Genomic DNA, 112,481 nt, shown 5'->3' with positions numbered 1-112,481 from the left:
TAGCTTTCTTGATTTCTGTTTTAGATTGTTTGCCACTGGCATATAGAAATGCTACTGATTTTTATATCATTATTTTGTATCCTGAAACTTTACTGCATTTGTTGATCAGTTCTGATAGTTTCCTTGTTGGAGTCTTTAGGTTTTTCCAAATATAAGATTGCATTATCTGCAAACAAGGATACATTTGAATTCTTCCTTTCAATTTGGATGCCCTTTATTTCTTTCATCTGGTTGCACTAGCTAGAAGTCTAGTACTATGTTAAATAATGGTGGTAAAAGTGGCCAGCTTTATCATGTTCCTGACCTTAGAGAAAAGACTTTCAGTTTTTCCCCATTCAGGAGGATACTAGCTATGGGTCTGTCATACATAGCTTTTATTAGGTTCAGGTACATTCCTTCTACACCCAGTTTCTTGAGGATTTTCAGCATCTCATGATGCAATATTGAATTTTATCAAATGCTTTTTTAGCATTCATGGAAATGATCATATGATTTTTGTTCTTTATTCTGTTGATATGATTGATGTATCACATTAATTGATTTGCATATGTTGAATCATCCTGGAATCCATGGGACAAATCCCACTTGGTCATGATGAATGACCTTGTTAATGTGTTTCTGAATTGTTTGGTAGTATTTTGGTGATAATTTTTGCATCAATATTCATCAGAGATATTGGCCTGTAGTTTTCTTTTTTTAATGTGTCTTTTTCTGGTTTTGGTATCAGAGTAATACTGGCCTTGTATAATGAGTTTGGAAATATTCCTTCCTCCTCTGTTTTTAGAATAGTTTGAATAGAATTGGTATTAGTTCTTCAAAAGTTTGATGGAACTCACCAGTGAAACCATAAGATCCTGGGCTATTATTTGCTGGGAATTCTTTTATTATGGCTTTGATCTCATTACTTCTTAATGGTCTCTTCAGGTTTTGGATTTCTTCATGGTTCAATCTTGGTAGGTTGTATGTGTCTAGGAATTTATCCATTTCTTCTAGATTTTCCAGTTTAGGCATCCAGTTATTCATAGTAGCCACTAATGATCCTTTGAATTCCTGAAGTATCGGTTGTAATGTCTCCTTTTTCATCTCTGATTTTATTTAAATGTATCTTCTTTCTTTTTTTCTTAAGTGACCTGGATAAATTTGTCAAAAAAGACCAACTTTAAGTTCTCTTATATTACCCTTTTCAATAAACATTCTACTCCTATCATTTTCTCTACCTCCTATCTAAGGTTTGTCCCTCTGAGGCTTTTTTCTAGATCTTGTAGCCATGCTTCTTTCTTTTTAATTCTTTTTTCTTTTTGTCTCCTCTGTGTACTTTCAAATAGTCTATCTATCTTCAGTCTCACTAATTCTTTCTTCTGCTTGATCAATTCTGCTATTAAGAGACTAAGATGCATCCTACAGCATGTCAATTACATTTTTCAACTCCAGAATTTCTGCTTGATTTTTTCAAATTATTTCAATATCTCTTTGTTAAATTTATCTGTTAAAATTCTGAATTCCTTCTCTGTGTTACCTTGAATTTCTTCAAATTTCCTCAAAACAGCTATTTTGAATTCTGTTCCTGAGAGGTCACATATCTCTATTTTTCCAGGATTGGTTCCTAGTGTCTTAAGTAGTTCATTTGATGCCATAATGTTTTCCTGAATGGCCTTGATGCTGGTGAATGTTCATCAGTGTCTGTACATTAAAGATTAGCTATTTATTGTAGTTTTGCAGTCTGAGCTTCTTTGTACCTTGAGAACTTCTTCAGAAGGCTCTCCAGGTATGAAAGAGACTTGAGTGTTGTGATCTAAGCCATATCTGCATTAGGGAATCTCCAAGTTCAGTAATGCTGTGCTTCTGGCAGACTCATAGAGGTGGTCCTGGTTCTTGCAGACTCAACTTGGTGGTCTTGGAGAAAATTGAGAAAAATTCTCTGGATTACCAGGCAGAGACTCTTGTTCTTTTCCCTTATTTTATTCCTAACAAGTGGAATTTTTTTTCTTTGTGCTGAGTCATATGAATCTGAGGGTAGAGTGACACAAGCACCTCTGTGGCCACCACCACTGTAACCACTGCCTAGATCTAAGTCAGTAAGAACATTTTAGCCTGTGGTATCAAGGCTTACTGAAACTTAAGTTTAGTCAACTGGGATGGACACTTCCTTTCTGCCAGGGCTGGTCTAAATGCTTCCTCAGTGGGGGGAATTAGCTGAGTTCAGTCCAAATTTGCTTTCTGCTGTGACAGGGCAGCACTAAGTTTACTTCAAAGTCCCACTATCACTGCACTCTTGCTCCCTCAAGTGCACAGATTCCCTGCACCACAAAGCTGCTGCCTGGGGATGATGGAGGGGTAGCATCAGTAACCCAACACTATCTTTTCCTCCCCTTTTCAGTGTCTCTTTCAGCTACATGAAATTAAAACCTGGTACTGTGATTGCTCTTCTGATTTTTGGTTCTTATGAAGGTACTTTTTTGTGTAACTAGTTGTGAAATTTGGTGCTCCTGGTGAGGGTAGAGGTGGTGATCAGTGGAGGCTTCTATTTGACCATCTTGCTCTGCTCCTCCAACAAGTACAATTTTAAGGATGAGAATCTAATACTCTGCTGATCTGTCCAAAAGTGGAGCTCAGGCAGTAATGGTATTGATGGGGAGTGCCTGTAAAAACAGATGACATTTTGTTAACTCTCCCATCACTCACCTCCTGCTGTGTGACCTGGTTCCTTAATAGTCCATGGACTGGTACTGGTTGGTGGGGACCCCTGAAGTATATGATTGATTATGAATGAATAATGTGCACATAAGTTACCTGAGGATCTTATTAGAATGTAGATTCTTCTTCAGTAGGCAGAGTGGGCCATGAAATTCAACATCTCTAATAAACTCCCCGATGATGCCTGTGTTGCTGGTCTGTGGACCTGTTTGAGCAGCAAGGGCTTAAGCCATTGTTAGTTAGTATTTTCTTACTTGGAACCCAGGTATCATTATAGATAGTGCCTATATGCATTCCTCTGCCTTAGATTAAATTGGCACTTCCAAGTTCCCATGAAGTGATTACTTCTCTCATTTTCTCTATGATTCTAACTTTTAAAATATTATATTATCTAATGCTAGGATATTTCTTGACTATACAGTTTTACTTCTATCCATGAAAAATTATCCTTTCCGTCAGGTCTCAGGCTTCTTTGATGTTTATTAAGCCATCCTGATTTTTTTTTTTTTTTTTTTGCTTAAATTTGCCCAATAAATATGCTTAAAACCTACTGGGTACTCAAAAACTATTACTTGAACGAAAAGAAATACTACCATCTATTTTTTATATTTTTGATCTTTATTATTTTGGTTCAAGATATATCTTTCTGTTTTTTTAATACTATTCTAGGGTCTCTTGATAAGTATCTAGAGGTTGTCCAGATTGCTAATTTGATGTCAAGAGTGTCAGTTCTGGTCTTTATTATATCCATTTTGAGTTTTTATTTGTTGGCTTGTTTGCTTGTTTGCTTTTACTATTATATCTTTAGTTTATTGCATTTGATGTTCATTCACTTGGATTCCACTTGGAGCCCAGCCTTTACCTTAACTTAACAGATCAAAGCATTCATTTCATGGAGGCTATTCTATTCATACACTTGGAGAAGATCAATGAACCAACTGCTTTCTAAAATTATGATTTGTTTCTTATAAAAAAGTTATTTTCTTTTATCTTTTGAGGTGTTGTCTTCATCCCCGCCCCATGTTGCAGTATTGTTTTATAGGCCCCATATTAGTTTCTTTTTGTTTCCTTTTTCTTATATAAAATTGTTTCTATACTGCATTTCTCAAAAGATAGGATGTGTGGAACAGTCTTAAGCTTCTATTCTATCCACTTGGGAGCTTGTTTGGTAGCTAAAGCTAAATTCTATTTCCATGCACAGCACCTAGCCATGCAATATGCAGTTCTTAAGCAACATAACACATGGGACTAGACCTCCTCATGAACTGTTCCCACAAACTAACTCTATCCACACTTGCAATACTTTTCCTTAGGTCACACTAAGCATACCCGGATGCCCTGTGCTTTCTCCAGACCACTTTTATACCATATGTTGCATTCCTGAAGAAGCCTGCATGGAGAAAGAGCAGCAGTAATGTTGCAGGATGTGGCTAGGGGAGGTGGGACAATTCCAATGGGCAAAGACAATACTACATAGTCAGTTCAGGACTGGCAACATTTCTTGATGGTCAGTAGAGCCATTTAATCTGAAAAAGGCACAGAGAAGAGAGATAAAACGAAGTACTTTCGTATTGTCTTTGGCAGTATTAAGTCCCAGGCTGGTTCAAAGGCTGGAGTACGTGGTATGCCTCAAAAACTTTGCTTCTCAATACAAATGAAAAATCTATTCTGACTGTGGCCTTTGAATTTACATTGTGGATACTAGTATTTTGTAGTCATTGTTGGCTTCATTGGGTGGAGGCAAAGATGGCATGATTATTCACCTATCACGTTAACTCCATAATTTAATCAAATATGCAATAACCAGAGAATTTTGAAACCTGTAGTCAAACCCCAATATTAGTGAGGTGTATAAGAAAATGCAGAGTTCACATTCTGGATATTTCACCAACTACATGTGACCTGAAAAAATTGCATAATTTCAGAGGACCTTTTATTTTATCATGTGTAAAATAATTTAGAATAAATAATACCATCTAGCTGTAATTTTTTTTGTTAAAAAAAACTCAAAGTACAATGGAAATGTTTTTGTTTTTTCCTATAGAGATTTAAAGTCCAAAAAGTCTTATAGAGCAGAAATTCTCATTTTCAAAAGACATAATGCTTAGAATTCATGATACTCTTTACAGACTATCATGAATATTGACATTACATTTAGAGTAATTATGTAATTCTGAGATTATAGAATAAACATTTGGAAGTAGATGTTTAAGTTTATGATAGAAAGAGAAAAATTTATATTATTTTGCTTAATTCTACTTCCTACTATTTTCATGTTCTACATATTATTTTTAATTATCTTTTTACTTCTAGAAGACTTTTACAAATTGGCCTTATAATAAACTTTTACTGAACTTTTCAGATTCTTGAGAATATTATTTGACATGAGGTGTGCAAACACATATTAAACTTTGCTTGTATAACTTAGTTAACATGCTATTAAATTGTTATTAAACTTTGTTGTTTAATTACTCTAGGCATGATAGCATAATTCAGAAGAAAACAGACAACTCTGACTCCATGGTTTATTCATTTGGCTTTATCTTTTGGATCTTTTCAGTTACTGTGTGGTGTTTCAAGTAGATTTTAGTCCCATAAGAGTAAGAGTAAACATTTCTTTCTTTCTTTTCCTTTTAAGGGCAGAAGTTTTGAAATATTGAAATGTGTGGAGTCATTCTACCTGGAACATGTCCACATAGAATGAGAAGCATTTTTTTTCCTTTTCTTTGGGCACCAGTGCAAACAGGGTGCACATGCAGAGAAAGCGTGACTGGGTTTTTTTTACTAGTGTATAACACGTGTCTGGGAGTGCTTCCCTCCTAAAAACCATGAGTTGTTCACTTATTTTTCACGTGATACCCTGAAGTCATGAGAGTGCTACAAATTATTCAGTAAACATGTGGCAAATAATGGTAGAAATTGGTGTCCAGAAAGAGGATAAACATGTTTTCATTAAACAACGATGACCTTCAGCTTTGGCAGTAAAAGTAGATTTAAATGACATTGGAATTTTCCATCCAGCTCCAAGACTAGCCTTCTGGTTTAAAGTTCTTTATATCTCTATGACATGATTTCCTTCTAAGACCTTCTTCTCAATTGACCTAAAACATCCATATGATTGGTGGCCAGAGAAATATGGATCAAGATTATTGCTATTTACTTCTTGATGTTTAAAATAGAACTTTGAAGTAAGACAATAAACTTAAAAGCCACGCTTTTTAGGGTAGAGAATTTTCTAAACTTTTTTCTTAAAGGCTGAAGAAGACTCAGATTTCTGACACAATGGTAACACCTATCTCTTCTGCCTGTGACAACCAGGGCTTGCTACATGATAATAGGAAGAGAATGTGACACAGAGGAAAGGAGAAAAGTCCATCCCTCTGATAGTAGGGGGTTGTGGAATGGGAGGGAAAAGGGAGAAGGAGCAGTAGAAAACAGTCTGTTATAAATGTCCTGATGTCTTCTGCTTGACTTTAGCCAGGAATGAGTGTTAGGAAAGAAGGGATACTCTAGAAGAGGAAGCTATGGAGTCTTATTTGGGTCTAAGTAAACATCCCAAACACAGGCCATCCTGCCTAATCTATGGCAGAGTCGTGCCAGAGTTTATGTGGCAATAATGTATGGTCAGACAGAGATAAGCCATGAAGTTTAGCTTTTCAAGGCAGCTTTCTGTGACTACAAGGCCAAGGCAGAACATAAATATCTCATTTCCTTTTTGCAGGGTAGAGCAAGCAGGGAAAAGGGGAATGACTGAGCAATCAAGTGACTTGAGAGTCAAATAACTTTCCCACCCACAGGGCCTGAATTTGTGAGGTGTATCAGATCTTCAGCTTTAGCTTGAGATGGACCATCAGAACGGGAGGCCAGATGAGAGACATGGGGTTTGCTGTGACAACTAGAGCTAAAGTGAGCTGAGTGATCAGTAGATCAACACTGGGCTCTGGCCAACCAAAATAAACCAGACCATGAGCTCCACCAGATAAGGTCTCTGCTACAAGTACAGTAAGTGAGCAACACCCAGGAAGACGGAGGCATTGTCATGAAGACTGAAGGAAAGAAGAGCATTACAAGTGCTGAGGAGCTGATCTTCCTCTAGGCAAGGAGCTGGGAAAGTCTTCCTTCCCCCAGATGCCCTGGGAGAGAATTGGGGAACATGAAGACTCTGGGAAACTGAGCATTTCTTTTTATCAAAAGATAAAGAGCACAAGGATTATTTAGATCATTATAATAACCTACATTTTTTAAGGATAATTTTAAAAACACATCTTGACTGTATATATGCAAGATTGCATAAATTTTTAACCACGTTAACAATTGCTTACTAAATAAATGAAGGACCCAAATAAGAAAGAAGATAAAAAATAAGCAAGATCCTTAAAATGACTTATCTCCTTCAACAGTAGAGTTCTCCAGCAAGAGAAATACTAAAACTTAAGCTATTGCTTTAGCACTAAGATTAAGGTTCCTCCCCACATGTTAGTCCCAGTAAAGAAGAGTCTGACAAAAAATTGTGAAGTTCATGCAATTTGTTTTCAATTCTTTCAGCATTCAACATTCTACTTAGCTACCTGACTTACCCCAGTTTTTGTTGTTGCTGTTGTTAGCCGTTACAAATACCTTGCTCTCAGGGAAAACTCTGATATTAGTTATAAATCTCAGGGTGAGTTTATTAATGCTAAATAATGAAAGATGTTATATTTAAAGGCATTTCAAGAACAACAAAATCTAGTTTCCACAACACACACTGGGGCCTGTCGGAGGGCAGTGGGTAGAAGGAGGGAGAGGATCAGGAAGAATAGCTAATGAATGCTGAGCTTAATACCTGGGTGATAGAATGATCTGTGCAGTGAACCAGCATGGCACACGTTTGCCTGCATAACAAACTTGCACATCATGCACATGTATCCCTGAACTTAAAGTTTAAAATTAAAAATTATATATATCAACAGAGTAAACAGACAACCTACATAATGGGAGTATAGATTCACAAACTCTGCATCCAACAAAGGTCTAATACCCAGAATCTATAATGAACTACAATAAAACTAGCAAAAACCAAATAACCCTATTTAAAATGGGCAAAAGATATGAACAGACACTTCTCAAAAGATACACAAATGGCCAAACATGAAAAATGGTCCACATCACTAATCATCAGAGAAACACAAATCGAAAACACAGTGAGATACCATCTCACATCTGTCAGAATGGTTATTATCAAAAAGTCAAAAAGTGACCGATTTTGGTGAGGCTACAGAGGAAAGGAAATGCTTGCACACTGCTGATGGGAATGTAAATTAGTTCAGCCACTGTGGATAACAGTTTGGAGATTTCTCAAAGAACTTAAAACAAAACTGCCATTTGAACCAGTAGTCCCATTACTGGGTATAAACCTAAAATCATTCTACCAAAAAAAAAAAATCTAGTTTCCATAGCAACTATTTTGTATTATGGAAGAGACATAGAAGCTAAAGTAAAAAGTTCTACCACTTTCTTACTGTGTGACCTTGACCTCTCTGATAATGTTTCTTCACTTTTGAAATAATGGAAAACTAATCATTATTCTACCAACTCTATTCATTTTTATGATGATTGAAACTACATTAGTGAAAGTTCTTTGTGGTCTTTGAAGATTATAATTATCATTGTTATATCAAAGATCAAAAGAGATATTTAGGGCTCAAGGCAGGCCTTCAGGATTACTCTGAGATAGCATTGTGGGCATTGTTTCATGATTTTTTACTATGTGAGATCTAGAGAAAGGAAGAGAGTTCTAAATGCTCATGTATTGTGGTCATAAAATGCTTAAATTACTCCCTCCTAATACTCTTCTAAGATAAATGTTGGTGAGGAGCCAGGATTGGCACTTTAGTTTTGTTTACAATGGTGGGGAAGAGTTGAGTTGAAATCAAAGCCTTTAGTAATGTAATATAATGGTGTATGGGGTCTAAGTGACCTATTGCCTCCTAGTAATGAAAAATTTGACTTCTAGAGTCAAGAACTTCTATTTTTGCTAGTTTCCCCCAAACTGTCACCCTGTGATGTACACATTTTTTGTTCATAGTAGTAGGGATATTGATTTTTTGCTTACCATACTAGTTAGTCCCCTGAAAAACTGAGTTAGGATTTATATGATTGATAAGCTTATATACTACATAAAACCCAGGCTCCGGCTTGAACAGTTATGGATGAGGAATGATATGTCTTGGTTTCCTGAGATATAAATGCAAAATAATTATTAATGACTTACCTCTCACTCTCAAAATTGTTCTGGTTCTGACAATTCATTATATGATCACTTTACCTTTCCTGTGTGTGAACCAGAACTGGGGCACATGGGCACCCTTGATAAAACCCAGATTTAATCAGCTGCAAAAATCTTCCTCAGAAAAAGAAAAGCTCAATGTTTCAATAATTTGAACTTTATGTTAATTTTTAACAACTCTGATGTTGGGTGACCTATTTCAGAAATATTGTAGCAATTAAAAGAATAATAGAGAATAACAATTAATTTCTGCTACTTTGTGGATCATACAAGCTAGTATAAGATTAGAAAGACGAAAGATCAATGTAATTGATTTAATTTGATAGAATCATAAAAATTACTCTTAAAATTAGAGTGAATGAAGTCTATATTCAATAACTAGATAATATTTAAATATTAATCATTTCAGACATTTTGAGTGTTGTTTTGTAGAACTGGGTCCATCTTGATGAAGTTCCCAGTCATTTGAAAATAATACATACAATTTCATCATTGTATATAATGTTCAATTAATGTTAATTAGCTCAAGTTGGTTGGTAATGTTGTATTATTCAGGTCTAGTATATCCTCACTAATATTCTTTCTGCTTCTTCTATCAGGTACTTATATGAGAATGTTGAATTCACTCTCATGGTGTTGAATTCACTTGATAGAATTCAGTACTTCTATCAAGTAATGATATGAGAGTGTTTAACGAACTCTATCACCCTGTAATGATATAGAACAATATAACTTATTCCTCCTACCTAGCTGTAATTTTGTATCTATTAACCAACCTCTCTCTATCCCTCACTTTCCCCAAATCTTACCAGCCTCTAATGAGCATTCTGCTTTCTGTTTTTATAAGATCAACTTATTTAACTTCCACATATGAGTGAGAATATGCAGTATTTATCTTTCTGTGTCTGGCTTATTTCATTTCATATAATGTTCTCCAAACTCTTCCATGATGCCACAAATGACAGGATTTTGTTTTTTTGGCTTAAAGTCTATTTTATCTGATGTAAATTTAGCTGCTCCTGATCATTTTTGGTTTCCCTTTGAATGGAATATCTTTTTCCATCCATTAACTTTAAATCTGTATGTGTTTTTAAAGGTGAAGTGAGTGTTTTATAGGAAGCATATAGTTGGGTGTTGTCTTTTTTAATTCATGCATTTCAAAAAAATTATCCCTTTTTTAATCCAATGGTTTTTTAAGCTATTTTATATCTTTTAATTGGGGGATTTAATCCATTTATATTGAAGGTTACTATTGATAGCTGAGGTCTTACTCCTCTCAATTTGTTAACTGTTTTCTTGTTGTTTTGTGCATCCTTTCTTTCTTCCTCTTGTATTGTGTATCATTTTGATTGGATGTATTTCTGTAGTGATAAGTTAGATGCCTTTTTCTTACTCATTGGTGTATCCATTCTGCCAGTGAGTTTTATATTCTAATCTGCTTTCTTACGCTTTCACTTCTAGATGCAGGATTCCCTGAAGTATTTCTTGTATGATCATTCTAGTGGTGATAAATTTCCTATTTTTGCTTGTCTGGGAAAGACTTTATTTAGCCTTCATTTTTGAAGAATATCTTTGTTGAGTGTAGCATTCTTGGCCAGCAGAGGTGTTTTCAGCACCTTAAATATGTTGTTCCATTCTTTCCTAGTGTGCAAATTTTCTGCTGAGAAAACTGTTGTTAGTCTAATGGAGATTTCCTTATATGTGACTTAATGTTTTTCCCTATTTTTAAAATCCTTTCTTTGTCTTTGTCTTTTGAAAGTATGAGCTTAGTAGGCCTTGGAGAGGAGCTTTTTGGCTTAAGTATATTTGAGGCCTTTGAGAGCTAGACATCCTGGATATCCTGGATCTAGATCTTAATATTTCTCTTTAGACATGGGAAATTTTCAGCTGTTATTTTCTTAAATATGTTCACTATGCCTCTTCCCACTTCTTCTGCTTTTGCAACTCTCAGATTCATATATTTCATTAAGGCAACTTAATGATATCCTGTAAGTCCTATAAGCTTTGTGAAAGAAAAATAAATCTTGGGACCCTAAAATCCCTAAGCCAGATGGAAAAGTCAATCTGGAGCTACAAGGGCAAACCTACCTTCCATTCTATTCCTAAGTAAGATAGCTCCAAAAAAAAAAAAAAAAAAATTAAAGCTACATACCTTCCTCACAAGTTGCCCACAAGGAAATTTTTTGTGAACAAAGGACAGACAGAACTCAAAGTCATCCCTCTGCTCATGTGAGACAAATGCCTATCTGTTGCTTCCTTTGACCTATTGTTTCACTAAGCCAGATCAAGGCATAAGTGACTATTCCTACAAATTGTGTATTTAGTGAAAGACTAATCAGAAACTCAAAAGAATGCATCTACTTGTCTTTTATCTACTACGACCTAGAAGCTGCCTCCCAGCATCAAGGTGTCCTGCCTTTCTGGACTGAACCAATGTAGATCTTATGTATATGGATCGAAGACTCATGTCTCCCTAAAATGTATAAAACCAAGCTGTTCCCTGACCACCTTGGGCACATGTCATCAGGCCCTCCTGAGGCTGTGTCATGGGCATGTCCTTAACCTTAGCAAAATAAACTTTCTAAATTGATTGAGACTTGTCTCAGATGACCCTGGTTTACAACCCTTTCATTCTTTCTTATTTATTTACTTATTTTGTCTGATTGAATTATTTCTAAAGACTTCGCTTCAAGTTCAGAAATTCTTTCTTCTGCTTGACCTAGTTTAATGTTGAAGCTGTGATTGTATTTTTCATTATATTCCTGAAATTATTTAGCCCAACTTTTTGGGTTTGTTTTTTTTTTTGATGGAGTCTCACTTTGTTGTCCCCACTGGAGTGCAGTGGTATGATCTTGGCTCACTGCAACCTCTGCCTCCTAGGTTCAAGTGATTCTCCTACCTCAGCCTCCTGAGTAGCTAGGATTACAGGCACATACCACCACACCTGGCTAATTTTTGTATTTTTAGTAGAGATGGGGTTTCACCATGTTAACCAGGCTGGTCTCAAACTCCAGACCTCAAGTGATCTGCCTACCTCAGCCTCCCAAAGTGCTGGGATAAAATTAACTTTTTAACTACAATACTGGTTTGTTTGTGAGTTTGTTTATAATTTATCCCAATGAACACTGCATATTAGAATATAATAATGTAAACTGTAAAGACAACTAAATATTTAAATTCCCAACATTCACATGTAATTGTAATATAACTTAGTTGCTATCATTCTTGTTTCATTAAAAAGAAAGCCTTGGGAAAATATTTTCAAAATAAAATAAATTATTCATAGCTATCTCTAAAGCCTTGATAAATTTTTTAAAGACTCTGTGCAAGATGCACATTAGAAACATACAGAAATGTTACTTTCTTACTTCACCATTAAGAGGGTGAAATCAAGGTACTAGAAAGGCAGCACCCCCTCTAGTGGCTCTGGGAGAAAGCCTGATTATCTAAAACAGATGGTAATTAAAAGAAGCTGAAGTACCATCTGGTAATTCAACATACCTAAAAACACATGTGAATTATTTGACATATTGTTTTATTTCTCCTTTTTTTTTTTTGAGACAGAGTTTCATTCTTGTTGCCCAGGCTGGAGTGCAATGACTCAATCTTGGCTCACCACAACCTCTGCCTCCAGGGTACAAGCAATTCTTCTGCTTCAGGCTCCCAAGTAGCTGGGATTACAGGCATGAGCCACCATGCTTGGCTAATTTTGTATTTTTTTAGTAGAAACAAGGTTTCTCCATGTTGGTCAGGCTGGTCTTGAACTCCTGACCTCAGGTGATCTGCCTGCCTCGGCCTCTCAAAGTGCTGGCTGGGATTACTGGTGACACATTGTTTTCTTTAACTGATAATCACGTTATTATACAGTTCAAAGTATTCTGGTTTATATATTTAAAAGATTAAAATAGTCAGACTTTCTGGGTTAACCTGAATAGTCCTAACTTTTTGCCATTCCCTCCAAGTGGTTTATCATCTTGGCTTATATCTCATATTGGGTTTATAGGTTCTCTTTGGGAATCTTTGTTCCCCTTTCTGTTCCCAGAATTCTGGAAGGTAAGCAAATATTGTCTCTTCTGTGGGAAATTCTGAACAGAAAGGGCCTAAATATTCTGACCTTGTGGATTCTCCAAGTTAACCTCCAAGATACCCTATAATGTATCTAGCAATGAATAAACACCATTTATGTGCTCAGAACTTGTAAAGCAGCTTTAGATAACCACCTGTATTGGTCAGTTCTCTCACTACTAATAAAATCATACCTGAGACTATGGGTAATTTATAAAGAAAACAAGGTTTAATGGACTCACACTTCCACCTGTCTGGGGAGGCCTCACAATCGTAGCAGAAGGCAAGGAGGAGAAAGGCACATCTCACATGGTGGCACACAAGAGAGAAAAGAGAGCCAAGTGAAAGGGGAAACCCCTTATAAAACCATCGGATCTTGTGAGACTTATTCAATACCATGAGAACAGTATGGGAGAAACTGCTCCAGTGATTCAGTTATCTCCCACCAGGTCCCTTCCACAACACATGGAAATTATGAAAGCTATAATTCAAGATGAGATTTGTGTGGGGACACAGCCAAACCATATCACCATCTAACAATATGAAATATGTTAGATAACAATCTAAAACATTTCATATGTAATATGAACATTCTATATATATGAATACTATATATATAAAAACATATAGTGTTTGTATGTTATCTATACACACACATATGTATGCATTCAGAGAAACAAGAAAATGTGTATTCATGAAAAAAATCAGTAGTGGCCACAAGGAGAGGCTCCTCTGCCTATGGAAAGGGGAGGGAAGAACAGGAAGAACTTTGTATTGTAATTTGAGTACAAGCTTAGCTGCAATAGAATAGAACATCAAGTAAATTGCTAATGTATTTTACTGCAATCCCTGGCCAAGAGACAGCAACTCTAAACCAACCAAAGGCCCAGGGGAACTCACTGCCCTGAAGGGATGGGACTTGGGCAGGCTGAGTCCTATGCTGGCTTCAGGTCTGACCCAGTGCAATCCCAGTGATGGTGGCTACAGAGCAGCTTGAATGACGATATCCCCAGATCCAGGTGGTTCAGCAAAGAGAGAGAGACTTCATTTGTTTAAGAGAAAGAAAAAAAAAACCAGGAGTCTGTCTGGTAATCCAGAGAATTCTTTTAGATCTCATCTGAGACCTCCATGGTAGTAATTCTATGAGTCAGCAAAAATCACATCGTTATTGGGCCTAGGACTCAAGTCCCCTTGAATATCCGGAAAGCCTTCCCAAGAAGGACAGGCACAAACAAGCCCAGACTGTGAAGAATACAATAAATACCTAATGGTCAGTCACTGACAAACATCTATAAGCATCAACACCATCCAAGAAAACATGACCTCACCTTTCACATAGATAATTCAAAATAACTGTTTTGAGAAAACTCAAAGAAATTCAAGATAACATATAGAAGAAATTCAGAATTCCCAAGATAAATTTAACATCAGATTGAAATAATTACAGAGAATCAAGCAGAAATTCTAGAGTTGAAAAGTGCAATTGACATGCTGAAAAATGCATCAGAGTCTCTTAATAGCAGTATTGATCAAGCAGAAGAATTACTGGGGTTGAATATAAGCTATTTGAGAATACACAGAGGAGACAATAAAAAATAATAAAGCACACCTACAACATCTATCAAAAAAGCCTCAAAAGGCCAAATCTAAGAGTTATTGGCTTTAAAGAGGAGGTAGAGAAAGTGACAGCAATAGAACATTTATTCAAAAGAATAATATCGGAGAACTTCCCAAACCTAGAGAAAGATATTAACATTGAAGTACAAGTAGGTTATAGAGCATGAAGCAGATTTAACACAAAGAAGACTACTTCAAAGCATTTAATATCAAACTCCCAAAGGTCAAGGATAAAGAAAGAATCCAAAAAGCAGAAAGAGAAAAGAAACAAATAGCATATTACAATGCTCAAATACATCTGGCAGCAGACTTTTCAGTGGAAACAAGAGAGAGTGGTATGACATATTAAAAGTGCTGTAGGAAAAAAACTTTTATCCTAGGATGAGATATTCAACAAAAATATTCCTTAAGCATGAATGAGAAATAACGACTTTCCTAGACAACAGAAGCTGAGGGATTTCATCAGCCCTAGATCTGTCCTACAAGAAACACTAAAGGAAGTTTTTCAATCTGAAAAAAAAGAGTGTTAATGAGCAAGAAGAAAGCATTTGAAGGTACAAAACTCTTTGATAATAGTAAGCACACAGAAAAACACATAATAGCATAACACTGTAATTGTGGGATGTAAACTCTTGACCTAAGTAGAAAGACTAAATGATAAACCTATCAAAAATAATAACCTCAACAAATTTTCAGGACATAATACAAAAAAGACATAAAGAGAAACAACAAAAAGTTAAAAAGTGGGGTGGGGGGAGACAACAAATTAGTGTAGAGTTTCTATTAGTATTTTTGCATATTTATTTGTTTATGCATCAGTGTTACAATGTCATCAGTTTAAAATAATGGGTTACAAGATAATATTTGCAAGCCTCATGGTAACTTTGAATTTAAAAACATACAATGGGTACGTAAAAAATAAAAAGCAAAAAATTAAAGCATGCCACTAGAAAAAAACACCTTAACTAAAAGAAAGACAGAAAATAACAAAAGAAAGAAGACCAGAAAACAAATAACAAAATGGAGGAGGAAGCCCTTATTTATCAATAATAACATTGAATGTGAGTGTACCGAATTCTCGAATGAAAAGACATATAGTGGCTGAATGGATGGAAAAAACAAGACCCAATGATCTATTGCCTACAAAAAGAAAAAAAAAAACACTTCACCTAGAAATATACGCAAAGACTGAAAATAATGAGATGGAAAAAGATATTCCATGCCAGTTGAAACCAAAAAAGATCATCAGTAGCTATACTTATAAGACAAAATAGATTTCAAGACAAAAATTGTAAGAAGAGACAGAAAAGGTCATCATATAATGACAAAGCAGTTGATTCAGCAAGAGGGTATAACAATTGTAAATATATATGTACCCAACACTAGAGCAACTAGATAAATAAAGCAAATATATGGAACCAAAGAGATAGACTCCAATATATTAGTAGCTGGAGATTCTAACATCCCACTTTCAGCATTGGAAAAAACTCCCAGACAGAAAACCAACAAAGAAACATCAGACTTATTCTGCACCATAGAACAAATGTACCCTAATAGATAGTTACATGATATTTTATCCAGTGGCTGCAGAATACACATTTTTCTCTTTAGCAAATGGATCACTCTCAAGGGTAGACCATATGTTAGGTCACAAAACAAGTTAAAACATTCAAAGAATTAAAGTAATATTAATCATCTTCTCTGAAAACAATGAAATAAAACTACAAATCAATACCAAGAGGAATTTTTTAAACTATACAAATATATGGAAACTAAACAATATGCTCCTAAATGACCAGTATGTCAATAAAGAAATTAAGAAGGAACTTGAAAAATTCCTTAAAACAAATGACAATAGAAACACAACATATCAAAACCTATGGAATACAGTGAACACAGTGGAAGAAAAACTTTCAATAAATAACCTAATAAGACTTCTTAAACAAGTAGACAAGCAAGAGCAAAACAACTCCAAAATTAGTAGAAGAAAATAAATAATAAAAATCAGAACATAAATAAATTTTAAATGAAGGAAACAATACAAAAGATCAATGAAACAAAAAGTTGACTTTTTGAAAAGATAGACAAAATTGACAAACCTTTAGCCAGACTAAGACGAAGCAAAAGAAGGCCCAAATAAATAAAATCGGAGATGAAAAAAAAAGACATTAAACTGATACAGTAGAAATTCAAAGGATCATTATTACGTACGATATGTTGATAAACTGGGAAATATAGAAGAAATGGATAAATTACTAGGAACATGCAACATGCCGAAATCGAGCCATGAAGAAATCCAAAAACTGAACAGGTCAATAAAAAGTAATAAGATTGAAGCCATAATGAAAGATCTCCCAGTGAAGAAGAGCCTTGAAGCCATAATGAAAGATCTCCCAGTGAAGAAGAGCCTTGAAGCCATAATGAAAGATCTCCCAGTGAAGAAGAGCCTAGGACCCAATGGCTTCACTGCTAAACTCTGACAAACATTTAAAGAACCCACACTAATCCTACTCAAAGTGTTCCAAAACACAAAAGAGGAGGGTATACTTCCAAACTCATTCTATGAGGCTAGTATTACCTTAATACCAAAACCAAGCAAAGGCATATTAAAATAAATAAATAAATAAAAACTACAGGATAACATCTCTGATGAATATTGATGCAAAAATCCTCAACAAAATACTAGCAAGTGAACTTCAACAATAAGTTATAAAGATCATTCATCATGACCAAGTTGGATTTATCCCAGGGATGCAAGGTTAGTTCAACATATGCAAATCAGTCAGTGTGATGCATCATATCAATAGAATGAAGACAAAAACCACATGATCATTTCAATGGATGCCAAAACACCATTTGATAAAGATCAACATCTTTCATGATAAAAAGAAAAACCAGCTCAGGATACTGGGTATAAATGGAGCATACCACAACATAATAAAAGCCATATATGACAGACCCACAGCTAGTGTCATACTGTATGAGGAAAAACTGAAAATGTTTCCTCTTAAATCTGGAACATGACAAAGACACCCATTTTCACCACCTTTATCCAAAATAGTACTGAAAGTCTTAGCTAGAGCAATCAGACAAGAGAAAGAAAGTTATCTTCTCTTCATGACTCTGCCTTATGAAATTTCCATCTCTTCACTTTTTACTACTAATTTTCTTGAAGACTGCTCTTCCCTCTAAAATTTCTCTCTCAAAAAATCAATTCATATTGAGAGTTAGGAATTATCACCTCTCACATTATTGGTCTCAAATCCATGTATTGAGTCATTTTACATTGCATACAACATCCCCATGCTTCCCAACACTCAGCTGGAATTTTCACTCAACATATTTCAAAGTTACCTAAAGTTTAACATGTTCAAATCAAACTCCTTTGTTAGTGAATAAAGCTACTTTCCTCCCACTCCTTCAGGCAGAAACGTTTGGAGTTGTTTTGGAGTTATCACAAGTTCTTTAAATTTCTCTTTAAAATTTATTTCTTTATTTCTTCCTTGCTATTTCTTCTAAGTCCTGGAACTAGAGCAGTGAGCAGACGGGAGTACAGACTTTGGAGGCAGGAAGACTGAGTTCTAATTCTGATTCACCTGCAGCCCAGCTGGGGGCCCTGGTTCTGGGATATGGTTTCCTTACCTGTGAAAATGAATCATATTATAGGATTAATATAGAATCCCACATCATAGGATTAATCTGAGGATTAAATGAGTTAGTTAACATAAAACACTTAGAACAGTGCCTGGCATATATTAAGTGTCACTTAATTGTTAGCTGTTGTTATTATCATCACTATTCCTTAGTTAGGAACTTGAACTCTGGGGAAAACCTCTTAGAATTGTATCTCAGGCATTTGCTTAACCTCTTCTATCTTCAGTTTCTTCATAAAGTGTAATGTATGATACTGTCTCCCTAAAAATAATTAAGTTAAAAGATGTAAGTAAAGCACTTAATAAAGTAATTACTCAATATATTTTGGTCATTATTGGTAATATAATATGATTATCAATGAAAATAATATGATCCTATGGAAAATCCCTTTGGATTCTTCATACTTAAAAAACTATTTTCAATTTATAGACAATGTATTAGTCTCTTGTTATACTATGAAGAAATACCTGATACTGTGTAATCTATAAAGGAAAGAGGTTTAATTGACTCACAGTTCTGCATTGCTTGGGAGACCTCAGGAAACTTACAGTCATGGGGGGAAGGAAACAGAGAAGCAGGCACCTTCTTAACAGGGTGACAGGACAGAGTGAGTGCAGCAGGGGAAACGCCAGATGCTTCTAAAACCATCAGATCTTATGAGACTCACTCATTATCACAAGAACAGCATGGGGGAACCACCCCCATGATCCAGTTTCCTCCACCTGGTCCCACCCTCGACACATGGGGAATATGGGGATGACAGTTCAAGGTGAGATCTGGATGGGGTCACAGAGCAAAACCGTATCAGATGGTACCCTTCACTTGCATATATTCTTTTATTGTTGCAATTGTGGAATTCATGCCATTTTTAAATTTTACATTATGATATAATAATTTTGTTTCTGCATCATCTTAAAAATGATTATTGGCATAGCACTTTCTTATAGAAATCTATAATATTTCACTAGACTATTTGCTGAACATTAAGATTTTTTTGAGTTTGGTACTCAGGGGAATCTGCCAAGAACGTCTGTACAACTTTGTCTTTTGACTTATCTGAGATTATTTCCCGAAAACTTTCACAGGGAGAGATATGAACACGCATTTCCAACATTCTTTGTATGCATTTTATGTGAGGATTAGGACCAAGTTGGAAAAATATTTTCTAACTAGAGGGTAAAGGAGATAACTTTAACTCTCTCACCAACTTTGGTTTCAATGCCAAGGTGAAATGAAGTGAATACTTGATTTGTGATGTTGGATTTGGGTAGATTAAATATCCAGACCTAGAAGCTTAGACTTTTTGCTCCTTAGCCTGCTTCAACCCCACAATGTTTGAAAGATGTTAGATTATTTATGCATTCAGGAGAACAGTCCTATATTTTTCCTATCCAAATATACTTTAAATAAATATTAACCACATTGCTTTGCCAAGTCATTTGGCCAATAAAATGAGGAATTTAAACAGTATGACTTCTGAGCTCCTTGCCACTTACAGTGTTTTTCTTCAGGCCTTGCCAATGTGGAGCTATCATTTGGGGTAGACAGCTGAATGTCTTACTCAAACTCTCTTCTGCCCCACTCCTTTCTTTTAGTAGAAAGAATATGGGCATCGGACAGCTGTGACTTGGGATTCTACCTCCACAATTTACTAGCTTTGTGACACCTTTGAAGATTATGTGGATTTCTCCACCTGCATAACTTCAACGCTCTGTTTTTCACTGATTGCTTCATGGCCAGACATCAGATTCAGGTTGGACCCCTGACCCAACTGTGTGATAGACTCTAGTTAAAAAAATAGAATAATTAGGGCCAAAGTATATTCAGAAAGAGAGAGAAGCAGTGAGGAGAAACAACCCTTGATGTTCACTTGCTCAAGATATACCACCCACGTCTTGTTTTTTGATGTTTCTGTGACTGTCTGTTATATTATACTGTAAAACTCATTAACACCAGCCTGACTGCAGTTCTGTTCTTAAAGCTAACATCTCCGACTTAAAAAGCACATTCAGAGATCTATAAGTTCTGAACTTCTCTTACCTCATCTATAAAATGAGAATAATAATACCTTCCTTGTAAGGTTACACTGAAGATTCCAGGTAATAATGTATGGAAAAACTCTGAGTTCTGAAAACATAGTAGGTGCTCAATAAATTATGGCCCTTAACTTCCTGCAAATTTATGCTTCGTAAATAAACCACCAATATACTAGGAATTCAAATTATTTCTGATACCCTACCATGTCTGTCCATCACTCTGTAAACAAACCAATTCAATGAGTCTTTCAAATTGGTTGTAACAAGTGAACTCCTTGATGCTATCCAGCCCACCTGGTAAGTAGCTAGACTCCCTTCCTTTCCACTACTCTCCACAGAGTGGGTGAGCAGAGTGGTGGCCATTTTCTAGAAGTGATGCCTATTCAGTGACCATAAGACCACAACAAGGAAACGAAAACCTTTTCTCACCTCTCTGCTGGGTAGAGTAGTGCACCTCTAGTAGGGCTCTCTACACCTGCATAATTGGTGTAGTTAGACAATAATGTTGTTCCCTTCACAATTCTAGAAAAATATAGTTTATGTATATATGTTGACAGACTACATCCAATTAAATAGTTAAATGCATCGTGGTCCTCAAGTCTTGGTAGAAGACTTGAGATTTACTTTAAAAAACAAACTCATATTCACTTATATTTATGGCATTGAACAAAGAACAATGAAGTGCACAAGTGAGTTTTTTGGTCTGTTTGCCAAAATGATCACTTCTGAGTTTCTAAACATCTCTCTACAAATCCTTCTTCCTCTAAGTTCTTCAATCAGAGTGCCCTCTCCCTGACATAGTACTACCAGGATAGGCTGACTTGCCTACCTGTGTGCCTTTTTCCTCCCTAGATTGAGAGCTTCCATGTACACATAATAACTGTAACTAACATTTATTGAAGATTCTCTTATCTGCCATAGATGCTTTACATGGATTATTTAATTTATTCACTAAACAATCTTTTAAAGAGGTGCTATTATTCATTCTCACCTTAAAGACAAGGAACCTAAGGCAAAGAACAGTCAACTAATAAGTCCAAGTATACAGAGCTAGTAAGGAATACAATCTGACTGATCTCAAAGGCTGTCATAACCACTGCCCTATACTGCTTCTCCACAGGGGTAGAAATCATGTCTCATTCATCACTGCCACCCCACCAGACCCAGCTTAGTGCCTGACACAGGGAGATGCTCAGTTAATGCTGGTTGGTAAGAGTGGAGTAGAAATGCAAGGCATAGTGAGCCCCTTTGCTGTGACTGATGGGGTGTCTGATTCTCTGCTATAAAGAGGAGAGTGCTGTATCAAACACACCCCTCTGGCTCCTAGCTCTCTGTGTCCAACTTCGTTTATCCCTTCCTTACTCCTCCTCCTTCCTAACTGCACCACTTGGATTCAAAGTTGCAGCTTAGTGAAGACAAAGGGAAAGGAGAACTCTGAATGACCCCTGTGGATTTGAGAGAAGAGAAATAGGAATTTGAGAGAGGAGGAAGAGAGTAAGGAAGAGAGAAAGTGAATAAAATTTATCACTTTAACTTAATGTTTAACCTAATGAAAGCAAAATCTTATCTGAAATTGGAAAAGTCAAGGTTTTGAGTGCTGGTTCAGTGCCCATTTCTTTATGATTTGATGTCTGAGAATAATGTGATGGGTGTGGCCTAAAGACCTAGATAACGTGTGGAATTGGAATTGGGTGTTATACAGGTACACAAGATAAATACCTGTGCAATATACCCGCTTTATGCACGTGAGCAGGGAAAAAATCCACAAGGACCCGTCTCCTGGTCTTCAGAGAAGACAGAAACAACATGAGCACAGCAGGAAAAGTAAGCAAAAAATAATTACTGTTGGAAATATATTCTTATCAATAGAACAAAGAAAGGAATACAGTATTTGATGAATAATTTAAAATTCATATCCAAATGAGAAATTATATGCTGAAATATGATGTGTAATATATGCTACAATATGTGATGTATACTGAACTACAGTGGAAATAAGCTTTTCCTAAATACCTTCAAAAAGAATGTACAGAATCTGTATCAATTAAGTATTTTCTAAATTTAATAAATTTGCAGTAAAGTGACAATTTATTTCAAGCTAATCATGACTGATTTATAAATCTAAAGTCAGAAAAGTCTAATCAGAAGTTATCTTTTTATTAAGAAGCCATAATTTAAATGTGTTATTATTTGTAATCATATTTTTTGTGAACACAAGAAAGGTAAGTCTGACAAAACTTTCAAGAGAGGAATTTGAGTCAGAAGATTTTGAAATATCTTTTTAACCTTACTACAAAATATCTTACAAAATACTCATTGTTCTCACACCATTAGAATCATCAAGGTTAAGCAAGATACCACATGCAAATTCTGATTAAAGGGGCCCATTATGACACAATTCAGGTAATTTCCACAGCAATCCTATGGAACAGTATCTTCCCTGTATAAAAGTCACTATGATTTTACAGAAAAATAGTAATACAATTTGAATCACTTATTAGCACTCAGAACACAGATTTTGTTTTTTTCTTCCATAAATTATACTTATTTTTTCAATGTGTTTACAGTTGCACAGAAATCCATGTGCTCATTCAATATAATCAATTGATATTTTTAATTGCCTAATTAAAAAACCTGTGCAACTATTTCCAGCCATTTGTTGTGTTAGGAGTGTACCACACAGTAAAATATCTCACTATAATAACTCAGTTTAAAGGTTCTGAGGCTTCTCTCTATGCTGTGTGACAAAACAGGCTCTTCAATAAGAAAGGTTGGAAATTACATGAGTGGCCCACTGTTCTTCTACCACTTCATTTTACCTCCATTCATTATTGATTAATATTTACATTCCTCATAAAAAATAATTAGGAAAAATAAAATTTAAATTTACCATTTACCAAACTTGACTTAAAAGAAATAATGAGTTCATAGAGCAAAAGTATAAACCAGTCATATTAATAAAATAATAACTGATGAAATCGATAATTAATCCCCCTCTTGGATGCAATGTCAATAACTTAGCTTTTTGACAGCATTTCATTTATGTTTACCTATCCTGCATTTTATTTTCCTCAAATGCTAAATAGTGACAATACTAACATCTATTTCATAAATTAATAGTAAAAAGCACTTAGAATAGTACCTGGTAAATAAAAATGAGTCAATAAATATTAGCCAATATTATTATTGTTGCTATTTAATATTTTGCTATTTACTACCATGGAGTACTGAAAACATGAGGCTAGACTGATCTTTTTTTTTCTTTCTTGGAGACAGAGTCTCTTTCTATTGCCCAGGCTGGTTGGAGTGCCATCTCAGCTCACTGCAACCTCCACCTCTCGGGTCAAGCAATTCTCTTGCCTCAGCCTCCCAAGTAGCTGGGATTACAGGCACATGCCACCATGTCTGGCTAATTTTAGTATTTTTAGTAGAGACAGAGTTTCACCATGTTGGTCAGGCTGTTCTTAAACTCCTGACCTCAGGTGATCCATCCTCCACTACCTCCCAAAGTGCTGGGATTATAGGCGTGAGCAGTCGTGCCCAGCCTGATCTTTATTCTCTGGACAGCCAGCTTTGAGACTTCAGGAAAATTATTCAATCACTGAGTCAGCTGGTCCTTAATTATTTCAGCTGTAATAAGATCAATAATTCAATAATACTGTCCTGGTAGCATCCTTTTTAGGTTTAAAAATAATACATGTTGTTTACAACAGCACAATTTCCAACTGCAAAGTATCGAACCAACCTAAGTGCCCATCAACCAACGAGTGGATAAAGAGAATGTGATATATATACACCACGGAATACTACTTGGCCACAAAATGGAACAAAATAATGGCCTTTGCAGCAACTTAGATGAAGCTGGAGGTCATTATTCGAAGTGAAGTAACTCAGGAATAGAAAATAAATACCATATGGTCTCATTTATAAGTGGAAGCTAAGCTATGAGGATGCAAAGACATAAGAATGATATAATGAACAAAGCATTTTTATGCAAAGGCATAAGAATATATAATAATGGCATAAGAATGATATAATAGGGATGAAAGACCACACACTGGGTACAATGTACATTGCTCAGGTTACAGGGCAGGAAGTCTCAGAAATCACCACTAAAGAGCTTATCCATGTAATCAAAAGCCACCTGCACCCCCAAAACTATTGAAATTAAAAACAAATTTTAAAAATAAAAATAATGCAAATAATGCATGTAACTCACTCAGCACAAGCCATTAATGCACCTGTCACATCATAGGCACCCGATAATCAGTAACTCTTACTATTAGTACTTTATTTTTAAGTATTCTGATATTTATTTTGGCATGGACCACACTGAAAATCCTGCAAAGTTGAAGGATTTGACAAATGAAGAACAAATGAGAACAAAAAAAGAAGATGAAATTTCAGTTGAATTTTTATCATACTTGTAATTATGTTGATTCTCTATAGAAAGAGCTCTGTGTATTGTACATGCTTTATGATAACGAAGATGGGTTTTACAGTACACTGCACGCACTGGAAATACGAGATCAGCTTTTATTTTTTATTTTATTTTATTTTTTTTGAGACAGAGTTTCGCTCTTGTTACCCAGGCTGGAGTGCAATGGCGTGATCTCGGCTCACCGCAACCTCTGCCTCCTGGGTTCAGGCAATTCTCCTGCCTCAGCCTCCCGAGTAGCTGGGACTACAGGCACGTGCCACCATGCCCAGCTAATTTTTTGTATTAGTAGAGACGGGATTTCACCATGTTGACCAGGATGGTCTCGATCTCTTGACCTCGTTATCCACCTGCCTCGGCCTCCCAAAGTGCTGGGATTACAAGCTTTTATTTTTAAGGACATCTGTGGATAAGCTTTACTAGCTAGAATTCAAATACACAGCTTCTCCAGTTCTGAAATACATATGTGTGGTCTGAATGTACACACACACACACACACACACACACACACACACACACACGCCATCACCACTAACTCTAACCTCTGTAGTTTTTGGCTCAAATCTAAGCTGGAAGGAGTCTCTACATATAAATTAGATAACAAAACAGGCTGCCAAAGCTACGTTTCAAATGGGTGTTGGAGACAAGTAGTACACAGAAGTGGAGAGAGAAAATTAAAAGAGGACAATAGGCAAATGGAGAAAGAGACATCATCCTACGTGTATAAGTAGGATGTGTATAGGTAAGTAGGTAAGTGTATAATTGTTCTTATAGAGTCAGATCCTTTTGGCCTAAGCAGAAAATTGAACAAGAAAGTAGTGTATTTTATTTAGACAGACACTGACTCTGTCAGCAAAATAAAGGTGAGTTAGAACATGTACCAGCCAATAGTTGTGGGTAAACAGGTGTCTTCCAGGACAGCATTAGAAAATATCAGGATTAAACATCTCTGGTGAATAAAAAACAACGAAAGAATAGCCTAAATGAATATGTTCCATTTTATCTCAGTGCCTTACTACGCTTAATTGTGTTTATCTTTCCTTATGTTACCGCTTTTTAAAAAGATACTCTTATTTGCTTTATAAACCAGAGGACTTCATTTCTATGCAACACTTGTTAGGTACCAGACATGGGACTCAATGTTGCATGTACAAAGATGAAAAGACACAATTTCTGACTTCAAGAGTGCGAAAACACTGGTACCATCTCCCTGTTTGATTTTCTAGGTAATCAAATGCAAAGCAGCTGTGCTATGGGAGGTAAAGAAACCCTTTTCCATCGAGGATGTAGAAGTGGCACCTCCTAAGGCCCATGAAGTTCGCATTAAGGTGAAATATTTTTTCCATTTGTATTTAATTTTAAGTTTAAAAAATTCAGATAATATTAAAAATAGAAACATCCAAAACACAATCAGAGGAATTTTTATGTGATTATCCAGAAAATAGAATTATATTTGTTGTCAAGGAAAGTATAAATTGTTAATTTTTTTAAGTGGGAAAACAGTACATGCAGTATAATTCCAGTAAAATACAAAAGAATTTATGTTTGTACAGAAAAGAAATGCAAAGGAATATATATCAAGACTTCAAAATCAATTTGCATTAGGTATTTTCTTGATATTAATTTTCAGTTTCTACTTCTTTTTCTTTTAACTATGCATTCTTCTATATTATGCAAGATAAATATTTTATGACCAATTATTTCACAGATTATTCTAAATTGTTAAATTCAAGGGAGAAAGAGGAAGGCTTTAGATTGAATTATCTTGGAGATAAACGGAATCTTTCATATTTGGGATTGGAGGGATTATCAGCAAAACACTTGAAAACATGTTAGAATAACAATTTTAGAAAATTGGGTTTGTTAAGTCCATCTGACAGTCATAATCTTTTCTGAATCTAAACATCTTCTCTTTTTTTTTAACTTTTTTTTTTTTATATATTGTACTTTAGGTTTGGGGGTAAATGTGCAGATCATGCAGGATTTAGGTACATGATATCATAAGTACATACATGACCCCCTGTCACTTATGTCTGGCATTTCTCCCCATGTTATCCCTCCCCAACCTCCCCATACCCCTGCTGTGCCTCCCCTGGCCCCCACAACAACCCCAGTGTGTGATGCTCCCCTCCCTGTGTCCATGTGTTCTCATTTTTCAACACCCGCCTATGAGTGAGAGCATGTGGTGTTTGATTTTCTGTTCTTGTGTCAGTTTGCTGAGAATAATGGTTTTCAGGTTCATTCATGTCCCTACAAAGAACACAAGAAATGGAATTTATCCATTTCTTCCAGGTTTACTGGTTTATGTGCATAGTGTTGTTTGTAGTAATCTCTGATGGTAGTTTGTATTTCTGTGGAATCGGTGGTGATATCCCCTTCATCGTTTTTTATTGCATCTATTTAATTCTTCTCCCTTTTCTTTTTTTTTTTTATTGCATTTTAGGTTTTGGGGTACATGTGAAAAACATGCAACATTGTTGCATAGGTGCATACGTGGCAGTGTGATTTGCTGCCTTCCTCCTCTTCACCTATATGTGGCATTTCTCCCCATGCTATCTCTCCCCACACTACCCACCCCCTGCTATCTCCCATTGTATAGTGCTCCCCTCCCTGTGTCCATGTGTTCCCATTGTTCAACACCCGTCTATGAGTGAGAACATACGGTGTTTGATTTTGTGTTCTTGTGTCAGTTTGCTGAGAATGACGGTTTCCAGGTTCATCCATGTCCCTACAAAGGACACCAACTCATCGTTTTTGATGGCTGCATAATATTTCATGGTGTATATGTGCCACATTTTCCCTGTCCAGTCTATCACCGATGGGCATTTGGGTTGGTTCCAGGTCTTTGCTATTGTAAACTGTGCTGCAATGAACATTCGTGTGCATGTGTCCTTATAGTAGAACGATTTATAATGCTTTGGATATATACCCAGTAATGGGATTGCTGGGTCAAATGGAATTTCTATTTCTAGGTCCTTGAGGAATCGCCACACTGTCTTCCACAATGGTTGAACTAATTTACACTCCCACCAACAGTGTAAAAGTGTTCCTATTTCTCCACATCCTCTCCAGCATCTGTTGTCTCCAGATTTTTTAATGATCACCGTTCTAACTGGCATGAGATGGTATCTCAATGTAGTTTTGATTTGCATTTCTCTAATGACCAGTGATGATGAGCATTTTTTCATATGCTTGTTGGCCTCATGTATATCTTCTCTTGTAAAGTATCTGTTCATATCCTTTGCCCACTTTTGAATGGGCTTGTTTGTTTTTTCTTGTACATCTGTTTTAGTTCGTTGTAAATTCTGGATATCAGCCCTTTGTCAGATGGGTAGGCTGCAAAAATTTTTTCCCATTCTTTTGGTTGCCTATTCACTCTATTGACTGTTTCTTTTGCCATGTAGAAGCTGTGGAGTTTGATTAGGTCCCATTTGTCTATTTTGGCTTTTGTTGCCAATGCTTTTGGTGTTTTGGTCATGAAGTCCTTGCCTACGCCTATGTCCGGAATGGTTTTGCCTAGGTTTTCTTCTAGGGTTTTTATGGTGTTAGGTCTTATGTTTAAATCTTTAATCCATCTGGAGTTAATTTTAGTGTAAGGTGTCAGGAAGGGGTCCAGTTTCTGCTTTCTGCATATGGCTAGCCAGTTTTCCCAACACCACTTATTAAACAGGGAATCCTTTCCCCATTGCTTGTTTTTGTCAGGTTTGTCAAAGATCGGATGGTTGTAGATATGTTGTGTTGCCTCCGAGGCCTCTGTTCTGTTCCATTGATCTATATCTCTGTTTTGGTACCAGTACCATGCTGTTTTGATTACTGTAGCCTTGTAGTATTGTTTGATGTCTGGTAGTGTGATGCCTCCCGCTTTGTTCTTTTTGCTTAGAATTGACTTGGCTATGCGGGCTATTTTTTGGTTCTATATGAAATTTAAGGTGGTTTTTTCCAGTTCTGTGAAGAAGGTCATTGGTAGCTTGATGGGGATAGCGTTGAATCTGTAAATTACTTTGGGCAGTATGGCGATTTTCACGATATTGTTTCTTCCTAACCATGAACATAGAATGTTTCTCCATCTGTTTGTGTCCTCTCTTATTTCGTTGAGCAGTGCTTTGTAGTTCTCCTTGAAGAGGTCCTTTACGTTCCTTGTTAGTTGTATTCCTAGGTATTTTATTCTCTTTGTAGCAATTGGGAATGGCAGTTTGTTCTTGATTTGGCTCTCTTTAAGTCTGTTATTGGTGTATAGGAATGCTTGTGATTTTTGCACATTGATTTTGTATTCTGAGACTTTGCTGAAGTTGCTTATCAGTTTCAGGAGCTTTTGGGCTGAGATGATGGGGTCTTCTAGATATACAATCATGTCGTCTGCAAATAGAGACAATTTGATTTCCTCCTTTCCTAGTTGAATACCCTTTATTTCTTTTTCTTGCCTGATTGCTCTGGCTAGAACTTCCAGTACTATATTGAATAGGAGTGGTGAGAGAGGGCATCCTTGTCTAGTGCCAAATTTCAAAAGGAATGCTTCCAGTTTTTGCCCATTCAGTATGATATTGGCTGTTGGTTTGTCATAAATAGCTTTTATTATTTTGAGATACGTTCCATCGATACCTAGTTTATTGAGAGTTTTTAGCATGAAGGGCTGTTGAATTTTGTCAAAGGCCTTCTCTGCATCAATTTAGATAATCATGTGGTTTTTGTCTTTGGTTCTGTTTATGTGGTGAATTATATTTATAGACTTGCATATGTTGAACCAGCCTTGCATCCCCGGGATGAAGCCGACTTGATCATGGTGGATAAGCTTTTTGATGTGCTGTTGCAATCAGCTTGCCAGTATTTTATTGTAGATTTGCATCTATGTTCATCGTGGATATTGGCCTGTAGTTTTCTTTTCTTGTTGAGTCTCTGCCGGGTTTTGGTATCAGGATGATATTGGTCTCATAAAATGATTTGGGAAGGATTCCCTATTTTTGGATTATTTGGAATAGTTTCAGAAGGAATGGTACCAGTTCCTCTTTGTATGTCTGGTTGAATTCGGCTGTGAACCCATCTGGACCTGGGCTTTTTTTGGGTGGTAGGCTCTTAATTGCTGCCTCGACTTCAGACCTTGTTATTGGTCTATTCAGGGTTTCGACTTCTTCCTGGTTTAGGCTTGGGAGCAGGCAAGTGTCCAGGAATTTATCCATTTCTTCCAGGTTTCCTAGTTTATGTGCATAGAGTTGTTTGTAATAATCTCTGATGATGGTTTGAATTTCTGTGGAATCTGTGGTGATGTCCCCTTTATTATTTTTTATTGCATCTATTTGGTTATTCTCTTTTCTTTTTTATTAATCTGGCTAGTGGTCTATTTTGTTCATTTTCAAAAAACCAGCTCCTGGCTTTATTGATTTTTGAAGGGTTTTTTTGTATCTCTATCTCCTTCAGTTCTGCTCTGATCTTTGTTATTTCCTGTATTTTTCTAGCTTTTGAGTTTTTCTTTTATCTTACTCCTCTAGATTTTTCGATTTTGATGATAGGGTTTTGATTTTAGATCTTTCCTCACATTTCATGGGCATTTCTTGCTAAATTTCCCTCTAGACACTACTTTAAATGTGTCCTAGAGATTCTGGTACATTGTGTCTTTGTTCTCATTTGTTTCAAAGAACATCTTTATTTCTGCCTTCATTTAATTGTTTATCCAGTAAATGAATGTGCAGGAACCAGTTGTTCAGTTTCCATGAAGTTGTGTGTTTCTGAGTTAGCGTCTTAATCCTGAGTTCTAATTTGATTGTCCTCTGGTCTGAGAGACTGTTTGTTATGATTTCTGTTCTTTTGCATTTGCTGAGGCATAATTTACTTCGAATTATGTGGCCAGTTTTGGAGTAGGTGCAATGTGGTGCTGAGAAGAATGTATATTCTGTGGATTTGGGGTGGAGATTTATGTAGATGTCTATTAGGTCCACATGGTCCAGATTTGAGTTCAAGTCCTGGATATCCTTATTAATTTTCTGTCTTGTGGATCTAATATTGACAGTGGAGTGTTAAGGTCTCCCACTATTATTGTGTGCGAGTCTAAGTCTCTTTGTAGGTCATAAAGAACTTGCTTTATGTATCTGGGTGCTCCTATATTGTATGCATATATATTTAGGATAGTTGGCTCTTCTTGTTGCATTGATCTTTTTACCATTATATAATGCCCTTTTTTGTCTCTTTTGATCTTTGTTGGTTTAAAGTCCATTTTATCAGAGACTTGGATTGCAACTCCTGCTTTTTTTTTTTTCACTCTCCATTTGCTTGATAAATCTTCCTCCATCCCTTTATTTTTAGCCTATGTGTGTCCTTGCATGTGAAATGGATTTCCTGAATACAGCACACTGATGGGTCTTGACTTTTTATCCAATTTGCCAGTCTGTGTCTTTTGATTGGGGCATTTAGCCCATTTACATTTAGGGTTAATATTGTTTTGTGTGAATTTGATCTTGCTATTTTTATGCTTGCTGGATGTTTTGCCCATTAGTTGACACATTTTCTTCATTGTGTCAATGGTGTTTACCATTTGGTACATTTTTGGAGTGGCTGGTACTGGTTGTTCCTTTCCTTGTTTAGTGCTTCTTTCAGGAGCTCTTGTAAGGCAGGCCTGGTGGTGATGAAATCTCTCAGTAATTGCTTGTCCATAAAGAATTTTCTTTCTCCTTTGCTTATGAAGCTTAGTTTGGCTAGATATGAAATTCTAGTTTGAAAGTTCTTTTCTTTAAGGATGTTGAATATTGGCCCCCACTCTCTTCTGGTTTGTAGGGTTTCTGCCAAGAGAGCTGTTGTGAGTCTGATGGGCTTCCCTTTGTGGGTAACCCGACCTTTCTCTCTGGCTGCCCTTAGCATTTTTTTCTTCATTTCAACCATGGTGAATCTGACGATTATGTGCCTTGGGGTTGCTCTTCTTGAGGAATATCTTTGTGATGTTCTCTGTATTTCCTGGACTTGAATGTTGGACGGCCTTGCTGGGTTGGGGAAGTTCTCCTGGATAATATCCTAAAGAGTGTTTTCCAGTTTGTATTCATTCTCTCCGTCACATTCAGGTACACCTACCAAACGTAGATTATGTCTTTTCACATAGTCCCATATTTCTTGGAGTCTTTGTTCATTTCTTTTCACCCTTTTTTCTCCAATCTTGCCTTCTCATTTTATTTCATTGATTGATCTTCAAATCTCTGCTATCCTTTCTTCTGCTTGGGCTATTCATCTATTGAAATTTGTGTATGTTTCATGAAGTTCTCTTGCTGTGTTTCTCAGCTCCATCAAGTCCTTTATATTCTTCTCTAAGCTGTTTATTCCAGTTAGCATTTCATCTAACTTTTTTTTCAATCTTCTTAATTTCTTTGCATTGGGTTAGCACATGTTCTTTTAGCTCTGAGAAGTTTGTAATTACCCACTTTCTGAAGCCTGTTTCTGTCAGTTCATCAGATTCATTCTCTATCCAGCTTTGTTACCTAGCTGTTGAGGAGTTGTGATCCCTTGGACGAGGAGAGGCATTCTGATTTTTGGTGTTTTCATCCTTTTTGCACTGGTTTCTTCCCATCTTCTTGGCTGTGTCTACCTGTGGTCTTTGTAGTTGGTGAATTTCAGATGGGGTCTCTAAGCAGACATCCTTTTTGTTGACGTTGAAGCTATTTCTTTCTGTTTCTTAGTTTTCCTTCTAACAGTCAGGCCCCTCTGCTGCAGGACTGCTGGAGGTCCACTCCAGACCCTGCTTACCTGGGGATAACCCACAGGGGTTACAGAACAGTAAGAGTTGTTACCAGTTTCTTCTTCTGTTATCTTCATCCCAGAAGGGTACATGCCAGATGTCAGCCTGAACTCTCCTTTATGAGGTGTCTCTTTGGGTATATGATGGTCAGGGAGCTGCTTGAGGAGACAATCTGTCCCTTATGGGAGCTCAAGTGCTGTGCTCAGAGCTCCATGCTGCTGGGCAAGTACGTTTAAGTCTGCTGCAGTGGAACTCATAACCACCTCTTTTCCCAGGTGCTGTGTCCTAGGAAAATCAGGCTTTATTTATAAATTCCTGACTGCTGCTGCATTTTTTCATAGATGCCCTGCCCCACATGGAGATAGTCTAGTCACAATCTGCCAGCAGAGGTATTGCTGAGCTGCCACAGGATCTGCCCAGCTGCTGTGTGAACTTCCTTGAGGTGGTTAGAACTGTCTCTGTATTGGCAGACAGCCTTGGTAGTGGCAGATGCCCTTCCCTCCACTGAGCGGGACCATCCCGGGTCCAGCTGCACTTGCTGGGAAACTCTCAATCCAGAGCATTTCAGATTGCTTGTTTTGTGGGTGTGGTACCCACCGAGCCAGATCACCTGGCTCCCTGTCTCAGCCCCCTTCCTTTCTGTTGAATGGGCTGCTCTGTCTCCCAGGCATTCCAGGCGCTAGTCGAAATGGCCACGCAGATTTGTGTGAGTTTCTCTACACCAACCCACAGCACCAGCTGAAGCAGCCATGCTGGAAACTCTTGATGCTTTTTGGCCCAGGAATGTCCTGGTCTGTGGGCAGTGAAAACTCATTTGGAAATTCAGAAAGAACTCACTCTCTGCATTGTTCTTGCTGGGAACTGCCTCCAGAGCTGTTCCTATTTGGCCATCTTGGATGCTTCTCTAAATATTTTCTCTGTATTCTGTAGATGGTGGCTGTAGGAATCTGTCGTTCAGATGACCACGTGGTTAGTGGCACCCTGGTGACCCCACTTCCTGTGGTTTTAGGCCATGAGGCAGCCGGCATCGTGGAGAGTGTTGGAGAAGGAGTGACTACAGTCAAACCAGGTACAGGATTCACACTCAGTGAACACATCTTGGCTCACCATCACAAGATTACTCAGCCCAGTTGAGGAAACAGAGGCAATGAGAGAGGAAAAGGCTTGCACAAGGTCACAGCACAGCCAGGATTTCAAGAGTTTCCTCCTTCCCTCTCTGCCTGCCTGATTCAGGCATGTGTACCTTCAGGCACACATGTATTCTACCCTTCAACAATTATGTACTGAGGATCTACTAGATGCCAGGCAACAGTTTAGAGCCTGGAGATGTATGAGGATCAAAAGAGACACAGTGCCTACCAGTGTGAATTCATGATCTAATAACTTCCTTGTTAGTGTTGCTGAACACTGTCTTCTGCCAGGACCAGACAACTAGAAATGGGAGGAGGGAAAAGACATAAGTATGGAAACTTCTATGCTGAGTTCACAAAATGGAGGCTACATTGCTATTGCTGAATAAACATGATCTTTTCTTAGGTGGCCTATGGAGTCCCCTCACAAATTTCCTCTTCCAACATGGTCTCTCTTTCCAAGCATGTACTCAGTGAAGCAAACTAGGTGAAAGGAAGTAAAAGAAACATAGCAGGAGCCATCCACCATCAACAATGTCGGCCTTCCTACCTTCAGCCATGCTTCAATGCAACTAGTTACAGATTACTAATTATTTTATCTTCAACATTTATTTTACCCTAATCTTATTATGTATTAATATAAATATTTTTAGAGGTAAAGGATGAATAACTAGGACATTTTCATACCATCATTTTTACATAAACTTTGCCTATAGAATGTTATGCACCAATCATTTTTCTTGGTCTTATGAAATAGATAGCATAGGTGATTAGAAATAAAAATTATCTTTAACTCTAAAGCATCACTTTAGCCAGTGGATTCTACCTGCCCTTTACCAAATACTAATTTAGACTGTGAACAGAAAATAATAAAATAAACCATCCAATTTGAGTTTTAGCTCTTACTATTTTCTTTACTTAGAAATAAATTAATAACAAAATGAAAGCCTTATTTTTTACACCTCCTTTCTCCACCATGACAGTATAAATAGATAATTCAAAAATTATCAGCTAAAAACATTTGAAAGTCAATTCTTATCCTAAAAGAAAGTGCCTTATTGTGGAGGGTTGAGATTTTCAGATGAATTTCTGTAATTCTTTTTTGTCCTATTTTTGTTAGTTTTCCTCAAAAAAGAACTAAGATCTTTTTTTGAAATGATTCATTTTATAATAAAGATAAGCATAGTCACTTTCAAAAGGCAAGACTTGTTTCGAAATTCCACATCTTCCTGACATCTACTGGAAATATAATAGACTACTTTCAACTAAAATTTATAATTATACTTACAGGAAGAATATTGAATTAAGATTTAATTAGATGAGGATTACATAAATTATATTTGCAAAGACTCTAGGAGAAATTAGTGCTCTCAATAAAAGTTTATTAATACAGTGGAAGTAACTTTTTTAATCCATGTTGTTTTCCACATTTGCATTTTCTATTTAGAAATCTTCGGGCACTTATAAACCCAAACTAAAAAACAATGCCTTGGCAGGCAGTGACAAATGACATAATTGTGATTGGATATGTTTCATGGAGACTTTTCAGGCACATGATTCTAATCTATACATGTAAGCTTTAAGTTTTTGCTCTATTAATTTCTGGATAGATATTGTAAAAGAATTTGATTTATTCCTTTCCAGGTGATAAAGTCATCCCGCTCTTTACTCCTCAGTGCGGAAAATGCAGAATTTGTAAAAACCCGGAAAGCAACTACTGCTTGAAAAATGAGTAGGTTTCTGATGCTCTGTTTGCACAGACTTTGAGTTTGCACATTAGTTATGCTCCTGTCTCATGCCTGTGTGTCTGTGTATTGCACTGCCCAGTCTCAGTAATCCTCGGGGGACCCTGCAGGATGGCACCAGTAGATTCACCTGCAAAGGGAAGCCCATCCACCACTTCCTGGGAGTCAGCACCTTCTCCCAGTACACGGTGGTGGATGAGAATGCAGTGGCCAAAATTGATGCAGCCTCGCCCCTGGAGAAAGTCTGCCTCATTGGCTGTGGATTTTCAACTGGTTATGGGTCTGCAGTCAAAGTTGCCAAGGTAAGAATGACAGTGGGTGATAAAACCGGTTACATGTAGACTGTCAGGAACGAAAAGGGAAGCACTTTCTCACAAGAATCAAAGATTATTTTTAAAGATTTGGAGTGTTGATTAAGAGTAGAAAAATGGCCCAGAAAGAATTGAGAGCACATGCTAGAAATTTCACCTGTTTATGACAGATAAAACATTGAATTAAGAAAATATAAGGATGTCATTTTCAATAATTTTTCTTCTGAATTTTCTGTTTATGGGATCATGAAATTTTAGGTCTGAAAACTAACTCATGTAGTAATTCATACAACTTAACAGCTACACATGCCTCAGGCACTGTAGGTTCTGCTGGGCTCTGACAGCAAAAGTTAATGAAATGAAGCATTTGCCCTTGAGGAGCATCTAGTCTGTGGATCCTCTACTCCCAGAATTAGGATCAACAGTAGAGTCCAAAGCCTTACCTGATGCACCTCCAAACCAAGGCTTACCCACTCTGTGGATTCTTAGAAGAAAATAATGAAGTTTCAGGGATGTGTAATTCATCAATATGGCATTTCACTGCTAAAACTGTCTTCCCTGCCATGAATATACATATATACTTCAGACATGGTAAATTTCAAGCAGAAATTCTTTAAAGCCTCCTCATCTGAGTACGCTGAAAATCTAGTAGTATGCATTATTTTATGAAACCGAGGTTCAGAGATATAAAGATATTTGCCCAAACTCTCATTGCTGCTTAATATGAGAGGTGAGATGAAAATATCTTTCTCAAATCTCCTGCTGAAACTTAAATCACAATCCATAATCATTAGCACTTTTAAATCACAGTTGCAAGCCTTGTATTTTTCTAACTAAGGTAGAAAGTGGTGGTGTCCTCCATAGTATTGAATAATACTTGGTGAATGAATGAATGAATGAATAAATAAATGAATAGACACCCTTAAGGGAATATAAGAATGAGATTATTTAGGACAGGAAGAGCATGTTACCCACAGTGAAGGCTGACTATGGGACACTAGGTTTAATAAATAACCCCTAGGCAATTTAAACCAATGAGAGAGCATCTTTTCCAAATTTTGGCGACTTTAGCACTTACTCCCTTTGTTCAATTACCTCATCTGTTTTAACGGGTGATCTAAGTGAGCCCACCTATAAACATAAGCTGAGGATACTCATAACAATAGATTTTATTATTAAAATATAGACTAATGTTTCATTGCTATGTTGTTCACTAGTGTATTTTTTAAATTAGGGATATACTGGTCATGACCACTGAACATAAATGAACAGAGGAGTTAATTACTGAGGGTTTAAATGGAATATTTTTCATTTCCCTGGAGTATTCTTTTCCACTTATTTTCTGAATATTGCCTTTGTGCATATATGAGATACTGAAGCTATCATGGATTTCAGCAATTGAGAGTCCCTTCAATATCATAATCACTGCCATCCAGATCTCAAAGATCATCCAGTCCCCTGGCTCCCAGCCTAACCTTCCCACTGGAGTCACCTGGTGACAGAATTCCACCTGCAGAGATTCTGATTTAATTGGCATGGGTTGTGACCTTGACAATAGGATATTTTTTAAAACTTCCCAGGTGAATCTAATATGCAGCAATTTGTGAACCATTCAACTAGTGTAACCTTTTGAATTTAAACATGAAGCATCTCAAGTCAAAAGAGGTTTCGCTAACAGGTTGGACAGAAGAGTCTGAGTAGCTCTTGATAAACACCTAGGCATATCACTTTATAAAGCTTCAGCAACTTCTAACAATCATTACTTAATCAATTTTTGCATTTTCTGAAAACACAGGTTACCCCAGGCTCTGCCTGTGCTGTGTTTGGCCTGGGAGGGGTCGGCCTATCTGTTGTTATGGGCTGCAAAGCAGCCGGAGCAGCCAGGATCATTGCGGTGGACATCAACAAGGACAAATTTGCAAAGGCCAAAGAGTTGGGTGCCACTGAATGCATCAACCCTCAAGACTACAAGAAACCCATCCAGGAGGTGCTAAAGGAAATGACTGATGGAGGTGTGGATTTTTCATTTGAAGTCATCGGTCGGCTTGACACCATGGTATGTACCATGACGTGCCCTGAGATTTCTGCCTCTGCAACATGGAAGATGCATTTAGGCAGCAGAATATATGTACTATTTATAGATGCTATTTTTAGTGATGAATGGAAATTTCCCATCATCTGTTTGTTACCTGGCTTATTTAATTTATTGTTATGAGAAATCTTCCATTCAATCAGCTAAGCAAACCTGTCTTAAGTCATATTTTCTCTTGAGAAAAGAAAAAGGACTTGTTTTTCTTCACAGAGCCACTACAGATATACTTTATTATTTTTTAGTTAAAAATGCAAAATTAAGTAAATATAAATAATACAAATTCATTTCTCAAATTTAAAAGTTTTATTTTTCTTTTACATTCTTAACAAAAATATTTTAATAATTTTGTATATGTTCTTAATAAATTCCAAACTTTTTTACATACTATTCTTCAGTCAAAAGTAATGTGCAATTTTAGACCATCTGTTATTTTAATTAAAGAGGATGTGCCCTAAGGAAAGTGACTGCTTTAATGCATCTTTATATTTTATAACAGAAACTGGACAGTGCTGGCACATGGCTAATACCCAATACTACTTGGACTGAGTACTTTAAAAAGTCAACAGATTTTACCACCCATAAAAGTTAAGAGCCACATATCTCATGGCATTGTTTATGAAATACATGAGACAATGCATGCAAAATACTTCACGCAGTACAACCTGTCATGTTTCATGTGGTAAGCTCCAAATAAATGTCAGTTGCCTTTTTTTTTTGAGACAGGGTCTCACTGTGTCACCGAGGCTGGAGCACAGTGATTATAGCTCACTGCAGCCTCAACCTCCTGGACTCAAGCTATTCTCCTACTTCACCCTCCAAAAATACTGAGTGCAGACATGAGCAACCATGCCCAGCCTCAGCTGGCATTATTGATATGAAATACTATTTCCAATCTTGCAGTTCTTACTACATCTTGGGCTTATTACATGGTATTACTTTCAAACAGTTACAAATATCAATTGCAATAGGAAACACACCTCTAGCTATATTTCACCTACCCAGAATTCTCTAGAATCCTACTGAAAAAGTCTCCAGAGACCAACAAGTTTCCATTGCTGAGATTTTCTAGAAGGTCCAGCAGTGTGGGTAATGGGGAGCAGTACCCTGAGATCAAAGCTCTCAGCAGCCTTGACCTGGGACAAATGCCACAGAGGAATAAAGTGTCAAGAGAATCCAACATTTTCCAGGGTTATAGCTTTTCTCCTTATGCTCTTTTTCTATATTTTCATTCATTTTCTCATGTGGATCTGGAGTGTACCTGATCTCAAGACACCAAATGTCTGACAATCACATGTTTTGAGGATGTCTGGTCTTGCAAAGGTCAGAATCCAAAATCAAAAAACCAATCATTACATACCTTGGCAGGATTCTAAACCACTTTCTAACTACAGAACAAGTTTAAAAAGATGACTAGAAAAGACTTCCTGAGCTGTCTTTTGTAATTTCATATAAAACCAGTATACATTTGGGGAGGTAAAAACAGTGTTTAAAATATGTCCATTTGAGAAATGGACAGTAGAACAGCAATCTGTTAAAAAAGGGAGACTATCAAGTGGACAAGAGACAAATTTTGTTGATATAATCGCTTATCTTGTTCACCATCAAAATATCTGATTGAAAGTACTGGGTTCAGGCTGGGCACGGTGGCTCACACCTGTAATCCCAGCACTTTGGGAGGCAGAGGCGGGTGGATGAACTGAGGTCAGGAGTTCGAGACCAGCCTGACCAACATGGTGAAATTCTGTTTCTACTAAAAATACAAAAAGTAACTGGGCATGGTGGTGTGTGCCTGTAATCCCAGCTACTCAAGAGGCTGAGGCAGGAGAATCACTTGAACCTGGGAGGAGGAGGTTGCAGTGAGCTGAGATTGTGCCACTGCAATCCAGCCTGGGTGACAGAGTGAGACTCTGTCTCAAAAAAAATAAAAAAAATTTAAAAATACTGGGTTCAAAATACCTACTTAATAAATCAATGAAAAATGAATTAACTAATTCATAGATTGCCTAAAAATTATGTATGCTTATATAAGGAACCAGACTTTATGTATGTTTGTAATGATGTTTGCCTCTTTATTCCTTTTTCAGGAAGAATTAAGTGCACATCAATTTATTCATCTATCCTTTCATTCAAAAACCATTTTCTGGGCATTTCCTGAATCAACAGGAATATCCTATGCATAAAAAAGGCGGGGGGAATGAAGGAGCAAAAGACATGATCTCTTTCCTCTACACACTCAAAATCGAGTTAAGCCCTATTACATGATATTGTGCATTGTGAGTAGGAACTATACCACTCCAAGCTAAGGATGCTAAATATTCACTTTATTCCAGATGGCTTCCCTGTTATGTTGTCATGAAGCATGTGGCACAAGCGTCGTTGTAGGGGTACCTCCTGATTCCCAAAACCTCTCAATGAACCCTATGCTGCTACTGACTGGACGCAGCTGGAAAGGAGCTATTTTTGGAGGTATGTAGTTAGGCTTCAGAGCCAAATTCTCATTAATCTCAGAATTTCTCTCATTTTATGGGTGACAAGATAAGGTTTTGAAAAGCAACAAAATAAAAAATATATTAAAATTTCTTTTTTATCTGTAGTCTCCAAATCAACCTGATGTGGAACTAATGTAGAACCTTTTTTTTTTTTTTTGGAGACCAAGTCTCATTCTGTTGCCCAAGCTGGAGTGCAGTGGCACAATCCTGGCTCACTGCAACCTCCACCTCCCAGGTTCAAGTGATTCTTCTATCTCAGCCTTCCAAGTAGCTGGGATTACAGATGTGCACCACAGTGCCCAGATAATTTTTTTTGGTAGAGATGAGGTTTCACCATGTTGGCCAAGTTGGTCTCAAACTCTTGACCTTAAACAATCTGCCTGCCTTAGCCTCCCAGTGTGCTGGAATTACAGGCATGAACCATGCGCAGTCCCAAGATAGACTTTTCTGATGTCACTATTAACCAGAATCTTTCATCTCCGCCTCTTTTTGTACTTGTGACTGCATAAGGCAAAGAAATTTCTAGTAGGCCATGGAAATCTATAATAATAAATCATGTACATGCAAATCTAGAAAACCAATGAATTTGCTCCTTAACTTTGGGCATAACATCTGTACTATAATTTCTCTATGTGAGAGAGAATAACTAAGGACCCTTGTGTATCTGTGATTTTTTTTTATGTCAAAGCACAGTAAAAGCATACTGAAGTACTCTATCTCTTATTATCCTCAGTTATAGCAGTCTGGAATGCAGCACCTTTTCTAAACTTTCATTTATTTGAAAAATCTTCTCTTCAATTCTCCTACTTACCTTGGTTGACTCTAACAATGATATTGTCTTCTTTTCAGGCTTTAAGAGTAAAGAATCTGTCCCCAAACTTGTGGCTGATTTTATGGCTAAGAAGTTTTCCCTGGATGCATTAATAACCAATGTTTTACCTTTTGAAAAAATAAATGAAGGATTTGACCTGCTTCACTCTGGAAAGAGGTAGATTTTAAGTTGTTTTTTTGTTTGGCTTTGTATTCTACAGTAGGGTGTTGTCTAGCAGAGAATGAAAGGGTGGAAGGATGAGAAAAATTAGAGTAACTTGGTTTTCCATTACCAGTTCAGTCTTTGCATGGAGCACAGGTAAGATCATACTGTGAGAAGCTGAAAAACAATTGGTTTGCATTTTCTATTCTGCTGAAGCCAAATTAGGTTGATTATAGCAAATCTGAATGATTAGAGCCACTCAGCCTTATTTAAAAGAGAACACTCACTTTGGCACCTGCCCCCTTAAAAAAAGTTTAGTTAAAGAGCCATAATTATAACGTGGAATCACTGACACCTTTGCCTGTCATCCAAATAAGGGTGACATCTAATTATTTTCAGGACTATCTCAGCATTTTCATTATGGGAGTAGGTGAAACTACATTTGGATTGTTTTCTAAGTAGGTATTACTAGATTTTCCTTTTTCTTTTTATTGTAGTTTATAAAAAATTTACAAAGAAAATTTGTTGTAAAAGACAGGTACTAAACCCTGTTATAAATGTTTATCTTACACTTCCTCTAAGCCTTAGAAAAATAAGCCAATTCTATTTCCTACTGTTTGGGTTCAGGGGTTCAGGGGTTCCCTCAGCTCCCCTGAGAGGACGTTTCTCCAAGGTTCTTGGTCTCCTGCTTGCTCAAGAATGAGAGAGGGGACCAGGTGCACTCACAAAGTACATACCAGACCCCAAACAGAGTTTTTGCAGAAAGCGAATTTATTTTAGATGGAGAAAGAAAAAAAAAGGAGAAGAAGAGAGAAAACTTCCACATGAGAGAGAGAGAGTGTGTGGAAGGGGATTCCAGAGGGAAAATCCAGGAGAGAGAAAGACAGCTTCCACGAGAGAGTTCGTGGAAGGGGATTCAAACATGGACTCCAAAGGGGTGTGGAACAAGGGGACTTTTAACTTGGGAGGAACCCCCACGTTCTCCAAGACCTCTGGCCAATGAAAGGAGTTCCTAAGAACTTCCGCTGGAGTGATAGACTTTTTGATTCTTCCTGTGCCCATGAAAATTAAAAGAGAGACAGTTAAATCTCCCGGATGGAGAGAGATGGGAGGGGGGCATGGCGCTGGGAAGTTCTTGCCTTTAAAACTATGCCCCCTTGTGGACCCGGAAAGAGAACATATTCCCTCATTCCCCACTCTGAACAGGAAATAACTTCTGTTAGAAAACGGGCGTCAATCTCTCTTCAACTACTTCCTGCTGAAATGGGGCATAGAAGGGGCCCTGCAGTTGAGGTTTCCCCCAGAGGGGAGCCTTTTAGGCATGCAGGTTGATCCTGAGGTCCATGATAGAGCCCATAAGCCAAGGACATCTGGGGTTCCAGTGGCAGGATTACTTGTGACCTTACAGTTCTATAAGAAATGAACGTGACAAGGTGGTTAAAGATGAGAGACCCAGAGGCCAACAAATGTAGAATGGTTATAAACAAGCCTAGGAGAGAATAGAGCCAGGATAGTCAGTTGTTAAACAAGCTTCACAATACTGTTTCTTGTAGATTTTTAGCCCTATGTTTGATTGATTCCTGAGTTCTACGTTCAAAACAATACTTGACTGGTTTACAAAATAGCAGCATTTTCCTAGAAAAAAAAAACTATGAAAAGGATAATCAGAGTTTGAGAGATAGCAAAGTTGAGTGTTATAGTTCTGTTAATGCTAGGATATAAATTAAACTTATGCATGGTTACTTTCCTGAGGATCTTGTTAGAAAAGCAGATGTAGATCTTCTAATGATTCACTGGTGTATGAAGGGTCATCTCCTGGAACTTCAGGCTGCAGAGTGGAGGGTCTATGACTTGTTAGGAGGTGTCCAAGGCTTCAGCCAAGTGTGATGAATCCATGAGTCAATTCCCACCACCTTAACTGCCATTGGGGTAGACAGAATGACCAAAAATGGTCCTTCCCAGGATGGGCCTGGAGAGGGAGAGTCTGAGGGGAGAGAATTAACAAGCACCAAGTCTCCAGGGTGGGAGAGAAATACTGAGAAGACCATGCGAGTGTCCAGGAGAAGATTAAGTTCCTGGACCTCTATGGTCAGCTTTACTTGTGGCTCTGTAAGGGTGATGGCTCGTGCTGGCACTTGCTCCAGGTATCCTTAGTCCTGCCATTGGATCATCTGGTCAGACACTCAGGCCCTGAGAACCTTCGTCCCCTGGGACAGTGATTCCCTTGGCACAGTGGGCATGGACAAGATGGTGATCTGTTCCTCTGGGGACAATTTCTTATAAAATGTCCCTTCAGACTGCACTGGTAACAAGCTCTGCCAGACTGGCAGATAACCTGAACCTTTCCCTCATTTGAGCCCCTGGGATCTGCTTGCCTGAAAGCCATGACTAAGGCAGCAACCTTTCTCTGATTTCTCCTGTTCCTTTCAGCCTGTTCCTCCTGGTCTCTATCATAAAACACCAAGGTTGCCTGATTCAGTAATGATTCCAGACTCTGCTCTGGCCCCAAGGCCAGCTTTTGAAGCTTCCTCCTGATATCTGCTGCTGATTGAGTGATTGAGTAATAAACTTGTCCTTTAGTATTAACTGACCCTCAATGGAATCTGGTGACAGGGGAGTGTAATTTCTTAAAACCTCCTGCAGTTGCTCAAGGAAAGCTGTTGGGTTTTCTTCCCTTCCCTTTGGGGGCTAGGTTTTCCACTTGGCAGAGGGTAATTTGGCCACGCTGTTTGGCAGAGAAAAATGAGCTGCTTCTTCCTTAAAGACTGTGTGCTAAATTGGTTCCAATTTTCCAGTACACACTGTTATGGGGACTTGAGCTTGGGAATAGAAGCACCCATCTGAAATTGAACACAAGGGATGCCTGTACCCCTGGTTAAAGAAATTACAGCTGCTTCGACCTAAGGCGTCCCTTAGGTAAAATGGATACTAAAATGAAACATCTTTCAGTCAGTACCCTGAAATTTCATGTGCCCAAGATGTGTGATCCATCTTATCAGAGGGCCTCCTATGTACTGGATTCGCATCATGACTACCAGCATCATAGGACGCACACTAACTGTCTGCAGGACCTCCCATGACACCATAGATGCATGGAATGAAAGGGGCTATTCAGTTGGGTAGTCACATACCAATGAGCCCTTGATGAGGCCAGTGAGGCTCAGGAGATGGGTACCAATATTCCCCAGCAAAAGTCCAATTTACACAGGTCAACTTGTAAAACTGCCCTAGAAAGGTGGACTTCTAGGGAGAGGCCATTAGAGCACACAGTTCAAAGAAGGCAGGCCAGGCGTGGCTGAGGCTGGAACAATACCCTCAGGACCCGGGCATCCTCTCCCCTAACCCATCTTTCACCGTAGGAAAATGCCCTTAAGGTTGTGAGACCTGCTATTGATTATTTGAGCCCTGGAACTGGCTTAACTATGATCTTCTGGATGGAAATGTTCTGCTGTAGAGAAAGAGCAAATCCTAAGCAAGACAAATTATACAAAAAACACAAGTCCCGTAGCCTTTAGCTTCTAAATTTCCCAATTCAAGACTGACTTCACCAGGGACTTGAACCAACAAACTCGCAGTTGCAGGCCTTACACCTTAACCGACTGTGCTAACAGGCCACTTGTATTAAGGGAAGGCAGAAAGCTTTCTTAAGCCGTATTTTGAATTAGAATGCTGCACCCTGAGGTACTGTCCCAGGTGGAGCTGACAACCAGCAGCCATTTCCCTTCTCTCAGGCGGGAGAGGGAAAAAAAGTAGCTTGCCTCTGTCAGTTTAAAAGCCAGGCGTCTGCACCACCCTGCTGTGTGCCAGAGGGGAAGGCCTGCCCCATGTTTTGTTCTGCCATGATGCCAGGACCGTGTGCGCACCCTGGACCACTCCCCCAGCCGCTGCCCACACAGGGACCCATGGCTGTCAGGCGAATGCCCCAGGGGAAGTTCCCTTGTTCCGTCCCTGACTGCAGTTTTTAACAGCCTGGTTCCGCAGTTTCATGCAGGCCCTGCCTTCGGGACCAAGAGCAGTCAGCAAAAGCACTGCCCAGCTTTGCTTTTTTAAGTGCTGCCCCTCTGCTTGGCATGGGTGGCAGGAGTGTTCAGGGAAGTTATAGCATTTAGAGCCTCTGCGCCTGGCCAGGACACACTGAGTCCCTTCCCTGTTGCTTTTCTCTTGGCCAACAGCGCTGGTGGCTGCAGCTTGCTGCACATGCTCGGCCTGCCCCTGGGGCTGGGCTGTTCCCAGCTGACAATGAGCAAAAGGCCTAGGGCAGATGCTTCCCTGCTCCTCCCCGCACAGGAGCCCAACTCCCAGCAGCACCTGCATGTGCCCAGGTCTAACCCCAGTAACTGTGCATAGGATTTGCCTGTCCCTTCTCCCACAGGTTTTTGCCCAGAGGAACAGCCAAGAGGGAAAGGGAAAGAGAGACAGAGAAAGAAAGCCAATAAAGGGAAAGCAGAGAGAGAGAGCTTGGAGGGAAAAAATGAGCTTTTAATTCTGGCTGGGCTACACCGCTTAAGACAGACTGGGCTGTGCCCCCAAGGCTGGACGCTGCTGCTCCAGTTCCCCACAGCCCTGCCTGGCTGAGGCCACTTCAGGTGTTCTTGAAGAGACAGGACAGAATGGGGTGGTTTTACTTACAGTTAGAAGTTTTCTTCTCTGGCTGTACCCCTTTCCTGGCTGTACCCCTTTCCTGGCTGTACCCCTTTCCTGGCTGTACCTCCTCCTGGCTGTACCCCCCTCCTGGCTGGCTTGCCAAAATGTTGGAGTTCAAGGGTGCCCTCAGCTCCCCTGAGAGGACGTTTCTCCAAGGTTCTTGGTCTCCTGCTTGCTCAAGAATGAGAGAGGGGACCAGGTGCACTCACAAAGTACATACCGGACCCCAAACAGAGTTTTTGCAGAAAGTGAATTTATTTTAGGTGGAGAAAGAAAAAAAAGAAGAAGAAGAAGAGAGAAAACTTCCACATGAGAGAGAGAGAAAATGTGTGGAAGGGGACTCCAGAGAGAAAATCCAGGAGAGAGAAAGACAGCTTCCATGAGAGAGTTTGTGGAAGGGGATTCAAACATAGAATCCAAAGGAGTGTGGAACAAGGGGACTTTTAACCTGGGAGGGACCCCAACCTTCTCCAAGACCTCTGGCCAACGAAAGGAGTTCCTAAGAAGTTCCGCGGAGTGATTGACTTTTTGATTCTTCCCGTGCCTGCGAAAATTAAAAGAGAGACCATTACATCTCCCGGATGGAGAGAGATGGGAGGAGGGCATGGCACTGGGAAGTTCTTGCCCCTAAAACTATGTTTCCTTATGGACCCAGAAAGAGAACACATTCCCTCACTACCTCTAACATTTACTCTTACAATCACCTAATATAATGAACTGTTTTACTTGCATTTATATGAACCATAACTGGAAACAGGCTGTTATATCTAACTTCTGCCTTCTAGCTCCAACGTCTGAGATGTTTCTGCTATCCCACACTTAATCTCATGAGGTTTTCAATTTTAAATAGTGTTTCTTTGGCACGCACAAAACTATTATACTAGATATTTTATCCAACATATGTTCTTGAGGAGGGAAAGAAACTAGCACCCACAGAGCACCAGCTGTTCTGCTAAGTGTCTTACCTGCATTATCTCATGTGATTCCCAGATAATGCTTAGTGTCAGTCTCAATCTCACTATCTTAGAGAGGAGAAAACCGAAAAGCAGAGAAGACATGACTTAGTCAAAATCATCAGGTGGTAGGAAGGGGAGCCAGAATTCAAAGGTAGATCTTGTTGCTAGCAAATCTATTCACTTTCTATTAAATCACACCGCCTCTCAAGAGCGCATATATATATATATATATATATATATATATATATATACACACACACATATATATGGAAAACAGTCATCAAAGGTTAGTTGTCATTGTCATCATTGTTGTTATTGACTCATCATCATCATAGAACTGATAAGATGATAGCAAATATAGATGACCAAAACCAGAGGACAGTGTTGAGCAACAAAAGAAGTCATTAGGCATGCCTAAATTCACTTTATAAGAATGTCATATAGTAATATGCATGTTTAAATAAAATAAATTCTATCAATAAGCAAAGATTAGAAATTGTAATAATATTGGTAAGAATAAGGTGACTAGGGCACCAATAGTAATTGATACATCCTTTTGGGGAAGCAATTTGGTGATTTGTGTCAGAAACCTCCAAAAAAAAAACTAGATCATTTGTCCCAGCAATACCATTTCTAGAAAACTATAGAAATAATCGCCTGAAACATACATATATGTTTAAGCATGTTTACTTGTTATCTGTAATAACAATATTTAGAAACATTTGAAAAGTCCAACGTTAAGAATATGATTGAATAAATTCCAACCATTAGAAATGAAAAAAATGAATTTTTTGGCAAATTCTCATAATTTAATTTTAGACTCACAAAATAAAACACATAAATTGTATTTACAAGATGATCCCAAATTTTCAAAAAGGATAGTAAAAAAATGTATCTATGTCTAGAAAAAAGTTGATAGAATTCAAGAAATCATTAACCATGATTACTCTGAAGTTGTAAGATCACAGATATTTTTACCTGTTTCTTCTGTCCTGTATTCTCTAAATTATGTACATACATTTTTTCTTATATGTGTATATATACACACACACACATATATAAAATTCTCATATTCGCAAAGACCATCCTTTCTTAAAAGTATTCATCAAAAGTTAGTTTATAGAAAGGGCATTAGTTCTAGTGTAAATGTTATATTTCCAATCTTCACAAGAATGAAGTATTCTAGAATTAATACAAATCACCTTTATTCTCTACTTCTAAGAATCCTTAAACATCTCTGTATCAAAGGTCTATTAAACTTCCAGCATGATCCTAACTTTATTAAATTATCAGTCCTTTCAGGCAAGTTACCTATCATCTTATAGTTTGTGCATATTTATATTTGGGTTTGAATCCCAACACTCTATACCAGATGTGTGACCACAGCAAGTTACAAATCTTTCTAAGTCTCAGTTTTTATAATCTCTAAAATAGAAATAATGTGAAAACCCACTTTTAGTGTCATTGTTTAGGTTGAGATTTAAGTGAAAAAAATGCTTGAAGTATGTGACAAATAACAAGAACTTATTGCATGTTATTATCTGTTGTTGTTTTATATTCTTTATCATACCAGGAACATGGACACTAAAAAATGATTTTTTGAAGATGCTAATGTAGAATTAAAGTCTAAATGACAGGCATACTCAGGATGTTATGAGTGAGCTTAAGGTTGAAGAAAACACAAGAGAAAACCAAAAAACATGAACTTCTGTTTTACTTGACTTGATCCAAATGCATAGGGATGGGAATAGGGCAGCTGGAAACACAGATTGATTTTCACTAAGTCACCTCAAATGCTCCTTGGACTCTCACATGGAAGCATGTGGGTTGTCTAAATGTTAACACAATGTCTCTTCTTTCCTATTGCAGCATCCGTACCGTCCTGACGTTCTGAGACAATACAGATGTCTTCTCTTGTGGCCTCCTCTACCCTACATGATCTGGAGCAACAGCTGGGCAATATCATTAAATCTGCTCTTCAGAGATGTTATCAACAAATTACATGTGGGAGCTTTCCAAAGAAATGGAAATTGATATGAGATTATTTTTCAAGCAAAAGTTTAAAATCCAGATGAGAACTAAATAAAGTGTTGAACATCAGCTGGGGAATTAAAACCCATAAAACTTCCTTATTAACCATTCTACTTGTGTCATCTTTGCCATTGAGGAAAAATATTTCCTATGACTTCTTGCACTTTTGATATCTTCATAATTTTCAGTCATTGAATCCCAGTGAAGGGGACCCTTCACTTGCCCTGAGCATAACCATGCTATGCTCTTGTGCTTGAAATCTTCTAATTCTATTTTCACTGTTGGCATTTTCCCTTTTTATTAAATAAAATGTACCAAAGCCCTAAAGTAAAAACTACTATATAGTAAAGAGTAGCCTCAAATTTATAAGTGAAGAAGGTCCAGAAGTTCTAAATCCAGGATTTTTCTTAGTAACTCAAATAAAATGTCACACATTTTAATACAGTGAAGGGAAATGTATTTATTGCTTTTATGCTATTTGTTTACAGTGAAAAGTCAGGAAACAACAGTTGCTGGTGAGGCTGTGGAGAAATAGGAACACTTTTGCACTGGTGGTGGGAATGTAAATTAGTTCAACCATTGTTGAAGACAGTGTGGTGATTCCTCAAGGATCTAGAATGAGAAATACCATTTGACCCAGCAATCCCATTACTGGGTATATACCCAAAGGATTATAAATCATTCTACTAAAAAGACACACGCATACATATGTTTATTGTGGCACTGTTCACAATAGCAAAGACTTCGAACCAAACGAAATGCCCATCAATGATAGACTGGATAAAGAGAATGTGGCATATATACACCATGGAATACTATGCAGCCATAAAACAGATGAATTCATGTCCTTTGCAGGGACATGGATGAAGCTGGAAATCATTCTCAGTAAACTGACACAGAAACAGAAAACCAAACACTACATGTTTTTGCTCATAAGTGGAAGTTGAACACATAGACACAGGGAGAGAAACATCACACACCAGGGCCTGTCATGAGGTAAGGGGCTAAGGGAGGGATACCATTAGGAGAAATACCTAATGTAGATGATGGATTGATGGGTGCAGCAAACCACATGGCATGTGTATACCTATGTAACAGACCTGCACGTTCTGCACATGTATCCCAGAACTTGAAATTTAAAGTATTATATATATACACATATATACATTTAGAAGGCTTCTCCCAATTGGCAAAGTGCTTTATTTGATATCATCCCATTTAGCCTCAGTAAAGCTATAATGGGTTGGTTGAGTATTTTTTTCAAAACGAAGGATGAATAAGCTCAGAGAGATTGAATGACTTACTGAAGGTCACACAGTAAATGATAGACTATTTTACTTTATGTCTAGGGTCTTCCACAATATGAAATAGATTGTAGATACTGCAACAAGTAGCATGTTTGGAGACAGCTGTAACTTCTTTACCAGGAATAACCTTTGCATGTCACATTTAGAGATAAAGTTCAAAATGCAAATCTTCTCCTGACAGTGGAAAAGCATTAAGTGGGCACCACAGGCCTTTACATATTCAAAATATTAAGCTAATTCTAGGATCATAGACTTGATGTAAGGCATGGTAGTTAATAGGAAAGTTCTAGACTGAAAACAATTTTGCACAAATGTACGTGTGTGTGTGTGTGTGTGTTTATTTGGAAAACATATTGCTTTAGGTGTTTTTGCCATTTCTTAGTTACCAATTGTGTATTCTGTGCTCACAGCATTTGGCACCCAATCTCTACACATAAAGCCACCATAATGCTTTAAATTACTTTACACTTCATTTTTAGTCAATTGAAATCATAAACTAAGACTGTTTTGCTAATGAAGCACTTTCATGAGCAAAAATTAGAGATTTTTTAAACATGATTCTAGAAATAGTTCAGTTTTCGCATTTAGTGTCTGAATCTGTTTGTCACATGAAGCACAAAAACTGCTTTTTAAAAAATCAATTATATATATATGTATATATATATGAGGCAATGTATGTGCAGAAATGAGCAAATTCAGCATTCCATGAATGTTAGGTATTAATAGTAATCATTTGTATTTTTTACAAAACATTATATTTTTAATTCCAAAAATGAAAAAGTTCTCCACTATTAAAGAACTCTGGCTTTTAGATATTTTTATATTGTGACAGTCATACCATTTGTCTTACTTTGTATTGTTTTAATAAACACTTGGTATTTCTACATCATCTCAGTAATTATACTTTACAGCATCTGCCAAGCACATCATCAGATTAACCCCAAAATGAAGAGTTTGTGCTGAAGATACTTTCTTCCAGTTACAGTATTATTCCTTAGATCCATGTAAATTATGGCCCCATGGGAAAAAGGAAACATCAATAACTCATTTAAAATACATCAGTAAATCATTTGTGGAACATTTAGATGATTTGTAGTTTGGCTCTCACAGAGAAGACTAGATTGAACATCTTTGCTTTTGGATTGGGCTTCCTAGATTATTTCCCAACTCCCTTCACAGGAGGAATGTAAACAGACATTTTGCTCTCTCACAGATGCTTTTCATGGCAGAAATGCAGTCTCCACAGCCACAACCAATCCAGCAAGCAGCTCAGCTCTCTCGACATCTTTGGCTTCAGGGACAAAATCAAAATTAAATACTAGTTGAGTAAGAATTCATGGCTTTGAATGTGGGTATTTTCAAAAATTTCTCTAGGAACTTAAAATTTATTCTATTTATTGTAATATTTCTATAGAGTATTTATTTCATTCTCAAGTTCTATTTATTGCTACTAAAGTCCCTGTCTCTTCATTTTGCACCTCATCCCAAACATGCATTAAAGTTTATCAATGCACATACATGAAATGTTTCAATTTTTTCTATCAATCTTTAATATTAATCTTACCATTTTGCCTAATCATTTAACCTCAAAAATGAAGAATTTGTACTGAAGATACTTTCTTCCAGTTACAATATTATTTCTTAGATGCAGATAAATTATGGCCCCATGGGAAAAAAGAGATAGATCTTTTACAGAGGTGCTGGTCTGTCCTTCTTGAGGCTTTGGAGTCACATCTCCAAACTACTCATCATTACCTGTATAATTATATTAGAGATGCCAGTTCTTGCCTTCCACTAATCTTCCAAGAGCACTTGTGGTGTTTGTTACATCAGCAATAGAAAATTAACATGCCCCTGTTGCAAACATGGCCACCTACGGTCTGTGAGTAGACACATCTCCCTCTTTGACCGCAACCTGGAAAAGCTCTTGAATTTTAAAAAGACATAAGATTAGATTAGGTCCACCTGGATAATCCAAGGTAATCTTCCTGTCTCAAGACCTTTAACTGAATCACATCTACGAAATCCATTTTTTGCCATGTAAAGCAACATATTCCTAGACTGCTATTTTTGAGGGCCATTATTCTGCCTAGCACACAGGGGATCACTGACCCAATGACCCTTAGAGATTGATAGGATTACCTTTGGACATTATAGATGTTGCTCCAGTCCTGCCATGGCCCTATGATACTAGAACACTGACTCTATCATGTGACAACTGCTCTTTCCCTCTGACCATTTAAACTTTTAGAATGTAGGGCGGAGAGTAAGCACAGAGTAGTTGCCAGATGGTATTAAGAAAGATCTCCTGATTTTATGGAGTTTGTACCAAAGTGCTTTTGGCAGTTCATGGAGCCATGTTTTCACGAAGTGACGGAAGCTCTTAAGTGGATACCACATTTCCAAATTCATCTGGGCCTTGAAAACAAGGTGGTAGTGGCTATAATTCCCTTAAATGCTATGTCTACAGGTGTGAGACAGGATTAAACAGAAAAATGTATAAAAGGGGGTGCGATGAGAGAAAAATGTTTTTGCTATTCTTTGTCCATATGTTGATTGTATCTATACCTCTCAATTGCACTGATCTTTCTTGATAAATCTTAATAAAATATTTCTTTCAAGGCTTTCTCACTCTCAAAGTAGAAGTTATTCACTTAATTTAGTCAACAAATATCTGAGCACTTACCCCGTGCCAGGCATTAAGAGCTGAGAATGCACAATGAAAAGATAGAGTAGTGTCTTCCTCCTTCAATTCCACAATAAATTCTCCTGGCACTGACCACTTCCTGCTTCACAGGAGTTTCTCTGTCTTGTCTGCCAGACCACAGGTAGTCTGTTAATCTGTAATCCTCTAAAGAGGAGGCACCAAATTTTCTGGATTATGGGACTGTTCATAGAACAGTGTCTGTCCTAACATAAAGGAGCACAAGTATTCAACAATCATTCATTAAACATCTACTGTATACATGACACTAGGTACAGTTGAAGATTTACATGAAATTTAAGAACATTCCTGACTCGAAATTTCTAATAGAATTTATGAGACTGATCTCTACACTAAATATAAAGGGCAACAAAAGGGAATAGACCCTAAAACCACAGTAGGGACGCTAGTATGACAGGGATGCAGAGAAGTGAAGCACAACTGTGAGATGGAGTTAGTGTTCCTCCACAAGGGCAACCTTGTCCTGGTCTCAAAGTTTGGATAGGATTTGAATGGGCAAGAATGAGAGAAAAGAAGAGAGAGAGCATGATGAGCAAGAACTTGAGTGAGGAATGGATTCCTCTTTGGAGGACCACAGAGATACAAGCTTCTAAAGAACATAAGCCCTGTATTGGAGAATGGGGAGGAATAGTTGCATGAGAAGGTTAAAGCCAGGTTATCTGGGGCTATCTTCTATCCCTCGTACACTTCCAAACTAGAAGCAACTGAAATCGTAGGACCTCCTTTGCTTCTCTATTGGGTGACTGTTTCTCGGTCTTGGTGTGGGTCTCAGTGTCTACATAATTAAAGCTTACTGAAATGTCTCTGTGGCAATTTTAGAGAAATACGTCCTTTATGCTAACTTGTTCATATTGACAGACTGTATCTAATTAAATAGTTGCTTGTATAATTATGTGATGCCTCCAAGTGTGGATAAAAGAAAAATCAAACCCCTATTCTTGGAAAGCCATGAGGATACTAGTTACATTGATCAAAGGACAATAGAAATGATCCAGTGAGGATTTTGCTCGATTTCTCACAATTACTTAAAATCTACCTCAAACACCTGTTCCTCTACAATGCCTCCTCAGAGTCCTTAAATCTGAATTGCACCTTCTTCTCTGCTCCCAAAGCACTAACTAACCCTGTGATGGGGCACTTCTCAGCCAGGCTGATATGTAGATTTTGAGGCTGTGTGTCTTTTCCCCATAAACTGTGAGATTCATTTTATGGATAATAATCATGGCTAAGATTTAGGAGGGTGCTCTTATCTGCCAAATTCCATTATGAGTGCTTTACATGGATTATTTTATTTATTCAACAAATAGTCTTTTAAAATGACGCTATTATTCATCTTCATCTTACAGATAAGGAAACTAAGGCAAAAAAATCAGTGAAATAGTAAGTCCAAGTACACAGAACTAGTAAGGAATAGGGTCTACCTGGTCCCAAAAGCCATGCCATCACCGCTGCCCCATACTGCCTCTTGGCACAAGCAGAGGTCGTGTCATATCCATCACAGCCACTCCACCAGACCCAGCTCAGTGCCTGACACAGGGAGGTTCACAGTCCCTACTTAGTAGTTTTGAGTGGAGCAGAATTGCCAGGCACAGTGATCCCCTTTGCTGTGACTGACGGTGCCTGATTCTCTGCTGTAAAGACAACAAGGGTGCTCTCTTTGTCCTACTTTGTTTATCCTGTTTTCTTACTCCTCCTCCTTCCTAACTGCCCCATGTGGATTCAAACTTACAGCTTAGTGCAGACAAAGGGAAAACAGAACGCAGAACGAGCTGTGTAGGATTGAGAGAAGAGAAACAAGGAATTCAAGAGGTGGGGGAGAGTGAGGAAAAGAGACAGTTGTTAAAGTGTATCATTTTAACTTAATATTTAACCTAATGAAAACAAAATCTTATCTGGAATTTGAAAAGTCAATATTTTGAGCGCCAGTTCAGTATCTTTTTCATTATGTTTTGATAGTCTGAGAGTAATCCAATGGATGTGGCTTAAAGACAGATCACGTGTGGAATTGGAAATGAGTGTTACACAAGCAAACAGAATAAATATCTATGCAATAAATATCTGCTTATGTAGTCAAGCAGAGAAGAAATCCACAAGGACTCACCAGTCTCCTGGTCAGCAGAGAAGAAAGAAACAACATGAGCACAGCAGGGAAAGTAAGCGAAAATATATTACTGTTGGAGATACATTCTCATCAATATAACAAAGAAAGGAATATAGTATTTGATGAATACTTTAAAAATTATAGCTGAATTAGAAATGCTACACTGAAATGATATGCAATATATGCCTCAATATGTAATGTATACTGAACTACAGTGGAAATAAGTTATTCCTAAAAAACTTTAACAAGAATATGTAGAACCTATATTTATTAAGTCTTTGTTTCCTACATTAAATAAATTTTCAGTAAAATGATAGTTTATTCCAAGCTAATTATGACTGCTTTGTAAATCCAGAGTTAGAAAAGTTTTTAATCAGAAGTTATCTTTATATTAAGAAATGATAATTCAAACATGTTATTATTCGAATATACTTTTATGAACACATTAAATTTGTCTGACAAAAGTTTTGTGAGAGGAATTGGATTCAGAAGACTTCAAAATACCATTTACCCTTACTATAAAATATCTTACTAATGCTCATGGATCTCACAACATTAGAATGATCAAGGTTAAGCAAGACATCAACATGCAAATTCTGATTAAAAGGGGTCCACTATGATACAATTCAGGTAATTTCCACAGAAATCCTATGGGACAGTATCTTCCCCATGTAAAAGTAATATGGTTTTACAGAAAATTAATAATGCAATTTGAATAATAATACAATTTGAATCACTTAGCACTAGGAATACAGATGTTTGGTCTCCATACATTTATACTTATTTGTTCAATGTGTTTACAGGTGCATGTGGTCATCAAATATAATCCATTGATATTTTTAATTGCTTAATTACATAAACCTGTGCATCTATTTCTAGTCATTCTTTGTGTTAGGAGTGTACCACACAGTAAAATATCTCATTATGATAATTCATTAAAGGTTCTGAGGCTTCTCTCTACACTGTGTGACAAACAGGCTCGTATCGGTAAGACTAGTTGGAAATCACCAGTAGCCCATTGTTACTGTTCTTATTCCACCTCATTTACTTCCATTTATTACTAATTAATATTTACATTCCTAATAAAAAAATGACTAAGAAAAAGGAAATTCAAATTTGCCAAACTCTAAAGAAATAATTAGTTCATAAAGCAAAAGTATAAACCAATTATATTAATGAAAATAATAACTGATGAAATAGACAATCATCCCCTCTTGGGCACAACATCAATAACAGCTTTTTGACAGCATTTCATTTATGTTTACCTATCCAGAATTTTATTTTCCTCAAATGCTAAATGGTGACAATACTAACATCTATTTCATAAAATAGTTCGGAGAATTCAATGGATTAATACTGTAAGGCACTGAGAATCATATTTGGTACATAGAAATAAGTCAATAAATATTAGCCACTATTATTGTTGCTATTTAATTTTTGGCTAATTTTTTTTTTTTTTTGCTTTTATGGTTATATTGTACTATAGACGAAGGATACAGGTTAAAATTAGCATAGGGAAAAACGTAGGTAAGGTGAAATCCAAGAGAAACTCAATTACTCTCTGGTAGTTCAGATCAATCACTTCAGCCATTAGGGTAATTCCCCTTTTCATTTATTCCTTCGGTGGCATAAGACATGCAAAATGGCCAGGTGAAAGTCTCAGTTTCAACATCAGTGGATTCATTTTTATGTTTTCCAGTGGAACCATTTCCCCAAAACCTGCAGTGCTGATGTTCTGTGGCATATTAGTGAGAAGGTTCACTCTACTTTCACTCCTCTATTCTCGGACCATATATTTTGAACGTAGGAAAGAACACACCATATAATTGTGTCCCGTAAGACAAAGAGAGTGTGATCTTCAAACGGAAGCTACTTTTTAATTATTATTATACTTTAAGTTCTGGGGTACATGGGCAGAATCTGCAGGTTTGTTACACAGGTATACATGTGCCATAGTGGTTTGCGGCACCCATCAACCTGTCGTCTACATTAGATATTTCTCCTAATGCTGTCCCTCCCCACCCCCCACCAACAGGCCTCAGTGTGTGATGTTCTCTTCCCTGTGTCTATGTTTCTCATTGTTCAACTCCCACCTATGAGTGAGAACATGCGGTGTTTGGTTTTCTGATCGTGTGTTAGTTTGCTGAGAATGATGGTTTCCAGCTTCATCCATGTCCCTACAAAGGGCATGAACTCATCCTTATTTAGGGCTGCACCATATTTCATGGTGTATTTGTGCCACATTTTCTTTGTCCAGTCTGTCATTGGTGGGCATTTGGATTGGTTCCAAGTATTTGCAATTGTGAACAGTGCCACAATAAACACACATGTGCATGTGACTTTAGAGTGATTTATAATCCTTTGGGTATATACCCAGTAATGGGATTACTGGGTCAAATGGTATTTCTAGTTTTAGATCCTTGAGGAATCGCCACACATTGTCTTCCACAATGATTGAACTAATTTACACTCCCACCAACAGTGTAAAATCATTCCTATTTCTCCACATCGTTGCTAGCATCTGTTGTTTCCTGACTTTTTAATGATTGCCATTCTGACTGATGTGAGATGGTTTCTCATTGTGGTTTTGATTTGCATTTCTCTAATGACCAGTGGTGATGAGCTTTTTTTCATATATTTGTTGGCCATGTAAATGTCTTCTTTTGAGAAGTGTCTGTTCATATCCTTTGCTCACTTTTTGATGGGGTTGTTGGTTTTTTCTTGTAAATTTGTTAAAGTTCCTTGTAGATTCTGGATATTAGATCTTTGTCAGATGGATAGATTGCAAAAATTTTCTCCCATTCTGTAGGTCTCCTGTTCACTCTGATGAAACTTTCTTTGCTCTACAGAGATCTTTAGTTTAATTAGATCCCATTTGTCAATTTTGGCTTTTGTTGCCATTGCTTTACTTATGAAGTGTTTTAGTCATGAAGTCTTTGCCCATGCCTATGTTCTGAATTGTATTACCTAGGTTTTCTTCTAGGGTTTTTACAGTTTTAGGTCTTACATTTAAGTCTTTAATCCATCTTGAGTTAATTTTTGTATAAGGTGTAGGGAAGAGGTCCAGTTTCAGCTTTCTGCATACAGCTAGACTGTTTTCCCAACACTATTTATTAACTAGCGAATCCTTTCCCCATTGCTTGTTTTTGTCAGGTTTGTCAAGAATCATATGGCTGTAGAGTGTGGTGTTATTTCTGAGGCCTCTGTTCTGTTCCATTGTTCTATATCTCTGTTTTGGTACCAGTACCATGTTGTTTGGTTACTGTAGCTTTGTAGTATAGTTTGAAGTCAGGTAGCATGATGCCTCCAACTTTATTCTTTTTGATTAGGATTGTCTTGGCTATATGGGCTCTCTTTTGGTTCCATATGAAATTTAAAGTAGTTTTTTTCCAATTCTGTGAAGAAAGTCAGTGGTAGCTTGATGAGGATCGCATCGAAACTGTAAATTACTTTGGGCATTATGGTCATTTTCACAATATTAATTCTTCCTATCCATGAGCATGGAATTTTTTCCATTTGTTTGTGTCCTCTTGTATCTCCTTGAGCAGTGGTTTGTAGTTCTCCTTGAAGAGGTCCTTCACATCCCTTGTAAGTTGTGTCCTAGGAATTTTATTCTCTTTGTAGCAATTGTGAATGGGAGTTCACTCAAAATTTGGCTTTCTGTCTATTACTAGTGTATAGGAATGTTTGTAATTTTTGCACATTGATCTTGTATCCTGAGACTTTGCTTAAGTTGCTTATATGCTTAAGAATATTTTGGGCTGAGATGATGAGGCTCTCTAAATATACAGTCATGTCATCTGTAAACAGAGACGATTTGATTTCCTCTTTTCCTATTTGAATGCCTTTTATTTATTTCTCTTGCCTGATTGCCATGGCCAGAACCTCCAATACTATGTTGAATAGGAGTGGTGAGAGAGGGCATCCTTGTCTTGTGCCGGTTTTTGTCCATTCAGTATGATATTGATTGTGGGTTTGTCATAAATAGCTCTTATTATTTTGAGATACATTCCATCAACACCTAGTTTATTAAGAGTTTTTAGCATGAAGGGCTGTTGAATTTTGTTGAAGGCCTTTTCTGCATCTATTGAGATAATTATGTGGTTTTTGTTATTGGTTCTATTTATGTGATGGATTATGTTTATTGATTTGCATTATGTTGAACCAGCCTTGCATCCCAGAAATGAAGCCAACTTGATCATGGTGGATAAGCTTTTCAATGTGCTGCTGGATTTGATTTGCCTGTATTTTACTGAGGATTTTCACATCAATGTTCATCAGAAATTTTGGCCTGAAAATTTCTTTTTTTGCTGTATCTCTGCCAGGTTTTGGTATCAGGATGATGCTGGCATCCTAAAATAAGTAAGGGAGGTATCCCTCTTTTTCTATTGTTTTGAATAGTTTCAGAAGGAATGGTATCATCTCCTCTTTGTACCTCTGGTAGAATTTGGCTGTGAATCTGTCTGGTTCTGGGCTTTTTTTGGTTGATAAGCTATTAATTACTGCCTCAATTTCAGAACTTGTTATTGAGTATTGAGGGATTTGACTTCTTGGTTTAGTCTTAGGTGTGTTTATGTGTCCAGGAATTTACCATTTCTTCTAGATTTTCTAGTTTATTTGTGTAGAGGTGTTTATAGTATTCTCTGATGGTAGTTTGTATTTCTGTGGGATCAGTGGTGATCTCCCATTTATCATTTTTATTGCATCTGCTTGATTCTTCTCTCTTTTCTTCTTTTTTAGTCTAGCTAGTGGTCTATTTTGTAAATCTTTTCAAAAAACCGGCTCCTAGATTCATTAATGTTTGAAGGTTTTTTTTGTGTCTCTTGGGGTACCAATTCTAGATCTTTCCTGCTTTCTCTTGTGGGCATTTAATACTATAAATTTCCCTCTACACACTGCTTTAGCTGTGTCCCAGAGATTCTGATACATTGTGTCTTTGTTTTCATTGGTTCCAAAGAACCTATCTTTTTCTGACTTAATTTTTTTATTTACCCAGTAGTCATTCAGGAGTAGGTTGCTCAGTTTTCACGTAGTTGTATGTTTTTAAGTGAGTTTCTTAATCATGAGTTCTGAGAGACTGTTTGTTATGATTTCCATTTTTTGCATTTGCTGGGGAGTATTTACATCCAATTCTGTGGCCAATTTTAGAATAACTGCAATGTGGAGCTGAGAAAAATGTATATTCTGTTGATCTGAGGTGCAGAGTTCCATAGATGTCTATTAGGTCTGCTTGATCCAGAGCTGAATTCAAGTTCTGAATATCCTTGTTAATTTTCTGTCTTGTTGACCTGTCTAATATTGACAGTGGGGTGTTAAGCTCTCCCACTATTATTGTATGGGAGTCTAAGTCTCTTTGTAGGTCTCTAAGAACTTTCTCTATAAATCTGGGTGCTCCTGTATTGCATGAATATATATTTAGGATAGATAGCTCTTCTTGTTGCATTGATCCATTTAGCATTATGTAATGCTCTTCTTTGTATTTTTTGATCTTTGTTGATTTAAAGTCTCTTGTATCAGAGACTAGGATGGCAAATCCTGTTTTTGCTTTCCATTTGCTTGGTAAATATTCTTCCATTCCTTTATATTGAGTCTATGTGTGTCTCTGCATATGAGATGCATCTACTGAATATAGCACAGTGACGGGTCTCGACTCTTTATTCAGTTTGCCAGTATATGTCTTTTAATTGGGACATTTAGTCCATTTACATTGTAAGTTAATATTGTCATGTGTGAATTTGATCCTGTCATGATGCTAGCTGGTTTTTTGCCCATAGATTGATGCAGTTTCTTCACAGTGTCGATGGTCTTTCCAATTTAGTGTATTTTTGCAGTGGCTGGTATCAGTTTTTCCTTTCTATATTTAGGCCTTCCTTCAGGAGCTTTTGTAAGGTAGGCCTGGTGGTTACAAAATCTCTCAGCATTTGCTTGTCTGTAAAGGACATTTCTCTTTCACTTATGAAGCTTAATTTGGCTGAATATGAAATTCTGAGTTGAAAATTCTTTTCTTTAAGAATGTTGAATATTGGCCCCCACTCTCTTCTGGCATGTAGGGTTTCTGCAGAGAGATCCGCTGTTATTCTTATGGGCTTCCCTTTGTGGGTAACTCGACCTTTCTCTCTGGCTGCCCTTAACATTTTTTCCTTCATTTCAACCTTAGTGAATCTGACAATTATGTGTCTTGGAGTTGCTCCTCTCAGAGAGTATATTTTTGGTGTTCTCTGTGTTTCCTGGATTTGAATGTTGGCCTGTCTTACTAGGTTTGGGAAGTTCTCCTTGGTAATATCCTCAAGAGTGTTTTCCAACATGGTTCCATTCTCCCTGTCACTTTTATGTACACCAAGCAAACATAGCTTTGTTCTTTTCACATAGTCCCATATTTCTTAGATGCTTTGTTCATTCCTTTTCTTTGTTTTTTCTCTAATCTTATCTTCATGCTTTATTCCATTAAGTTGATCTTCAATCTCTAATATCTTTCTTCCACTTGATTGATTTGACTATTGATTCTTGTGTAAGCTTCATGAAGTTCTCATGCTGTGTTTTTCAGCTCCATAAGGTCATTTGTGTTCTTCTCTAAACTCGTTAGTCTAGTTAGCAATTTCCCAAACCTTTTTTCAAGGTTCTTAGCTTCCTTGCATTGGGTTAGAACATGCTTCTTTAGCTCAGAGGAGTTTGTTATTACCCACTTTCTGAAGCCTGCTTCTGTCAATTCATCAAACTGATCCTTCATCCAGTTTTGTTGCCTTGCTGGTGAGGAGTTGTCATCCTTTGGAGGAGAAGAGGCATTCTGGTTTTGGGGATTTTCAGCCTTTTTGTTCTGGTTTTTCCTCATCTTCGTGGATTTTCTACCTTTGTTCTTTGATGCTGGTGACCTTCAGATGGGGTTTTGATGTGGACGTCCTTTTTGTTGATGTTGATGCTATTTCTTTCTATTTGTTAGTTTTCCTTCTAACAGTCAGGCTTCTCTGCTGCAGGTCTGCTGGAGTTTGCTGGAGGTCCACTCCAAATGCTGTTTGCCTGGGTATCACCAGCAGAGGCTGCAGCAAAGATTGCTGGATGTTCCTTCCTCTGGAAACTTCCTCTCTGAGGGTCACCCTCCAGATGCCAGCTAGAGATCTCCTGTATGTGATGTCTGTTGACCCCTGCTGGGATGCGTCTCCTAGTCAGGAGGCAAGGGGGTCAGGGACCCACTTGAGGAGGAATTCCGTCCATTGGCAGAGTTCCAGCACTGTGCTAGGAGATCCACTGCTTTCTTCAGAGCTAGCATGCAGAAACATTTATGTTTTCTGAAGCTGTGCCCACAGCTGCCCCCTCCCTCAAGTGCTCTGTTCCAGGGAGATGGGAGTTTTATCTATAAGCCCCTGATTGGGGCTGCTTCCTTTCTTTCAGAGGTGCCCTGCCCAGAGAGGAGGAATCTAGAGAGGCAGTCTGGCTATAGCAGCTGTGCCAAGCTGTGGTGGTCCTCACCCAGTCTAAACTTTTCTGTGGGTTTGTTTACACTGTGAGAGGAAAACCACTTACTCAAGCCTCAGTAATGGTAGATGCCCCTCCCCTCACCAAGCTTGAGTATCCCAGGTCGACTTCAGACTGCTGTGCTGGCATTGAGAATTCAAGCCAGTGAATCTTAGCTTGCTTGGCTCCATGGGGGTGGGATCTGCTGAGCCTGAACACTTGGCTCCCTGGCTTCCGTGCCCTTTCCAGGGGAGTAAAAGGTTCTGTCTCACTGTCATTATAGGCATCATTGGGGTATGAAAAAAAAACTCCTGCAGCCGGTTCAGTGTCTGCCCAAGCCACCATCCCATTTTGTGCTTGAAACCAAAGCCCTGGTGGCATAGGCACCCTAGGAAATCTCCTGGTCTGCCAATTGTGAAGACAATGGGAAACGAGTAGTATCTGGGCCGGAGTGCCCTATTTCTCAAGGCACAGTCCCTTATGGCTTCTCTTGACTAGGGGAGGGAGTTCCCTGACCCCTTGCTCTTCTTGGGTGAGGGGACACCCCACCCTGCTTCAGCTCACCCTCCTTAGGCTGCACCCACTGTCTAACCAGTCCCAGTGAGATGAGTTGGGTATCTCAGTTGGAAATGCAGAAATCACCTGCCCTTCTGTGTTGATCTCACTGGAAACAGCAGACCTGAGCTGTTCCTGTTCAGCTATCTTGCCAGCCACCCGAATATATTTCATTTTTCTCAATGTCTTATTATACTTTATCTTTCTTTTTATTATGCTTTTTTAAATGATATTTTTATTCTCTTTATAAACCATAGGTCTTCATTTCTATGGCGCACTTTCTAGGTACCAGACATGGGACTCAATGTTGCATATACAAAGATGAAAAGACACAATTTCTGACTTCAAGAGTGGGAAAACACTGTTACCATCTCTCTGTTTGATTTTCTAGGTAATAAAATGCAAAGCAGCTGTGCTATGGGAGGTAAAGAAACCCTTTTCCATTGAGGATGTGGAGGTGGCACCTCCTAAGGCTTATGAAGTTCGCATTAAGGTGAAATATTTTTCCATTTTTATTTCATTTTAAGTTTAAAAAACTAGAGAATATTAAAAATGGAAACATCAAAAAATCCACTAACAGGCATTTTTTTTTTTTTTTTGAGACAGAATCTCACTCTGTTACTAGGCACGAGGCTGGAGTGCAGTGGTGCAATCTTGGCTCACTGCAATCTCCGCCTCCCTGGTTCAAGCAATTCTCCTGCCTCAGCCTCCCAAGTAGCTGGGACTACAGGTGCATGCCACCACACCCAGCTAATTTTTGTATTTTTTAGTAAAGACAGTGTTTCACCATGTTGGCCAGGATGGTCTCGATCTCCTGACCTCATGATCTGCCTGCCTCAGCCTCCCAAAGTGCTGGGATTACAGGCATGAGCCACTGCACCCAGCCAACAGGCATATTTTATATGATCATCCAGAAAATTAAGTTACGTTTGTTGTTAAGGAAAGGTATAAATATAAATTTTAAATTTTTAAAACGTGGTCAAAGAGTACATACAGTATAATTCAAGTAAAACACAAAAGAATGTGTTTGTACAGAAAAAAATTCCAAACGTTGAATATCAAGACTTCAAAATCAATTAGCATTAGATATTTTCTATGTGTTACTTTGCTATTTCTATTTCTATTTTTCTAAAGCATGCATTCTTGTATATTTTATAAGACAAATATTTCAGAATTAGTTATTTCACAGATTATTCTAAATTGTTTAATTCAAGAAGGGAAGGTAGAGAAGGGTTTTGGACTGAATGACCTTGGTGATAAACTGAATCTTTCATATTTGGAAATAGTAGAGATTATTAGCAAAATTCTTGAATACATTTTGGAAGCACAATTTCAGGAAATTGAGTTATGTTAAACCCATCTGAGAGTCATAATCTTTTCTGAATCTACTTTTCTCTTTACTCTGTAGATGGTGGCAGTAGGAATCTGTCGCACAGATGACCACGTGGTTAGTGGCAACCTGGTGACCCCTCTTCCTGCAATTTTAGGCCATGAGGCAGCCGGCATCGTGGAGAGTGTTGGAGAAGGGGTGACTACAATCAAACCAGGTACAGGATTCACGCTCAGGGAACACACCTTGGTTCACCGTCACAAGATTACTCAGCCTGGATGAGGAAACCAAGGCAATGAGAGATGAAAGGGCTTGCACGAGGTCACAGGGCAGCCGGGACTTCAGAGGTTTCCTCCTTCCCTCTCTGCCTGCCTGACTCAAGCACGTATGCATTCAGGCACGCGTGTACTCTACCCTTCAACAATTATTTGTTGAATATCTGCTATACACCAGGCACCAGATTAGAGCCTGGAAATATGCGAGGATCAAAAGAGACACAGTGCCTACCAGTGTGGAATTCATAGTCTAATAACTTCCGTGTTGGTGTTGCTGAACACTGTCTTCTGTCAGGGCCCACACAGAAGTAGAAACGGAGAAAAGAAAAAATACAAATATGGAAACTGTTCTGTGCTAAGTTCACAAAACAGAGGCCACATGGCTGTGGCTGAATAAACATGACTTTTTCTTGGGTGACTTATGCAGCCCCTTCACCAATTTCTTCTTCCGACATGGTGTCTCTTCCCGAGCACGGACTGAATGAAACAGACTAGGTGAAAGGAAATGAAAGAAACATAGCAGGAGCCATCCACCATCAACAATGTCTACCTTATTACCTTTAGCCGTGCTTAAATGCGACTGGTTACAGATTACTAATTATTTTATCTTCAATATTTATTTTACCCTAATCTTATTATGTATTAATATAAATACTTTTAGAAGTAAAGGGTGAATAACTAGGACATTGCCATACCATCATTTTCACGTAAATTTCACCTATAAAATGTTAATGCACCAACCATTTTTCTTGATCGTGTAGAATGTATAGCATAGGTGATTAAAAATAAAAATTATGTTTAATTCTAAAAAATTGCTTTGGCCTATAGATTCACACTGCCCCCTTATCAAATACTAATTTAAATGGTAAACAGAAAATAATGAAAGAAATTGTCCAAATTATGTTTTAGCTCTATTTCCTTTAGTCAGAAATAAATTCACAACAAAGTGACACCCTTGCTTTTTACCCGTTCCCTCCACCGTAAAAGGAAAAGTAGATAATTTACAAATTATCAGCTGAAAACATTTGTAAGCCAATTCTTATTCTAAAAGAAACAATTCTTATTCTAAAATCTATTTCTACTTTCTTTTAGAAACAGCTTTTTGTGAAGGGCTGGGGTTCTCAGATAAATTTCTGGAATTCTTCTTTGTCCCATTTTTATAAGTTTTCCTAAAAAAAAACCAAACAGATATTTTTAAAGCATTTATTTCATAATAAAGATAAGCACAATCACTTTGAAAAGCCAAGAACTGGTTCAAATTCTCATTTTATTGTAAATCAAACTTTTACAAAATACCAGATCTTCAGGCACTGTAATAGCTGACTTTCAACTAAAATTTATATTTATATTTACAGTAAGAATATCTAATACTTTTAAAGTTTAAATAAAATGACGTTTGCAAAGCCTCTAGAGGAAATCAGTACACTGCATGAAAGTTAACTATTAATGCTGTGGAAGTAATTTTTGTAAGCCGTGTTGTTTCTCACATTTGCATTTTCTCTTTAGGAATCATCAGGCATTTATAAACTCAAACTGAAAACAAGGCTGTGGCAGGCAGTGAACAATGACATAGTTGTGACTGAACTTTATTCCTTAAAGACTTTTAGAGAAACATGCTTTTCTAGTCAATACACTTGAGCTTTAGGTTTTTGCTCTATTAATTTCTGGATAGAAATTTAAGAACTTGTTTTATCCCTCTCCAGGTGATAAAGTCATCCTGCTCTTTACTCCTCAGTGTGGAAAATGCAGAATTTGTAAAAACCCGACAAGCAACTTCTGCCTCAAAAATGAGTAGGTTTCTGATGCTCTGTTTGCATAGACTTTGAGTTTGCACATTAGTTATGCTCCTGTCTCATGCCTGTGTGTCTGTGTATTGCACTGCCCAGTCTCAGCAATCCTCGGGGGACCCTGCAGGATGGCACCATTAGATTCACCTGCAAAGGGAAGCCCATTCACCACTTCGTTGGCGTCAGCACCTTCTCCCAGTACACAGTGGCAGATGAGAGTGCAGTGGCCAAAATTGATGCAGCCTCGCCCCTGGAGAAAGTCTGCCTCATTAGCTGTGGATTTTCAACTGGTTATGGGTCTGCAGTCAAAGTTGCCAAGGTAGGAATGACAATGGGTGATAAAACCGGTTACACGCAGACTGTCAGGAACGAAAAGGGAAGCACTTTCTCACAAGAATCAAAGATTATTTTTGGAGATTTGGAGTGTTGGTTAAAAGTAGAAAAATGACCCAAAAAGAATTGAGAGCACATGCTAGAAATTTCACCTGTTTATCACAGATAAAAAGTTATTGAGAGTAAAGATGTCATTTCAATAATTACTCTTCTGTATTTGCTCTTTACAAGAGAATGAAATGTTAGGCCTGAGAACTCACGTAGTAATTCATTCAACAATTAGAGAGCACCCACACATGTCTCAGGCACCATAGTTTCTGCTAGGTTCTCAGACAGCAAAAATAAATGAAATGAAGCATTTGCCCTTGAGGAGCATCTAGTCTGTGGATCCCCTACTCCCAGAATTAGAATCAGCAGTAAAGTCCAAAGCTCTACCCGATGCACCTCCAAACCAAGGCTCACCCGCTCTGTGGATTCTTAGAGGAAAGTAACGAAGCTTCAGTGATGCGTCATTCACTCATTATGGAATTTCACCGCTAAAACTAACTCCCCTGCCATGAACACACACATATACTTCAGACGTGGTAAATTTCAAGCAGAAATTCTTTAAAGCCTCCTCATCTGGAAAGGCTGAAAGTCTAGTAGTATGCTTTATTTTATGAAACCGAGGTCCAGTGATATAAATATATTTGCCCAAAGGCTCACTGCTAGGTAATATGAGAGCTGAGACTAAAATATCTTTTTAAAATCTCCTGCTGAATTTTGGATCACAATACATAATTATTAGTGCTTTTAAATCATAGTCACGAGTCTTCTATTTTTCTAAGTAATGTTGAAAATAGTGTTATCTGCCATAATATTGAATAACACTTGGTGAATGAATGACTGAATAGACACCGTTATGGAAATAAAATAATGAGATTATTTGGGACATTAAAGCATGCTACCCCCGATGAAGGCTGACTATGGGAGACTGGGTATATTCAAAGGCCCTAGCAAACTAAAAAGAATTTAGAAGGCATCTTTTCCAAATTTCTGTGATTTTAGCACTTAGTCCCTTGTTCAATTGCCTCATCTGTTTTAGCAGGTGGTCTAAGTGACCCTACCAAAGAACAGAAGCTGAGGATACTCATAATAATAGATTTTATTTATTATTAAAATATAGACAAACATTTCATTGCTGCATTTTTCACTAGTGTATTTTTTAAAGCAGGGATATATTGGTCATGACTACCAAACATAAATGAATCAAAGAGTTAATTATTGATGGTTAAAGTGAAATCTTTTTTATTCCCCTGCAGTAGCCTTTTCCACTTATTTTATTTTCCAAATATTGCCTTTGTGTATGTGTGAGATACTGAACCTGGCTATCATGGGTTTTCAGCAATTGAGAGTCTCTTCAATATTGTAACCACTACCATCTGGATCTCAAGGTTCATCCAGTCCCCTGCTTCACAGTCTGGCCTCCCCATTGGAGTCACCTGATGACTGAGTTTCACCTGCAGAGATTCTGATTTAATTGGCATGGGCTGTGGTCTGGACAGTGGGATAGTTTGTAAAGCTCCCCAGATGAATCAAATGTACAGCCATATGAGACTCACTCAGCTAGTTCAACCCATTGAATTTAAAAATAAAGCAACTGAAGCCAAAATAGGTTTCCATAACAGGTTGGACAGAAGAGTCTGGGTAGCTCTTGATAAACACTGGGCATGGCACTTTATAAAGCTCAGGCACTTTCTAACAATCATTACTTAATCCATTTTTGCATTTTCTGAAAATACAGGTCACCCCAGGCTCTACCTGTGCTGTGTTTGGCCTGGGAGGGGTCGGCCTATCTGTTGTTATGGGCTGCAAAGCAGCGGGAGCGGCCAGGATCATTGCGGTGGACATCAACAAGGACAAATTTGCAAAGGCCAAAGAGTTGGGTGCCACTGAATGCATCAACCCTCAAGACTACAAGAAACCCATCCAGGAGGTGCTGAAGGAAATGACTGATGGAGGTGTGGATTTTTCATTTGAAGTCATCGGTCGGCTTGACACCATGGTATGTACCATGACGTGCCCTGAGATTTCTGCCTCTGCAATTTGGAGGATGCATTTATGCAGCAGAACATATGTTGTATGTATAAAGGATATATTTAATGATGAATGGAAATTTCCCATTGTCTGTTTGTTACCTGGCTTGTTGAATTTAAGGTTATGAGAAATATTTTATTTCATTAACTAATTAAACCTGTCTCAAGTCATATTTCCTTGAGAGGAAAAGAGCTTGTTTTTCTTAACTGAGCGATATCAGATTTACTTTACTAATTTTTAGTTAAAAGATATAAACTCAAGTAAACATAAATAACACAAATTCTGTTCTCAAATTGGAACGTTTTATTTTTCTCCCACATTCTCAACAAAAATAGTTTAATAATTTTGCATGTGTTCTTAATAGACTCCAAAATTTTTCACATGTTAGTATTTGGCCAAAAGAAATAAGTAATTTTAAGCCAATTGTTGTTTTATTAACAAAAATATGCCCTTAGGAAAGTGACTGCTCAAATGCAACACTGTATTTTATCACAGAAACTGGACAGTGTCTGGCACATAGCTAGTATCCAATACTAGTAGGAGTGAATACTTTGAAAAGTCAACAGATTTTACCAGCCCCCAAATTTAAAAGCTGCGTATCACATAGCATTGTTTATGGATTACATGAGACACTGCATGTAATATACTTAGCATACTACCACCTGTCATACAGTGAGCTCCCAATAAATGTCAGCTGTCTTTTTTCTTTCTTTCTTTCTTTCTTTTTTTTTTTTGAGACAGGGTCTCACTCTGTTGCCCAGGTTGAGTTGCAGTGGCATAATTATAACTCCCTGCAGCTCTGACCTCTTGGGCTCAAGCAATTCTCCTACCTCAGCCTCTGAAAATGCTGAGAGTATAGCATTTTCAGAGGCTGAGTAATGCATGAGCCACCACACCTAGCCTCAGTTGGCATTATTGATATAAAACACTATTTCCAATCTTGCAGTGCTTACATCATCTTTGGTTTATTACATGGTGTTTCTTTCATACAGTTATAAATATCAATTGCAATGAGAAATACATCTCTAGCTATATTTCACCTACCCAGAATTCTCTAGAATTCTACTGAAAAAGTCTCAAGAGACCAACACATTTTCAATGCTGAGGTTTTCTAGAAGGTTCAGCAGTGTAGGTAACAGGGAGAAGCACCCTGAGATCAAAGGTCTCAGCAGCCTTAACCTAAGACAAATGCTACAGAGAATCCAACTTTTTCCAGGGTTATAGCTTTTCTCCTTATGCTCTTTTTCTATATTTTCATCCATTTTCTCATGTGGAACTGGAGTGTTCCTTATCTCAAGATACCAAATGTCTGACAGGCACATGTTTTGAGGATGTCTGGTTTTACAAAGGTCAGAATCAAAAATAAAAAATCTAGTCATTACATACCTTGGGGGGATCCTAAACCACTTTCTAACTACAGAACATGTTTAAAAAGCTGACTGGAAAAGATTATCTGAACTGTCTTTTGAGGTTTCCAAATAATCAGGGTATTTTAATGTAAAATCAACATGTATTTGGGGAGGTAAAAAACAATGTTTAAAACATGTCCATTTGTAAAATGGACAATAAAATAGGAATCCACTTAAGAGGGACACCACCATGTGGACAAGAGACAACTTTTGGTAATGTAATTGTTTGTCTTGTTCACCATCAAAATATCTGGTTGAAAGTACTGGGTTCAAAATACCTATGTGATAAATCAATGTAAAATGAATTAACCAATTCACAGATGCCTAAGAATGATGGGATGATGAAATTGTATGCTTATATAAGGAACCAGACTTAATATATGTTTGTAATGCTGTCTGCCTCCTTATTCCTTTATTAGGAAGAATTAAATGCACACCAATTTATTCATCCATTCTTTCATTCAAAAGCCATTTTCTGGGCATTTCCTAAATCCACAACAGTATCCTTTACAAAGAAAGGGGAATGAGGGAGCAAAAGACATGATCTCTTCCTTCTACACACTCAGTCCAGCTAAGCCTATTACATGATATTGTGCGTTATGAGTAGGAACTATGTGACTCCATCATAAGGATGCTAAATATTCACTCTATTCCAGATGGCTTCCCTGTTATGTTGTCATGAGGGATGTGGCACAAGCGTCATTGTAGGGGTACCTCCTGATTCCCAAAACCTCTCAATGAACCCTATGCTGCTACTGACTGGACGCACCTGGAAAGGAGCTCTTTATGGTGGTATGTAGTTAGGTTCCAGTGCCAAATTCTCATTAAACTCCATATATCTCCCCATTTACAATGGACAAGGCAAGGTTTTGAAAACAAACAAAAATAAATTAAAATTCCTTTTCTATCTATAGTCTCCAAATCAACTAGATATAGAACTAATACAGACAGAAGGTCCCAAGATAACCTTTTCTGATGTCACCATTAACCAGGACCTTTTATCTGCATCTGTTTTTGTACTTTGACTGTGGAAGGCATGGAAATTTTTAGTAGGACACAAAAATCTACAACAATATTTCATAACTACATCCAAATTTAGACAACTGATAAATTTCTCCTTAATTTGGGCATAACCATCTGTACTATGATTTCTCTGTGTGAGAGAGAATAACTAAGGACCCTGTTTATCTGTGATTTATTTTTCAAGTCAAAGCATGTAAAAGCGTATTGAAGTGTTCTATCTCTTGTTCTCTTCAGTTATAGCATCCAGAATGCAGCACCTTTTCTAAATTTTCATTTGTTTGGAAAATCTTCTCTTCAATTCTCCTGCTTACCTGGGTTGACTCTAACAATGATATTGTCTTCTTTTCAGGCTATAAGAGTAAAGAAGATATTCCCAAACTTGTGGCTGATTTTATGGCTAAGAAGTTTTCATTGGATGCATTAATAACCAATGTTTTACCTTTTGAAAAAATAAATGAAGGATTTGACCTGCTTCGCTCTGGAAAAAGGTAGATTTTAAGTTAGTTTTCTGTTTTGCTTTGTTTTCTACAATAGAAAATTGTCTAGCAGAGAATGAAAGGGTGGAAGGATGATAAAAAATTAGAGTGCCTTGGTTTTCCATTACCAGTTCAGTCTTTGCATGGAGCACATGTGAGAAGCGCTAAAAACAGTTGCTTTGCATTTTCTATTCTGCTGATACCAAATTTTGTTGATTACAGCAAATCTGAATCATCAGAGCCATTCGGCCTTCTTTAAAAGAGAACAACACACACAGACACACAGACACACAGACACACAACCATAATTATAACATGGTATCATTGAAGCCTCTGGCTGCTACCTATACAAAGCTGACATTAAGTGCCTGTATATTTATTATTTTATTTTATTATTTATTATTTTTTCATTTTCATTTTTTTTTCTTTTTTTAATTGCATTTTAGGTTTTGGGGTATATGTGAAGAACATGCAAGATTGTTGCATAAGTACACACATGGCAGTGTGATTTGCTGCCTTCCTCCCCAGCACCTATTTCTGGCATTTCTCCCCATGTTATCCCTCCCTAATTCCCCACCCCTTGCTGTCCCTCCCTTATTTCCTCCTGACAGACCCCAGTGTGTGATGCTCCTCTCCCTGTGTCCATGTGTTCTCATTGTTCAACATCCACCTATGAGTGAGAACATGCAGTGTTTGATTTTCTGTTCTTGTGTCAGTTTGCTGAGAATGATGGTTTTCAGGTTCATCCATGTCCCTACAAAGGACACGAACTCATCGTTTTGTATGGCTGCATAGTATTCCATGGTGTACGTGTGCCACATTTTCCCTGTCCAGTCTATCATCGATGGGCATTTGGGTTGAGTCCAGGTCTTTGCTATTGTAAACAGTGCCACAATGAGCATTTGTGTGCATGTGTCCTTATAGTAGAACGATTTATAATCCTTTGGATATATACCCAGTAATGGGATTGCTGGGTCAAATGGAATTTCTATTTCTAGGTCCTTGAGGAATCGCCACACTGTCTTCCACAATGGTTGAACTAATTTACACTCCCACCAACAGTGTAAAAGTGTTCCTATTTCTCCACATCCTCTTCAGCATCTGTTGTCTCCAGATTTTTTAATGATCGCCATTCTAACTGGCGTGAGATGGTATCTCTATGTAGTTTTGATTTGCATTTCTCTAATGACCAGGGATGATGAGCATTTTTTCATATGTTTGTTGGCCTCATGTATGTCTTCTTTTGTAAAGTGTCTGTTCATATCCTTCGCCCACTTTTGAATGGGCTTATTTGTTTTTTTATTGTAAATCTGTTTTAGTTCTTTGTAGATTCTGGATAGAAGTCCTTTGTCAGATGAGTAGATTGCAAAAATTTTTTCCCATTCTGTTGGTTACCAATCTACTCTAATGACTGTTTCTTTTGCTGTGCAGAAGCTCTGCAGTTTAATTAGATCCCATTTGTCTATTTTGGCTTTTGTTGCCAGTGCTTTTGGTGTTTTAGTCATGAAGTCCTTGCCTATGCCGATGTTCAGAATGGTTTTGCCTAGATTTTCTTCTAGGGTTTTTATGGTGTTAGGTCTTATGTTTAAGTCTCTGATCCATCTGCAGTTAATTTTAGTGTAAGGTGTCAGGAAGGGGTCCAGTTTCTGCTTTCTGCATATGGCTAGCCAGTTTTCGCAACACCACTTATTAAACAGGGAATCCTTTCCCCACTGCTTGTTTTTGTCAGGTTTGCCAAAGATCAAATGGTTGCAGATGTGTGGTGTTGCCTCAGAGGCCTCTGTTCTGTTCCACTGGTCTATATCTCTGTTTTGGTGCCAGTACCATGCTGTTTTGATTACTTTAGCCTTGTAGTATAGTTTGGTGTCAGGTAGTGTGATGCCTCCAGTTTTGTTCTTTTTGCTTAGAATTGACTTGGCTATGCAGGCTCTCTTTTGATTCCATATGAAGTTTCAGGTGGCTTTTTCCAGTTCTGTGAAGAAAGTCATGGTAGCTTGATGGGGATAGGGTTGAATCTGTAAATTACTTTGGGCAGTATGGCCATTTTCATTATATTGAGTCTTCCTAACCATGAGCATGGAATGTTTCTCCATCTGTTTGTGTCCTCTCTTATTTCGTTGAGCAGTGCTTTGTAGTTCTCCTTGAAGAGGTCCTTTAAGTTCCTTGTTAGTTGTATTCTTAGGTATTTTATTCTCTTTGTAGCAATTGGGAATGGCAGTTCGTTCTTGATTTGGCTCTCTTTAAGTCTGTTTTCGGTGTATAGGAATGCTTGTGATTTTTGCACATTGATTTTGTATCCTGAGACTTTGCTGAAGTTGCTTATCAGTTTCAGGAGATTTTGGGCTGAGATGATGGGGTCTTCTAAATATACAATCATATTGTCTGCAAATAGAGATAATTTGACTTCCTTCTTTCCTATTTGAATGCCCTTTATTTCTTTTTCTTGCCTGATTGCTCTGGCTAGAACTTCCAGTACTATATTGAATAGGAGTGGTGAGAGAGGGCACCCTTGTCTAGTGCCAGATTTCAAAGGGAATGCTTCCAGTTTTTGCCCATTCAGTTTGATACTGGCTGTTGGTTTGTCATAAATAGCTTTATTATTTTGAGATACATTCCATCAATACCTAGCTTATTGAGGGTTTTTAGCATGAAGGGCTGTTGAATTTTGTCAAAGGCCTTCTCTGCATCTATTGAGATTATCATGTGGTTTTTGTATTTGGTTCTGTTTATGTGGTCAACTACGTTTATAGACTTGCGTATGTTGAACTAGCCTTGCATCCCCGGGATGAATCCTACTTGATCATGGTGGATAAGTTTTTTGATGTGCTGTTGCAATCGGTTTGCCAGTATTTCCTTGAAGATTTTTGCATCTATGTTCATCATGGATATTGACCTGAAGTCTTCTTTTCTTGCTGAGTCTCTGCCAGGTTTTGGTATCAGGATGATGTTGATCTCATAAAATGATTTGGGGAGGATTCCCTCTTTTTGGATTGTTTGGAATAGTTTCAGAAGGAATGGTACCAACTTTTCTTTGTATGTCTGGTAGAATTCGATTGTGAACCCATCTGGACCTGGGCTTTTTTTGGGTAGTAGGCTCTTAATTGCTGCCTCAACTTCTGCCCTTGTTATTGGTCTAATCAGGGTTTTGACTTCTTCCTGGTTTAGGCTTGGGAGGATGCAAGTGTCCAGGAATTTATCCATTTCTTCCAGGTTTACTAGTTTATGTGCATAGAGTTGTTTGTAATAATCTCTGATGATGGTTTCTATTTCTGTGGAATCTATGGTGATATCCCCTTTTTCATTTTTTATTGCATCTATTTGATTATTCTCTTCTTTTTTATTAATCTGGCTAGTGGTCTATTTTGTTCATCTTTTCAAAAAATCAGCTCCTGGATTTATTGATTTTTTGAAGGGTTTTTTATGTCTCTATCTCCTTCAGTTCTGCTCTGATCTTAGTTATTTCTTGTCTTCTGCTAGATTTTGAGTTTTTTTGATCTTGCTCCTCTAACTCCTTCAATTTTGATGATAGAGTGTTTATTTTCGATCTTCCCTTGCTTCTCATATGGGCATTTAATGCTATATATTTTCCGCTAGGCACTGCTTTAAATGTGTCCCAGAGATTCTGGTATGTTGTGTCTTCATTCTCATTGGTTTTGAAGAACATCTTTATTTCTGCCTTCGTTTCATTGTTTATCCAGTCAACATTCAAGAGCCAGTTGTTCAGTTTCCATGAAGCTGTGTGGTTCTGAGTTAGTTTCTGATTTCTGAGTTCTAACCTGATTGCCCTGTGGTCTGAGAGACTGTTTGTTATGATTTCCTTTCTTTTGCATTTGCTGAGGAGTGATTTATTTCCAATTATGCGGTCAATTTTAGAGTAGGTGTGATGTGGTGCTGAGAAGAATGTATATTCTGTGGATTTGGAATGGAGACTTCTATAAATGTCTATTAGGTTTGCTTGGTCCAGATCTGAGTTCAAGTCCTGGATATCCTTGTTATTTTCTGTCTCATTGATCTGTCTAATATTGACAATGGGGTGTTAAAGTCTCCCACTATTATTGTGTGGGAGTCTAAGTCTCTTTGTAAGTCATTAAGAACTTGCTTTATGTAGCTGGGTGCTCCTGTATTGGGTGCATACATATTTAGGATCATTAGCTCTTCTTGTTGCATTGATCCTTTTACCATTATGTAATGTCCTTCTTTGTCTCTTTTGATCTTTGTTGGTTTAAAGTCTATTTTATCAGAGATGAGAATTGCAACTCCTACTTTTTTTTTTGCTGTCCATTTGCTTGGTAAATCTTCCTCCATCCCTTTATTTTGAGCCTTTGTGTACCCTTGCATGTGAGATGTTCTTCCTGGATACAACACACCAAAGGGTTTTGGCTTTTTATCCAATTTGCCAATCTGTGTCTTTTGATTGGGGCATTTAACCCATTTACATTTATTGTTAATATTGTTATGTGTGAATTTGATTCTGCCATTTTGATGCTAGGTGGCTGTTTTGCCCATTAGTTGATGCAGATTCTTCATTGTGTCGATGCTCTTTACCATTTGGTATGTTTTTGGAGTGGCTGGTACTGGTTGTTCCTTTCTATATTTAGTGCTTCTTTCAGGAGCTCTTGGAAAGCAGTCCTGGTGATGATGAAATCTCTGAGTACTTGCTTGTTCATAAAGAATTTTATTTCTTCTTTGCTTATGAAGCTTAGTTTGGCTGGATATGAAATTCTGGGTTGAAAGTTCTTTTCTTTAAGGATGTTGAATATCGGCCCCTACTCTCTTCTGGCTTGTAGGCTTTCTGCTGAGAGATCTGCTGTGAGTCTGATGGGCTTCCCTTTGTGGGTAACCCGACCTTTCTCTCTGGCTGCCCTTAGCATTTTCTCCTTCATTTCAACTCTGGTGAATGTGACAATTATGTGCCTTGGGGTTGCTCTTCTTGAGGAATATCTTTGTGGTGTTCTCTGTATTTCCTGGACTTGAATATTGGCCTGCCTTGCTAGGTTGGGGAAGTTTTCCTGGATAATATCCTGAAGAGTATTTTCCAGCTTGGATTCATTCTCTCCATCACATTCAGGTACACCTATCAAACGTAGATTAGTTCTTTTCACGTAGTCCCATATTTCTTCGAGGCTTTGTTCATTACTTTTTACCCTTTTTTCTAATCTTGCCTTCTCATTTTATTTCATTGAGTTGATCTTCGACCTCTGATATCCTTTCTTCTGCTTGGTCAACTCAACTATTGAAACTTGTGTATGCTTCATGAAGTTCTCGTGTTGTGTTTTTCAGCTCCATCCATTCACTTATATTCCTCTCTAAGTTGTTTATTCTCGTTAGCATTTCGTCAAATCTTTTTTCAATGTTCTTAGTTTCTTTGCATTGGGTTAGAACATGTTCTTTTAGCTCAGAGAAATTTCTTATTACTCACCTTCTGAAGCCTGTTTCTGTCAATTCATCACACTCATTCTCCATCCAGCCTTGTTCCTTGCTGGTGAGGAGTTGTGATCCCTTGTAGGAGGAGAGGTGTTCTGGTTTCAGATGTTTTCATCCTTTTTGCACTGGTTTCTTCCCATATTTGTGGATTTATCCACCTGACATTGTCTTTGTAGTTGTTGACTTTTGGATTGGGTCTCTGAGTGGACATCCAGTTTGTTGATGATGAAGTTATTTCTTTCAGTTTCTTAGTTTTCCTTCTAACATTCAGGCCCCTCTGCTGTAGGACTGCTGAGGTCCACTCCAGGCCCTGCTTGCCTGGACATTACCTGCAGCAGCTGCAGAACAGTAAGGGTTGCTGCCAGTTTCTTCTTCTGTTCTCTTTGTCCCAGAATGATACCCACCAGATATCAGTCTGAGCTCTCCTTTATGAGGTGACTCTTTGGATATACAGGGGTCGGGGAGCTGCTTGAGGAGACAGTCTGTCCTTTATAGGAGCTCAAGTGTTGAACTGTGAGCTCCGTTGTTCAATCAGAGATGCTGGGAAGGTGCGTTTAAGTCTGCTGCAGCAGAACGCATAAACACCTTTATTTTTCCCCAGGTGCTCTGTCCCAGGGAGTTAGGGCTTTATTTATAAGTTTTTGTCATACTGCTGCCTTTTTTCAGGGCTGCCCTGCCCAGCGAGGAGGCAGCCTAGTCACTGTCTGCAGAGGCTTTACTGAGCTGCCGTGGGCTCCGCCCAGCTGCCATGTGAACTTCCCTGCAGTCCTGTTTATACGGGTATAGTTAGAACTGCCTCAGCAATGGTGGCCCACCTCTGTAATGGCAGACTCTCTCTTAATGGTGGGCTGCCCTGGCAATGGTCGGCTGCCTCAGCAATGGTGAACTACCTCCATAGTGGTGGATTGCCTTGGTAATGGCAGATGCCCCTCCCCAACAGAGCTGGACTGTCCTGAGTTCAGCTGTGCTTGCTGTGAAACTCTCAATCCAGAGTGTTTCAGATTGCTGTTTTTTTGTGGGGGTGGGACCAGCCAAGCCTGATCACCTGACTCCCTGCCTCAGACCCCCTTTTTTTTTTTTTCAGTTGAACGGGAGACTCTGTCTCCCAGGTGTTCCAGTTGCCTGTTGAAAAGGTGCTGGGATCTGTTTGATTTCCTGTGCAGCGACCCACTGTGCCAGCTGAAACAGTTGCTCTGAGATTCGTGGTGCTTTTTTGCCTGGGAATCTCCTGGCCTGGCTCCCTCTTTCAGTCCCCCTTTTTATCAGTTGAATGGGCAACTCTGTCTCCCAGGATCTTCGGTCACCAGCTAAAACAGCTCCTGGACCAGTGTATTTTGTGCGGCAGCTGAGCCAGCCAAAACAGGTGCGCTGACCAAAACAGCCACGCTGGCGACCCATGGGGCTCCTCCACCTGGGAAGCTCCTGCTCTGTGGGCAATAAAAATCCATCTGGAAATGTGGCATCCACTCACCATCCATGCTTTCGCTGGGAGCTGCAATCCTGAGCTGCTCCTAATCGGCCATCTTCAGATGGATCTTGTGTCTGTATATTTAAATAATTTTCAGGACATCCTCAACATTTTCATCACTCTGTTACCCACACTGCTGGACCTTCTAGACAACCTCAGCAATGGAAACTTGGTCTCTGGAGACTTTTTCAGTAGTATGAGAACTACACTGGGACTGTTTTCTAAGTAAATATTACTAGTTTTTTCTTTTTTTTTATTTTGCAGTTTGTAAACAATTTTTTATCAATAAAAGTTATTGTAAAATAGAAGGGTACTAAACACTATTGTAAACTTTTTTCTTACATTTTCTCTGAAGCTTAGAAAAATAAGTCAATTCTATTTCCTATCGATTTCCTATAACATTTAACACTTACAACCAGCTAATATAATGACTTTTGTCACCTGCATTTATATGAGGCACAGCTGAAAACAGACAGTTATAGCTTACCTCTGCTTTCTAGCTCCAGAGTCTGAGATTTTTCTTCTATCCCACACTTACTTTCATGAGGTTTTCAACTTTAAATAGTGTTTCTTTGGCACTCACAAAATTATTATACTAGATACTTAAATCAACAACATTCTTAAGGAGGGAAAGAAACTAGCACCCACAGAGCACCAGCTGTTCTGCTAAGTGTCTTACCTGCATTATCTCATGTGATTCCCAGACAATGCTCAGTGTCAGTCTCAATCTCACTATCTTAGGGAAGAGAAACAGCAACTCACAGAAGACATGACTTGGTCAAAATCATCAGGTGGTAGGAAGGGGAGCCAGAATTCAAAAGTAGATCTTGTTGTTAGCAGATCTATTTCCTTTCTATTAAACTACACTGCCCCGCAAGAGTGCATCTGTATATGGAACACAGTAGTCATCAAAGGTTAGTTATCATTGTCACCATTATTATCATTGACATCATCATCGACATTATCATCATCACAGCATTGGAAAGATGATGGCAATAGAGAGATGAACAAAACCAGAGGACAGTGACAAACAACCTAAGAAGTCATTTAGCATGCCTAAATTCACTTTATGAGAATGTCATAAGGTAATATGCATATGTAAATAAAATAAATCCTATCAATACACAAAGATTAGAAATTATAATATACCATATTGATAAGACTAAGGTGACTTTGGCATGTTCATGTACTTTCAGTAGTAATTGACACATACTTTTGGAAAAGCAATTTGGTAGTATGTATCAGAAACCCTTAAAAAAAAAAACTGGATCCTTTGTCCCAGCAATTCCATTTCTAGAAATCGATTCTACAGCTATAATCAACTATTCAAATATACATATATGTTTAAGCAAGTTTACTGGTTTCTGTAATATCAAAAAATTAGAAACATTCTAAAGTTCAACATGAGGAAAATAATTTAATAAATTCCAGTTATCTATTAGAAATGAATGAAGCCATCAAAAAGAAATGACTTCATTGAGAAATTCTCATGATGTAATTTTAGGCTCATATAATAAAGAATGTAAATTGTATATACAATGTCTCAAATTTTCATCAAAAACTGTAAAACTTGTACATGTGTCTAGAAAAACATTAATAGAATTTCAAGAAAACATTGAGAATGATTATTTCTAGGTTGTGGGATTATGGAATAGTTTGACTTTCTTCCTTCTGCTGTCTTATATTCTCTAAATTATGTGCATATATTTTTCTTATATATGCATATGCGTATATATATTAGAACTTATTAAAGAGTCACAAAGACCATCATTTTCTAAACATACTTATTCATGAGAAGTTTGTTTATAGAAAGGCATTACTTCTGGTGTAACTGTTACATTTCTAATCTTCACAAGAATGAAGAATCTTAGAATTAATACAAATCAACTTTATTCTCTACTTCTAAGAATCCTCAAACATCTCTGTGTCAAAGGTCTTTTAAACTTTTGGTATGGTCTTACATTTGTTAAATTATCAGTTCTTTCAGGCAAGTTATCCATCATCTTATAATTTGTGCAAGTTTGTATTTGGGTTTGAATCCCAACACTCTATACTAGATGTGAGACCAGAGCAAGTTACAAATCATACTAAGTCTCAATTTGTATAATCTCTAAAATGGAAATAATATGGAAACCTCCACCTAGTGTTGATTTTTAGGTTGACGTTTAAATGAGAAAATGCATGAATGTGACAAATAGCAAGAACTTATTGCAAGTTATTTTCCATTGTTGTTTTATATTTCTTATACCAGGAATGTGGGCACACAAAAATGATTTTTGAAGATGCCAATGTAGAATTGAATTGTCTAAATGACAGGCATACTCAGGATGTTGTGAATAGGCTTAAGATTGGAGAAAAAAAAGAAAAAAACAAGAGAAAACCAAAAAAGATGAACTTCCTTTGACTTGAACCAAATGTATGGGGTTGGGACTAGGATGGCTTGGAACACAGATTTTCACTAACACATCTCAGATGTTCCTTGGACTCTCACATGGAAGCATGTGCATTGTCTAAAGTTAACATAATGTCTCTTCTTTCCTATTGCAGTATCCGTACCGTCCTGATATTTTGAGACAATACAGATGTCTTCCCTTGTAGCGGTCTTCAGCCTCCTCTACTCTGCACCATCTGTAGCAACACGTGGGCAATATCATTAATTCTGCTCTTCAGAGATGTAATCAATAAATTGCACATGGGGGCTTTCCAAATAAATGAAAATTGATGGGAAATTATTTTTAGCAAAAGTTTAAAATCTAAATGAGAACTAAATAAATTGTTGAACAACAGCTGGGGAACTGAAGCAAATAAACCTTCCTTCTTAAACATTCTACTTCTGTCATCTTTGCCATTGAGGAAAAATATTTCCTGTGACTTCTTGCATTTTTGGTATTTTCATAATCTTCAGTCATTGAATCCCAGTGGAGGGGACGCTTCACTTGCCCTGAACATAACCATGCTGGGCTCTAACACTTGAAGTCTCCTACCTCTATATCAATTTTCACTGTGGTCATTTGCCTTTTTTAATAAAATGTAACAAATACCTAGGGTAAAAGCTACAGTATGGTAAAGGATAGACTCACATTTATAAGTAGTGAAGGTCCAAGAATTCTAAATCCAGGATATTTCTTAGGAACTCAAATAAAATATCACACATTTTCCTACAGTGAAGGGAAGTGTTTTTATGACTTTTACTATTTCTTTATGGTCAATATACAATTGGCTCTTTTAATAATAGAAGATTTCTTGCTTCATATGACAAAAGTTTAATTACCAATTGCAAAAACTGAACTATTCCTGGAATCATGTTCAAAAAATCTGTAATTTTTGCTCATGAAAGTGCTTCATTGGCTAGACAGTATTAGTTTATGGCTATAAATGATTATTTAGATGATGACTGAAAATGGGTATAAAGTAATTAAAAGTAATATGATGGCTTTATGTGTAGAAATGGGGTGGCAAAAGCTGTGAACACAGAGTGTAAAATTGGTAACTAAGAAATGGCACAAACACCTTAAGCAATATATTTTCCTAGTAGATATATATATATATATATATATATATATATATTCCTACACACATACATGTATACACATACACAAATGTATATTTTTACAAAATTGTTTTCAATCCAGAACTTTTCTACTAACTACTATGCCTTACACCAAGTCTATGATCCTAGAATTAGTTTAACATTTTGAATATGTAAAGGCCTGTGGTGCCCATTTGTTAATGCTTTCCCACTGTCAGGGGAAAGATTTGAATTTTCAGCTTTATCTCTAGATGTGACATGCAAAGGTTATTCCTGGTACAAGAGTTACATCTGTCTGCAAAAATGCTACTTATTGCAATATCTATGATCTATTTCATATTATGAAAGACCTTAGACATAAAGTAAAACAGTTTATTATTTACTGTGTGATCTTCAGTAAGTCTTTCAGGTTCTCTGAGCTTGTTCATTCTTTGTTTTGAAAAAGTTACTCAACCCACCCATTATAACTTAACCAAGATTAAATGGGATGATGTTAATGAAAGAGTTTTGCCAACTAAGAAAAGTCACGTAAACATAGGTAAAATGTGATTGCTTTGTCAAAAATGCTGAAGGAGAGGCGTGGTGCGGTGGCTCACACCTGTAATCCCAGCACTTTGGGAGGCCAAGGTGGGCAGATCACCTGAGGTCAGGAGTTCCAGACAAGCCTGGTCAACATGGTGAAACCCCATCTCTACTAAAAATATGAACATTAGCCAGGTATGGTGGCAGTCACCTGTAATCCCAGCTACTCAGAAGGCTGAGGCAGGAGAATCACTGGAGCCCAGGAGGCAGAGGTTGAAGTGAGCTGAAATTGTGTCACTGAACTCCAGCCTGGGCGACAAGAGTGAAACTCCATCTGAAGAAGAAGAAGAAAGAAGAAGAAAGAACAAGAAGAAGAAGAAGAAGAAGAAGAAAATGCTGAAGGAGTTACTCGGGGTCAAGAAAGTTTTCAGAATGTCCCTAAGATAATATCCTGGGACACTACCTGTTGATGGGTGCTCTGTGGCTTTTACATTGATGCTGATCCAGAAAAAGAACATGGGGTTCTACATACCCACCTCACAACAGGTTCATCAAATCCTACCAGTGTCACAGAGGCTGACGTCCAGCTCCCTCTCCTCTTCCTCCCAGGTTTGGGAAGCAAATAGAGTGGGGGCCATTAGCTGGCCACTGCCAGTATTGTCACAGAGTGACACAGTCCTCCATAGGGTGCAAGTGGCATGTGGGGGTCTTTGGCATCATGCACTATGAAAAAAGAAATTTTTACTATGGGGCAAGTGGCTCATATAGTTAAGTGATTGTACTTATATCTGTATATGTATTCCAGTGTAGAAATTATTGGCTAGGCCTGTAATCAAGTATTCCACAGAAGTGTCTTCACAGGTGCTGAAACAGGATTATGGGAGTGACAGACACAGGGCTGAAGAGGGAAGGGAGAAAATGTGCATGGTTTTGAGAATATATTGCTTTGACTCTTTGACTTCTCATGATATTTAAAAACAAAGTGGGGATTGGCTTCAATAATTTCATGAACATATTTAAAATAAAATTCTGAGCATGGAGAAAATTTTTGAATTTTGGTATAAACAAATAAACTAAAAATGTAGACAAAGAAAAAATATTTTCATATATATGATTGACAAAAAAAAATGATGTTTCTAAAATCCTGGTGCTTTTTTATTTAAATAGAGACAACTGAAGAGGAAAATGAACAATGATGGAAACTCACAGGAGGGGAAATTAAAATGGCCAAAAAGCATAAATGGCACTGAGCCACCGTAGTTGTCAAAAAATAAAAAATAAAGCAAAATAAGATATTACTGCTTACCTATTAGTTTACACTGTTGGTAGAAATATGCATGTCATACATTTCTGACAGGCAATTTTTGATATTTATTAAAATTTAAAACATGAATATCCCAAGCAATATCACCCTTGGGAATTGACTATAATTACAAGTATCCATGTGCAAGGATGCAGAAACAAGGCTATTAGCTGCAGCCTTACCTGTAGAAGAAACAAAAATTTTCAAATTATCTGATTGATTGACAGAATAAGGAATGATAACTCCCTATTATGAATGGTAAGTTGATCTTATAAAATAAATAAGGGGCTGGGCATAGTGGCTCATTCCTATAACCCCAGAACTATGGAAGGCCGAGTCAGGTGGATCTCTTGAGCTCAGGAGTTCGAGACCAGCCTGGGCAGCATGGCAAAATCTTGTCTCTACAAAAAAACACAAAAATTACCCAGGCATAGTGGCATGTGACTGTAGTCCCAGCTACTTGGGAGACTCAGGTGGGAGGATCACTGAAGCCCAGGAGGCACAGGTTGCAATGAGCCATGATGGTGCCACTGCACCCCAGCTTGGGCAAAAAAGCAAGTCCTCATTTCAAAATAAAAATTATATCTAAAAATCTGGAGAAATTAATATTATGCATCAGAAAGTATAAAAAGCAAGGTACAGATTAATATGTATTATATGATCCAGTTTTTGTGAAAGATAAAACAAAACAAATAAAAATTCATATTTATTAGTATATAGTTTATATGAGCATGGAGAAAGATACAGAAATGTATAAAACAGGCTGTTCCCCTCAGAAACCTGGATCTGAAAAGAGCTGAAGAGCTAGCATTAACTTTTGAACCATAACTGTTTTGAACTAATATTATGTAATTTCTTTACATAATATTCTTGAGAGTCTTCAACAGAGGCAGGACAATCAAATTTCTTTAATAACTTCTTCAAGAATGTCAATCATATTTTTAAATAATTTGTAGGAACTTGATTGTCAGTTACGATAAGATTTATTATTTTATTACCCTTATAAAGAAGCTATAATGAAGGATTCTAGCTGCTAATATGTATCTGTAATTGTGAAATAATTTAGAGGTGCCGTAATTGAGATTTTACTTAAAAAAAAACTTCTGACCAAATAAAGGTCAAAATAATATGAACTATCTCGGTCACCTCTAAAGCCTTGGAATGATATTACTCAGAGAGTCACAGAAATGTTTTCACAGAAATGTTTTTCTTACTGGGTCACTCAGGAACCTAAAATTATCAAAGGCAGACATATAAGTCTGGACATAAGAAAATGCTCACAGGCCTTAATAGAAAAGTTTTAGAGCTTTTAAAAATGAGATTATTACAGGATCCAATAGATTTTTGGCTGTAGTCTTGCAAGATTAATGTGAACAAGCTTTTGGAGTTACCTGGGTAGTCCCGGATTTTGCCTTTTTTCTCCCAAGTGGCTTATAATTGGATTTTCAATTACCCTCTTGGGCCCCAGAGTGTTGGCAGCTGGACATGGGTCTTCTACATGGAAACTTCCAAAATCATCCTTTGAAAAATCTGACCAGTCGAGTAGAAAAGACCCACTCTTACTGACATTATATTCCCCAGCAATTAAGCCTACCAGATAGTTCTATAGCAAATCTCACATGACACAGATGCCACCCATGTATTCAGAGCTTCCCAATAGCTTGTTAGTCCCCATCCTACAACAGAAGACAACCAAGACCTTCAGATGTGTGGGGTGATTCTAGCTTTGTAATAGGAAAGATAGAAACAAAACAAGATAAAAAGAAGCTGGAAGAAATAATCCATGAAGGAAAAAATACAAAATCTTTTTAAAATCTGTTATTAATATTTGCAAAGACAAAAGATATTATATGCATGAAAGAAGAATATCATGCCATAAAAAAAATCTCTTGAGAATTGAAAACCATCACAACAGAGTAGAAATGCAATAGAAACATAAAATATCTAAATAAATTTACCCCTTCATGTACCTTTTCTCCAGAAGATAACTAATGAAGTTCCCCCAAACTGATAATTAGTTCAAAGAAAGATGTGGTATCTGAGAAGCTGATGCTCTCTCCCTGGGGAGAGGGAAGGGATTCCCCAGGACAAGGATGGGGAGGCTCTAGGATGGCAGGTGTGGCCATGCAAAGCACCTCCTTCACACTTGGGAGTCAGTCAAACACTCCAGAGATATACACAGCTGGGAATAACATTTCGAGTGATTATATGAATAATCATGCTGTTTCTCAAGCAATTTAAATGAAAATAAAGTTGACATGCTCTGGGAAAATATGCTAGAAAACTCAAAAGTGGCTTTAAGGCTGACATAGACTTACAAAATAAGTGTCTATAAAGTGAAAATAATAGTAGAACCTACCTCATAGAGTTATTCTGAGGTTTATGTCAATAGATAAATGTGAAGCATTTGGAACAACAACTGGCACGTGCTGAGAGTGACTAGGATATTAGCTATTATTATTCTTTAGGTTATTAAGCTCTAGAGTTAGGCTTCCTGGAATACTGGCTCCACCACTAGCTGTGTTCCATTGGGACATTTTTATGCAATCTCTCTACACCTCAATGTCTTCATCTGTAAAATGTGCATGGCAATGGTACCTACCTCATAGGTTAATGCTAAATGTTGCACTAAATGAGGCAATGTATGCACAAAAGTGAGTAAAGTCAGCACTCCATAAACGTTATAGATAGTAATCGTTTGTATTTTTTACAAAAATTTTTATTTTAACTTCAAAAAGTTAAAAAAAAAAAAAAATTCCAGCATTAAAGAACTCTTTAGTTTATAGATATTTTTGTATTGTGACAACCATACCATTTGTATTATTCTGTATTGTTTTACATCTTTGCTTTTGGATTAGGCTTCTTAGATTATTTCCCAACTCCCTTCACAGGAGGAATGTAAACAGACATTTTGCTCTCTCACAGATGCTCTTCTTGGCAGGATTCCAGCCTCCACGGCCACGGCAAGACCAGCAAGCATTTCAGCTCCCTGGACATCTTTGGCTTCAGTTCCAAAATCAAAATGAAACACAGAGTAGGAATTGATGGCTTTGAATGTCGGATTTTCAAATATTGCTCTATGAACTTAAAATTTATTCTATTTATTGTAATATTCTATAGAGCATTTATTTATCTATTCCATTCTCAAGTTCTGTTTACTGCTACTAAAGTCCTTCTCCTGCTATTCATTTTGCACCTCATCCCGAAACAAGCTTTAAGTTTGTTATTTACGCACCCACAGGAAATGTTACAATTTTTTCTAGCAATCGTTAAAATAATCTTAATCTCATTATTTTGCCAAGTTATTTAACCCCCAAAATAAAGGATGTAAACTGAAGATAATTTCTGCCAGTTACAATATTCTTTCTCAGGTTCATGTAAATTATGGGCTTCTGGGGAAAAGAAGACAGCTGGATCTCTTGCATAAATGCTGGTCTGTCCTTCTTGAGGCTTTGGAGTCACATCTCCGCACTACTCATCATTACCTGTATAATTATATTAGAGATACCAGTCCTTACCTTCCACTAACCTTCCAAGAGTGCTTGTGGTGTTTGTCACATCGGCAATAGAAAATTAACACACCCCTGTTGCAAACATGGCCATCTAAGGTCTGCGGGTAGACATGTCTCCCTCTTTGATCTCAGCCAGAAAAAACTCATCACTTTTAAGAAGCCATAAGATTAGATTAGATCCATCTTGTTAATCAAAGCTGATTTTCCCATCTCAAGACCTTTAACTAAATCACATCTACAAAATCCGTTTTTTGCCTTGTAAAGCAACATATTCCTAAATTCCTGGAACTAGGAGTGGACATCTTTGAGGGCCATTATTCTGCCTACCACACAGGATCACTGACCCAAACTGAATCAAGCATATCATCTCTCTGGATAAGCTGAATTTAGAATATGGTACTTGCTGGAAATGTAATATAGAATCGGGCTGGTGTGCTGAGACACTAAGAGAGAGAGAAACAGAGGAGAGTGATGCCCTGTGACCCCTAGAGAGATAGGGTTACCTTTGTACATTGCAGATGTTGCTCCAGGCCTACCATAGTCCTCTGATACTAGAACACTGACTCTCAATAATGTGACAACTGCTCTTTCCACCTGCCCACCTAAACTTTTAGGTGGGGCAAAACATATGTACAGAGTATGCTTTCACATGGAAAGGTGGGTTGCCTTAATGTTAACACATTGTCCCTTCTTTCCCATTGCAGTATCCGTACTGTCCTGACGTTTTGAGATAATACAGATGCCTTTCTTTGTAGCAGTCTTCAGCCTCCTCTACCCTACACGATCTGGAGCAACAGCTGAAAAACATCATTAATTCTGCTCTTCAGAGATGTAATCAATAAATTACACATGGGGATTTCCAATGAAATGGAAATTGATGGGAAATTACCTTTCAAGTAAATGTTTACTAAATGAAGTGTTGAACATCAGCTGGGGAATTGAAGCTAATAAATCTTCCTTCTTAGCCATTCTACTTGTGTCATCTTTTCCATTGAGAAAAACTATTTCCCATGATTTCTTGCATTTTTGGTATCTTCACAATCCTCAGTCATTGAATCCCAGTGGAGGCAACCCTTCACTTGCCCTGAACTTACACATGCTGGGCTCTTGCGCTTGAAGTCTCCTACCTCTATCTCAATTTTCACCATTGGCATTTTCCTTTTTTTTTTTTTAAATAAAATGTACCAAAGCCCTATGGTAAAAGCTACACTATGGTAAAGGATAGACTCATATTTACAAGCGGTGAAGGTCCAAGAGTTCTAAATCCACATCACACATTTTCATACAGTGGAAGGAAGTGTTTTTCCGACTTTTATATACTATTTCTTTATGGTCAATATACAATTTATTTTTTTAAATTAAAGCAGATTTCATGCTTCATATGACTCAGGTTCAATTACCAATTGCAAAAACTGAAGTATTTCTGGAATCATGTTAAAAAATCTGTAATTTTTGCTCATGAAAGTGCTTCATTGGCTTAACTGTGTTAGTATATGACTATAAATGATTATTTAGATGATGATTGAAAAGCGGTATAAAGTAATTAAAAGTAACATGGTGGCTTTAAGTATAGAGATGGGGTGTCAAAAGCTGTGAACACAGAGTGTAAAATTGGTAACTAAGAAATGGCACAAACACCTTATGCAATATATTTTCCTAGTAGATATATATATATATATATTCCTACACACATACATCTATACACATATACAAATGTGTATTTTTGCAAAACTGTTTTCAATCCAGAACTTTCTATTATCTACCATGTCTTACATCAAGTCTACAATCCTAGAATTAGTTTAATATTTGGAATATGTAAAGGCCTATGGTGCCCATTTGTTAATGCTTTCCCACTCTCAGGGGAAAGATTTGCATTTTCAGCTTTATCTCTAGAGGTGACATGCAAAGATTACTCCTGGTACAGGAGTTATACCTGTCTCCAAAAATGCTACTTGTTGAAGTATCTACAATCTATTTCATATTATGAAAGACCTTAGACATAAAGTAAAATAGTTTATCATTTACTGTGTGATCTTCAGTAAGTCCCTCAGGCTCTCTGAGCTTGTTCATCCTTTGTTTTGAAAAAGTTACTCAACCAACCCGTTACAGCTTAACTAAGATTAAATGGGATGATGTTAATGAAAGAGCTTTGCCAACTGAGAAAGGCCATGTAAGCGTGGGGAACATGTGACTGTTTTGTCAAAAATGCTGAAGGAGAGGCGGGGTGCGGTGGCTTATGCTTGTACTCCCAGCACTTTGGGAGGCTGAGGCAGATAGATCAACCAGAGTCTGGGGTTCAAGACCAACCTGGCCAACAATGGTGAAACCCCGTCTCTACTAAAGATACAAAAATTAGCCGGACATGGTGGCGGGTGCCAGTAATACCAGCTACTCAGGAGGGTGAGGCAGAATGGCTGAGCCAGGGAGACGGAGGTTACAGTGAGCCAAGATCGCACCACTGCACTCCAGACTGTGAGACAAGAGTGAAACCCTGTCTCAAAAAAAAAAAAAAAAAAAAAAAACTGAAAGAGATACTCAGGGTCAAGAAAGTTTTCAGAATGTCCCTAGGATAACATCATGGAACACTACCTGTTGCTGGGTGCTCTGTGGCTTTTACTCTGATGCTGATGGTGTGAGATCCAGAAAAAGAAAAGGGGGTTCTACGTGCCCATCTCACAGCAGTGATCAAATCCTGCCAGTGGCACAGAGTCTGGCTCTAGCTCCCACCCTCCTACCTCCCAGGCTAGGGTAGCAGGTAGAGTGGGGGCATTAGGTGGGCACTGCCAGTGTTCTCATAGAGTGACACACTCCTCCATGGGGTGGGAGTGGCACATGGGAGCCTTCTGCACCATGCACTGGCGTCTAGTTACATTGATATTGGTGGGAAGGAAGCAAGTCAAAATCAAAATATAATAGTGGAATCCCAGAGTGGCTTGTGTCCTGGTGGGCCTAAGTGGTGCACATGATCAGGGTGACTTCCAGCAAATTTTGACTCTGGAATCAAGAACTTCCATATTTGGTGATCACCCCTCCATAATGTAACTCTGTGAATGTAAATAGCTTGCACTCATTTTAGCCAGCAGCAAAAAGCTTAGTCAAAATGAAGAAACTTTCAAAGTTCAAAGAGAAAAAAGTTCATGTTGATGGTTTAATAACTCTGATGCAGTAACTTAGCAACTCCAGAAAGAGCACACAAACAAAACTCTGAATTAACCTTTTGCTACTTCACAAATCATACATGCTGCTCTGGGATTAGAACAAAAGTCATCTTGACAGAATTATTAGAAAATTGCTCAGGCATTGAAGTACAGTGAGAGCAAGTCTGTATTTGATAAATACAGGCTTAGACACCTGACTCTTCAATTCTGTTACCTAATGATTATTGCACAAATAACCTCTAGTTAGGTGTTCCCTGAAAATATTAAAGTAATTATTTTATTAAAGTACTTTAATTTTTTTTTTTTGGCCTATCAAATAAATACATAGCCATGTTCAAGAAGTGGGCCACTGCATAAAAAGAGAAAGAGAAATTGGTAGGGCAAGAGTAAAGGTTCAATGAGAGTAGTATGATTGGTGCAGAACACTGTTTCGATGAGACGGATGGTTACGTATGTGAATTTGGTTTGTTCGTTTCATTTGCTTGGACCTCAGAGTCCAGATCATCTGCACAGCACTATCACAGTCACCAAAAGAACCCACAGGCTACTTAACACTTCACCAAGAAAACGAATGAACTAAGATAACTGGAGAGAAAAAAATATCTGTTTCAGTTTCCAGCTTGCTCTTTGAGGTATTTGACACTGCAATAAATAACTCAGAATTTTTCAATGAAAGCAGGTCAGAGAGATCAACAAGTAATTTTTATGTAAATATATTTAAAGACTACTACTCAGAAACCAACAATTTACTGCATTTTGGAATATATCTAATGGTCGAAAAGAGATAAAACTACAGTGTTTTAGTTTCTTGAGGGGTTTTTTGTTTTCTTACTTTTATTTTTAAGCTTTTACTTTGGTTCAAGGGGACATATACAGATTAGTTATACAGGTAAACTCATGTCATAGGGGGTTGTACAGATTATTTCATCACCCAGGTACTAGGCCTAGTATCTAATAATTAAGTATGTTCTCATCATTTAGCTCCCATCTCATACCAGCCAAAATGGCTATTGTTAAAAAGGAAACAAATAACAGTGCTGCTGAGTTTGCAGAGAAAAGGGAATGCTACACACTGACGCGGGACCTTAAATTAGTGCAACCATTGTGGAAAGCAAAGTGTCCATTTCTCAACGAGCTAAAAACAGAACTACCATTTGCCCAGCAAGCCCAGTACTGGGTGTATGTGATTCCCAGAGGAATCTAAATCATTCTACCATAAAGACACGTGCATGCATATATTTATTGCAGCACAATTCACAATACCAAAAACATTGAATCAAGCTAAATGACTGTCAATTTGTAGACTGCTAAAAAACATAGTACATATACACCATGGAAATCTATGCAGTCATAAAATAGAATGATATCATGTCCTTTACAGGAACATGTATGGAGCTGGAGGATATTATTCTTAGCAATAATAACACAGAAATAGAAAATCAAAAAACTGTGTGTTCTCTCTTAAAAGTGGAAGATAAATGATAACTACAGTTTTGAAACAAACATTTTTAGTTCATGGTAACTTTAAATAATAAACATCACTTAGATGATACCATGTTGCAGTGTGGGTGGGAGGAAGTAGCTGGGAAGTAACTTTATTTTACAACTGAATCCAAGCCTCAGGAATTTGGAAGCAAAATGAAAGCTGGAATAAATTCTTTCATTAATAGAGGAAGATTCTATGGCTTTTTATTTAATCTTTCCAAAATCTTATAACTGTAATGAATAGCAGAATGAATCTTGAACAGTTAAATACCATTTATTTCACATTTGGTATCCTCTCCTCCTTGAGGACATTTAAAGACAGAGGACATTCAAGAATGTGCTGGTTGACTTCTGAGAGTGAAAGAGATTTAAGGCTCTCTGAGCTATCTGCTCTCCATCTCTGTAATAGTCCTGAGCAAAAAGAAGAGTGAAGGGGGCCAGGTAAAACCGTTACATCCAAAATGAATACCTAAAGGATAAAATGGCAATATTTAACCTGAAAGTTCCATTCCATTGATTGGTACCTAATGCAAATATTTACGCCTAAATTTTAAGGATGAGTTTGACAGAAGCAAAACTGGAGGAGGGCACCCATAAGGTTTCAGCAGGAAAGAGTAGAGCACGTTCCAGGAATTACAGGCACTTAGTATTAGAGGCCTGTAAACTTCACGATAGGAAAGGTCTGTGGCCAAGTGACAGTGATTCCTGGATTCCTTATAAGAAGTTCAGACTTAACCTTAACTGTCTAAGAACAAAAGCTCTATTAAAATTTTTCTGAGCAGATTGGTGATAAGCGCAGATTGGCATATTAGAAACTAATTCCTTTGACCATGAGGCCTGTGTATTAGAGATGAGGAGAGGAAGAGAGAGAATTAGGAGGTTTTAGCTACACAGAGGCAAGACAGAATGAATTCTGTTTCAAGCAGTGGCAAAGGGAAAGCAGGGCACACGATAAATGAGACATTCCTAGGAAGTACCGGTGACATGGCATCAAGATCAAGAGAGTGTGGGACACAAGGGATAGGGAGGAGGCTACTTCCAAAATGCCGACCTGACAACGTGGTGTGGATGGTTGGTCCCCTTACCAACTTGCAGTCTCAAGACAGTATTAGGTATTTGTGGTGAAGATAGTTGTCTTAGTCCGTTTTGTGCTGCTATAACAGAATAGCTGAGAAGGCGTGATTTATAATGAAGAAATTTCTTAGCTCACAGTTCTAGATGCTGGGAATTTCAATATCCAGGTGCCAACATGTGTTGAGAGGCTTCTTGCTACATCATCACATGGTAGAAGGTAAGAGAGAGAGAGAGAGCGAAAAAGAGGCTGAACTCGTCTTTTTGCAATGTAATTAACCACCCCCCCCATAACGGTAGAGCCTCCTGGCCTACTTATTTCTTAAGTGACTCCACATCTTAATGCCACTACAATGGCAACCAAATTTCAGCACGAGTTTTGAAGGAGACAGACATTCAAACTATAGCAAAGGTTAAGAACAAAAATGGACTTGATGAAGTTCCTCTAGGATTTTCAAATGCAGTTGTTTATACAGAGTCTGAAGCTAAAAATGGGAGGTACAGTTGTTGTAGGGACAATCCTTAGTCATCTTTGTGGAACAAAGACATGTGAAGCCCATTAATAATGGAGTTTGTACAGTCTCTTTGTTACCTTTTCACAACTGCAAAAACTGTTGGTTAAATTTTCTACTTAAAACTCCTTAATGTGAATATTAGGAGTAGAAATAAAAATAATTTTAGCCAATATCTGGTATCTAGGACTTTTTAAATTATATTATACCGTGTTTCAATGATATAACATAATCTTTCATAAGTTATGCTAGACCTTTTTTCTATTCTATAAATTTTTCCATTTTAAACTGAATTTTTCATTTTTAAAAAATTTTAGCATGTAGCATCATATTTTCAATTTCTTCCATGCCTTCCTACAAGTCGAAATCTTATTCCAAGTGACATTCTCAACTCTACTTACCAGTATTCTTCACATCATAGAAAAGTTTCCCCAAATTCTCCCTCCTTTCTGAAACCTTTCTTTGAAGAAAACCCTTTCAAAACATCTCCATTGATTACACATAAAAGTTTACTCTAAATTTGTGAAATGTACTTGAAAATATAAACACAGTTGAAGGTGGTTTACTATATAAAACATTTCTTCACATGTATGTTAGTTTTATATTTCTGAGTAACAAACTACCACACAATTATTGGCTTGAATGAACACCATTTATTCTCTCATGGATTCTGCAGGTCAAAAATCTGGCAACAGCTAAACTAGTTGCTCCAACTGGGATCTCAACAGTATTGGCTGGCCTGTGTTCCTTTCTGGAGCTTGGAACCCTCTTTCAGGCAGGCATTGCTGACACTGCTGTTGCCAGAATTCATTCCCTGGTGGCTGTGGGACTGAGGCTTCCGGCTTCTTGCTGGCTGTCAGCCAGGGAACGGTCTCAGCCTGGCTCCCGCAGCACACCCTCTCATGCTCCCAAACTCCTGACTCCCAAATCCCTCCAGTCGAACACAACAGAGTCCCATATAATGTCAGATGATCACACACGACTCTTCCATCAGCACTTGCTCCGTAACACAACCTAATGCAGGGAGTGGCTGTCCCATCATATTCAAAGATTTCATATTCATTTAAGCATAAGATATCATGCAAGGCATGTGTACCAAGGAGCTGGAATCTTGGGAGTCAGCTTAGAATTCTGTCTACCGTCATGTTTCAGTAAGTTTGCGCTGCTATAATAAACATAACAGATTGGGTAGCTTAAACAACAAACACTTATTTCTCACCGTTATGGAGGCTGGAAAGTGCTAGACTAAAGGGCCACAGACCTGGTGCCTGGTTAAGGCCAACTTCCTGGTCTGTAGACAGACGGCTTCCCTCTGTATCCTCACATGACTAACAGAATGATCACCTTGTGTCTCTTCTTATAAGAGCGCTAACCCCATTCATGAGGGTGGAATCACCTCCCAAAAACCCCACCTCCAGATACCCTCACACTGGGGATCTTCAACACATGAATTTGGTGTAAAACGAAACTTCAGTCCATAGCACACAACATGACAATAGATTTCATTAGAAAGCTCTCGATGTCAAGTATCTATAAATTATTAAAGATTCTTTAATTTGAAGAATTTCTTGACATTCTTGAAGAAATTATTAAAGAAATTTGATTTTCCTGCTTCTATTCAATACTTTAAAGAATAATATGAAAAGAAATTTTTACTATGTGGAAAGTGGCTTATATAGTTACATGATTGTATTTGTATATAAATATGTATTCAGTGTAATAATTATTGACTAGGCCCGTAATCAAGTATTCCACAGAAGTGGTTTCATAGGTGCTGAAACAGGATTATAGGGGTGACAGACACAGGGCTGAAGAGGACAGGGAGAAAATGTGTATGGTTGTGTGAATATATTGCTTTGATTCTTTGACTTTTCAAGATATATAAAAACAAGTTGTTGTGGCTCACACCTGTAATCCTGGCACTTCGGGAGGACGAGGCAGGTGGATCACTAGGATCACTAGAGATCGAGACCAGCCTGGCCAACGTGGCAAAACTTTATCTCTACTAAAAATACAAAATTAGCTGGATGTGGTGGCATATGCCTGTGGTCCAGCTACTAGGGAGGCTGAGGCAGGAGAATCGCTGGAATTCGGGAGGCAGAGGTTGCAGTGAGCCGAGATCATGCCACTGCATTCCAGCCTGGGTGACAGATCGAGACTTGACATCAAGATTGTCAGTTATGATAAAATGTATGATTGTATTACTTTTTCACTTATAAAGAAGCTATAATGAAAGATTCTAGCTGCTAATATGTATATGTAATTGTGAAATAATTTGAAGGTACCATAATTGAGATTTTAATTACTTAAAAAAATCTTCTGACCAAATACAGGTCAAAATAATATAAACTGTCTCAGCCACATCTAGAGCCTTGGAATGATATTACTCAGAGTCACAGAAATGTTTTTCTTACTGGATCACTCAGGAACCTAAAATTATCCATGGCAGACATATAAGTCTGGATATAAGAAAATTCTCACAGACCTTAATAGAAAACTTTTAGAGCTATTAAAAATGAGATTATTACAAGGTCCAATAGATTTTTGGCTATAGATTTGCAATATTAATGCAAAGAAGCTTTTGGAGTTACCTGGGTAGCCCTGGATATTGCCTTTTTTCTCCCAAGTGGCTTATAATTGGATTTTCAATTAGCTCCTTGGGCCCCAGAGTGTTGGCAGCTGGGCATGTGTCTTCTACAAGAAAACTTCCAAAATCATCCTTTGAAAAATCTGACCAGCCCAAGAGAAAATACCCACCCTGACTGACATTATATTCCCCAGCAATTAAGTCCACCAGAGAGCTCCAAAATCACCCATGTATTCAGAGCTTCCCAGTAGCTTGTTAGTCCTCATCCTACAATAGAAGAAGACAACCAAGATCATCAGACGTGTGGGGTGATTCCAGCTTTGTAATAGGAAAGATAGAAACAAAACAAGGAGAAAAGAAACTGAAAGAAATAATCCATGAAATGAAAAAATACCAAATGTTTTTAAAAATCTGTTATTAATATTTGCAAAGAGAAAAAATAGTATGTGGATGAAAGAAGAATATGATGCCATTAAAAAACTCTCTTGAGAATTAAAAATCATCACAGCACAGTAGAAATCCAATAGAAACATAAAGGATTTCAAAAAATGTACTCCTTGGTGTACCTTTTCTCCAGAAGATAACTAATGAAGTGCCCCCCAAACGGATAATTAATTCAAAGAAAGATGTGGTATCTGAGAAGCTGATGCTCTCTCCCTGGGGAGAGGAAAGGGATTCCCCAGGACAAGAGTGGGGAGTTTCCAGGATGGCAGGTGTAGCCAGAGGCAGAGCACCTCCTGCCCACGTGGGAGTAAGTGCAACACTCCAGAGAGATATGCAGCTGGGAATAAATTTCCAGTAACTATGCCAACAATCATGCTGTCTCAAGCAATTTAAATGGAAATAAGTTGACATGTTCTGTGAAAATATGCTAAAAAACTCAAGAGTGACTTTAAGGCTGACGAAGACACACAAAATATGTGTCCAAAAAATGAAAATAATAGTAGAACCTACCTCATAGAGTTATTCTGAGGTTTACGTAAGTGGACAAATGTGAAGCATTTGGAACAGCAACTGGCACATGCTGAGAGTGACTAGGATATTAGCTATTATTATTATTTAGGTCATTAAACTCTGGAGTTAGGCTTCCTAAAATCCTGGCTCCACCATTAGCTGTGTTCCATTGGGAAATTTATGCAATCTCTCTAAACCTCAATGTCTTCATCTGTACAAAGTGCATGGCAGTGGTATCTACCTCAAAAGTTAATGCTAAATGTTGCACTAAATGAGGCAATGTATGTACAAAAGTGAGCAGTCAGCACTCCACAATTAAAGAACTGTTTAGCTGTTAGATGTTTTTATATTGTGACAACCATACCACTTGTATTACTCTGTACTGTTTTAACAAACACTTGGTATTTCTACATCGTCTCAGTAATTGCACTTTTAAGCCTCTGCCAAGCACATTACCAGATAATTTAAAATACATCAATAAATCATCAAAACACTTGTGGAACATTCCGATGGTTTCTAGTTTGGCTTAAACAAACAAGACTGGATGGAACATCTTTGCTTTTGGATTGTGCTTTTAGATTATTTCCCAACTCCCTTCTCAGGAGGAATGTAAACAAACATTGTGCTCTCACACATGCTCTTGGCAGGATTCCAGGCTCCATGGCCACAGCCGGTCCAGCAAGCATTTTAGCTCCCTGGACATCTTTGGCTTCAGTCTCAAAATCAAAGTGAAATGCTAATTGAATAGGAATTGATGGCTTTGAATGTGGGATTTTCAAATATTGCTCTAGGAACTTAAAATTTATTCTAGTCATTGTAATATTCTACAGAGTGTTTATTCCATTCTCAAGTTCTATTTATTGCCATTAAAGTCCCTCTCCTGCTCTTCATTTGGCACCTCATCCCCAAACGTGCTTTAAAGTTTGCTATTTAGGCACATACATGAATTGTTACAATTTTTTTCTAGCAATTTTTTAAATAATTTTAAAAATTATTTTAAAATAATTTTTAAAAAATTTTGCCAAGTTATTTAACATCAAAATGAAGGATTTGAACTGAAGATAATTTCTGCCAGTTACAATACTCTTTCTTGTTTCCATGTAAATTATGGACCTCTGGGGGAAAAGGAGACTTGTATCTCTTGCAGAGATGCTGGTTTGTCCTTCTCTAGGCTTTGGAGTCACATCTCTGCACTACTCATCATTACCTGTATAATTATATTAGAGATGCCAGTCCTTGACTTTCACTAACCTTCCAAGAGCACTTGTGGTAATTTGTTACATCAGCAATAGAAAATTGACATACCCCTGTTGGAAACATGGCCATCTACGATCTATGGGTAGACACATCTTCATCTTTCACCAGAGCCTGGGAAAGCTCTCCAATTTTAGGAAGCCATACGACTAAATTAGGTTCACCTGGATAATCCAAGCTAATCTTTCCATCTCAAGACCTTTAACTGAATCCCATTTCCAAAATCCATTTTTTGCCATGTAAAGCAACATATTCCTAGATTCCAGGGATTAGGAGTAGATGTATTTGAGGGCCATTATTCTGCCTACAACACAGGGCATCACTGACCCAAACTGAACCAAGCATATCATCTCTCTAGATAAGCTGAATTTAGAATACAGTACTTAGTGGAAATGGAATATAAAATTGGACTGGCTTACAGAGACACACAGAGAGAGCGAAGCAAAGGAAAGTGACGCCCTGTGACCCTTGGGATTGATAGGATTACCTTTGGACATTCCAGATGTTGCTCCAGGCCTGCCATAGTACTCTGATATGAGAATGCTGACACTCAATCATGTGTCCCCTGCTCTTCCCACCTGCCCATCTAAACTTTTAGATGGTGGGGCAAAAAGTAAGCACAGAGTAGTTGTCAGATGGTATTAAGAAAGATCTCCTGACTCTGCAGAGTTTGACCCAAAGTGCTTTTGGCGGATCATGGAGTCAGGTGTTCACAAAGTGATGGAAGCTCTTAAACAAATACCACATTTCCAAATTCATCTGGGCTTTGAAAACAAGGTGGTAGTGGCTACTATTCCCTTAAATGCTAGAATGTCTCCAGATGTGAGAGAGGATTAAACAGAAATATTTATAAAAGGGTATATTAAAGAAAAAAGATATTCAATATAATTTGTCTATACTGTTAATTGCATATATACCTCTCAATTCCACCTCATCTTTCTTAATAAATCTCTTTTTTTTCAGTGACCAATAATATTATTTCGGATTGATAACATTTTTTATTTATTTTTTCTATTTTAATAGCTTTCGGGGGAAGGTGGTGTTTGTTTACATGAATAAATTCTTTAGTGGTGATTTCTGAGATTTTAGTATACCCATCACTCGAGCAGTATACACTGTATCAATGTGTGTATTTTATCCCTGACCCCCTTCCCTCCCTTGTCACTGAGTTTCCAAAGTCCATTGTATCATTCCTTCGCACCTGCATCCTCAAAGCTCAGCTCCCACTTATGAGTGAAAAACTATGATATTTGGTTTCGCATTCCTGAGTTACTTCATTTTGAATAATGTTCTTCAATTCCACCCAGGTTGCTACCAATGCCATTACTCAGTTCCTTTTTATGGCTGAGTAGTATTCTATAGTATGTGTGTGCGTACCTTTTCCTTATCTATGATTGATTAATAACGACAACTGACGGGCATTTGGGTTGGCTCCATATTTTTGCAATTGTGAATTGTGCTGCTATAAATATGCATGTTCAAGTATCTCTTTCATATAATGACTTCTTTTCCTCTGGGTAGATACCCAGTAGTGGGATTGCTAAATCAAATGGTAGATCGTCTTTTAGTTCTTTAAGGAACCTCCTCTCTGTCTTCCAAAGAGGTTGTACTAGTTTATATTCCCACCAAGAGCGTAAAAGTGTTCCCTGTTCACCATATCCACACCAACATCTTCTTTTTTTGAATTTTTTTATTATGGCCCTCCTTTCAGGAATCAGGTGGTATACCATTGTGGTTTCAATTTGCATTTCCCGATTATTAGTGATATTGAGCATTTTCTCATATGTTTGTTGGCTATTTGTTTGTTTTCTTTTGAGAATTGCCTACTCATGTCCTTAGCCCACTTTTGAATTGGATTGTTTGGATTTTTTTCTTGCTGATTTGTTTGAGTTCTTTGTAGATTCTGGATATTAGTCTTTGTCAGATGTATAGATTGCCAAGATTTTCTCCCACTCTGTGAGTTGTCTCTTTAATCTGCTAATTATTTCCTTTGCTGTGCAGAAACTTTTTAGTTTAATTATGCCTTGTCTGTTTATCATTGTTTTTGTTACATTTGCTTTTGATTTTTTGGTCATGAAGTCACTGCCTAACCCAATGTCTAAAATGGTTTTTCCAATGTTATCTTCTGGAATTTTTAAGATTTCAGATATTTTATTTAAGTCTTTGATCCATCTTGAGTTGATTTTTGTATAAGGTGAGAGATGAGAATCCAGTTTCATTCTTCTACATGTGGTTTGTCAACTATCCCAGCACCATTTGTTGAATAGAGTGTCCTTTCCCCATTTTATGTTTTTGTTTGCTTTGTTGAAGATCAGTTGGCTGTAAGTATTTGGGTTTATTTCTGGGTTCTGTATTCTGTTCCATTGGTCTACAAGATTGTTTTTATACCAGTACCTTGCTGTTTGGGTGACTATAGCCTTATAGTACAGTTTGAAGTCGGGTAATGTAATGCCTCCAGATTTGTTCTTTTTTGCTTAGTCTTGCTGTGGCTATGCAGGGTATTTTTTGGTTCCATATGAATTTTAGATTTTTTTTCTAGTTCTGTGAAGAATGATGGTGGTGTTTTGATGGGAATTGCATTGAATTTGTAGATTGCTTTTGGCAGTATGGTCATTTTCACAATACTGATTCTACCCATTCATAAGCATGGGATGTGTTTCCACTTGTTTGTGTCATCTATATTTTTTTCAGCAGTGTTTTGTAGTTTTTCTTGTAGAGGTATTTCACCTCCTTAGCTAAGTATATTCCTAAGTCTTTAATTTTTTTGCAGCTATCGTAAAAGGGGTTGAGTTGATTTGATTCTCAGCTTGGTTACTGTTGGTATACAGCAGGGCTACTGGTTTGTGTACATTACTTTTGTATTCTGAAACTTTGCTGAATTCATTTACCAGTTCTAGGAGCTTTTTGGATGAGTCTTTAAGATTTTTAGGCACACGATCATGTCATCAGCAAACAGAAACAGTTTTACTTCCTCTTTACGAATTTGGATGCCCCGTATTTCTTTCTTTTCTTTTTTTTTTTATAATTGATCACATGTATTTATTACTTTATTTTTGCAACCATGACAATCTCTCAAGGTTGTCATTAAATATTTTTTAAATTGCATTTTAGATTTTGGGGTACATGTGAAAAACATGCAAGATTGTTGCATAGGTGCATATGTGGCAGTGTGATTTGCTGCCTTCCTCCACTTCACCTATATGTGGCATTTCTCCCCATGCTATCTCTCCCCAACTCCCCACCCCCCACTGTCCCCCTCACTCCCCCCAACAGACCCCAGTGTATAGTGCTCCCCTCCCTGTGTCCATGTGTTCTCATTGTTCAACACCCGTCTATGAGTGAGAACATGCGATGTTTGATTTTGTGTTCTTGTGTCAGTTTGCTGAGAATGATGGTTTCCAGGTTCACCCATGTCCCTACAAAGGACGTGAACTCATCGTTTTTGATGGCTGCATGATATTCCATGGTGTATATGTGCCACATTTTTCCTTCTCTTATCCGTTTGCTCAGTCTAGAACTTCCAGTACTGTGTTGAACAGAAGTCATGAAAGCAGGTGGCCTTGTCTTGTTTCAATTCTCAGGGAGAATTAAGCCAAATTTGCTGAGGGTTTTAATCATAAAGGATGCTGGATTTTGTCAAATGCTTTTTCTGCATCTACTGACATGATCATGTGATTTTTGTTTTTAATTCTTTTTATGTGATGTATCACATTTATTGACTTACGTGTGTTAAACCATTCATGCATCCCTGGTATGAAACCCATTTGAACATGGTAGATTATCTGTTTGATATACCGTTGGATTCAGGTCACTAGTAATTCGGTGAGAATTTTTGTATCTATGTTCATCAGAAATATTAGTCTGTAGTTTTCTTTTTTTGTTACGTCCTTTCCTGATTTTGGTTTTAGGGTGACACTGGCTTAATAGTTGACTTAAGGAAGATTCCCTCTTTCTCTACCATTTGGAATAGTGTCAATAGGATAGGTACCAATTCTTCTTTGAATGTCTGATAGAATTCAGCTGTGAATATGTCTGGTCCTGAACTTTTTTGGGGAAGTAACTTTTTAATTATTATTTCAATTGCACTGCTTCTTATTGGTCTGTTCAGACTTTCTGTTACTAATCGGTTTAATCTAGGTTGTATATTTCCAGGAATTTATCCATCTTCTCTAGGTTTTCTAGTTTATGCACAAAAAGGTGTTCATAGTAGCCTCGAATGATCTTTCGTATTTCTATGGTATTGGTTGTAATTTTTCCCATTTCATTTCTAATTGAGCTTATTTGGATCTTCCCTCTTCTTTTCATAGTTAACATTGCCCATGGTCTATCAATTTTATTTATTTTTTCAAAGAATCTGTTTTTTAAAATTTATCTTTTGTTTTTTTGGTTCCAATTTCATTTAATTCTTCTCTGATCTTGGTTATTTCTTTTCTGCTGGGTTTGGGTTTGATTTGTTATTCTTTTTTTTTTTTTTTTTTTGAGACGGAGTTTCGCTCTTGATACCCAGGCTGGAGTGCAATGGCGCGATCTCGGCTCACCGCAACCTCTGCCTCCTGGGTTCAGGCAATTCTCCTGCCTCAGCCTCCTGAGTAGCTGGGATTACAGACACGCGCCACCGTGCCCAGCTAATTTTTTGTATTAGTAGAGATGGGGTTTCACCATGTTGACCAGGATGGTCTCGATCTCTTGACCTCGTGATCCACCCGCCTCGGCCTCCCAAAGTGCTGGGATTACAGGCTTGAGCCACCGCGCCCGGCCGATTTGTTATTCTTTCTCAAGCTACTTGAGGTGTGACTTCAGATAGTCTGTGCTGTTTCAAACTTTTTGATGTAGGCATTAGTGAATGCTGTGAACTTTCCTTTGGCATCACTTTTCTGTATCCCAAAGGTTTTAATAGGTTGTGTCACTACTATCATTCAGTTCAGGAAATTTTAAATTTCCATCTTGATTTTATTGTTGACCCAGTGATCATTCAGAAGCAGGTAATTTAATTTTCATGTATTTGCATGGTTTTGAAGGTTCCTTTTGGAGTTGATTTCAAATTTTATTTGAGTACTTGCTATAATTTCAATTTTCTTGAATTTATCGAGACTTGTTTTATCACCTATCATATGGTCTACCTTGGACACTGTTCCATGTGCTGATGAATAGAATGTATATTCTTCAGCTGTTGGGTGGAATGTTCTATAAATATCCGTTAAGTCAGTTTGTTGTAGGCTACAGTTTAAGTTCATTGTTTCTGCCTTGACTTGACCTGTCTAGTGCTGTCAGTGGAGTATTGAAACCTCCTATTATTATTGTGTTGCTGTCTATCTCATTTCTTAGGTTTGGTAGTAATTGTTTTGTAAATTTGGGAGCTGTAAGGTATATTGCCGAGTCAAAATGAGGAAACTGAGGACAGTGTGAGAAAATGAGAATCCAATTTATTCAGCTCCCGGGTGAGGTTCTGTGGTCTGAGATGGGGCCAGAGAAGTCGCACTGGGCTTCTTAGGGTGTGGGGTTTTATAGGGAGTGGAGGTAATTGATTGGTCATTAGGGAAACAAAGAGCAAACAGTTTTATTGGTCAGGGGGGTTGATTGATTATTAGGGAAACAAAGAGCAGACAGTTTTATTGGTCAGGAGAAGTTAAGGTGCCGATGGGGTGAGCTGTCATTGGTAGCCAGGCGGGGCTACTGGTGGCTTGACTGGCTGGGGAGGTCAATGTTAAGCTGCTGTTGGACAAATCTTTGGCGGACTTTTTAAATTTTGAAGGGGTCAAGTGAGGAATGCAGGAGTGGGTGTGTGGAGCCTGCAGAGAGAGGCCTGATAGGAGTAGGTGTCTGGAATGATGACTTCATTATCCGGCATGGGTAGAGATAAGTGTGTCCATTTAGCTCCCGGCGAGGCAGCTGGCCTTACAGGAGCTCCAGTATTAGGTGCTTATATATTTAGGATTGTGTATTTTCCTGTTTGACTGGTCCTTTTATCATTATATAATGTTCCTTGTTGTCTTTTTTAACTTCTGTTGCTTTAAAGCTTGTTTTGTCTGATATAAGAATAGCTACTCTTGCTCACTTTTGTTTTCCATTTGCGTGGAATATCATCTTCCACCCCTTTACCTTAAGTTTATGTGAGTCCTTATGTGTCAGGTGAGTCTCTTCAAGACAGCAGATGCTTGGTTGGTAAATTCCTATCCATTCTGCAATTCTTTATATTTTAAGTGGAGCATTTAGGCCATTTGCATTCAACATTAGTATTGAGATGGGAAGTGCTATTCTATTCATTGTGTCATTTGTTGCCTGTATACCTTGGGTTTTTTTTTTTTTTCATTGTGTAGTTGTTTTATACATCCTGTGAGATAGATGCTTTAAAAGCATTCTGCTTTCATGTGTTTCCAGGATTTGTTTCAAGACTTACAGCTCCTTTTAGCAGTTCTTGTAGTGCTGGCTTGGTAACAATGAATTCTCTCAGTATTTGTTTGTATGAAAAGACTCTGTACTTCCTTCATTTATGAAGCTCAGTTTCACTGGATACAAGATTCTTGACTGGTAATTGTTACATTTAAGGAGCCCAAAGAAAGAACCCCAATGTCTTCTAGCTTGTAGGGTTTCTGCTGAGAAATCTGCTGTTAATCTGACAGGTTTTCTTTTATAGTTTACTGTTGCAGATCAGCCGCAGCACAACCCGTGGGTGTTCTAAGCCCCAGCAGTGACTAGGGAATTAAGGAAAAAAAAGACACAGACACAGAAATAGAAATCATTAGCATGGGCCCAGGGGTTCTTCGCAAGTTGAGGACCGTGAAGACCCTGAGCTCTAGGCTCCACACATATTTATTGCAACAAGCACATAGTTTGATCATATCACTCAAGGTGGGGTGATCATGGGGTGAGTATACACAATGGAATAGTTTATGTCATCTACATTTAGTAGGGGGTATGTAGTTATTCTAAAAAACTAAACTAGTATTGTATAGTTAAAAAATAGATAATCATTGAGGTGCAACTGCAGGAGTGTGGGAATGGGTAAGAGCCAGCAAGTTCTGACCACATGATATACCTCAAAGGAGAGACTATCTCCTGAGCCCAGTCACCCATGGAACAGGTGGGAAACCAGAGAATGCCACTCTTATCTCAACCAGCCCAGAAGCCTCCTGCAAGACCCTTTATGAGCCTGTGAGTAGGGTCCCCTCCTCCAGGTCACGAGACCCTTACTGAGGGGTTCAAGTAGCATGAGGTTGAGCAATGGACCAGGTGTTCGAGTCTTCAATGCCCAAACATTCCAGAGCTGTGATCAGCATTTTACAAGCTTTCTCATTAACCCAGCATTGTTTTACAAAGTACAAGCTACACTCTTTGTTTACCTAATACAATGCACAAACTTCTGTAAACTATAAATCTTAAACTAAGGCTAACAGAAGCAGATTAACTCTTAAGCAGATATGGTGTAGGCCTGCTATTATTTTGGCTTACACGTCCCCTTTTCTTTTTGGCTAAGAAGGTTAAAGCTATCATGGCTCGTTCATGATGACGATTCTCTCTTTGCAAAGTCCTCAGTTGCATCTGTAGACTAAGAACAGACAAATTAAACAAAAACATAACAAGTAAAATCGGCAATGGTTGAATCACTGAGTGTTTTAACCCATTTTATAGGGTTAAGGTTGGAAAGTCCATCTGCTGCTCCAGCAAATATCTCAGCACCTGGGACAATATTTAAACGAGCTTGAGATGCCTCAAAAATTTGTTCTTTGAGTTTAGCAATATCCAATGTAAGATTATCTTCATTGCCTTGTAAATGGCATTTTACTTGCTCCCAGTGGTGTTCACTGGCATTATAAGAGCACGAATCTGAAGTATTCAATCACACTGAAGCCGAAGCCAATGTTCCAAACTCATAATTTTATTTCCCATCCAAATTACAGTTTGCCTAAGATCATTAATTCGATTTGCCAATTTTTTATCAATTCAAGTTTGAGAATTCCACAATCTGGAGGAATTTTTCTGCCATTTGTCTACAAAATCAGCACTTTGTATAGAAGAGTGTAGAGCAACCCCCATTGCAGCTGGAGTGTGGTAACTGCTCTAATTCCCATTATCACTGCCATTAAAGTGAAAATAAATCTCTTAGATTTGTTTAAAATACCCAATTAGATTTCTGTGATAATATGAACAGAAGGTGATGTTTCCCAGGGCCAATTAAGGGTAACAGGAATCCATACTCCTTCACATGCTTTTACCAAGAGGATACTATTAGAAAGATCAAAAGTTGAATCAATGCTTGTAAAAAGTCTACAATTTTCACAAGTAATAGTTTGAGAATTTGGCATAATTTTTACTTCTCCCACAACCATCATATATGGTGATTTAACACAGCCCCGAAATGGAATAGTTAAATCAGAGTAAAAAGACATGGAATATTCATAATTTTTTCTATTTTTTCCTATACAGTAAGTTGCCATCCACACTCTCAGATAGGCTGTGGCCATAGCCAATTCCACAATTCTGGGTGCTCTGGACTCAAAACTGGCCTAATCATTTGAGGTTGAGGAGGTGCAGTCCCTTTATCTTCCCATTTTAATGGATATCCTGATACAATTTTACATGTAACCCCTTTATGGCTGAGCAATTCTTCTGTATATCCCACCACGTAAGGTATTTCTATGCAACCGGAATTTTGTTGTGAGCAGTATTTTGATAATACTGCTTTAGGTGTCCAATCAGTGATAGTCCCATAAGTATTATTTAAAAGGACAGCAGCTTTCTCGGCCATGCAGTCCTCGAATGTTAAGACTTCTATCTGCTTTGACAAATCAGGGTTGTTATGAGGACAATTTTTTATTTTTGTAGGTTTTAATTTGCCAGTTTTTACATAAACCTCTTGAAATGTGCCTCTCAGAAACATAGAAATAGAACTGGGGCAAAAGGACTCACCACCAACCATGTGATATTCAGCCATAGTCCTATTACAGCCTGGCACATATATTAACCAACTTTGTCCTTTTAAAGCAAGGCATCCAGGGACTTTACCCAGACATATTGGTAGAAAGCGATAACTCATGGATACGTTCATGTACATGCCTTCTTCCTCTGGTTGAGCTAGAACCTATCATCTGTTGGGCTAGGCATCCATATACTATCATTAATATATACCTCAACAGGGGAATCCATCCAGGTAACTGGCCTGATATAAGGTGGAAAAAAAAGAAATTACACATAAGTCCAGTATGTGTAATTTTGTTCAGATGAGGCAGGGGGAATACTTACCCCTGTAATGAGTACACCATGGCTGCAATCATCAGATTAATTGAGGTCATTGGCAACTGTCTCTCTCTCAAACCTTCCTCTGCCATCTGCACCCATCTTTGTATCTGTACCCAGGTCAGTGATGTCTCCTCCATATGCGCCTCCCTTTGTTCCCAGTCCTCCAAAATCCTCATCCTCCTCATTCTCTGATACAGGAGCCCAGGAACCCTTGCCATCAACCTCCTTATTCAGTTTCTCCTTCTCCTCTGATCATTGCTGGAGGGGCTCATTGTAGAATTTTAAATGTCTAGTGAGTACCCAAATGTGAGGTTGTTTTTCTCCTGGTGAAATATAAGCAAAACCCTTCTCCAAGTAATCACCTTCCCTAATTGCCAATCTTTGTCCTTAGTGTCTCTCTACCAGACTACTTTCCCTTTATTTGGATTGATTTTGTGTCCAGTAAAATGCTGTTCTGCTGCAGTGGACACTTGACCTTTGGAAATGTTTTAAAAATTTAAAGTCAGTAGAGCTAGATGTAGCTGCATATGAGGAGTATAACACTGCTTACTGCAACCATCTCCCCCTTTCTTCCACTTTGCTAATTGAGTGTTCTTTTTACTTTTTCAACAATTGCCTGACCTTGGGAATTATAGGGAATTCCCGTGGTGTGTGTGATTCTCCATTGTGATAAAAATTTTTGAAACATTTTACTGCAATATCCATCCAAAAGATGGATGACTAGTACCTGAGTCCTGAATTTCTTCCCATGCTCTCAGACAGTAAGTACGAAATTGTGCAATTGCCTCATGGGTTAAATTAAGTTGCTGTTGCACATTACTCCACTGAGGCCCTGTGCCCAACAATTGTTCCTCAGTGACATTAATGGGAGGACTTACAGTTCGATTTATTTGAGCTTGCTCCTGAGCCATATCAGTCCACCATGTTTTAAATTGTAAAAATTGTGAAGGTGTTAATGCTGATTTGGCCAAAATTATCAAATCATAAGGTACTAAAATCCGATCATAGGCAATAGACTGTAATAATGATTGAACAAAAGGAAAATTTGGACCATATTTTTGAACTGCTTTCTTTATAACCTTTAACATTTTAAAAGGGAATGGTTCCCACTGAGCTAGCTGTTGCTCCCTGCCCCTTGCTGGGGTGGGATTAAAGTCACAGGGAACTGTCAGGCATCAGGATCTCCTGCGATGCCAGCCCGTCATATAGCTGCTTGCATAGAACTTTCCTGATGTTCCAATGTGAAACAGTCCCCTTCTGATATGGAGTGGCAAAAGTTACAGGTGCTGCCACTTTTGGTGGCATTTCCACAGCCCATTGTTCTGAGACTAAAGTTCTTGGTTCAGGATTTTGACTTGAAAACAGAAGGGGCCATTCTGAATTATTCCAAGTTGGAGCAGAAGGCTCTCTCATTTTTTCTAAATCCATGTATACATTAGCATAAATCATTTCTCCTTTTTGCTGATCTACTTGATCTGTCTCCCTGTTTTGTCCATACTTTAATAATTCTCCTTCTGATTGGATAGAATCTTCAGAAGAGTCATCACTATCTGGCTCAGCTGCTTCTGCAGCAGCAGCAACAGGTTCAGTCTTTTGCAGCAATTCATCACTCTCCTCTACTTGCTTACTGCTATGATCCACTGCTTCACTTCCATCAGAAGTTTTAAGAGGTTCCAAAATTGCTCTAATCATAGCCCATTCTGTCCAAATTGTTACTGGGATAAAATGACCTTCTGTACAGGCTGCTTTTAATTCTGAACCAACTTTTTCCCATTCCTGTACATCTAAAGTTCCATGTTCTGGGAACCAAGGGCAATACTGATCTGTTGCCTCAAAAAGGATAATAAGATTAGCAGTACTAACCTTAACTTTCTCTTTCTTTAAGAGCTCTCCAATAAGACTAAGATAGGTGGAGTACTTACTCTCCGAGTGCCCCATGTTACCCTGGGATTCTCCAGGTGCCCAAGCTTACTGCATAGGTGAAAACAGGTGTGTTCCCAGGAGTCCCTCGAAGATGAATGCTCCTCAATTGACCATGCTCCTGCGTTCCTTCACTGGGAACCTAGGAAAACCTCGCTGGGCTCCAGATGTTGCAGACCAGCCACAGTACAACCCATGGATGTTCCAAGCCCCCACAGCAACAAGGAAATTAAGGAAAAAAAGACACAGACACAGAAATAGAAATCATTAACATGGGCCCAGGGGTTCTTCACAAGATGAGGACCGTGAAGACCCTGAGCTCTAGGCTCCACATATATTTATTGCAACACACACATAATTTGATCGTATCACTTGAGATGGGGTGATCATGGGGTAAGTACACACAATGGAACAGTTTACGCCACCTGCATTTAGTAGGGAGTATGTGGCTATTCTAAAAAACTAAACTAGTACTATATAGTTAAACAATGGATAAACATTGAGGTGCAGCTGCAGGAGTGTGGGAATGGGTAAAAGCCAGCAAGTTCTGACCACGTGACATACCTCAAAGGAGAGATTATCTCCTGAGCCCAGTCACCCATGGAACAGGTGGGAGACCAGAGAATGCCACTCTTATCTCAACCAGCCCAGAAGCCTCCTGCAAGACCCTTTATGAGCCTGTAAGCAGAGTCCCCTCCTCCAGGTCACAAGACCCTTACTGAGGGGTTCAAGCAGCAGGAGCTTGAGCAATGTTCCAGTCTTTGATGCCCAAACGTTCTAGGGCTGTGATGAGCAATTTACAAGCTTTCTTACCAACCTAGCATTGTTTTACAAATCTCCCACCTGAGAAAGCAAGCAGATTTCACAGTTCCTCTGCTGTCCCACAGAGCCTGCAGCAAGCAGCAATCCATCTCCTTCAAAGGGTCTGTAAATTCTCTCTACTTTTGTGATATGTTCCTGGAGGAGTTCTTGGAGTAAATGTTCACGATGTGGGTCTCCACAAGCTGTTCTGTTCATCTGAGTAGCAGGTGCAAGTTAGTCCTGCCTCCTGTCCTCCATTTTGCCTCCTGATGGCCTATTTTTCTTGATAAATCTTAATAAAATATCTTTCTTTCAAGGTTTCCTCACTCTCGAAGTAGAAGCCATTCATTTAATTTAATGAACAAATATCTGAGCACTCACTCTGTGATAGGCATTGAGTTAAGAGCTGAGAATGCACAATAAAAAGACAGAGTCAAGTCTTCTTTTGAATTGCACGTCGAACTCTCTCCTGGCACTGACCACTTCCTGCTTCATAGAAGTGTTCTCTGTCTTGTCTACCTGACCACAACCAATCCCACTGCTAATCATAAACCTGTAAAGAGAAGGCACCGGCTCTTCTGGATTATGGGACTGCTCATAGAACAGTGCCTGTCCTAACATAAAGGAGCACAAGAATTCAACAGTCATTCATTAAACATCTACTGTATACATGGAACTAGGTACAGTTGTTGATATAAATAAAATTTAAGAATATTCCTGACTAGAAATTTCCAGTAGAATTTAGGAGACTAATCTTTACAGTAAATATAGAGGACAATAAAAGGGAACAGACCGCAAATACCTCGGGAGGGATACTAGCATGACAGGAATGCAGAGACACAAAGCACAACAATGAGATGGAGCTAATATACCTCTACAAGGTCAACCTTGTTTGGGTCTCAAAGTTTCAGTAGGATCTGGATGGGTGAGAGGGACAGAAAAGAAGAGAAAGAGCATGATGAGCAAGGACTTGAGTGAGGAATAGATTCCTTTTTGGGTGACTATAGAGATACAAGCTTCTAAAACACATAGGCCCTGTATTGAAGAATAGGGAGGAGTAGGTGAATGAGAAGGTTAAAGCCACATTATGAAGCCTTGAATGCCAGACATAGATCTGAGGCTATCTTCTTACCTTCATACATTTCCGAACTAGAAGCAACTGAAATCATCGGACCTTCTTTTCTTTTCTATTGGGTGAATGCTTCTCAGTCTTGGTGTGAGTCTCAGTGCCTACATAGTTAAAGCTTACTGAAATGTTCCTTTGGCAATTCTAGAGAAATATATCTTTTATGTTGAATTGTTCATGTTGACAGATTATATCTGATTAAATAGTTGCTTGTACAATGCCTCCAAGTATGGATGAAAGAAAAATCAAACTCGTATTCTTAGAAATCCATTCATATACTAGTTACATGGGTCAAAGGGCAAGAGAAATGATCCAGTGAGGATTTTTCTGAATTTCCCACAGTTATTTAATATCTACCTCAAATACCTGTTCCTCTACCATGCCTCCCCTTAGGCCTTCATTTTAAATAGCACCTCTGTCTCTGCTCCCAAAGCACTAACTGACCCCTGTGATAGGGCATTTCCCAGCCAGGCTGATATGTAGACTTGGCTGCCTGTGTATCTTTTCCCCATAAACCATGAGCTTCCTTTTATGATAAATAATTGTAGCTACATTTAGGAAGGTGCTCCTATCTGCTGAACTTCATGATGAGTGCTTTACACGGATTATTTTATTTATTCACTAAACAGTCCTTTAAAATTGTGCTATTATTCCACCTCATCTAATGGATAAGAAAACTAAGGCAAAAAAAAAAAAAAAAGACAAACAGTGAAATAATAAGTGCAAGTACACAGAGCTACTAAGGACTAGGGTCTGACAGGTCCCAAAAGCCACGTCATCACTGCTGCCCCATACTGCATCTGGCACAGGTATAGGTTATGTCTTATTCATCACTACTACTGCCCTGGACCCAGCTTAGTGCCTGACATACAGAGGGGCTCAGTCAATGCTGACTGATTTTAGGTAGAGCAAAAATGCCTG

The 112,481-nt window shown here is 37.9% G+C and overlaps 2 protein-coding genes and 1 long non-coding RNA gene across 3 annotated transcripts; 2 read left to right on the top strand and 1 right to left on the bottom strand.

Moving 5' to 3' along the window:
• The first annotated feature begins 19,824 nt into the window (after window positions 1-19,824).
• On the top strand, window positions 19,825-51,042 carry LOC105717540 (alcohol dehydrogenase 1C). Its single transcript, XM_021670108.2, has 10 exons — window positions 19,825-20,048; window positions 22,034-22,155; window positions 25,996-26,097; window positions 33,411-33,549; window positions 35,255-35,342; window positions 35,438-35,657; window positions 37,462-37,722; window positions 40,089-40,224; window positions 41,097-41,235; window positions 48,690-51,042. Exons 2-10 carry the CDS (start codon window positions 22,138-22,140, stop codon window positions 48,712-48,714), a joined length of 1,128 nt encoding a protein of 375 aa, XP_021525783.1. The 5' UTR covers window positions 19,825-20,048; window positions 22,034-22,137; the 3' UTR covers window positions 48,715-51,042.
• On the bottom strand, window positions 49,547-54,604 carry LOC105717543 (uncharacterized). The gene is made up of 3 exons (XR_001107540.3): window positions 54,305-54,604; window positions 52,845-53,009; window positions 49,547-51,449 (listed from the first exon to the last, which is right to left on the bottom strand). It is a non-coding gene; the product is annotated as an uncharacterized LOC105717543 (long non-coding RNA).
• A 328-nt stretch (window positions 54,605-54,932) lies between these two features.
• LOC110567003 (alcohol dehydrogenase 1C-like) lies at window positions 54,933-81,417 on the top strand. The gene is made up of 9 exons (XM_021670107.2): window positions 54,933-55,036; window positions 63,380-63,481; window positions 64,397-64,535; window positions 66,297-66,384; window positions 66,480-66,699; window positions 68,497-68,757; window positions 70,855-70,990; window positions 71,571-71,709; window positions 81,137-81,417. The coding sequence occupies exons 1-9, from the start codon at window positions 55,019-55,021 to the stop codon at window positions 81,159-81,161; spliced, it is 1,128 nt and encodes a 375-aa protein (XP_021525782.1). The 5' UTR covers window positions 54,933-55,018; the 3' UTR covers window positions 81,162-81,417.
• The last annotated feature ends 31,064 nt before the right edge of the window (window positions 81,418-112,481 follow it).

Source organism: Aotus nancymaae, unplaced genomic scaffold, assembly GCF_030222135.1.
Source record: "Aotus nancymaae isolate 86718 unplaced genomic scaffold, 86718_ANA_hifiasm-v0.15.2.pri h1tg000006l, whole genome shotgun sequence".
NCBI classification, from domain to species: domain Eukaryota; kingdom Metazoa; phylum Chordata; class Mammalia; order Primates; family Aotidae; genus Aotus; species Aotus nancymaae.
This window is presented reverse-complemented; position numbering and strand designations above follow the sequence as displayed.

Bases quoted from the DNA above. Each gene is read 5' to 3' on its own strand.
- LOC110567003 (XM_021670107.2), top strand. The intron at 66,385-66,479 runs GTAGGTTTCTGA...TGCACTGCCCAG, and splicing joins AACTTCTGCCTCAAAAATGA to TCTCAGCAATCCTCGGGGGA. The intron at 66,700-68,496 runs GTAGGAATGACA...CTGAAAATACAG, and splicing joins CTGCAGTCAAAGTTGCCAAG to GTCACCCCAGGCTCTACCTG.
- LOC105717540 (XM_021670108.2), top strand. The intron at 35,343-35,437 runs GTAGGTTTCTGA...TGCACTGCCCAG, and splicing joins AACTACTGCTTGAAAAATGA to TCTCAGTAATCCTCGGGGGA. The intron at 40,225-41,096 runs GTATGTAGTTAG...TCTTCTTTTCAG, and splicing joins GAAAGGAGCTATTTTTGGAG to GCTTTAAGAGTAAAGAATCT.